Genomic DNA, 131,306 nt, shown 5'->3' with positions numbered 1-131,306 from the left:
ATAAGAATACATGTAGAAAATCCAAGACAATACCAAAGTAAAATCAATACAGCGACTGATTTTGTTAATAAAAAAAGAAGTGTAAACTTCAAATTTTCAAGTTGTTTTAAGAAAATATATAAGTAGTAGATTTTAGGTTGTGACGATAATGAAATCATTAGATATTCTTGGGCTTAGTTTAGTATTTAAAATATTTTTTAAAATAATGCTAAATTCACCCAACTTATTTATTTTAGGACAAATTATCACCGTAATATAAGTATCTCTCTACACCGTAAATCCAATTTATTTATTATATATTTTTATTTGTGAATATTTAAATATGTAAAGTTGATATTAAAGTTGTTTCTCATATAAGCTAGAATTGAGGGAAATATTATTAAAAATATATGAAATCCACAGTGATGAGGGCTGAAGCTAAGCCCGAATAATTGTAAAATGGATAATAAATAAGTAGAAATAAAGGAGTAGCTGGAAGAGGAAAGAAACATGGGACCAAAGGAGGAGCTTTTGGCAGCAACTATCGTGGGCGTGTTGTTAGTTGTTAGGGCTCAGTGAGTCAGTGGACAGACTGCAACTGCTGCTCCTTCACTTTTTTTGTTTTTGGGATTAATCTCTAGTCTTATCATCTATCTTTGTTTTTTTTCAATCCTGTCTTCTTATTTTCCCCACTACATTCTTCAGCGCGTGACCTTGTTTTATGATGTATTTTATTTTAAATTAATTTTTAAACTGTTATCATTTTGATTCATCAAATTGTAAATTATTTTTAAAATTTTATTGTTTTCTTTAAAAGGGATTACATAAGTCCTAACGACCATGCCAAGGTATATTAATGAAAGCGAATTCTGGCATAAAAGAATCTTATAGGGTTTTTTTCTCTCTCAAATAAAATTGAGTGGAAAAGAAGAAGAAAAAGTAAAATGCACGCGAGAAAGGATGGAGGAAGTGAGAGTGATGGCATCGCATAGCCTGCGCCTTTGGCGCTGCTTCATGGCCCCCACCACTGTCCACTCGCTCGCCTACATTTTTCCTACCCAATCCATCCTTCTATTCCCACTTTATTTACCAATTTATCTCATGTTTTTTAATCAATTATAATCCGCCCTTTCTCTATAAAAGTCATATGCTATATTAATATTTTGTTATAACAAAAAAATTTTAATCGACTTTTTATATTTTATTTAATATTTTATATCAAAATTTTCACTTATAATTTATAATAATAAGGAAGTATATTCTTTTTTAAATTAGATCCTTATAATAACATATTTATTTTAGTTTTTATTTTTGAATAAGTTAAATATAGATATTATTTTAGTTTTTATTTTAATATTTACATTTCTCTATGGGTTAATACACTAATATCTATAATTATTAACAAAATTATAACTATATTTAACATATTAAAAAAACTATTTAATATTTATATATAAAATATTATATTATATGTGTAAGTTTGTCTTCTTCTTTTTTTTATTGATCTTGTTTTATAACAATAATATTTGTATAAGAGTTTATAATGTATTATTTTGTTAGAGTTTAATGTTGTATAATTGTTTGTCTAGCATTTAATCTTATGTTGTTAGTTAAAAGAGTAAGCAATTTCACATTTTCTAATTACAAGCTGCAATTGAATTATGAGTCTATATATACTCATATTTCACATTCCATAAAAATAAGGAAAATGAGACTTGGAGTCTATAAAAAGACATATTTTGTAAATTTTATTTTCACAGGAAGTGGCACTAGAAAATATTCTAAAGAAATTATTGTATAGAAAAAGCTTCCAATTGTAAAATCGGCTAGTCTCGTAAATTTTCAAAAAAATAGCCTAATGCGGTGATTTTTTTAGTAATTTATTCCTTTGGTTTCTTAAATATATAAAAGAAATTGAATGCAATATAACTAAAAATAAAAATAAAATAAAATGTGGTGAAAGATGATGTGGAATCCCTAATCCTTTTAGACTTCGATGAACGTCAAGTTTTTGTGTCTCCTCTCTTTTAATTGAGTTTATCACCGGCAACGAAGCACCATGCTTAAATTCTTCATGAGGGTTGTTTTGATTTTTTTTTCTTTTTCTTTTTGAGATTTTATATTTATGTTTCCTAAAAAGTGAAGTTTATCATGTGAAAGAGATTATATAAGAAAAAAAGAGGAGGAAAAAAAAACGACGAAATTTGTTGAATAAATTTTATGAGTTTTTTGGGTTGAATATGATGAGTAGACAATGGAGTAATTAATTAATTTTTATTAAAGCTTCAATTAAACGAGACGATTAAAGGTGTTTTGGATTATTTAATCACAAGTCCTTAGTTATTTTGAAATTAAAATTTTTTTGACAAAAATGACACCGGACATTGTTTAAGTGCCTAATAGGTTAAAAACTAACACAATGAAAGGGAGGTATCATATTGATAGATAAAACTAAAAGTTTAAATTGAACAAATTAAGAGAAGTATAAAATAATTCAAATATAAATATATAAAACATAACATGAATATGAATGCATTAATCAGAAATACAATTTTAAAACTAAGAGAAGTGAAATCATGATTTTTGATTTCATATTACCATATGTCAATTTCACACTCGGAACCCAATGAGTTGCTTACAATGACTTTACAAATCCCATGCACTATTGTTTGTCGCACGTAATTGCTTCCACATACGCCAAATTTGTGTGTCGAAACTAGATGCCTTCTATTTACCCTTCGCTTTCAATTCGAAAATGGTGCACCTTTTTTTCCCTTCGTCTCATTTTACATGCAAACCCCATCAACTTTAAGATTCCTTTTTTATATTTCATAAAATTTTTATACTTGACATTTTTCATGACAAAAATTACGATAGGAAGAGAGCAAGATTCATTAAAATCGGGAAGGACTAATCACTACCCCAAACGAAAGAAGAAGAAAAATCTCAGATTCACAAGAAACGACAATAAGAGGGAAACTCTTTGTCAAAGTTGGAGGCCTAAAACATGTAAATATTTCACATCTATATACAGTAATATTATGTTTTATGTTTAAATACAATGGATCGTGCTATTTTTTTATTTTATTTTTTATAAAATGTGTCAAAAACATAAACTTTAAAAAGGTAAAAGAGTGGAAATATGGCCAAAATATCTAAAATGTGTCGTTTAGTTCAATTATTAATGGGTTGAAGTAATAATTGGGCCGAAGTGGGCACCAATATTTTCTCTCTGCCCCCAAATCGTTTTGTTGTAAACCACTCCAAGCCCAATTGGATGGACCCACATGTTTTCCATTATTTAATCAAAATTTTTATATCATAAAATAAATATTTTATTTCTAAATTAATGAGATTTTTAAAAAATATATTACATATAATTTATCAAATTAAATTTTTTTTTAAATAACTGAGGAAACAAGCTGATATGATCCAAGCCAATGAACTTCAGTTCAGGCCAGGTTTTTTCTTTCTTTCTTTTTATGAACCAAGCCAAATGGGCCTCTACTTTGTTTTTTGCTTTTTCTGTCTCTGTCTCATCTGTATGGTCGCTGTCTCAACATGTCATGTTTACAGTTACTGTATGGATTAGATGGTTCTTACAATGTTGAATCTTTGTCATTCTAAATTGATAATCCATCTTAGCCCTACAATTGGCGAATGGAGCCACCCTAGATCCTGATTGTGATTTTACATGGATTAATAGATGGGGTACGTAGGCAACTAGGTGGCATCAAACATGTTTTATGTTTCGATACCACATGATTGTCATAGAAATTCAATCATAGCTGCACCTCCCAACATTTGCTTTATTCGTACATAATTGCTCCGATAGTTAAATTTAGCATGTTTTCATATCATTATAATAGTATCAATTTTCATTTACCTCACAATCACGACCATAATTACAGTCACAAATCATTGTCTGCATCATATAAAAATGGTTTATTTTATATATTCTACAATTATTAAATAAATAATGTTTGAAATATTATGTAAAAATTATATTTATTAAAAAATTATAAACATGGGTTAAAATGGTAAAATGGAAAGTCTAAAAGTTACAGTGTACTTCAAGTTCATGTTAATTTTTGATGATTTTATATAAAAAATATATATATGTTAAAATATGCTATTAGTCCTTGTATCTTTGTGCAATTGTTATTGGCCTTAGTAATTTCTATCAAAATTTATTAACTTATCATGTTTATTTGTTGTAAATCATGTCACATGATATGAAGGCAACCTCATCAACATGCCAAATTGATAAATTTTGACGGGATATACTAAGAATGAATGATTGGATAGAGATTTTTAATTAGAAAAGTAAGAGGACTTAATTTTTAAATTTTTATATGCAATGATCAAATCTCAAATTTTATCAAAGTAGAGGGATTAATATCATAGTTTAACCAAAAACATAAATAGACAAAAAAACCCTCAAATAATATAATTTAAAATCCATGTTTATCAAACAAATTTATATTCAGTAATTATTTTTTTAAAGGTAAATTCATTAATTTATTCAATGAATAGAACCATATAATTCAAGAAATAATAATAATGAACACTTGTCGTAGATGAGGAAGGACAAGCTCCATTAACATAGCAAAGGCTTTAGCCTCAGCATCAATAAAACATTCTAACACGTTGACAATTGAATTTGTCCTAACTCAAGCACGACATATCTGGAGTGATTGCAAGCACTTAACACAATAAGAAGATCAGCCCCGGATGGTTCAAAGTGACGAGCAAAAATCGACAAAAGAATCAAGCATTCACCAAACTATAGAGGATGACAACAAAACCATCCCTAAAATCAATTGTAAAACTAAGATTACATGCATAAATAAGACCAAAAACCATGCTACAAGAGCAGGCAAAAAATTCTAAAACTGAAGACTTATTAAAAAATGGAAAAACAAAAAAAAATAACTTAAGACAACATGAGTCCAAATCAACTCGTGAATTTATTTATTATTCTAAAATATTCTCAAAACAAAAACAAATTAAGAAACTACGAAGAGCCACCCACTTTCCAAAAAAAACTACTGGTGGCCAGTGGAGTTTTAGTGAACAAAAGGCATCGTCATCTATCCATCATAAGTTTTGAAGACAATAAATATACCCACAAAATAGATCTGCAAACTGAAAAAGAGAGAAGACATGTGGAGTGAATGAGAAGAAGAAAGAAAGAAAGAGTTGGTGGGAAGGGAAAAAAAAAGCGGGCGATAGCCAACCTAGAGGCTAACACCACCGTTGAGCAAAACAAAAGATAAGAAGTTTTTGTAGGGTTTAACACATTTTTTTTATATTCAGTAATTAATTTTAAATAACATATCAAACTCTGGGTTTTTTTTTCTTTTTGATAATTAGGGGTAGAGGTAAAATTGTTAGGGATTGAACTCAAGCTCTCATGTTATAACACAAATACTCTTGGCACAAGATCAAGAAGTTATTAGCAAAAATTTTAAGTCTGCTACTAATATTGTTATCCTGATTTCTCATCTCTCAATATTGTAATGATAAAAATAAATTATAAAAATCTATAAAGGAAATAATAAACTTAAATAATAAAAAATTCAATGCTCACTTAGTCACCATGTCAAATTTTAACCTTGAACAAAAGTTAATAGAACCACTTAAATGTTATTTCCCTATTTTCTGATATGAACAAGTAGCTCGTATCTTAATTGAATCATTTTGCAGAGGATTATCTACTAATAATTCCTATACAGATTAAATAAACAAAAAATAAATAAAGAAGGCTTCGTAATTGGTCAGATAACCCGGTAATCTCTCTCTAATTTCTTCTCCACGGAAGCCATTTGTATTTCCACTGCCACGGTATGCATAGCAGGGCCAGCTTCTTGTATCTCCGGAGAGCTACAGATTTCGAAAGAAGCAAGTGTTGGAGGCTGATGAGACGATGAATCCACGGTGGAAATGGTGGTGCTGTTTTCCGGAAAATCATCGGCAGCAGCCTGCGAAGATAGGCGTTGTTTTTTCCGTTTCAGCTTCACACCGGCGTGCCATTGTTTTATTGCATTGGTTGTTTGCTCTTCCAACACAGCTTTCTTGAAATTTGATCCCATCTATGAATATATGAAAAAATTGAAATTAATCCACAGCTGATTTTGCTTTCATCATCATTATTTCGTAATATGAAGAATATGCATAAACCTTACTTGTGTCACAAGAGCATAGAGGGGAAGAGTAACGTAACTGCATATGACTTGAACCGTCACACTGTAAAACAGCATATCTCAAATATTTAAACTCGTATGATTTTTATATATGGATATTCAAGGAATTTAGCTATTTATATTTTTTGGAATTAGGATAATTATTAGATACCGTTATATTTTATTACCAAAAAAGAACCATTATATTTAATATTTAAATATGCTTAAGATACAAATATATTTGTCACTATTTAATTAACTTTTTTTATAATAAAAACTTTTTAAAAATGAAAAGAACCAAGGAATTGGAGCTTACGCTAACACCACCCTTGTGGCGATTACTTCTCTGTGTTCATGGTAGCAGGACTTTATTCCATATTGTGTCTGGAAATTAAGATAAATGTACATATACAGATGTAAATGTGGAGATTATTTCTTGAAAAGAAAATGAAGGAGGTTAGCAACAAGTATTAAGTACCGTGACCCAGACGAAAAAGGCAACCTCAAATGCATTCTGAGAATTGGAAGTAATGGAAAAATCAGGTGTTAAATTCAATCAACAAATAGTATAATAAACAACAAATTTCAGATAAAATTGTACCATAAAGAGAGTGTAATGCAGAAGGGTTAAAACAAACTTGGGGTTATTGAACCAGAAGAAGTTGTCGTTAGGTTGCACCAAAGGGGCTCCATGGATTACAGTGTTCTGATCTTCCACTCTGTGTGCCATTTTTGCCAATATTACTTGCAGTTTGGTTCCCATAATCAGCACTATCTGAACCCATGTTGAGAAATTTGTCAAAATTGAGAATTGTTTAAGAACACTAAAAATCTTTTAATTAGTGCTTTGCTTACTGTCAATGGCAGAAATGAAACCCATAGATACACATTCCAACCTGTTCAAATTCAAACATCGTTTGAAACAACACATTACTTAAAATAGAGATTAAGAAAATCAAGTCTGTCAGTCCTACACAGTAGAATCGGATTTTTTTGCCAAACCCATGAATATTTAAACTCTAAATTGAAGTAAATAGGAAAACCTACTCACCTTGTACGTCGACTAGTAGGAAGATAACAACCAAGAACCACATAAATGGGCTGCATTGCTCCATGAAATTAAACCACAAAATATTAATGGAATTAACATTCATTTATTTTTATATAAAACAATGGTGCTGATCGACGACAGATTTCAGTACCTGATGCCAACTATAATTTTGAAATCATCTTCCAGTGATCGTTGTATGTATTTTTGGAAATTGAAAGAACTACCTACTGATAAATGAGTCTGCAAATTATATATGAACCCAATTAATGATACCAAATCCAATGCAGTACTAACAGCATTAAATAACTGTTAATGATGATAAATGAGAAAGGATAGTACTAACAGCGACGAAACCATGGCGTAGAGTAAGGTAATCAACTTTCGCCACCGAATTAAAGAACTGTTGAAAGAAGCATTTCTGCACCAATATAACTTTTTATCACCATTATATATATATATATCCTAAAATTGATGCATTTAAAAAGAAAATGAAACTTACAGTCCACAAAAGGATTGATGCGTCTGTACATGGATTTATATGGCGTTGTGCAAAAGTCGTTTGTCTTGTGAATCGAAAACGATTAGGATCTAATAGGAGAAAATAAAGAATATTAATACAAATCTAAACATGGATGAGAATTTATATTGGAAATTGAAGACAAGGTGTCGATTATTTTGTTTACAGAAATATGTCGGGAAAATTAATTATTATTTGGGTATAATATCCATTCTTTTAAAGTAAGTAGATATACATCTAATGCTGACAACAACAAGATCACTATTGAAATTAGGAAATTATTTAATTTTTTAAAATATATATTATATTGGAATTTTTAGCCCCGTGATTCTCTCATTCCTTTTAATTATGAATCAAAATTTGACCCACAAGTTTTCAATTTTAATATAAAATTGCTTTCCAAAAGGTGGTGTTAAAATGATTTTTAAAGAGAAACACACAAAAATATATATAAACATTTTATCTGGATAGGTAAAGCTAAATTATTTAGGTAATGAGGAAAAATTATGAAAAATTGAAAAATATTTTGTTGAAGAGGAGTTGAAATTAAAATCATCACACGCGTATATTGATTATAGGCTATAAAAAAATCAGAATAAAAGCGTGGACCCACTATTTAATTAGGAAAAGAAAATATAAGCTTAGATTCTAGATTCAACACCTTCTTTTCTTTTTCTCCTAATTAATAGCTTCGAGTTTAAAATGAATTAATTTTGATAATCAGTGTACAAGAATTAAGAATATAATCTCATAATTACGGGATAAAGGTGGGAAATAGTTAAAAAAGTTAACCGTTGGCAGCTTGATATTCCACCGTTCGCGTCTCCTTCTCCCAGGTTTTCCAACGCCTCATCTAACATTAATTAATTAGGATAAGTTTAGAAGTAGGATTAATTAATTAATTAAATATAATTTTGAAATAATGACCAACCTTAGCCCTTCCCAAAGCCATAGTGAGCACCGTATACACAATTTGCATAGCCGCTAACACAAAGATGAAGATGCTCAGCTGGTTCGCCCCCTCCTCTGATATTAGAGACGTCTTTCCCTGCCATTTCCATTTTATCTATTAAAACATCTAAATCAGTCAAAAAAATAACTATCTAGTTTCAATATTAAAGAAGGAACCTTGGAATCACAGTACTCTGGAGAAACATTTTCATCATCCAATATTCTTTCATGCAATCCATGGACGCTCCATATTTGGTCGTATCCCAAGTCTTGGGTAGTTCTAATAGAATCAAGGGTTTTCCGGCATGGAAGCATAGAATTTGCAACTTCATTGGGTATACAAATTTTGGAGATGAAGCTCCGACTCACTGTTAATATAAGTGACATGAAACCCAGCACCATGAGCACTGCAACCACAAACCAAGCCCCACAAATATATATATAAATATGAACCCAAGATAACAATTTATCAAAATATATTTGTGTGGTTTTAGTTTACCGGATTTAAGCTTCTCGACGGCATCAAAGAGTGCAATTTTCCTACGTCGCTCGAGCCACTGCGAAACATGGTTTAAACAAGTGTATAATTACTATATATGTGGTACGGAGGAGGGTTTTGTTTTTTGATGTAGATGAAGAAGTTAATTTGCCTACATTTGAGATGCGATGAATCAAGTATTCGATGATAATGGAAAGGGAGATGAAGACGAAGCAAACGGTAGCGACGGCCCAAGTGGGAGTCTCTTGGAGAGAGCGAGAAGTGGAGGATTCTTCCCCGGCAGCCATGGTACTCGTTGGTTTTTCACATCAACGATTCGATGAGCATCGAGGATAGTAGTAATAGAGAAAAGATAGCGCCATTAATTAACGCATTAGAAATAAGGGCACTATCTGTCAAGAGAAATAAATGAGGACAACACCCATAATTAATTTCAAAATAATTAAGTGGACCAGGACCATTGAAGAAGGAGAAAAAAAATTGTGCCATAAGTCCCTCTACTCTTAAACATTAGGAATTCAGTTTTTTTATTTTTTAGATTTTAAAATTTAGATCCAATTGTTAAAATTATTTTGTTAAACTCAAATTCATTGCAACCTTATCTTTTTACTTACATGGCTATTGAGAAAGTAATTTTTTTTATTTCAAAATGTCACGCTAACAAATTTAACGTAATAATTCTAGTAGTGTTAACGATTTGATCTAAAATTTGAAATCTGAATAGTTGAGAGATTAAATTACTGAAAATAAAAGTATAGAGATTAAATTCTAAATTTTGGACAAAAACAGGGACTGATGGCAAATTTTAACCGAAAAAGAATCAAGTATTCACTTTTCAACGCTACAAAGCTGGTGGAAACTGGCGGGCTTTGGGAGCAACCAATTCAACGTTGGTTGTAGGTCGTGTTGTCCATATGCCTGGACTGGGCCAACTCCAATATTTAAACTTCTTTTATCAATTTAATTTATTTTAAAAATAATAAAAATTCTATATTACTTATATTTTATAATCAAATTTAGTATTAAAATAATAATTTAGATTTAATATGGGACTGTAAAAATCCATCATCTTGAGTTGAAATTATCAAAAGCAAATATCCAAGTCTTATTATATAATACTACTCCATATCTCAAGTATGTTATGTTGCGTTTTGTCAAGATTGACTATTCTTTTTCTTCTTTTTTTTTTGGTTTAATTTTCATTAATTAAGATATTTAAAATGTTTACTTGACCTAATTTGCATGTTTCCCTCTTTTAATTTAAAATCCATTTCATCTTTCTATACAAACCTCCACCAGGTAAACTCGTCCATTATGTTAGAGCTTTCAATTTTGGAGGGTATTCTAATATATGTTCACAATAATCTAGAATAACGAGACGTGTAATTTTATTGAATAACAAATCATGCAAGTTCTGAATTAGTGTGTATTAATGGTTTAATGTATTTTGCAGCAGCCGTCATCACCTCTGACCCATAATAAACAATAATTGCACCTCACTTTGTTCACTACTTGGAATATTAGGTAAAGTTAAAATTGATTTCAACTGCACCTCAAAAATAATTTTTATTTAAATTAATTATGAATTCATGTATATTAGATTACAATATATACATGTTGTGAGTGAAAAATATTATATAATAAATTTATTGAAAAATGATACTGAAACTAAATACAACTTTGATTCAAATGATACAGTTGAGAGGAGAGACAATAAAAAATATGATGTTTGAGGTTCAAAGCTTATGTATTTTTGTAGATAAAAAAAATCCTTGAAATAATATGAGAAAAGTAATCTCAATTATATATTTGTTTAGGCCATCAGTGTTCATATATACAAGGAGGAGTAACTGTGTAACTAAAACTCTAACAACATTTTCGATAGTTTACTAATTCAACTATAATTAGGTGCAATCAACTATGAATCAATAGATTCAACCGATATTTTTTTTGGTAAAGCAAAACAACCAAAGCAAACTAACTACATAATAACTCTTTGAGACTATCATTGGCTTGAGCACTAGGAGAAAATGCGAACACCTCCCTTGGAATCTCTTAAAATATCTTTAGTCCTTGGTTTATATCAAAAGCCATTTTGGCTAAGCCGTTAGTAGTTTTATTGCGATCCCTAGGAAGATGTTGAATGATCTGAAGTCCTAATTTTACCAACAAGTGATATATGTGTCTAATGGGGGCAAAGTTTGAGCTTGATAACAAAGAGTTTTGAAAGGCCTTGATCACCTCCAAGTTATCTGTTTGCACCATCACACCATCAGAATTCTTGATTTGGGCGAGAGCCAAACCATCAAAGGCTACCCTACAACTCAGCATCAAATATTAAGCGTTTGCCCAAATATCTGTTATATTCCATAATTCACTCTCTATTTCCATTCCTTATGACACCCCTGCTGCAGCATTCTCAGAGACAATCTGAACCACCCCATCAAAATAGAGACTAATCCAATTATCCGGTACATCAGCTATTGAAATTTGTTCCTCCTGTCTAGTTATGTCCTCCCTATAAAAAGAATAAATTGTTTTGCCCATATATATATGAAATCTTAACAATCTCACTTGTATTTTAGAAGACACCCTAAAAAAGAAAGATTCTGATTTTTTTCAAATTCGCCAGGTTAGTAAACCAACTAAACAAGACCAATTTACCTCACTGACAACTGATTTAGCAGGACTCTGCAAATTGGACTTTTACCACTAAAGAAGGTCCCCTACAAAAAGGCTCCCACTAGATCCATCTGGGATAACTTGCATCCAAATTTATTTAGCTGTTAGACAATATCTGATTAAATGCGGTATATCTTCAGAATGATAACCACACATACCACAAGAGCTATCATACCCTATCTTCTGCTTATCACACTCCACGTTTGTCAGCCGCCTCTATTTTAAAACAAGCCATAAGAAGAATCTGACCCATTAGGGTCTCTGAAATTTCCATGGTATACTCCACTACGTATCTTTTGGTTGCCACGACCTTTCTTGAATATGCCAATAAGCCCTTTTAGAAGGAAAAGATACCATTTGAATAAATATGTAAAATGTTAGAATTTAATAATGCTATAAATTATTTGTAATCAATTTTGCATTAATTGTTTCAAAATTTCTTTATTTTAGCTGCATTTTCCTGTCAACATTTCCGAAAGCAATTAAAAAAAAGAGTTAATTGTAAATTATTATCGTCATTCTAAATTTACCTTTTAAGTAATTCTAATTACATCTCTAAACTATTGAAGGTATATTAGTTAGCTCTTTTCATTATTAAAATTATTAATTTAATTGTTAAATGATATGTCATATCTTATGTGGCATAAATTAAAATGAATATTATAAAAACAAATGTTTTAAAAATATTGATTTTGAAGTTTTTGAAGCTTTTAGAGAAATTTTATGGTTCACTCTATTTTTTATTTTTTATTTTTACTTTTAAATATTATGCGACAATGTTCTATTTATTTAATTTTTTTCATTTTAAATTTAGCTATAAGATTTAGAATATCTTTTCATAGTTTTAATAACAAAAAAACTTGATTGATATATCGTCAATAATTTAAAGATGTAATTTAAAATATTTTAAAGTTTGAATAAAAGATAAAGTTTGAGATGTCTCACATAAAAAAGGGAAGTCTCTTGGTTTATAGAAAAAAGGAACACTCAACGAATTTGACCCAAACACTAAGGGTGGGTTTGGATGGGCGATTGGGTGCGGTGCAGTGCATTTAGTTGACTTTTTGTCTCACGCTACAGTATCGCTACAGTGTCTAATCTCACCGCCACCGCTATTTTTACACTAACCGCAGGTAAATGCACCGCCCATCTAAACCCATCCTAAACCGACCAAGGAAAAGGAGCAGCCCGATATATCAGTTGGACTGGTGATCCTGCAGATTCCAATATCTCTGGGTCTGGGTGGCATGATCCGCTCATTTTTATATGCCGTTTACTTGCCAAATTTTAATTCTTGTGTTAATGAAAGAATATTTGATAAATCCACAGAATATGAAGGATATCTGAGGGATGGAATGGAGCATAAATAATCTTTCCAACTCGCTTCATTTATCATCTTCTTACTCCAATTTATTGCTTCTCTTTTTTCTCTTGCTTTGGTGTAATTATTATTTAAGTCCCTTTCATTTTATTTTTTATAATTAATTTTGTCTTATACTTCAAATGAAATTTTAATTATTGTTTAATATAACATATAATATATGTTTCGAGACAAGTGCTTTTTTATCTCTAGACAAGTAAACATCGAAGTATCTTGAGATACCTAAACATCGAGATTAGAGGTCCGAAATAAGGAAACTAAATCTCAAGACCTATAACAAGATATTAAAGGTCAAGTCTCGAGACATTTGAATTTCAAAGCAAAAATAGAAAAATAAGGGAAGTATGTTGTTATGTTTTTATGTTTTTATTATAAACATAATATTATTTATTATTCAACGAAACATTATTTTAACAATTTATATATGCATTATTTAATTTAATTGATTTTCACTAACACAAGTAAAGTTTTAATTTAATATTTTTGGTGATCATATTTTTTATCACTTCAGCATTATGGGTCAAAATACATATTTCACCACTAATTTTAACCTCACCATGCTGCTACAATAAATAATCTTAGTCTGACGAAACTAACCTTCCTGCTCAAATGGTAGAGAAAAACAACACAAAATAACATTGTTGATGCATTAATTAGAATGAAAGTTAGAATTTTCAATGGTCTATCCATAGTATTAAAACATAAAATATTATCGATCATATTAGTCAATTAAGCTGCTGAGATGACCGAATTTTTTAAATTTTGTTTCTCTTAATTTATAATTCAATGGAAGGGATAGATGAACTTATTAAACGAGGACAGCGACCGATCGAGCAAGAATAAGAAAATATAATTATGGGGGTTTATCTTAATTAGACTTGTTCACCGTTAAAATCCAGCTTACATTTCATATTAAGTATCTATAAGGAATACCTCTCCATTTCTTTTTATAAGAAAATATAATGACTAAATTGCACTTCTATTCTTTCTATTTTTAATGATTATATAAGATTGGTTAATTTTTAATTTTGATCCTTATATTTTTTTTAAATTTAATATTTAACTTGTATACTTTAATTTTGATATAATTTAGACATTTGTCCATTCTTTTTTGTCTTCTTTTCTTTTAATGTGAGAAAATAATGACTAAATTACAGTTCTAATCCCTCTACTTTTTAAAGATTATATAATAATGATTAAATATCAACTTTGATCCTATATTTCACTCAAAGATTTAACTTCTATTCTTTAATTATGACATAATTTAGACATCTGGAGAGAGTAGAACTGAAATTTAGCCATTATTTTCTTGTGTTAAAAGAAAAGGAAAAATAGAATGGACAACAGTCTACATTATGTCAAAATTAAGGCTTAATATAACATTTGGTACATGAACTTGACACTTTTTTTCTAATTTGATACCTAAACTTTTTTTGGCCCAATTTGATACCTGAACTTGGCATTTTTTCCTAATTGGTAGTTAAGCTTTTTTTAGGTTCAATTTGGTACATAAATTTATTAAACGTTATACAAATTATGCAAAACACTAGCAATGTTAATTTTTTTGTTATGCTACAAATATATTGCCAGTATTAGAGGAAATTCATGTTAAAAAAATAGGTATTGAGCTATGTTTAACGAATTAATATTAAATAAGAAAAAAAGATTTTTTAAAACCCCAAATTAAAAGCAATTCATTGTTTTTTAATTAATTAATTAACGAATTAATTAATTAAAACTAAAAGTAATTGAACATATAAAATATAAAAAATATCATATCATTTGTCACATGTCGGTATACATTGATTATTTTTGCTACCTCATAAAAAAATATAACATTGTTAGTATATTGGAGTAATTTGTAAAACGTTTGACAAGTACCAAATCGAACAAAAAAAGATTAGGTACCAAATTAGGAAAAAGAGTCAAGTTCAGGTACCAAATTGCACCCCCAAAAGTTTAAGTACCAACTTAAGAAAAAGTGTCAAGTTTAGGTACCAAATTAGGAAAAAAGTGTCAAGTTTAGATACCAAATTGGACCAAAAAAAAATTTAAGTACCAAATTAGGAAAAAGTGTCAAGCTCAAGTACCAAATGTTATATTAAGCCCAAAATTAAAGTATAGAAATTAAATATCAAATTTGAACAAAATATAAGGATTGAAATTGAAATTTAACCATTCATATATAGATTAGAACTTAAATTTAACCATTATTTTTTCTTCTAAAAAAATAATAGATATGTGTCTTTTAAGGAAAGCATAGGGACTTCCTTTTATATAATGGACTTCTATATATAAATTTCAGTGTTGATATTTATATTTCGATTAAATTTAAGATTTAATTTTTATATTTTAATTTTGATATAATTAGTGCTTTAATTTAGTTAGTCTAAATATTTTGTTCTGATTAAAATGTTGAGGTGAATTTTTAAAAATTGTTAACATCGTTAAAATTTTTTGGTAAATTTAAACCTATTATAATGTCATTTTTTGTTACATTGATACCACGAGAGTATTTCTTTTTTAATTTGAAAATGTTACACCAGTAAATTTAACATAAAAATTTTAAGAACTTAAATTTTAAAATTCGCAAAATAGAGAGATTAAATCTTAAAAATAAAAACACAGAATAAATTTTAGATTTATGAAAAATACAGGATTTTTAAACATATTGTGATATTTAATTTAATCAAAACATGAAATCAGTTGTATAATGATTGTAGAGGGATGGATTTCATGAGTTGATTCCTCATTATTACTAATATTAGTAATATTAAAATCATCAATAGAACCATGCTCCCATAAATATGGACACATTAACATCTATTTTTAGCCACCGAATGTTGGATACTATTCTCTTCCACGTTTTGAGATCAACATATCTAAATTAAAAGCAGGAAAAACTCTGCTGTTTTTGGTTTGTTTTAGAAAATAACAGGTCTTGTCTCCACATAATTGATTCTATTGTTCGTCTTGTTTAGTTTACTTTATGTTTTCTAAGATGTGTTGTACTACTTTAGACATCCTACTAAGTGGTTTCCGTTAAATAAACAAAAAGTACACAACTGTTTCAAGTGTTCAGCTCTGTTTGAAACCTGACTAGCTACCAAAACTTCATCATATAATAATGAAAGTAAGGTAGGTTTCAGAAATAGAAAGCAAAATCTTAGTTCAATATAATATAATTTATATATCCATTAAACCGCAAAAATCGAAGATTTAATCTTTGTTAATATCATTTACCTCTTTAAAAAATATTTATGATAATTCCGAAAGATTATTTATATTCCATTCCATCCCTGAGATTTTCTATGGATTAATTAGCAAATATTCCTTTATTAATTAATTATATATGCAGCTTGCTTGAGCATCCTTCCAATATTTCATGGTTGACTAAGTTTTCTACCTAACTCAACTTTTTTTTTCCATAAATTGGCAGTATATATATATTATCCATAGCGCCCTTCGGTTTTCACTTGCCGGTCTTTCCATACTCTTCAATTTTGTTTTCCATAGAGGGAACTTAATTTCCATTTACGCTGTGAATATGAGATTTAACGTAAATTCAAGTATTATAATAATTTATCAAGTAATTACTAACCAACTTGCCAACATTTACGTATCCATGCAACATAGGTGTGATTTAAAAAATCTGGAAATTATGAGTTATGACCAGGTCGCCGATAACATAGCAAATAAAATTTCATAATTGATCCATTCATGTTTGTATTGACAATAAATAATTGGTTATAATACCAAATTATCGACCATATTACATAATCGTCCGTTGAAATTGAAAATCAATACCCTGCCGGGGCATGCAAATGATCAGAAGGTCTAACTTTTGTCCAGGTAATATTTTTAACCTAATAAAATATTAATTTTTGAATGTTTCAGTATTGTTTGGGCATCCAAACTTTTTTTTTGAAAGGTACAAATAAAGCTCTACCTCCCACGAAAGTTACACACGGGTTGATTATGAATGTTCAGCTAATGAAGGCATTCCATATACCGCCACATCTGCTAGCACCCTACTAACTTCCCCTAGAGTTAAAGAATGCAATATGACAATTACCCTCAGTAGCAGCTTTTTCCAGAAAAGAGGCTTTTGACCACTTATCTTTGAGTTCATGGTCCATAACAGGTGACAGGATATTAAAATCATGAATCCTCATATGTGAAATATTCTCCACCTGTCGGACCACGTTGATCTTGTCCAATTCAATGATCACTTTATTAGAATTAAACCACCATGATGCCTTAAAAATGGTTAGAGCCATCTAACTGCATAAAAAACCACCATTGCAGACTCCAGAGTCCCCAAGTTCTTAGAGAAATAAAGCAAAATCTGCCCTTTTTGTGTCGAACATGACTCCTCCTATACCCCCCACAATCCCGTCAATATTGAATTTGACGAAACCACTTGGAGGAGGTCGCCATTGAACCATCCCGTGGCGTTTATGACCCCTAACATTGACAGATTTTATTGGTATATTCCACTTAGCGCACCACCACCAAGCGATTCTACAATAAATGGGTAAGCCTGATATTTGATCAAACTCTACCTGACCTATAGAAAACCTTTAGCTCCCTTGATTTAAAATAAATTGGTAGGAAAGATATAGGTACAAATAAATAAGACTTATTAAGGGCTAATATTAAAAAGAGAGAGAAATACTTCAGGTAGTATTTAGTTTTAGAAAATATAGGCTATTTTTGTTTTCATATTTTTGAAAAATAAAATATCCTAAAAAACATGTTTAGTTGAATTTTTTTTAAATACTTAATTTTTAGAAATAAAAAGAATATGTACAAATTCGTAAAAAAAGGGCATTTTTATTATTTTACCAATATTAATTTGGAAGAAATGAAGAAAAAAAATTAAGGATTAGTTTAGTTTTTTTTTTAACTCTAATTCAAGTAAATACATGGTAAGAAAACTTTCTATGTGTTTAGATATCATGGAGTAATTGTAAAAAAAATGAAATATTAGTGTAGTAATTGCATAATTTCGTAATTACAATGAATTCCAATTCTCTAAACTTATTTTGCTAGTATTGTGTAATTACATCTTAAATGTCTTATTTAACCGTACAAATTATAATTAAAAAATAAATTAAGATTTAAAAGGAAAAAGTTCATCATGGTTATTTACCACGTGCAAGTAATTAAGTGTTGTAATTATACTCAATTCAATTAAATTTATGACTTAAAATGATTTTTCAAATATGGCACATGTATATTTAAATTCAATTATTGAATGATACATAACATTAAAAACTATATTTTACTTTAATCATTTAAAATTTATTTTTTATTTCTCGGTTGTTGAAGAAGTGGATAAATAAAAGTGAGAATAGATTTTCATGTTGATTTTCATTTACTAAACGTAATTTCGTTTTACTTTTTTAGGACAAATAAATGTAAATTTTCAAACCTGAGGGAAATACTGACTCGAGTGGTAATGATATTCAAATGTGATTAAAATAATAAAGCTTTAATATTTTTTAATTTAGTCCAGGAATTCTGTTTGCTTGAATGCATGTATTCAACTGGATCAAGTCATAGTTAGCTATATATTTATTATGTTTTTTTTTCTTTTTTGACTTTTTTCTATTTTGATCATGTGTCTTCTTTCCTCTCCTTCGCTTATGTTTACGCCGGCTGGATGTCAAAGTCATCAACTTATCCCTTGTATTCTTCTTTCCTCTGCAACTTTGTTTGATTTCTTCTTCTCTTCTTTTTTATTCTCTTAGCATTAAACAAATAAAATGACGGTCAATTTCATTTAAAACCTTGCATTTTATTCAAAGGTTACACCCGATTTAGTATTGACATTATATTATATATATTAGCTTCTTCAACTTTATTTCCAAAACTATATATGTTTTCCTCGAGAAACAATTCATTCAATCAAGGTGACATTTGAAGAACATTTGAGCTGGTTTTCAGAAAAAGAAGAAGAAGCAAAAACATGTCCGGAGAAGGTGAAGCAAGTAGTACAAGATCATTGGAAGAAACACCAACATGGGCTGTTGCCGTTGTTTGTCTTGGTTTGGTTTTGATTTCAATAATCATCGAACATATAATCCATATGATTGGAAAGGTATTTTCCCTATACATATAAATTGCTTTTAAAGTTGATTTTCAGCTGGTTTTTTAATTAATCATCTGTTTGCTTTGGCAGTGGTTAACGAAGAAACATAAACGAGCACTTTATGAAGCTCTGGAAAAGATTAAGTCAGGTAAAACTAGCATCCGTTTTTAGACACTAGTTTAAAGCTTAAGTTAAAGATGATCAAAAACTAATCATTTGAATGGGTTTGGGTGATAGAGCTTATGTTGCTGGGATTTATATCATTACTCCTAACAGTAGGAGAAGGTTCAATAACAAGCATATGCGTATCAGAGAAAGTTGGATCTACTTGGCATCCATGCCATAATGATCGACAAGAGATCGCGGATGAACCACCTTCGGAAGAAGATACATCAGATAACAACGAACATCGCCGGAGACTTCTTATGATGTCGGATTCTGTTCGAGTTTTCCGGCGTTCTTTGGCCGGAAAATCAGAGGACAAATGCGCGGACAAGGTATACATGCATATCCATCCCCTAATCTTTCTTCTTTAATGACGTCCCCATGACTATGAAGAGTTTGTTTTGCACCAGCTTACGTAACCCCCCCCCCCCCAAAAAAAAAAAAGGGGGAAAAATCCACGTTATGGTATTGAATATATATGTTATTTATTATTCATATACATCTATACATCATAATCCGATTGACTAACTAATGTATACAATAAAAAATCATAACATCGCCTGATTTGATAGTTAATAACATTTCTTGGTGCACAAGATGGGAAGTTCTCTGAATTTTCATGTTGAGATTCCCATTTCTTTTCTTTTCTTTTTTTTGTATTCAAAGTTAAATTTTCTTTCATTGTACTTTGTTTTTTTTTTCCGAAAGTATCTAAGAATTATCAAAGGTTGGTAAACTACTTTAAGGGGTTCGAAATTTATGCAATAATATGAATCTTACGTTCTAACTCTTGATACAAAAGCGATGTGAATATTCTAGTTAATATCATACTAAAAATATCTTTAATAATTAAGAAAAAAAAGCTGTATGAAAAAATAAATAAAAGTCATGTGTTAATATGTGTTAATTAATTTGTATATATTGCAGGGAAAAGTACAATTTATTTCATATGAAGCTCTGGATCAACTCCATTATTTCATTTTTGTGCTGGCCGTTTTTCATGTCATTTACTGTATTCTTACGCTTTTGTTGGGCAGAGCTAAGGTATACTCAATTTATAATTTAATTGATTCGCGTTTACTATATAAATTAATAAATTTTCTAAATTTTAAACATTGTTTAATTATATATATAAAGGATAGCAAATTTAAATTCTAAACTTAGGGATAAATTCTTTGTATATAATTTTTATTTTTTTGATACAGATGAGAAAGTGGAAGAGATGGGAAAGGGAAACTAGAACAATTGAATACCAGTACTCACATGGTTAGTACAAATTATAAATTTTAATTAAGTATATTCTACTAGAACGTCATCCATCCATGCATTTCTGCATATACAATGTGCATGGTTTTATTGTTATTATCTGAAGAGATAAATTATGTAACCAGTATTTTTAAATTAAGTAGTGATAAATACCAATAATAATATATGTAGAAATCAATAAGTAATATTTATTTAGAGTTTTCTTTCATAAATAAATAAGATGATAATCTAAAATGGATTTCATTCAAATTAGTTTGTAACACTAACTAATTAGTGATGGATTATTGAACAGATCCAGAGCGGTTCAGATTTGCAAGGGAAACATCGTTTGGAAGAAGACATTTGAGTTTTTGGACCAAAAATCCCATTCTACTGTGGATTGTAAGCAACTTTTTTTTAAAAAAATTTATTTTAAAAAAAATCTTTTGTTATTTCATTTTTTTTAAAAAAATCCGAATAAATTATTTTTCTTTGAGTTGAATCTCAAAAAAAAAAATCAAATGCAAGATTAACTAATAATTTACTGATAAGTTAAAGTTAACAACTTATTTAAATAAAAATAAAATTGGATAAATTAAAAGTATAAAACATTAAGGCTCATATTTAAAAAAAATGAAAATATATAATTAAAACATTTCCTATATATCGGAAACTAACTTTGAATTATTAATCTTGATATGGTGAATAAAATTTCTGGAATTCCCTCCTCTCTGAATTCAGTATTTGCACCACATTAAAAAAAGTAATGTATTTTTTATTGAAATAAAATTGTTTTAAAATAAAAATATGACATTTTTGAAAAATCATTTCATATTTTTGGATGATAAAATTTATTTTCCTTATTTCCAACTCATATTCTATTTTCCCTTTTTCAGGTTTGTTTCTTTAGACAATTTATTAGGTCAGTCCCTAAAGTTGATTACTTGACCCTCCGACATGGATTTATCATGGTATTCAATTCCTTCGTTTCTTATATAAATTGTTTTCTACTATTAAAAGTATTCCACTAAAAAGCATTTATGTTTTCCCAGGCACACTTGGCACCCCAAAGCCAAAACCATTTTAATTTTCAAAAATACATAAATAGATCACTGGAAGAAGATTTCAGTGTTGTTGTTGGCATCAGGTAATTAATTTTATCCATATACTTCAATTGTTGTCTCTATTTTTACTTACATAAATTGACTCCATTTTCTCAAGCAATTGTCCAGCCCTCCAATATGGTTTTTAGCTGTACTCTTCCTACTCTTCAACACTCATGGTAAGTCTTACATATTTATATAAAAGAATAAAGAAAAAGGGATTTCAGATTCTTTATTTTCATTGATTTATTCAATTTGTGGTACAGGATGGTATTCGTATCTGTGGCTTCCATTTCTCCCTTTGATCGTAAGCACCCATTACTTAATTACTTATGTGTTATGATCAACATTTAAAGAGTGAGAGAGATGGACGAAGGGTTGTGATTTGGTGATAACCGTGCAGGTGGTCCTGTCAGTGGGGACAAAGCTGCAAGTGATCATAACAAAAATGGGGCTAAGAATTCAAGAGAGAGGAGAGGTGGTGAAAGGAGTGCCAGTGGTTGAACTGGGCGACCATCTTTTCTGGTTCAACCGCCCCAGCCTCATCCTCTTTCTCATCAACTTCGTTCTTTTTCAGGTATTATTTCTTTTTTAACACCAACCTATCATACAATACAATAAATAGTGATATATCAAACATATATAGTGAGATTAAAATATCACTTTTCTTTCTTATGTAATTATTGAATAATTCTTTTAACTCCCAAATTAATCTTCTGTTTATCTTTGTTTTACAGAATGCTTTTCAACTTGCATTCTTTGTATATACTTGGGTACGAAATAAATGTATTTTACTATTTACTATATGAATGAGGTTTGATTTTTCATATTTTATTTTTTAATGAAATTTATTGTCTTCATTGCTGAATTTTACAGTATGAATTTGGGATACACTCTTGCTTTCATGAGCACGTGGAAGATTTAGTCATCTCAATTTCAATGGGGTAAAAAACAATATTATAAAAAAAATTCTCATTCATTCTTTAAAATTATTGGAATTAAAGCTCTAATGTATTTCTAACTCTTTTTTCTTTTTTCTTAAATAGGGTCATCGTTCAAATTCTTTGCAGCTATGTCACTCTTCCTCTTTATGCCCTTGTTACACAGGTAATAAACATATATTTACCATCACATACAATCATTAATTATTTTGAACATTCCAAGTAATAATTTTTTTTTTCATATGATCAGATGGGTTCAAACATGAAACCTACCATATTTAATGAAAGAGTAGCGACGGCTCTCAGGAATTGGCACCACACGGCTAGAAAACACGTCAGAAACAAAGGTTCGACCACGGTGACCCCATTCTCTAGCATACCCAACACCCCATCGCACCACACCTCCCCAATTCACCTCTTGAAGCACTACCGGGGAGAAATGGACAGCGTCCATACATCTCCAAATAGGTCGAGTTTCGATATCGAGTCTTCGGAAACGGATTCTCCATACACTTCCCACCACCCTTATTATGATGATGGTTCAACATCTCACAACCCTAACATGGCGGAGCCAGTACAAGGAGGCACTGATAAAGATATAAACGAGGCGAGTTCAAGTGAAGAACGTGAATCCGAACACCATGCCATCAACATCTTGCCCAAAGAATTCTCTTTTGATAGAAGAACCAATATATGACGATATCTGCATTTTGAATCTCCATGTGTAGCATTTAATTTTATTTTAATTTTTTGAGGACTTTTTAACAAAATCTTCTTTTGTATAATTTGTTTTCTTGTGTATGAAGAGGCTTAGAGATTTAAAAAATTTTAAATTTATTATGTTTAATAATAACATTATTATTAAATTTATTTGAATAATAACTTGAAATATGGATTATGCTTAAATTCACTCCTTTCAACCTAATTCTATTTAGATTTACTTAGCTATATTTTTTTTCTAATTTATTTTTTAAATAAAAATTTAAATATAGATAAAGTAACATACTTTTTTATTACTTACATCATATTATTACTAATTTATTTTTCATACAAAATAAACTACACAATATATCAAAAAAATATTTTATTAAATAAGAAAATAATCCAAATTGAGTAAGAGGCGAATCTGGGGGGCTGGCAGGGGACTCCGACCCCTTTAAAATGGAAAATTGCTATTTAGGCCTTTTAGAATTTTTTAAAATTTTAAATTAGTAAAGGTAAAATTACACTTTTGCCCCCTAAAATTATAAAAATTTGATTTAATCATTTAAAAATTATAAAGATATAAACTATTAAAAATTAAAATTTCTTTTCGGCCCCCCTAAATTTATTTATTTTTAGCTTCGCCCCTAAATTGAGTCAAATTCAACCTTCAATGTTGAAACTTAAATTAAAGATTTTAAATAAAATATAATTATTAAAAGTAACCATCAACAATAAGAATATAAAGACATGACATGTAGTATAAACTATAAAAAGACTCTGTAAACTAATGCACAAATACCATGTTGCAAAATAATCTCAAAAGAAAAGATAGATAAATTGACAATAAGTGTACCATTAGAAGAATTAAAAAACAAACAAGAGATGTATCGCTTTGATCTAAGTGCTTAAAATTGCATCCAAGCTCCACTATAATCAGACCTACGTGACGATTAACTCCGAATCACTTCCAAGAGACTCATCGCATCATTGATGCACAAAAGGCTAAGTCTCAAATGGCCTATCATTTTCATTATTATCTCATATTCCAATTTTACGAACACCATCCTTGTGTTCTATCATAATAAGACCATCAAAAAACGGTTCTCAAGAAATCTAGTAATAGCCTTAACTTGATGGATCTCATATATATATGTCAGAACACGACTAGAAATCATAAATGTTGACACCATTTTTTTGGATGAAACGGTGTCGACTTGGATTTTGAAAATAAAAATGAAAACGGGAGTCGCCACCAATCCTTTTTGATGAGGTGTGATCGGATCACCTTGAAAAGTGGTTGTTTTTAATAAACGATTTAATTTTATTAAAACAACAAGTTTGGTCCATGAATTCAGAAAAATGGGTTCGGGAGTCGATTACGTACGAGGAAGGATTAGCACCCTCGTAATGCCCAAAATTGGTACCTAGTTGATTACTTAATGTCTTGGTGTCGAAAATTGAGAACTTTAAAGAATTTAAAATACGATCCTTCTTTATGTGTGTTATTTTTTAAAATTACTTGAATAAATCAAAATGGAAAATGCATCCTTATCTCGAAGTAACAAGAAGTCACACCCAGTAAGTTAGGACCCGACATCTCATATTTTGAGAGTAAGTTTGCATTTCACTTTTTATTTAAACCTCATTTATTTTAATTTTTAATGGATATTCAGTTATTTAGAATCAACGAGAAAAATCGAAGCCCAGTAAGTTGGGGCACGATTTCTCGAATTTTCTAAATATAGAATACTGCCCTTATTTTCAAAATTTCATGTGTTTGGAAATTTAAAAGGATATTTTGCTATTTTGGTCGAATAAGAAATCGTAACCCAGCACGTTAGGGCACGTTTTCTCGATTTTCCAAACGCAAAACATTGCCTTATTTAGAATTTTTTGAATAATGACGATTACAACACTTGAACAAGGTGTATTTGTTTTGTTCGTGATAAAATAGACCGGTTTATTATCATGGGTACATACAAACCAAACATAACTTTGAAGCGATGAAATGAAATGAAACGATAATAGAGAACATGAAACGATAATTCACGAATAAAATATCACGTTAATAAATGACAATAACATGAAAACAAATGAACAAATTACGCGTGCATAATGATAATAATCATACCACATGCATCACTTTGACATGCCACTATTAATAATCCGAGTGAACGAAATAATCGAGAACAATTTTACGTAGCTAATATTATAAAACAAATAACATATGAGATCAATTCGAAATGAATGGTAAATATCTCAAGCAAACAAAATATGAATCTTAAAATGAAAAATACTAATATAGTTTAAAACAAATAAAGTGCAATAAATAAAAACACAAAACAGTGTCTTTTTCTTTATCAAAAATAAAAGATAAAAATAATTAAAAGGTTAAAGGCCAATACATATATGTGATAGTTTAAAACAAATAATGTAAATAAAAAATTTAAATAAATATTAGGTGATACATTTAAAATAAATAATATATGTAAGACTTAAAATGCATAATAATAAGGAAGAGTTCTTTTAAAAAATAACAAATGAATTAATTAATAATAATTTAAAAAAAGAATAATAAATTAATTAAACAAAATAGGACGAAATTAAAATCGGGCCCAAAATTCGAGGTTTATATCACAAATAAATGAAAGATGATGGTTCGGGACCGAAATGAAATGCGCTCAAGGCTCGAAGGACCTTCAGGGAAATATTCCCCAGTCCAAGACGCAGCGTTTCGGCGCAAGGGACTGTACACGGTCAAAGGACCTGATTGAAACAAAAACAAAATTCGCAGCCCAAATCTAAAAGAAACAGAAAGTTGGATTGTGCCTCAATGCAAGATGGGGGGACTAAATACGTAAATTTCCCATTAGAGCAAAACATGTACAGATGCCCCCATCAAACGGCATCGTTCAATGGATAATATAAATTAAAAATGTTTTTTTTTAGTTCACTTTTCAGATTTTCTAAAAGAAAAACAGAGGGGGGCCTCAATTTTCTTTCTCAACCCCCTCCCCTTTTTCTCAAATGGCCGACGGTCCTAAGACCTCCGGCGCACCACCGACAAAACCAGCGACCGGCGATGGAAAATGGGGGCCGTTAGCCCTTGTCCCGCGGCGTCCTTGAGAGCCAAGACTCTCTCCACCCTTGGAAGTCGAAAATAAAGGAGGTTCTCGGCCTCTTAGCCCGACTTGGACGACGGAGGAGAAACCCTCTGACGACGGAACCAAGACCGCTTCCGGTGAGATCCCTTCCCTTTTATTTCGCTTTCGATTGTTATTAGTTATTTAGAATGGATTTGCAAAAAATAAAAAATAAAGAAATAAAACAAATGAACAAAATCAGAAAAAAGAAAGAAATGACAAAGAAACGAAGAAAACAATTCAAAATCAACCTTTTTCTTTTATCTTGATTTTATTTGATTTCAATATCTGTGTATTCGTAAAAAAAGTAGAAGAAGTATACAATCGTTTCATTCGGCCTTTTATAGCCGATTTAAAAAAGAAATTAAATTTCTTCTTTTGTCGTTTTGTTGTTTGGACTGTTCTTTGTTCTTGCAGGAGGTCTGACGCGCGTGAAGGGCTAGTGATAGGCGAACGGTGGCGGCGAGCATGCGAGGAGGTGCCTGGCAGAGCACGCGACGCTGGGAGTGGTAGACGAGGAGGCATGCGGCACAAAGAAAAACCAAGGTTTTCTGCTGCTAAAATTTTAGTTTCCTGGGCTAGGTTTTTTATTTGGGTTTGGGCTTGAGTTTGTAAATGGACTGTTAATTTTGGGTTTATTATTTGGGTTATTTTGTTGGTATAGGCCCGGGCAGATTTTGGGCTTTACAGCTGCCCCTCTTTGCTCGTTGTCGTGTAACGAAAACAGAGCAAAGACCAAGAAAGACCAAATTTGCCCGGGCTTACCGAGCCTTGGCTTCTTTTGGTGCTTTTCTTCTTCAAGTAGCCTCGTTCTGTTCTGTTGTGTCTCGTTGCTTCAATCCACTTCACTGCGCTCTAGAGAAACATGACTTAAATCTATTCTGCTGCAACTCCATGGGGATGAGATTTGTGGTTTTAGTCTGCTCCACTACTGCTTAGGGAGATAAGACTGGATGTGATCTACTCCACTACTGCTTAGGGGAATAAGATCTGTGGTTTTGTCTGCTCCACTATTGCTTGGGGAGATAAGACTTGAAGCGATCTGCTCCACTATTGCTTAGGGAGATAAGATCTGTGGTTTTGTCCGCTCCGCTACTGCTTGGGGAGATAAGACTTGATGCGATCCGCTCCACTATTGCTTAGGGAGATAAGATCTGTGGTTTTGTCCGCTCCGCTACTACTTAGGGAGATAAGACTTGATACGATCCGCTCCACTATTGCTTAGGGAGATAAGATCTGTGGTTTTCACTCTATTCCACTATTGAATGCAGGGAAATAGAGTTATCGGCTTCAATGTACTTCACTGTAGTCAGGGAGGTAAAATCCGCCATCGTTGATCTGCTTCGCTGCCCAATACAGGAAGGCAAGATCTGCAATCCTCAATCTATTCCACTGTCAAATACAGGGACAAGATCTGCTTTCTTCGATCTACTTCACCACCAGATGGGAAGACAAGATCTGCTTTCTTCGATCTACTTCACCACCAGTATGGGAAGACAAGATCTGTATCTTGGATCCACTTTCTATCAATATAGGAAGATAGGACCTGCTATCTTCGATCTACTTCACGCCAATACATGAAGACAAGATCTGCTTTCTGCGATCTACTTCGCCACCAATATGGGTAGACAAGATCTGCATCGTCGATCCACTTCCTACCAATATAGGAAGACCGGACCTGCTATCTTCGATCTACTTCACACCAATACATGAAGACAAGATCTACTTTCTGCGATCTACTTCGCCACCAAATGGGAAGACAAGATCTGCATCTTCGATCCACTTCCTACCAATATAGGAAGATAGGATCTGCTACCTTCGATCTACTTCATGCCAATACATGAAGATAAGATCTGCTTTCTGCGATCTACTTCGCCACCAATATGGGAAGACAAGATCTGCATCTTCGATCCACTTCCTACCAATATAGGAAGATAGGATCTGCTACCTTCGATCTACTTCACGCCAATACATGAAGACAAGATCTGCTTTCTGCGATCTACTTCGCCACCAATATGGGAAGACAAGATCTGCATCTTCGATCCATTTCCTACCAATATAGGAAGATAGGATCAGCTATCTTCGATCTACTTCACGCCAATACATGAAGACAAGATCTACTTTCTTCAATCTATTCCACTGCCAAATACAGGGAAATAGAGTTACCGGCTTCAATGTACTCCACTGTGGTCAGGGAGATAAAATCTGCCATCTTTGATTTGCTTCGCTGCCAAATACAGGAAAGCAAGATCTGCAATCTTCAATCTATTCCACTGCCAAATACAGGGACAAGTGTTATCGGCTTCAATGTACTCCACTGTGGTCAGGGAGGTAAAATCTGCCATCTTTGATCTACTTTGCTGCCAAATACAGGAAGGCAAGATCTGCAATCTTCAATCTATTCCACTGCCAAATACAGGGACAAGTGTTATCGGCTTCAATGTACTCCACTGTGGTCAGGGAGGTAAAATCTGCCATCTTTGATCTGCTTTGCTGCCAAATACAGGAAGGCAAGATCTGCAATCTTCAATCTATTCCACTGCCAGATACAGGGAGATAGAGTTATCGGCTTCAATGTACTCCACTGTAGTCAGGGAGGTAAAATCTGCCATCTTCGATCTGCTTCGCTGCCAAATACAGGAAGGCAAGATCTGATATCTTCAACCAGCTCTGCTACAAACGAGAGAGGCAAGGTTTATCTTCAATTTTTACTGATCTGTTCTCTAGGGAACATGACCTGTATAATGAACCTAATTATGCCTAATGATTAGGATGGCATGATCAAAATAAATCAAATGCTCCTAACTAGACTTGTGTGAATGGTATTTGAATGAATGCAGAATGTCATGAAAATGATTCCTTAATGCTTAGGTTATCATCGCTCAAAAGCTTATGTCACTAACGTGTCGCAACGCCTTCTTGACCAGCCAGCATTTCCAAAGAAACACGTAATCTGATTGCCCCCACTGTGAACATCGTAGTTCAATCCATTGTGACATAAAATTTGTACCATCAATCTCCTACTGTAACCCAAGGGTAGAAAGATATGGCTTTTTTTTAATCTTCTCCTATCGTAATTCAAGGGTATAAGATTTAAATCCTTCTGGTCCCTTACATCGTTCCCAAGGTGTCGTACCAAAGACTCATGCGCAAACAAGGGCTCTCCTTCCCGAGGTAACCTCTTCCTATTGCCTAAAGATCATCACTTTCTTGTTTATTCAAGCTTTGTCACCAACATGGCGTCTTGTCAATCAACGCATTTGACAACAAAAATCCAAAGAGAAAGTCTAAATTTAGACTGTTCATTCCCAAATTTCCAACCTTTAAATTTGGAGTGTTCTAAACAATTGTCCTGCTTCAGGCTCCTATATTATTTAGAAACTTTCCAGAGTAATACGCAAAACTTCCTTCGTGAAAGTTTTATTAGTCCATTAATCATTATTCCAGTGCAACATGCTTGCAAAAGATCATAACGATAGATAAAATAGAATTGATTTGAGAGCATAGCTCAAAATGAATAAACTATCAAGGATAGCAAGAATAAAAGGGGAATTAATTGGGAACACGTATCTTGAAAAAGAATGAAGTATTCCAAGAAAAATAGTATGAGGACAAGATGCCCCAGATATCGTAGCTTGAACTTCTCTGTACCAACTCTTTGAAAGACTATTCTGTGTTTGACATGTGTTTAGGAGATCTACAAGACTTTGTCGATGCCCCAAGATGCTACCTACCCTTTCCTGTTGAATCAGGTATAGCAAGATCATTACATGCCCCGATTTGATCAAAATTTGAGCTGCTCTGATCGCCTCATGCCCCAATTTGATCCAAAATTTGAGTCGCCCTTTTTTTTAGGGTTTTCAACTCAAGCCCCTTTGGTCTCAAGGCGCCCTTTGCGGGTTTTCACCTTGGCCTCTCCTTTTTTCACTCATTTTTCTTTTCTTCTTTTTCATTAATTCTTTTTTTTAAGTGAAATATTTGTTCCTTGAATCAAAATTCTCAAGATTAGGCAAGTTCTTGCCATCTATCTTGGTCAATACCTACACTCTCCCAGATAAAGCCTTCCACATAAGGTCCTTCTGGCTTGGCATCCACTTTCTTCTGAAGTCCCCTTTGTATGGGAAGGATCTTGTTTGATATTGGGTCCCCTTTATGGAATTCTCTGGAGCAAACCTTGTTTTGGTGAACTCATACCATTTTCTTTTGGTACATTTGACCATGATAGATATTTTGAACATTCATCTTCAACCAGGATTGGATCCAAAAACTCAAAGAGAAGGAAATCTTGACCTCAATAGGTGAAACCGCGATAAGCCCAAAAAGAGGGTGTTGCCCTGAGAGAGTTTTTTTGGCGATATGGTGTTAATCTTGAACAGACTGCAAACTTCTTATATTTTGCTCTTGTTCAAATTTAGTGCATTGTCAAATATGATTCTTTTCGACTTTTCGTAATTTTTCAAAAAATTTACTGTCGACTTCGTGACATTGGCATATGAAGCAGCTTCTTCCCGTGAAGATAAACTGATGACCGCCAGACCTTTTTTTGGCGAGATCGACCTAATAACCTTCATGCCTCACATGGACTCCATTGATTTTTCGTAAGGTGGAATTTGTTTTCACCTTGTTCTACCCTCCTCAATAAGTACGGAGATAGGCCACAATCTATGTCATCTTCGAAGTCATGAGATTCCTCTAAACACATGTCTCGCTCAAAAGGAGATTCTGAGTCTGTAGCAGTGTCATTCATGTCGTTTATATTCAGGGACCTATTGTTGGTGCAAAAGAATATACAAAGAATGTATGAATTTAAGAATAATTATCTTGACAGTATAATTATGAATGAATGAATGATTTTAGAGAAAGAATGAATAATTATTCATAAAGAATGAAAGAATATTAGCTCAAAAATGATCGCAAAGATGCATTTCATTAAAATAATGACGTTCAGACATGAGCCTATTTCACAAAAAAATTCATATTGCTTCAGGCTAAAAGCAACAAGTTTGTTCTGAATATTACTCTAATTAGGCTCTAAATACTACAGAGACTTCTTTTACATTCTGATTTATTTAGAACACTTCCAAGTTTATGAGGGCAGACATCTGACAAAGTTCCCTCTTCAGTTGTGTCTTCATGCATGTCATTGATGTGAACACTTCCCAATATCTCTTCATACATCGTATTCACCTTATTGTCAATCATGATTGGGTAGCAGATTTTCTGTAGTAGATGAGTCACCCAACTTGACAATACCCATGTTGATGAGTTTTTCAACTAGTTTCTTGAAGGTGATGCAATTCTCTATTGAGTGCCCCGTAATTCCTGCGTGGTAGTCACAGTGTGTGTTCGCATTATACCACTTTGGATATGGAGGTTGTGGGGGTTTTGAGTAGGAAGGGGAAACAACATGCGCATCGAATAAATTTTGATACAACTCTTCATATGACATTGGAATTGTTGTGAACTGGAGGTTCTCAGTACCTGGTTTCACTCTAGGTTCTTGTCTCAATGAGCCTTGTTGGTTAGCGACCATTTTTCTTGGCTGATTCACCGTAATTGGTTTTGAATAACCCTTGCTATATGTACTCGTGTTGTTCACCTCATTGTCTTTGTTCTTTGGGGTTGATCTATTGATGCCTTCTTCCGCCTCTATCTTCCCACTTCTTACTGCATTTTAAATCATTTCACCAGACATCACTACATCTGAGAAGCTCATGGTAGCACTTCCTAACATGTGGTTAATGAACGGTGCTTTCAGAGTGTTGATGAAAAGCATCGTGGTTTCTTTCTCTAAAAGAGGTGGCTGGACCTGTGTCGCGACCTCTCTCCATCTTTGGGCATATTGCCTAAAGCTCTCACTTTGCTTCTTTTCCATGTTCTGCAATGTGATTCTATCGGGTGTCATATCTGTCACATGGTTGTACTGCTTTATGAAAGCCTGTGCTAAGTCCTTCCATGAATGGATGTTGACGCGACTTAACTGGTTGTACCACTTAGCTGCAGACCCGATCAGACTGTCCTGGAAGCAGTGGATCAACAGTTGATCATTGTTGATGTATCCTGTCATTCTTCGACAGAACATAGTTATATGAGCTTTAGGACAACTAGTCCCGTTGTACTTTTCAAACTCCGGCATTTTGAATTTGGGAGGGAGTACTAGATCAGGTACCAAACTCAAGTCTTTGGCGTCGACTCCACAATGGTAGTCCGTGTTCTCCATGACTCTAAATTTCTCCTCTAGCCATCTACATCGGTCCTCAAGTTGTTTTGACAAGTCCGTTTTCGCTTTCTCCATCTCTGCCATGTTATCGAGATCAGGAAACACGGGGTTGGTAGGATTATCACCGGGATTAGAACCCGAGCCTATTGGAAAGTTCATCGATGCCGGGGCACCGACCTGGTATGGGATCTAATGGTAACAGGTGCCCTCTGCGGGTACACCTCTGGTTGCACTTGGATGTTAGTTGGGGTGAAACCTGGAGGATAGGCAGGGTCATCGTGATCATCCCCAGCATCAACTAAAGGGCCTTTTCATTTGTCATTCCTTCCAGTCAATAACTGCTTTAATTGGTTCATCACAGTGTTCTGGGATTCTAACATGTCTTGCTGGATTTTTTCCAGTCGTTCGTGCATCTGATCTTGCATCTCTCGTTGCAACTGTTCCAATCTTTCCAACCTTTGATCCATTGCTTTCGTTTGGCGACGAGTACCGTAGTGATATTTGATTAGATTTTTGTTGGTTTCCAGGGTAACTGAAATAATTTTACCTAGTTAGGGTCACTTCGCGAAAGTCTAATGCATATGATGCAATGTAATGCAAATGCATGAAATGAATGCCAAAAGAAACGTTGATTCTTGGTTCAATTCTATTAGAACAACTGGAATAGAAAACAAATCTATTTACATAAAGCAGATATATATACGGCTTTGCCGTCATAGGCGGGGACATTCGATCCTCTTCTTCATTCGAGCGTTAAGATAAATCTCCCGAACTCTTCAAAAGGGACATCCCTTCTATCTCTTTTTTCTTCATCTGGGCCGCGACTCGTTACTCATTCATCCTTGTGATGCTCGTTGGCTTCTCTTTAAAAAGTTTAGCGGTTCTCGAATAATCTTTATCATCTTGAGTCTTCAGGCAACGAGGCAAAGTCGTATAGTCCTCTACTGAACTATCATCCTTCTTTTGTTATATCTTCTCGGACCGTATTAGGACAACCGTATCGTCATCCACTTTATCAAGAAACCCATTTTCTTATGACAAGCTCTCTATTTAGCAATTGAACGTGAATCAACACCTCTTTTTATGAATGCAATGCAATCATAACAAAAAGAAAACATGTTAGTACAAAGCAAAAGCAAGCAAGAATAAATAGAACACCTATTTGGGTGAATACTAGGGGTTCGAAGTGGTTCTACCTAGGGTGGGCTCCTAAGGTTCACTACATGGGGTTTGGTTCTAAAGTAAGGGTACCTGAACCAGCAGATTCCTCGATCCTCACCTATTATAGGCTCATATGGACCGAGTTCAGTTCAGGGGAATACATTTCCCTATGGTCATGCGAAGATGAAAATCTCACGAAGACATAGGTACGGATGTATCCCGGAAGCGATTCACTATCCCATGCGGAGGTGAAAACCTCACGAAGGCGTAATTTCTCACTCCCACTTAAAAGGGTATGACCAGCGGTCATGCAATGCAATGTGCAGAGGTATAAAACAAAATACAGAACATGATAAAAAAATATAACTCAAAATAAAAGAGATGCAATGAGAGGATCGTAAATTTAAATCGAATTTTCCACTTTCAACAAAAAGACAAGAAATAATCAACACGTGGCTTGACTCTCTTACTATCCCCAGTGGAGTCGCCAAGCTGTGGACACTATTTTTTGGATGGAAACGGGGTCGACTTGGATTTTGAAAATAAAAATGAAAACGGGAGTCGCCACCAATCCTTTTTGATGAGGTGTGATCGGATCACCTTGAAAAGTGGTTGTTTTTAATAAACGATTTAATTTTATTAAAACAACAAGTTTGGTCCACGAATTCAGAAAAATGGGTTCGGGAGTCGATTACGTACGAGGAAGGATTAGCACCCTCGTAACGCCCAAAATTGGTACCTAGTTGATTACTTGATGTCTTGGTGTCGAAAATTGAGAACTTTAAAGAATTTAAAAATACGATCCTTCTTTATGTGTGTTATTTTTTAAAATTACTTGAATAAATCAAAATGGAAAATGCATCCTTATCTCGAAGTAACAAGAAGTCACACCCAGTAAGTTAGGACCCGACATCTCATATTTTGAGAGTAAGTTTGCATTTCACTTTTTATTTAAACCTCATTTATTTTAATTTTTAATGGATATTCAGTTATTTAGAATCAACGAGAAAAATCGAAGCCCAGTAAGTTGGGGCACGATTTCTCGAATTTTCTAAATATAGAATACTGCCCTTATTTTCAAAATTTCATGTGTTTGGAAATTTAAAAGGATATTTTGCTATTTTGGTCGAATAAGAAATCGTAACCCAGCACGTTAGGGCACGTTTTCTCGATTTTCCAAACGCAAAACATTGCCTTATTTAGAATTTTTTGAATAATGACGATTACAACACTTGAACAAGGTGTATTTGTTTTGTTCGTGATAAAATAGACCGGTTTATTATCATGGGTACATACAAACCAAACATAACTTTGAAGCGATGAAATGAAATGAAACGATAATAGAGAACATGAAACGATAATTCACGAATAAAATATCACGTTAATAAATGACAATAACATGAAAACAAATGAACAAATTACGCGTGCATAATGATAATAATCATACCACATGCATCACTTTGACATGCCAATATTAATAATCCGAGTGAACGAAATAATCGAGAACAATTTTACGTAGCTAATATTATAAAACAAATAACATATGAGATCAATTCGAAATGAATGGTAAATATCTCAAGCAAACAAAATATGAATCTTAAAATGAAAAATACTAATATAGTTTAAAACAAATAAAGTGCAATAAATAAAAACACAAAACAGTGTCTTTTTCTTTATCAAAAATAAAAGATAAAAATAATTAAAAGGTTAAAGGCCAATACATATATGTGATAGTTTAAAACAAATAATGTAAATAAAAAATTTAAATAAATATTAGGTGATACATTTAAAATAAATAATATATGTAAGACTTAAAATGCATAATAATAAGGAAGAGTTCTTTTAAAAAAATAACAAATGAATTAATTAATAATAATTTAAAAAAAAAGAATAATAAATTAATTAAACAAAATAGGACGAAATTAAAATCGGGCCCAAAATTCGAGGTTTATATCACAAATAAATGAAAGATGATGGTTCGGGACCGAAATGAAATGCGCTCAAGGCTCGAAGGACCTTCAGGGAAATATTCCCCAGTCCAAGACGCAGTGTTTCGGCGCAAGGGACTGTACACGGTCAAAGGACCTGATTGAAACAAAAACAAAATTCGCAGCCCAAATCTAAAAGAAACAGAAAGTTGGATTGTGCCTCAATGCAAGATGGGGGGACTAAATATGTAAATTTCCCATTAGAGCAAAACATGTACAGATGCCCCCCATCAAACGGCATCGTTCAATGGATAATATAAATTCAAAATGTTTTTTTTTTAGTTCACTTTTCAGATTTTCTAAAAGAAAAACAGAGGGGGGCCTCAATTTTCTTTCTCAACCCCCTCCCCTTTTTCTCAAATGGCCGACGGTCCTAAGACCTCCGGCGCGCCACCGACAAAGCCAGCGACCGACGCTGGAAAATGGGGGCCGTTAGCCCCTGTCCCGCGGCGTCCTTGAGAGCCAAGACTCTCTCCACCCTTGGAAGTCGAAAATAAAGGAGGTTCTCGGCCTCTTAGCCCGACTTGGACGACGGAGGAGAAACCCTCCGACGACGGAACCAAGACCGCTTCCGGTGAGATCCCTTCCCTTTTATTTCGCTTTCGATTGTTATTAGTTATTTAGAATGGATTTGCAAAAAATAAAAAATAAAGAAATAAAACAAATGAACAAAATCAGAAAAAAGAAAGAAATGACAAAGAAACGAAGAAAACAATTCAAAATCAACCTTTTTCTTTTATCTTGATTTTATTTGATTTCAATATCTGTGTATTCGTAAAAAAAGTAGAAGAAGCATACAATCGTTTCATTCGGCCTTTTATAGCCGATTTAAAAAAGAAATTAAATTTCTTCTTTTGTCGTTTTGTTGTTTGGACTGTTCTTTGTTCTTGCAGGAGGTCTGACGCGCGTGAAGGGCTAGTGATAGGCGAACGGTGGCGGCGAGCATGCGAGGAGGTGCCTGGCAGAGCACGCGACGCTGGGAGTGGTAGACGAGGAGGCATGCGGCACAAAGAAAAACCAAGGTTTTCTGCTGCTAAAATTTTAGTTTCTTGGGCTAGGTTTTTTATTTGGGTTTGGGCTTGAGTTTGTAAATGGACTGTTAATTTTGGATTTATTATTTGAGTTATTTTGTTGGTATAGGCCCGAGCAGATTTTGGGCTTTACAATAAACTAATACCTAAAAACTAAAACTAAAGTTGAAACTAAACCAACTATTGCTTTCAAGGAAACAAAGTGAACAAAACAAGAATCATAAAAACGTTGACAAAAATCACAATAATATAGACTGAAATTAAAAAAGAAAAGTATACTAGTGAAGAGGCCACGACTAGCAACCCGCTCTAAGGCATGACCCGTTGTTGGCAAAGCTAAAATTTGGTTTGAGAAAGTTGAACAGTTGGGGTTTTTTTCTAAAACAAAAAAATTGTGCGACTAAGATTTGGTTAGCAATTTTTTTAAGTTACAAGTACAACTATAAATAATACATATCTGAAAAAGTTGTAATAATCGAAATATATTCAAAGCCAAACTAGAATATCTTTGAAAAAGGACCCACACAAGATGTGAATTAAATCAAAACAATCTAGAGACAATCTATCATTGTTTTTAAAATTGGACCGGTGGTTAAAATAACCCGACTTAGTTTACTTATTAAAATAATTCAATTAAAAAATTATAAAAAAAAAACTTTAAAATATACATAATTTAACTGTTAATTCCATGGAACCTTATTGATTCGAGATTAAATCAATCTAATACAATTTTTCGAATCGATAATCCAATCAAGTGAATCCCATTCAAATTCTGTAATCCATACGTAACTTAAATTAAAGTTGAACTATTTTTTTTTGGGTTCAAATTTATTTATTTTTAAACCTATAAGAGCAAAGTTCTATAAAAAGGCTGCAGGATGAGACTAAAATGCATAAAAGTGCTAAAACCAGGCCCAGGTGCAGTCGGTTTTAAAAGTCTGGCAGCGCTTTAACAGTGAACATATTTTATCAGGGTGCCAGTAAACGACAATCCTCGCCTTAATAATTATCATCCCTCCCTCCCACAGTTTTACAACACTATATCCAATATCCAGCGGCTGATATACCCCATGTTTTCTATAATTTTCCCTCTCTTACAAAACCAACTATTCTTACTTGTGTATATTAGTATATATATATGCAGGTAGAAAACATTTGCTGATATATTAATCAGAATCATTTGCTGCGCAATGGAGAAGATGGGGGAGAGATGGGTTGGAATGCTGGGTCGGCAGTGTTACGCGGTGTTGTGTTTGAGTGTCAAAATTGTTTCCGTCACAATTGCTCACTTTGCTTATCCGCAGCCAGAGGATGCTCGTGAATGCACCAAGCGTTGCCTCCGCTCCTTGCATGGACGTCCTTTCTCTTAATTACTCTAAAGCTTTGTGTTTCTTGTTAATAACAACTACTTGTACATGCTTGCACAGTTTCTCGTGTTCGGTTCAAGTTTGTTTCAATTTTGTAGATAGTATTTCAGAGCTGAGAAACCTATGCTAGCTTTCACAGGTAGTAATTAACTACTACTTGCCTGACTTGGAAATACCAAAAATGAACATGCTAATTCACAAACTCACCAAGTACCCAGATGCATCATTTCCATTTCCAGGTGCACTGATGCCACGAGGAGCAAAAGAAGAAGAAAAAATGTCAAGTTGGTTATCTTCAAATGAAGAAGCCATTGGATTAGGTGAATCAAACTCCAGTTCATTTGTCAATAACACGGACAACAGTTTAGGAATGATGCAAGCCAATAGACAAACAAGGCGGCCACGCTGTGTTTTGTGTACAAATTCAAACCAAGATTAAGCAGGGGTTTCCAAAGTTTGCTTCAACGGGTTTATAAATTTTTTAAAATTTATCATCATATTTATGGTCAAATTGCACCAACAGTCCCTAAATTTTCTTAAAGTTTATCGCATTCCCTTAGCTGGAAAAAAAAAATCAAGCTCAGAGTACCTTAATTCCCATGGTTCCTGCTACGAATCATCATGGTATGTGTTCTGCTCTTGTTTCGTGTTTAAAAGGGAGACTGAGGAGACTTGCTCAGAATAGACAACAATGCACATTCTAAATGAAACAGCAGCAGCTTCATGCTTTGGTCAATGCCACAAACTTACATAACATGGTCAAGGTTTCAAATTAAAAATAGTCTTTAATGTTGTTCTTGCACACACATATCTATAAAATTAAACCACTGATGTGCAGTATGGCATGATTAGTAGTATCATGCGAGCACAACGCAAGGTCGAGGTTCAGACTAAAAAATACTCTTAAATATTGGTTTCCAGTAGCAAGAGCAAAATGCCAACCGAAGCAGCTCTCCAAAGTTCAAATACCTATACATGACAAAATTAATAATAGAAACAAGTAAACTACAATTAAGGCACCAACCTTTGACTTCTCCTTCCACATCTTCTCAAATCTTCATTTTCAGACTCTCTTCTGCTGCAAATATTTCAGCTCTCAATATCCATGACAAAGAGTTATTACAATTTATTAATGAAAAGCATGAAAAACAAAAACGTGACTTACCTGTTCCTGCTTATTAAATATTAATTAGGACTGAAAGAATAAATAACCGGAACCTAAAGCAGGGGGACAGAAATTAGATTGCTTGGAAAAGCAGGGAAAATAAAGGAGAAATGGATGAGTTCGATGATGATGCCTTTGCATTGCTTAAACTTGGTATGTAATCTCTGGGCAAAATACCATTGGTTTGGGTTGCTACTGGGTAACTTAAGAAACAAGTTTACACATGTCCGGTTGTTCGTAAAGTTGGGCCATCAATGTTATCCCTTACTACAATATTAATATCAACCCTCACCAAATTTGATCATCTTTCTTACATGGAAAACCCACTGTCATCACTAACCACCAATAAATTGTTATTGAATCAAATTATGGCCCCCATTGTTGAATGCAATGTCCCACCGATGTTGAGTTGTAGAAAAAGAAAATCTGAAAAATCTTAATCGTTGAAATATCTCTTTTAATCGGTTTTGTTGGTTTTTGAAGTGGACAAAAATATCAGACATAATATTTGACAATTCACTTGGGTTCACATTGTTGCTAATTCTTAGTTGTCTTCAGACTTGAGTAAAGATATCGACAGATATTTATAACCCCTTGCATCGCATTGCATGCTTTGAGTGTTAATCCATCGATTGCAATAAACGAAACAAGAGTAGCGCAGCCACCGACAAAACAACCCACAAGACATTGTAATAAAGTAGGTAGTTAAATCAATCTTATATATAAATTAGCATTTATTGATATTAAAATTAATTAAATATCCTCTTTTTCTCCCACTTTCCATTTTGGACTTTTTTCCTCTCCATTATTATTTTATACCAAACTTTACTTTTAAAAAAGAACAGACATGCATTTTTTTTTCCTCTCCAAATTTGTTTCGTCGACAGTTGGAGCATTGACGTGGGATATTCCAACAAGCATATTTGAATTAATTTTATCTTTTAGGTGTTGGATCCATCTTTCATAGTGCCAAACTTGATCACTACTACATGCATAATATTTACCAACTCGCCACTGCTACTTATTTGATTCAAATATAATACACTTGCCAATATGAGTTAACTCGCAGCATACATACAAAGATGGATAATAAGTCAAAAAATTATATCTTGCTAACAAATAAAATGTTTAGCTTCATCTTTATGCAATTAGAAAATTATATCCAATGAGCATCAGAAATGGCAACTTTCTCAGGCCGTTGACATTGGAGATGGAGTTGGGAATTTGACAGCATAGTGGATGTACCAATTAGCATATATATATAAAAGTAAAAAGAATATTTAAGCAGTGGAGATGCACCGCCCCAAAAAGTCCCTGGCAAGGAAGGACCAAAAACCTAACCAAAAAGCAGTAGTAGCCAGCCAATGGTGGCCACCCTAGCACAGAAGGGGTCAACGACATTATACCGAGAATTTTGTCCAGCGTTCACATGGCGTGTTATAATTTCATCCTTTCTCTCTCATCACCTCCTTTCAACACCTGCGAAACAAATATTTGAAAACCTGCGCTAGTTTTCGCTTGACTTATTTCTATGGTGTTGACTTGTCATTATATGACTGACTATCACAAAAACAAAACTATTGTTTTTACTCTCCAACAATTATTGTTTTGTTTTCAACTTTTGACACTTGAGCTAACTACCATGTTGGTCATTAGTGATTTGGATTTTATTTATACGTATTAATAATAATATTTTTAATAGATTTAAGAAAATAATTTACTAGTTTATTAACCAAAAAATCTTTTGCCCCTTTACTTTCTATAATATTTTGATATGTATCTTCTTTACATTTATATGTATATTCTGAGGAAATTCAGCAACCTAACACCAATTAAGAATTGTGTTTACGTGTGGTTAGCATCCTTTAACTCTCCTATTAAGGTTCCTAGATTGCTTTGTTTTTGCTAATGTACTCTCCAAAAAAACTCATTTTGAAAAATATTTGTCACCTAGGTACCCTAAATTCTAATTGCTTTACCAAATTCCAAAATGACTAACGCATTAAAAAATAATAAATGCAATTACAAATATAATCATAATTAAATTATTATAATGTATGATTAATAAAATAAAATATATCCAAACAGCTGAATAAATCCGAATAATAGTTGCCCAAAATAAAAAAAATGAAATTGGAATTTAGTAAATAAAAAAAAGTAAATTTAGTAACTTTTTTTTTATTTAATAAACTATTCTCATCAAATTATCAAAATAATACATAAAATGCGAATTGGTTTATACTTTTTTAAATAGCTTTACTTTAGGTAAAATATATTTACTTCAATAATAAAATAAAGGGCTTTTATGAGTAAAAATCATAGATTAAGAGCTTATTTAACTACAAAAATAGGTTGAGGGCTTGTTTTTTAAATAAAAAAATGAGTTGAAGGGGAATAAAAAGAAAATAATAAATAAGGAGGGCTTAGAAGGTAATTAGCCACGTTTCAACTTTAGTGCCGCCACACCCACAGGCGGCACCAATTCACTTTTAAAATTTAAAATGGTAAATTTACATGTCAGGTCCTTGAAACTGCAGATCATTACATTTTAGTCCTGTGTCGCCTATAGGAAAGGCACCTTTGGTGCCGCCTTTCCATTGCCCTCCTTCAGCCGTCTTTTTTTTGTATTATTTTGGTAAATAATTTTTTTGTTATATTATTTTGGTATTTTTTTATTTCTTTTGTAACACCCCTTACCCGTATTCAATACCGGAATAGGGTACGAGGCATTACCAAAACACATGCACTTGTAAACGTATTTAACCGAGTTATAAAATTTCATTTAAATTAAAACTTTCAAAATAATTAACATGCTTCTATAACTTTTCACAGTATATCCTCAAAATGTTATAATCATAATAATTAGGGCTTACGAGACCCGATACATACTCATGCAATTCAATGCTTCATTTCCATTTCCCTCAATTCGCAATTTCTCATGCTCACGATTTAGATCATATCACTAGCAATTTCCATTTAATTCACGTACAATTCAATGACATCAAGTTCAACACTAATGTATTTACCATTTAACTCAATGTTTATTGATTATACCATTCAATAACACATTTATGAAATTCTCAATTTTGCAACGAAAATATCATTTTAGCTTGAATAACAACATCGTCCTGATATAAATACACTACCACTTATCCATTTACTTTAATTCTTTTGGGCCCATTTGTCACTTACCATCCTTAATCAAATTAGGGAACGGTTACGGAAAATTGAGTACTTCACTTTCACTTTGCCATAGTATAACTATGGTCTTACATATGATCACTTATCACTTGTCCCTGATCAGATAAGTGTAGCTAGGCTACCACTTATCACTTTGTCACTTGATCAGATAAGAGTAGCTAAGGCTACCACTTATCACTTTCTCACTTGATCAGATAAGTGTAGCTAAGGCTAACACTTATCACTTTGTCACTTGATCAGATAAGTATAGCACTTATCACTTTTTCACTTGAACAGATAAGTGTAGCTAAAGCTACCACTTATCACTTTGTCTCTTGATCAGATAAGTGTAGCTAATGCTACCACTTATCACTTTCTCACTTGATCAGATAAGTGTAGCTAATGCTAATGCTACCACTTATCACTTTCTCACTTGATCAGATAAGTGTAGCTAATGCTACCACTTATCACTTTATCACTTGATCAGAAGTACTCAAATCCGGCGTTCCGCTCAATTTGATCATTTATTCATATATCAGGCTTACCAACATGTGTTAATTCATAAACCATTCATGACATTATTTCATGCCACATCATATACTGAATATACCATACACACATACTATGAAACTTTAATTTCACACATGAGTTTAAACCATGACCAATAATGCACAAATATAAGTATAATTCATACTTCATCGTTTATCAATTAAAATCAAGCATATGACCAATTATACACAAATCATTCATATATTTCCCAATTTTCCTCCTCCTCCTCTCCATTCCACATCCTTAATGTGTATAACACACTTAAACAACATTAGCTATAATTTCACTATTTACTCACATGTATATTCAAAACTGTTTATCCGAGTCAGAGTCACTAAATTATTTTTATCCGGAGCTACAGAGCTCCAAATTAAGATCCGTTAATTTTTCCTGAAACTAGACTCACATATATTCATATCATAAAATTTTTATAATTTTTGGTTCAGCAAAATAGTACAGTTTATTCTTTAAAGTCTCCCCTATTTCGCTGTCTGAAAGTTCCGACCACTCTTTACTAAAAATTAATTATCTAATTGTAAAGAATTTGGATGATGTTTTCGTTTGTTTCTTATAAAAATAGACTCATTAAGGATTCTAACCATATAAATTATAACTCATAATAATTTTTGTACGATTTTTAATGATTTTCCAAAGTCAGAACAGGGGAACCCGAATTCATTCTGACATTGTCTCACAAAATCTATTATATCTCATGATTTACAATTACATTGCTCACACCATTTCTTTTATAAGAAACTAGACTCAATAAGCTTTAGTTTCATATTTTATTCATCCTCTAATTCAATCTATACAATTTTTGGTGATTTTTCAAAGTTACACTACTGCTGCTGTCCAAAACTGCTTTAGTGCAAAATGTTGATTTCCATTTTGCCCCAAATTTCACAGTTTATACAATTCGGTCCTTTCTCAATTAACCCCTCAATTAATCTAATTTTCTCAATTAATATTTTACCTAGACATTATAAGTTGTTACTCAACTATTGAAATCCAGAATTTCCACATATAACTCTATCTTCAAACTCTTTTACTATTAGGTCCCAAACATTCACTTTTTATTCAATTCTTTTAATAAAATCAGCATATGAACAATTTAAAGCTCTAATTTCATGATAAATCATCATATAATTTCAGCACATATTCATATCAACTTTCAACTTCTTTCATAAAATCAAAAACTAATGAATTTAACAAGTGGGCCTAGTTGTAAAAGTCATACAAATACAAAAATTTCAAGAAATAGTCAAGAATTGAACTTACTTGTAATAAAAATATGAAGAACCAGCTTGAAGAAGCCCTTCCATGGTGTTTTAGCTGATGAGAATTCAGAAAAATGAAGAGAAATCTAGATAATTCCTCTTTGGTACTAACTTTATTAAGCAAATTTTGCAATATTCCAATTTTACCCTTAATTCTTCTCACTTTCTTGCTGATTTCATGTCTTTGCCGTCCAGCCCAAATAGACCTTGGGTCTATTTGCCTTTTAAGCCCTCTTCCTTTTATCATTTAAGCTATTTAATCATTTCCCAAAATTTTGCATTTGTTACAATTTAGTCCTTTTTGCTCAATTAATTATGGGAACTTTAAAATTTCTTAACGAAACTTTAATACTAACTTTTTAACACTCCATAAATATTTATAAAAATATTTATGGCTTGGTTTAAAATCCCCGAGGTCTTGATACCTCATTTCGATTCTAATTATTTTAATATTTATTTCTAGTGCACTATTCACTATTTCAAAAAATTTCCTAACTTCACATTTAACTTATACTTACTAAATTAATAATATTTTCTACCCATTTTTCGAATTTAGTGATCTCGAATCACCGTTCCGACACCTCTGAAAATTCAGGCCATTACATTTTTTTTTCGTCGAATTTGTGGTCCCGAAATCACTGTTCCGACTAGGCTTAAAATCGGGCTATTACATCTTTTGTATTATTTTAGTAAAAATCCCTTATTTCTTTCTTAATATATTTTATCCTAACTCATAACTTTTCAATAGGTTGTAATGTAAATTCGACTAAACCGTAAATACTTAAATTAATTATATAAATACAAGTGAATTTATATTCTAGTAATATAAAATTAATTTAGTTTTATGTAATTGTGTAAAAATTGTCGTATACTACCCAAAAAAAATTATAAAGTAATTTATTTGATGGCTATCATATACTACAAAAAAATTATTAGCAAATTAATAAAGATTTTGATGTTTATATTTTTATTATAAAATTAGTCATCGTCTTAATTTTTCTTTTTACAAATAATCTAACAATTCTCCTATATTTTTCTCTTTAAAAAATTCTTGCATATTTTCGTATCTCTTTTTTTTTTTTCCATAGTAACTAGTAAATTGAAGGCGCAAATCAAGGGTTTTGGTAATTGCATCAAAATTCTAAACAAAAATATAATATATTTTAATATAGTGTTTTCTTTTTACATATAAATATATAGTGTTAAATACATATGTACTGAATTTATTATATTAATTTTATGTTATTTATTTCATATATATATAAATTTTTATATTAGAGTTGATTCTAACCACAATTCACGTGAAGTTCCCACAAAAGACGATGCTGAACCTAATTTGGAGTTTTTGCCTAATCCACAATAATCATATGAACCCCTTTGGTATCACGCCATGGTTATGGAAGAACAAAACAAAATGATTAGGCCTCCATAATTAATTAATTAAAATTTAGAATGAAATTTATACAAAGTCCAAAGTGGTCCTTTGCTTGCCCCGAGGGCAGCGCCAACCGTGACCTTTGTCGTTAAAAATTTACTGAAATCGATATTACTTGAACGTAAATTTGATCATTTACGTAATAGTCAAATTTTATGTTTCTTATTATACAGCATAGGATAGATAATAATAATGAATTTGACTGATTATAATATTAAAATGTTATACGCGCAAGTTTCCCGTCCACATTTGCTTGCTAATTATAAACAAGTACTATTTTCTTCAAACTGCAAATTTAGGTCAATTTTAGGTCGATGTAGAATTTTTTTGTTTCCTTTAACTAATTTTATGAGATTTTTCACTAACTCGGTTATAATTTCGAATTTTTTAATATATAGAACTCAAAATTAAAATTTAAACTGATTCCATATTTTATTTAAGGTGATTCAAAATTAAATTATTTTGACTTTAAAACTTAAAGAATTTAGATTCAAAAAATTTAAATCCAAGGTCATAATAATCTAGATTTTATCGAATATAAATTCAAAACGAATTTAAACCTAACAATCAAATTAAGACATGCAATGCAACAATAAGTGGGAATACTACGTGATTAGGACCGCTGCGTGGTATTATCAATTATGAGTTAAATACTCACCCACCCCTTACCTTACCAATTTAATGTCTTAGTTATAAAATTATAATTATACGTCATTCTTATCATTTAATGATAAATTAAATTTTTTTTCTTCGGAAGAAAAGGATAGACATTTCATACATAATTGCATTAACTTCTTTTTAATGAAGATAATTTTATTTTTAACATTATTGTTCTATTTAATTGATGGTAATATGTCGATGCATAGCTAATTTTAATACATAATTATTAGAGGGCCTGTCTTTTTAATTCATTTTTTATTTGAAGACGTAATTACTAAAAAGAAATAATTTAGCTCGCGTAAATTTTAATTACCAGTAAAAAAAAAGTTTAATTTCCTTATGGAATACATGCATGAAGATGAAGCGGTGAACAATTTGAGGAATCTTTGATTACGTAGGTAACCCTCAATCTCAAGCTGTTGTGCTAACTTTGATTTTGTTCTCTTATAAAAAGAAAATAAACCTTTGATTTTGTTCATATACGTGTCGGTATAAGAGTTCCAGTACGTGGTTCGAAGAGAAATGTAGGTGCATTATCCTTGCCATATGGTGAAGCAGCACTTGATAATATCTGTCTCCAGTACTTCATTCACTTCGTCTTCACTGCCCGTAGCTACTGGCTTTTACTACTATTACTGCTCCCCACTGCAGCAAAAGGCTTATAAAAACGCCATTATTGTCATTAAAAAAACAAAACAACAAAAGAGAGAGAGGATATTATTAATAATTAAACAAGAAGAAGAAGAAGATGATGATGATAAAATGGTGAAATAGCGGTGACGTGCACTGCTGTTCTCTGGTAGCTTAAAGTGTTGATTTTGTTACACAAAGCGGCCAAGCAACAAATATTATCAGAAGAAAGGGAAGAAAAGTAGAAAAAGGCATCAACCCAAAGGCAAAAGCAATAGAATTGTTACAATCAAGAAGCTACATTTTTCTTTTGATAAAGAGAAAAAAAAGGGAGGAACTTTACGTGTGTGGCTGTGTTGTTGTAAGTTACCGGAAATGAGGAGAAGAACAGAGATTCTGGTGTTGCTTATTTGTTTGGTAATAGTAACGACGTCGTTTGCATCCACCGTCACGTACGATCACCGAGCGATTGTCATCGACGGGAAACGCCGCGTCTTGATCTCTGGCTCCATTCATTACCCTCGCAGCACCCCTGAAGTAAGCTTCAATTTTTTGTCATTTCTTTTTTCCCTTTCATTTCTCCTCCCCTGTTTTTAGGACAACTCTGTATAAGTTATGGCTCATGTTTTTAATGTTGTCAGATGTGGCCAGACCTTATACAAAAATCCAAGGACGGAGGGTTAGATGTGATTGAAACTTACGTTTTCTGGAACTTGCACGAACCAGTCCGAAACCAGGTTCTGTCTCTCTCTCTCTCTCTTTTTTCCTACTAAAATCTCATCTGAAGATTCTGAACTAAAGTAAAGTAAAAATGAATCCCATTGATTTATTATTTTGGGTTTTGATTTTTGATATTTACAGTATAATTTCGAAGGAAGAAACGATTTGGTTAAATTTGTAAAGCTAGTTGCAGAAGCTGGTCTTTATGTTCATCTACGCATCGGTCCATACGTTTGCGCTGAATGGAATTATGGGTAAATTTTAATTAATTAATGTTTCTTTCTTTTTTGGGTATGTTTAATTTTTTTTATAATTTGTTGATAAAATATTTGCAGTGGATTTCCTCTTTGGTTGCATTTTATACCCGGAATCAAGTTTCGAACTGATAATGAACCATTTAAGGTAATATATAATAAGATAATAATGTAATTAATTAATCTAATATTTTTTAATTTCCTTTTCTTCTGTTGCTTAAAGTTCACTGAAATTGTTGGAAGGACTGTTAGCTGAATGATTAAAAGTGACTATAATATTGTCGGTTTTTTCAGGCAGAAATGCAGAGGTTCACGGCTAAGATTGTGGAAATGATGAAGCAAGAGAAGTTGTATGCATCACAAGGAGGACCCATTATTTTGTCACAGGTCTACCATCTTTCCCCCGCTTTCTTATAAACAATCCTGTCCGTTGTCGGTGCTATAATTTCTTTATATTTTCTAATGGTTTTCTGGGGTTATTTTAGAAGACAAATTTATTATGTTTTTATTTTTTTAAATATCAGATTGAAAATGAGTATGGAAACATTGATTCAGCATATGGGGCTGCCGCAAAACCCTATATTAAATGGGCAGCTGGTATGGCTATTTCATTGGATACAGGAGTTCCCTGGGTTATGTGCCAGCAATCTGATGCTCCTGATCCCATTGTAAGTTTGGCTTTTCTTGATTGATAACAATTTCAGAAGTAGTTAATCAATTCACTCAGACTTTCCATGTTTTAATTTAAAGGGGTTTCACGTTGTTTCTTGTTTTTGTCAAGGCATTGATGGGTTTTCATATATAATTTCTTCTTTTACCTTGGCATTGACAGATTAACACCTGCAATGGATTCTACTGTGACCAATTCACCCCAAATTCTAATAAGAAACCAAAAATGTGGACAGAGAATTGGTCTGGATGGTAAGATGTCTGACTTGCCAATATAACTTACTAATCTGACTTTTACGTGGTAGCTGTTTTGGTTGTATGGATTACATGTCTCCATCAAAATGTTGATTGCTTGCTGAGTTGCTTCCCTGTTTCAAATTTTTATCAATTCCTCATTACTTCCCGTCATATTCCAAATGCTAGGTTCCTTTCATTTGGTGGCACCGTTCCCTACAGACCTGTAGAAGACCTCGCATTTGCTGTTGCGCGGTTTTTCCAAAGAGGTGGAACTTTCCAAAACTATTATATGGTAATGATAATTGGAATTTGAAATGTGTTTGTGCATGGACAGTCCCATTTTGAACCAAACTTACGAGTCAAAATTGCTTGGTTGCTCTTAAAACAGTACCATGGTGGAACAAACTTTGACAGGACTACAGGTGGACCCTTTATTGCTACTAGTTATGATTATGATGCTCCGATTGATGAGTATGGTATGCTTCCAATCAATCTAATGAAATTGTTAGTATTTCTAAGCATCTACTTGACCCTATAAGTGCCTGCAACATACCTGAGGCTATCATTTGTTTGCAACTTGACTCCTATTGGTAGTTGTTATTATGATGATGATGATAAGGTTGTGGAAGCACTTTAAAAGTGCTGGTTTTTTATTAATGATAGTATGAGATAGGTTAATCCAGGGTTATTCAGTTTACAGTTGACTAAACAGTGTCTTCTAAGTTACAGCTGTCTTCCGATTCACTAATTTTTCAGGACAAGTTAGACAACCAAAGTGGGGTCACCTAAGAGATGTCCATAAGGCTATAAAGCTTTGTGAAGAAGCATTGATAGCAACTGATCCTAAAATTTCCTCTTTGGGTCCAAACTTGGAGGTATGGCCTATCTTGATTGGCACTTACTTTAGCATTTTGAAGAGAACCTTACTTCTTTGCTTCTATGTGGGTTATGAACAAGAACTCAAAGGGGGCCTGCCTCTTCTTCTTTGTCTGATTTGCGAGGAGGGATCCTGTTGAATTCTTAACGATCATAATACTTTGTTCATATAAATGACAACAAATAAATCACTTTTTCTGGTGATTCTTTTTTGACAGACTCTTAAACTGCACACTTCTTCTTAAATGCAAAATTTGATCAGATCTTATTGAAAGATAATAGTTGAAAATCAACTAATAGAGGTCCAACAGTTTCTTCTGTCAGATCTTGTTAAAAAAATAACTCGTTCATCTATGTATTTCTTTTTTCTTCCCAGGCTGCTGTATATAAAACAGGATCGGGAGGATGTTCTGCTTTTCTTGCCAATATAGACACCAAATCTGATGCGACTGTTAATTTCAATGGCAATTCATACCATTTGCCTGCATGGTCTGTCAGCATCTTACCAGACTGCAAGAATGTAGTTCTGAATACCGCCAAGGTATGTTGCATTAGCACATACATTTCCCACTTCGAGTTGGTGTTAGCTTCATCAATTCTGGATTTGTCGAAATGATGGCACCATTAAATTGTTATGCTATAGCTTGATTTGGTTCAAGTTCCTTCTCTTAACCACCTTGCTTGCTCTTTGAGATTTTTATGCCATTAGTCAAGATTCTTGCTGAAAATCTTTGAAATATTTGAATAAATAATTGAATTACCTCAAGCTAATCTTTTTCTATCTTCTCTTACGAAAGGACCATAGTAGGAAATTCAAATTGTCATTAGTTTTGGGTTCAATGAACCTAACTCTGCAAAATAGGTCGTCTGAACCTCCCTTGCAGTTGTACAAAGTACAAACAATGTATTTCTTCCTCGGATTAGGTCAGTTTTTTATGACACCAATGGGCTTTCACCTTAGAGTTAATGGAGTAGGGGGGATACATATTTAACAAACTAACTGCAATGAACTGTCGTATCAGTTTTTAAGTACAATGAACTGTGTCTGCTTCATCCGCCTCTGCTATGAATTGCTTGCATTTATGTTCGCTTACTTACGTTGAGTTGTTCTCCTTGTAAATTTGTAATCTGTATTGTTTTATTTTTAACATGACAGGTTAACTCTATGAGTGTGATTCCAAGCTTCATACATGAATCATTGAATAAAAATGCTGATTCAACTGACTCAATCGGGTCAGGCTGGAGTTGGATAAACGAACCCGTTGGCATCTCTAAGGCTAGCGCATTTAACAAACTTGGATTGTTAGAGCAAATCAACACTACTGCTGATAAAAGTGACTACTTGTGGTATTCATTAAGGTATGCTGGTGTTTTATTATAAAAGTTGTTTCCTGAGGACATAATTGCTACCGTTTTCAAGTTTATTATATTCACAATGTTTTAAGGAATATATATTGAATGCTTTTGGGCAGCATGAATATCAAGGGAGATGAGCCTTTCCTTCAAGATGGATCTCAAACTGTTCTTCATGTGGAATCGCTTGGGCATGGCCTTCATGCTTTTATAAATGGGAAACTTGCAGGTAGCTGGAAACAATATATATATTTTTATATATATATACAGAAATTTCTTTTTTTCACTTGCCCTATAGTTCTGCTCTGATATATTATTAAGGAACTTATAGGGTTTCTATAGTGAAATGGGTTGAATGGAACTTATGAAAGGATTAGCATCTTGGGTAAAGATGATAGAACTAGGGACTGTTCTTTTGTATGTCCGATGAGTTTCTTGCTTGGCTTAGATTATATAATTATAATTGGTAGAATAGGAAAATGATGCAGACAATGATGAAAATCCAAATTGGTGTTCAAGTTTATGGATAAAAATACCAGAAAACTGCAATAGACTTGATAAAATTAACATTGAAGTCCTTGCGGTGTTGCTTATTTGGAAGTGAAATGCACAAGAATCCTTGACGTCTTGCAGTTGGGAGTTATACCAGACTTGGTAGTTGAAACATTCTAGTATAGGATTTTGGGTGGGTTAGCTCCATCATTGTGATGTTCCTGTACCACTATAACACTATTGCTTGTGCATATCCTTTGAAACTTTCTGCAGGGAGCAGAACTGGTAATAGCGACAATGCTAAGGTTAAAGTGGATATCCCCATCACAGTTGTCCCTGGGAAGAACACGATTGATCTCCTTAGTTTGACCGTAGGGCTGCAGGTTTGGTTCTCCTCACTAGTGTCCACATGATCATTAACTAAAAAGTGGAAATATTTATCTGCAAAATGTAGTGTCATTATGTTATCTACAATAGATATAATTCGGTATATGTATCATCTAACTGGAGACATATATGCCAGAACTATGGGGCCTTCTTTGACCTATCAGGGGCAGGGATAACTGGTCCAGTGAAACTAAATGGTTTAAGTAATGGTAGCAGTATTGATCTCTCCTCACAGCAATGGACGTATCAGGTCAGTGTCTCTTTCACTCTGCTGTCAACATTATTCGATATTTGCATAAAAACACTAATTCTTTATAACCTACAAACTGAGAAAATGGGATATAAGAATTGGATTTGAATCGTATCCATTGCAATAGTGAACACAATCTATTTATTTTCCGGATATCTTAGCATTTATCCATTATTTGTGGTGAGAAGGCACTTAATATATAGCATATAGACTCTTGTGGAAGATTAACCAAATCCCTAAGCCAAGGTGACTCCAAGATGAAAATTTTGCAATCATGAATTCAGGTTGGACTTAAAGGGGAAGATTCGGGTCTACCAAGTGGAAGTTCATCGGAATGGGTTTCACAACCCGCATTGCCAAAGAATCAACCCCTAATATGGTACAAGGTAATGCTTAACTTTAAATTAGATGCGAGTTTTGAATTTACTTATTGCAGTTAAAGGAAATTAAATATTCGATAAGGTATTTCAACTATGTTTCTTGCATTTACTTCTATATAATTAATTTTCCATTTTTTGCCTGAATGTATATATTTTTAAGGTTTAAACCTTCTATGGTCTTTTATTATTTGTAAAATTATTGTGGTGGATTTCACAGTAGACTCAACTCTAAGCTACTACCGATCAATATTCTGTATGCAGACAAATTTTGATGCCCCTACTGGGAATGACCCTGTTGCTTTAGACTTCATGGGGATGGGGAAGGGTGAAGCATGGATCAACGGACAGAGCATTGGACGATATTGGCCTGCCTATATCGCTTCAAACAGTGGCTGTACTGACTCTTGTGATTATAGAGGACCTTATAGTGCAAACAAATGCCGCAAGAATTGTGGGAAGCCATCTCAGCAATTGTGAGTACTAAAGAGCCTATGTTGGGAAAACTTGAAAATTGCTATGCCTTCGAAATTTCTTATGCCGGTATATCCGTCTCTCTCGCAGGTACCATGTACCTCGTTCATGGTTGAAACCAAGTGGCAACATTCTTGTATTGTTCGAGGAAATGGGTGGGGATCCGACACAGCTTGCTTTTGCAACCAGAAAGATGGGAAGTTTGTGCTCGCATGTATCTGACTCTCACCCATTACCCATGGATATGTGGGGTTTGGATTCGAAAACAAGAAGGGCTTCAAACCCTACGCTATCCCTCAGTTGCCCATCTCCGAATCAGGTTATTTCTTCAATCAAATTTGCCAGCTTTGGAACTCCTCTTGGCACTTGCGGCAGTTTTAGCCATGGGAGGTGTAGCAGTGCTAAAGCACATTCCATTGTACAGAAGGTGCGATCTTGCTATAATATCTGTATGCAAAATTTTCGGTTTCAGCTAAACCATCCTTGTTCATTGTTGATGACAATTGTTATAACTGTCCAGGTTTGTGTTGGATCGACAAGTTGTAGTATCGATGTATCAACCAAGACTTTGGGTGACCCTTGCAAAGGTGTAAAGAAGAGCTTAGCTGTAGAAGTTTCTTGTGCATGAAGAAATGTGATTAAGAATGGATTATTGGGTGCCAGAGAAGTGCAAGCGTTGGATCAAATAAGCTTTTCAACAATGAGTTCTGATGATAATGGGAAAAAGACGTCTCATACCAGAAACGTGTTCTTGCTAGTACTAGAGAAATAAACATTAGTGTAGTGTATCACTTCAATGGTATTTCTGCATCAGTATATCTTTTAACACCGTACCAAGAAACGATATCAAAGTAAATTTTATCAATATATATCTATAATGATAAAAACTACATCGGCCTGCACCCCAACGGAGTGGAGGGATAATTTCCCATTTACTCCCTCAATTTTTATTTATTTAATTATTTTATTTAGTTATAATAATTTGCAATTATTTAACTAATTAATTTGAGAGAAAACTACGCGACTCTAACTTACAACCTCTAAGAGGCTTTAACAGCAATAACGTTGTGATCAACCGTCTTATAATTTAGAAGTATTGTGTAATTTATAAACATAACCTTTTAATTATTAATAATATATATTGTACCAAAAAGCTATTAATACTCTAATCTATCATTATCAACGACAATTTTTTATCTTCGCCAATAATTTTAAACTGTCCACCTTAATGAAATAAAAACCCCAAAACCGAACTTACGATACTGCCATTGTCAACCTTGCTGTTACAATAATTTCATCTTTTTTTATTTTCAAAACTTAGATTGTGGCTCAAACTTTTTAGAAATCCTCACCCCCAACCATTTCCCCTCTTCTGTGAAGGTTAGGTAGCTTTATTATATTTTTAAGAAGATCGTATATTATACACAAATATGTATCCAACATGAATACCAAAAACATATGAAACATCAGGGTAACAATAGATTATAATTATATAGTGATATGTGTGTAAATGCCACCTAGAAAGAACAAAAATTACTTGTCAAATAGAAACTTACCTTATGACAAAAAAGATTAAACATCTGCAAACATGGAGGAAACAAAAGGAAGAAAATGAAAATGAAAGAGAAACTGAAAATACTTGAAAAGAATCTCATTGATGCCACCGATTATCGGAATATAGGAAGATCATATTTTGTTTGTCGGTCAGAACTTGAAGCCGCTTCACTGACTGCAACAGTGGCATTCGAGGTTCCCTCTCCAACATCTCTTACCATCTTTAGAAAGTAACTATGCCTGCACAAGCAACCATTTACAACCTTGACTTAGCAACAAAAAAAGAGAAACATTTAAAACCCCAGATCATGAGCAAAATTGAAGATTTCAAAGGATAGTTAACATCTCTTTATACCATCTCGTATCTGCAGTCAACTCAGGGTGGAAAGCAGTCCCCAGCAAGTTTCCTTGCTTTATGGCAACTATCACTTTCTTTTCAGGCACGGCAGACTCCTGAAATACCCAAAATTTTTAGATGACAAGAACTAACATAGCTGAAGTTAAACACAGTGAAATAAACAACGAAATAGGTCAGCAATGAGATATTTGGAAATGTATAGGAAAGCATGATCATCAAATCTAGACTCATTTAGTTGAAGGAATGTCTATAAAATTTCATTGTTTTACTTTCGACCATTCCGATGAAGACAGATTCAATAGATGAGTGCCGGTATACCTCTTGAATTTCAACAGCTGAACTTGAATATAGAACTTTATTTGATGGGATAGGATAATCAGCAAGCACTTCAACTTCTGGCCCCACTTCAAGGACAGCAGGAGCTCGGATGAAAACACCACGAAATGTCTCAGGGCCACCTTCTTGGGAGGCAAGTTCTGGCACTAAGAGCTCTGCCTCAAAGCTTTGGATCTAAAAAAAGTTGATTTGTTAAAAACAAACAATTTAGTTCAATGTTAGAAGCTTAAACCAAAAGGATAGGAGGAGTTGAAATCTTCTTCGTAACTTGAAATTAATTTCAGTAAGTGGAAGAGGTTTCTACTTCCTAAATATAAAAACGGAAAAAGTGAAAAGCTAGTATGTGAAACCTTCAAGACAGAAGGTTTTCTTAAAGTCTGTATTTCAGTTCTTGAATCTGACAAGCCTATTTAAGCAAATTTATCAGCATAAATGGGAATGGCGAAAAAGTTGATATCTTCAAGTAATAACAACTCCACCAACATGCAAAGCCTTATGTCATGATATAGAATGTGACTACCATATCCTAGTGAAATCAGTGAAAGCAAGGTCATTTTTTAGACTGCTCTGATTCTTCCCCTACCCATTTGACATAAACATTTTTAATACATCCATACATCACTATAACATTATTATACCCATAGTCATTTAAGGTTTTGGACCCATTTTCTGTGAGCGGTCTTTCTTCAAAGAACATATTTGTATCTTAAAATGCTGATTAGCAAACTTGGAAGTTCTGCAATTTCTCTTGGATTCCAATTTAACTAAATGCATGTCTTTTTATTCAATAATAACGATGCAATATAGCACTCTATACACTTTATAAGCATCATATGTAGTAAAACAGAAGGCATATGTAATTACCTGACTCCCAAAGTAATTTCTATGGACAGTGCAATTCAGACCCCCAACTAATTCCTGTCCTCCGTCTTTCTGTCCTGAAAAAGTTGCACCACCAATTTCAAATTCAAAACTTTTTGAAGGATCTCATTTTGAAAAACAGCTTGCTGCAAACTATATACACTCTACAAATTTAATATGCAGAATCTAAAACTGGAGAAGGCTAAGGGGAGAACAGAAACATACCAACAGCTTTGTTTGCCAAAAATATAAGACCTGCACAAGTCCCCCAAACCGGCTTCCCCATTTGCACAAATTCCCGCAGAGCTGGAAACTGACCATAAATGAAAAAAGAAATTAACCATATAAATGCAAAGGAGACATTTATCAATGTTCTCAACTGAGAATGCTACGACAACTGCAGACTCATCTAAAATGTTTGGACCAGTGAGTGCATCGAGACTAAAAATCAAGATCAAGATGGGATTGGAAAGTCCAAATCTTATTCATCTCCAGCAATAACACAGGAAATAAACGCGTTGATTTTGTCAGTCACTCTTTGCAAAGAACCCATTTGAACACTATAAAAAACTCAAGTAAATTAGGTTTAGAAATTCTTTGTTAATGAGCAAAGTCTTCAGCTATATATATATCCTTTAAAAGATCTAACAGTGCCAAACTCATCCTCAATGCATCAACCCTTTTTCACAGATCAAAGAAGGTCGATCGTGAGTACCAAAGCACCTCAAAGTCCAAAATAGCCAAGATCACTATAAAAAACTCAAGTAAATTAGGTTTAGAAATTCTTTGTTAATGAGCAAAGTCTTCAGCTATATATATATCCTTTAAAAGATCTAACAGTGCCAAACTCAACCTCCATGCATCAACCCTTTTTCACAGATCAAAGAAGGTCAATCATGAGTACCAAAGCACCTCAAAGTCCAAAATAGCCAAGATCAACACCACCAAAGTAGCCCTTATCTTATGCCATTGCCACCTTTACCTTCTAATGACTAAAGCAAACAATAGAAACTAAATTTAACATTCATGATGATAAATTCCGTGAATTTATATTACCATGGAAGATCTTTGTTTGAATTATAACTTCGTTCTAATTATTCACTCATTTCTGATCAAAATGATCTCAAATCTTAGCAGTTATTTTTTGCTTTAACTACTAGCAAAAAGCAAGCAACAACAGAACAAGCGAAAACGGCGTCTAGGGTCATCCATGTTTTTTAAAACCAGAATAATGAGAAAACAAAAAGAATCCAATTTTCTCGAAATGAATCAGAATTTAATCGCTTATAGTATATGACTAAAGCTAAAACAAATATATATATATATAAAAGATGAAAAAGAGAGCGAGAGAACATACAAGATTGTGGAACTCAGCAAGCTTAGCCATGGTGGTGCTTTCTCCACCAGGAATGATAAGAGAGCTGATACTTTGAAGCTGCTCTGGCTTCCTTATTTCCACTCCTTTCATTCCTAACCTCCTTAGCGCTGCAAAAAAAGAACATATAATATAATGTTTTCAGCCAAACATAAAAAACTGATGAACAAAACAATTGGAATATCAGTGAAAGATTATTGCCTGCTATGTGTTCGTTAAAAGATCCCTGTAAAGCCAATACTCCAACCACGGCCATGCTTATTTCTTTCACTCGACGAGAGAAGCAGAGGCGTCGAGTAATTGAATTCTTTTCTTTCTTTTTCTTTCTACGGTTGTATTTTATTTCTTCGGCAGCTGAAATGGTAACCAATCAAAATATAATTGAAAGTTAAAAACAAAAAAAAACTGGAGGCTATTGCGCCGTTGGCGTATTCGCCACCAAACCCACCACCCACAGCTACATCAAAATATTTGGAAAAATGAAAAGGAAAAGTAATAGTAAAAAGTTTTCCACTTATTTATTTATTAATTGTTATTTTCTTAACTTTGTTAATATTATTATCAAAATAACTTACATTATGATAATCTTAAAAATATAAGTTTTAGATACCATTTAAATATTGCCACATCATCTACTTTTTAAGGTAACAAAATATTATTATATACTCATCTAAATTTATTAACTTCTCCAACTTAATTTAATTTTAATTAAATTGTTTAAGATAATTATTTTTTTAAATAATAAACAAATATCTATTTTTTATTTTTGTGCAATCAATTTGTTCAAAAAATTTTAGTTTCTAAAGAGGTCGATTTTTTTCCTTTTTTTCATTTTAAATTGTTTTTTATTTTTTTATTTCCATTTTCTAACTTTTAATCAAATAACATGATTTATAATACAATTAATGATGGCTATAAATTTTCAATTTCCTACTAGCGTTTTTTTTTAATTGTTGGTTTCATTTTTTCTTTTCTCTATTCTTTTAATTTTTAATTATTTATTTCAGATTTTTCGATTTTTTTTCTTATGATCTTTTTCGCCTATAGTTCTAACATATTTGTTTTTTTTTAAATTGAAGTTCAATTAAATTAGAGGAAATACCATATACAGATGAGTGTATAGCATTATTTGCATATCTTTAAAACTTCATGGTATGGTACTGTTTTATTAATATTAAAAATTATACTTGTTAAGATTATCTTAATTTAAGTTATTTCCTCAAATATTATAGTGCTAAAGTAATTATTTTCTTTTAATTTTGAGTTTGATTTAAAAGTAAGAGCGTTTTTAATATAAAAAAAAGTAGTTGGTTTCTTATGCTCTACTTTATTGAAGCTTTTATAAATTTGAATTAAAATTTTGATACCATTTTTTAAATAAAATTTCTTGCCAAAGCGTGGGTAACTGAATTCTTCTATTCAACTAAAAGGTTTTATTTATTTTGTATTTAAACTTAAAAATCATAAACTAATTTAATATCTTTTAGTTAATTGACCAATATTATTAAAATATGTTGATGTGACTATGGTGATCAATAACATTATAACACATGGTAATTTTACATTCTGACACATGAAAAAAATATTAAAAATTTAAAATTTATAAAAAAAAAATCAAATTTTTTTCACAAATAGGGAATGATGTTGGTTTCAGAGTCTTGCCAGTTGAATTGTGGGCGGTATATGATGGAGTTGTTGCTAGCGGAGCTTCAGGGAGCTGGCTTCTTGGGATTGGCAAGTCCATTTGGCTCATATTTTTTTTAAAGAAGCAAATGAAGTAGTGAATAAAATGGCGAAGATCATTGATGCTGGATTTTGTGGGATGAAATTAGTGGTGTTCATGAGTCGGATCGAGTTTGAGTCGGATTTCAATAGAAATTTAGATTCATTTATTGGTTTGGGTTTGATTCAGCACGAAAAATAAGTTTAAAATTTTGTCCAAATTTAATTTGAATAAAAATGTTAAAACTTGAATCCGACTTGATCCAGTCGTATTAATTTTTTTATATTATTATTTTTATATAAAAATAAATTTAAAAATATAGTATATCAAATACATGAAAAACAAAGCAAATTTAAAATAAATTTAAAAAATTATTTATACTTAAATAAGTACAACTTAACAAATAAATACCTTTAAAATAGTAGCTAATTTAACAATAAAATAGTAGTAATATAATAAAGAAACCATACCAAAATAATGACATAACAACAACAAAAATAATGAAAACAACATCAAAAAGCAGTAACCTTTTTTTGCAAATTCGTGCCAGGCCAGCGCTGAGCCAAAAAAACTTACTTGAGGCCCGACCTATTTAGAGAACGGGCATTTTTTTCCCAAACTCAATTTTTGAGTCCATATTTTTACTCAAACCCCCTCATTTTTCTGATATGATAATCAAGTCTACGTGTAACCATTTGATGAATCACCAATTGATGTTCTGTTAGCTGTCCAAAAGGCTTCGAGGGAAGCAATTGGAACTAAGAGTTACTGAGATGTAATGTAAAGGATTTGCCCTCTTGTTTTATATATAAAAAAATCATTAACTTATCGATGATTAGACCTGCTCATGTGTCGAGCCACTCGGCTCGGCCCGAAAGCCCGGCTTAAATGTGAAAGGGTTTGGGCAAAAATATAGGCTCGAGAAATAGGCTTGAACAAAAAATAAGGCCCGTTTAAAAAACGGGCAAGGCCTCAGGTAAGGCATTTTTGGCCTAGCCAGACCCGAATTCACTAAAGGACAAAAAAAAGTGTTTTTTTTTGTTTTTAATATTATTTTCTTGTTGTTTTCTCCCTATTTTGCGACTATTTTACTATTATGTTGCTACTATTTTGTTGTTATTATTTGGATATTGTATAAAACTTATTTTATTGTTAATTTTGTTATTATCTTAAAGACATTTGTTAATTTTATTATTATTTTAGAGGTATTTGCTTGTTAAATTGCATCTATCTTAGTGTTATTTAAGTATACGTATATTTTAAATTTTATTTTCAATTTGTTAGGAAATATTTATTTTGATGTTTTTAGTATTTTTAATGTATTATATATATATTAAAATTATATAAAAATAATATAAAATTTAATATGGGCCTAAATTTTTAGTTGAGCCTGGCTCAGCCCATGCACACCTCTATCGATGATATATAAAATATTTGGAATTAAAAGTAAGGAGAATAAATTTCAAAAATCTGAAAAGTACAAGGACTGGGGCATGATTAGACCTAAAACTTATAATCTAAAAAATTTACACTTTAAAATATAACTGCGAGTTTCTAAAATTACCCTACTGTAAACATAAGGCCTAAAAGAAATCGTTTTCCTGTTCTTTTATTTTTGTTTTTGTCTACACAAGTCGCCTTTCTCACTTTGTGAAATCAACCCCAAAAAGCAGAAGCAAGAAGAAATCGATAGGAATTCGAACTTTTGATTTCTCTGATTCGTGTTTTGATTTTGAAAAATAGAAACCAAAATCGTCCCTGGGTTTTTCAAGATTCAAATTTCTCTGTAATAGGGTTAATCAAATTCCCCCTTATCTTCTTCTTCTTCGTAGTGGTTCATCTTTTACAATAGAAATCAAATTCAAACATAGGCTTTTTTCTTAATTACTTTTTAGGTATTTATTTGGGAAGAAAAAAGGTCCACGTAAAAAACTGGAGGTTTAGCGATGTTGTGTGACGATAGTAGTGGGTTTAATGTTGGAAGTTGTTCCTTTCATTTGGCTGAATGGCATCCTTTGGAATAGTAAAGCTGATCAGGGCTTCAAGCCCTCCTTCCTCCTTTTTTATTTAAATCAGGTATTTTTAACTGAATTATATTTTAGGTTTCCATTTTACTATTTCGAATTAATGATTCGATGTTATATTGTTATGCATATTGTTTTTATCAAATAGATTTTCCTGCGTTTTATTTACTTTTGTTTTCAAGCAACTTGTTAAGAAGTAAAAGCGGCATTACTAGCAAAAATAAGAATCAAATAAATTGAGCCTAAGGTGAAATGTGGTATCGTATGGGTTCATCTCAGTTCTAATGCTTATTTGTTATTTCATGAAAAAAAGGGTTATATACAAAAGCAAGCAGCAATGTAGTTTAGGCATTAAAATATTAAAAACGAGCTTTTCTAATTGAATATTTGAATAATTTTAGCTTTTAAATGAATCAATCACGTCTGATTGCATGTTGCAATTTAGTGATTTTCTCATTTTTAATCAAATACAGTGTGGGGCTTTAGCAAATTCAACGAAGTTAAAAAAAGAAAGAAATAAAAGAAAAGAGAAAGTAGTAAATCTAGTGAACTAATGGAGCACAAGTGTAATGTAGTCAGTATGTTTAGTTAAGTTAGTTTTAATATTAATCTGAAATTTCTATGGGCAATTTCTTGATAGGGGGTCTATTAATCTGGGCTTATGCTCTCTTTGCAGGTTCAAGATTTGTTCTTCATTTGTAACTTACTACTTTCAAGGTTTCAAGTGTTCTAATGTTTAGTAACAGCTTTTCATTTGCTAGAGCAATGGGCTGCTTTGGTTGCTTCGGCTTCTCAACAAAGCCCAAACAAACCACTAGGCCCAATTGCAGGTCAAATTTTCCACTGTCCCAGGAATTTTTGTTAGACGAAGAAATAGAAGAAGATGATGATGATTGTTCATATAATGGTGAGGTTACTCGCACTGCTCATGGAGATGAGGTTGATTCTCTGGGCCGTGGCAAGCGTTCTGAAGATATTTTGAGGTTCAAACTGAACAATGGATTGGTTTGCAGGCAGGTTCCTGTCAAGGAAACCAACATGATCGTACGCACGGAGGTACGTGTTGAAATGAGTTATTTGACCTCATTGTCACTGAATGCTATCATGCATGTTAATATTGTTGTCTTGCAGATGTATTTCCAGCATGTGAAAAATCTTTTTCACCTCTTTATTTTGTAATTATACCCGTAAGCTTCATTTCATTGTTCCTGTCTCTTATGATTATGAAGTCAAGAAATCTTGATTCATTTTCCAGGATGAAAATGGGAATAAGATGATTAATGAGTATGTGAGGGAGTATAAGATTGGTTCTGGTAGCTATGGAAAAGTGGTAAGGATGTTGTTGAAAGTCACTTTTTACATAATTTTTCATAAAGGATTTAAATGTTAATTTGTTTGCTTTTGTGGCAGGTTCTATATCGAAACAGTGTTGATGGGAAACACTATGCTATTAAGGTTAGTAGCTTGTTTCAGTAGAGAAAAGTGTTTCCTTCGAGTGTAAAATGACAGTAACAATTGAGAACGAGTGCTTTCAGGAAATTCAGTTACATTTATTTGTTTAGAACCAGAGTTTTTAAATTTTGAGAAAGATTTGTTTATTACGTTCTTATAGCTTAAGTTTGCTTTTGCACTTTGTGGATCTAGTATAATTTATGACAAATTAAGGTTCACTTTTCAATAATGAGTTACTTCTACATTGAAATACAGGCCTTTCATAAGTCTCACTTATTGAAGTTGCGGGTTGCTCCATCCGAGACTGCAATGACTGATGTTCTTCGTGAGGTATTGACTTGATATTTTGTGTGGAGAGAACTGCCTTGGTTATCTACTGTTGACATTTGAAGTACCTGTTTTAAATTACTTTTTGGGATAACCACATATTTATAATATGCATTTCCCTTACAGGTTCTAATTATGAAAATTTTGGAACATCCCAATATAGTTAATCTCATTGAGGTGATTGATGACCCAACAATGGATCAATTCTACATGGGTATTTATAGTTCCTTTTTCTTTTCTTTCTCTAGCAAGTGATGTGCTTAAAAGAGTATTTGACTTGGCCTTTCATTTTGTTCAGTTCTTGAATATGTTGAAGGCAAATGGGTTTGTGAGGATTCTGGTCCTCCAAGAGGCCTTGGGGAAGATACTGCTAGGAAGTATGTGCGAGATATAGTATCTGGGCTTATGTACCTCCATGCTCATGTATGTTTACAAAACCAACTTTGTGCATCATTTCGGTTCTTTCATTTTTTTTTTCTTGCATGCTGTTTTTCCTTGTTTGTGTAAACACAAACACAATAATTAAGGTTGTCAGTTTGAAGCAACATCCTGAAGAAGAGAGTTGGCTAGTTGTGAATTGTGATATCTATGATATATGTTGCAGCATGTCCCTGCATGTCTGATATTCTGTAATTTGACATTTAGATGAGGAAATTTATCAATCCAGAAATCTTTTTATTTTCTGTGCGGTGTATATTTATTTTACATTTTTATATCCAGCATCTTGTTTTCTGTGATAGTCCCATAGACAATACAATTATTTCTGTGCTTACTCGGGTCTTTCCTTTTAAAAACAGAATATTGTGCATGGCGATATTAAACCAGATAATTTGTTGATTACTAGCATGGGTACAGTGAAGATAGGAGATTTTAGTGTGAGCCAGGTGTTTGAGGTAATGATGGTACTTCCTCATAAATATCCTCATATTTTGACGTGTGAATTTGTTCTATGTTTCTGCTAATTTTGTGTCTTTTTATGATTTGTGCCATGTTTTAATTATTTTTCTCGTATCTTATTTTTATCATGTAATTGTGTCATGTCCAGTATTGCCAGGCCTATATAGTTTGATCTAAACTACAAATTTTGTGAATAGGCTCTTTATTACTGTTTTCAATCATTTTATTTTCATAGGATGATAATGATGAGCTTCGCCGATCTCCCGGGACTCCTGTTTTCACTGCGCCTGAGTGTTGTGTAGGTCAGTGTTCCCTCTGTTAGCCAAAACTATTCTCTAGCTTTTGGAGAAATAATTAGAGAACATATCATAAGCTTGATTTTACCATTTTGAAATCAATCTACAGGTTTAACATATCAAGGAAAAGCTGCAGACACGTGGGCTCTAGGAGTTACTTTGTATTGTATGATACTCGGAAGATATCCATTTCTTGGTGAAACGCTACAAGATACATATGACAAGGTATGGAATTTGATCGTTCCGTCTCTTGTGCACTTACTTAGCCATGCATGCATTCTCTCTGGTTGCTCTTTATTATGTCTCCCACAGCCAACAACATCCCTCATTTTCTTTCTGCAGATTGTTAATAATCCTCTAATTCTGCCAAGTGACATGAACCCAGAGTTGAGGAACTTACTCGAGGGCCTTCTTTGCAAAGGTTAGTGAAATTGTTCTTTCTGAGCTCAGGGTCCTTCATACCCAACCATGGATGTGCTATTCTTGATGGTTGTGAAAATGTTAACATTTGTTTTTTTTCAGACCCGAAACAGAGGATGACATTGAATGCTTTAGCAGAGCATTCTTGGGTTATTGGAGAAGATGGACCGATCCCCCAGTACTTGTGTTGGTGTACGCGTAATAGCTATTCGAGGGAAGAATCTAACCGGAGAACCGGTACTCAGTTGACAGAAACTGACTAGATTATCTTCTGTTGTCGACATTTCAGCTGAGAAATAAGTGAGAATGAAGCTTTGGGTGATGATGGATTGCCTTTGCACATGTTTAATACTGATATACGGAGACACAATGGCAAAACCAGCGATGATTTGCATTCACATATGAACAAAAAGTGGGCCTCAATGGGGAGTATAAGAGACCATAGGATCTGACTCTTATTTTTTTTAATATTCTTTTAGTTATGAAATTTTGTTTGTGGCTTGACCTAATATTTTTTTGGGGTTAATCTCTGTTTTTTCCCTAAGAACTCACAGATCCTCCAGAGATTCAATTTAATTAGATTATCATATCATGAAAGTAAATATCGAGTAAATTTGATGACTAGTTTGCTTTTACTAATGCAAATGTACCTTAATTACTTTCATAAGCAGAAAGTAAAACAAAACTGAGTTCTATTATGTACAATGATCTCCTCAAATGATAACATTTATTCTACCATTCTTTTCTTACGATAAAAATATAGTCCTTTCCAAATTAATACGGTTCTAGTTTGAATCACTATAAAATTAAGTACAGAAAAATAAAGTAGAGAAGGAGGAGCTAAGGGATTTCAAGTCAACATTGCAAATTAATTTAAGATTTGAATTGAAAATTGACTCGAGAGATATTTGAATGGTTTTATGTGATGTAAGTTTGAAAACTGCAGTTGCACAGAATTTAATCGAATTTTTTTATTTAATATATTTTGAATTTTAAGTTTTTATGATATAAAAATAAACATTTTATATAAAATAGTGAACTCGGAATTAAAGATGGGCACCCGCACCACCGCCCGTTGGTTTCTTTAAACTGAATACAGATGGTGCTCGAAATCCGAATTCGAGTCTTGCTTGGTTGGCAATAGTGGAGGTGGGGAATAGAAAGGAATATTAGGAGATATAGTGTGTTACAAGCCGAGCTCTAGGCTATTTATGATGGACTCTAAGTAGCTTGGGAAGCTAATTGGGTAAATGTTATTATTAAAACTGGTTGTGTTCTAGTTATCAAAGGCGTTAATGGAGATTGTAGAGGACCTTCAAACATGGTTTTGATTTTGCGAATTCAAGAACTATGCAACCGTAAGTGGAGAGTGCTCTTTAAGCAAATACCTAGAGAGACAAACTCTGTTGCGGACACTTTAGCTAATCTGATGAAAAGTATTTCCATTGGCGTAAGAATTTTTCATGTTACCCCTCCTTTGGTTGATGATAAGGCTATCCAACTACGATCCTACTATTAGCTCTTAATTGATACTTTTTATCTCTTCTTTACCAAAAATATTTTTTTTTTGAAATTTTCTTAAACAATATTCAAAACTTATAAAACAAAACTCGTGTTGTTAAAATAAGTCTAAAAATTCAAAAATCAAAATTAATATGAAAAAATCAAAAAATAAATTAAATAAAGATGGTAAATTTAAAAATCTAAAAAATTCAATCAATTGATATCACCCTATAAAATAATACTAAGAGTCGGGAAATACAAAATCAAAATATGAAATATGTGTCATTAATTAAATCGTGAATTGGTTAATTATTGAAATAATATTAAGATTAGGCATGACTCAGTTAATTATTGGTCATATATATCACGAAGCAAATGTAGAATTCCTAGGTCAGAAAGAAGTAGGTTTTAGCAAAGGACTTAATAATCCCTAAAAAAACAAAGGATAATTAAAAGTTACCTGTTAATCAAGCTTTCTTTAAATTTTAGTCAAGATACAATCTCCAAATCCTACGTCATTAGGGATTTGTCTTCTTCTGTAACTCTCTCTCTGTCTCTATGTATATATATATAGATACGCACGACACAGTCAGTGTTTTCTTCTGATCCTCTGATATATTTACTGTGGTAATTTCATCTTCTTTCCCCTTTTATTATTTTATAATGTATGATAGTGAAGAGGAGTTGAGGCAAGTGATTGGAGCGATAAGAGAAGTGTGATGGTGCCTGCGGACTCTTGTTCCTTACCTTTCTTGGGTGGCAAGTATTTGAAAACCCAGGATGCGGAAACCCCTCATGATTCAAGAAATAGTTTCTTTTGTAGATACTGCGGCAAAGGGTTCATGTCGAACAAGGCCGTGGCCGGCCATCTTCGGATCCATAGTCACCATCACCCCACCTCAAAAACTGAGCTCCAACAACAACAACAAGATGATGATGATGATGATGATGATGATTTCTTCAGTTGTTTGGTTTGCACTGAAAGTTTCTCATCGATGAAGTTGCTGTGCCAGCATACGAACATCCATCGTCATATGGATTCGTCTCAAGAAAGCAATATTTCTTCAAGCGGAGCTGACACCATTGTCAAACAAGGGAATGGCCCCCACACCATCAATTTGCTCAAAGACTTTAATTTCAAGTGGTCTCGAACTGGTAAAAGAGGCTCCAACAGAATCACTAGCCAGGATGCACAGCCCTTGAAGTTGAGGGTGAGACCCCCCCACATGGAGACAAGGAAAAACAAGAAGATGAAGACTGAAGATACAAAAATGGAGTTTGAACTGGGAGGTACTAAAAGTGAGAGCGGAGTGGACCCATGCCATGCAAGAAGATCAAGGAAGAATAAGGCGGTGAAAAGTGAGCACCAATGTGAGATATGTGGCAAGACTTTCGAAACGGGTCAGGCTCTTGGTGGCCACAAAACCTATCATCGGGTGAAGAAGAACAAGGTGGAGTTATTGCAGCAGGGCAAAACCAAACAAGAACCCTGTATGATGACCCCAATGCTGTTGCCTCATCTATCTCAACAGCCTGATCCAAGTCATCCTAAGACCTTGCTGGATTTTGATCTTAATATCCCTTACCAACAATAACTTTTTCTGCTTACACTATACCTTCCTTTTCGGATTTTCTTTATTCAATTTGTATAAATTACCATGTGGATTTCTTCTGTAACTTAAATTGCTGTGCATATATAAGTACTTTATTGCTTCTATATTAATAGTGATTCTCTTTTGCCATTTTCTATGTGCCTTATTATTATTTCTCAAATCTGCTCTCTAAATTTTTAACATGTACATGTTGTGTTTAAATTATTATGAAGTAGGAATATTTGACATAAAGATCAAACCGGGTTAAATTGTATGTGTTGTAAGAGATATCACTCATCATTTGAATTGTCAAGATGTTATTATCGATTGATTTGTTTGGTAATGTAAGATTAGGATGCAATTATCAACGACCGATTAAGACGATGCATCTCCAATTTATTTTTGAATATTTTCAATATTATCGATCCATCTTTCTTTTCTATTGATTTTTTAAAAAATGTGAATGAAAAGGAGAATCAAGAAAATTAATAATCAAGATTTTCAAGTTTAACTCATTCAATTACAATAAAGAAAAATGGCCCTTTGTTTTGTATTCTCATACTACCTCTTTATACCAAAAAGAAATAAATAAAAAATCCATTAGACTTAGAAATCCTCAAATCCCCGTCAAACTTAAAAATTAAAAAAGAAAAACCTTAGCCATGTCCTAAATTTTATCGTATCCTCTCCCAATTTTTCTCTTGATTTTGAATGGGAAATTACAAAGCATTTGTATTAATATTTTTTTTTATGTCTCGATATTAACAGATAATTCGCGCCGCTTCTTGGTATGTGCTTCAGGGTTTCCTTTTCTCATCATTGCCACGAACTCATCATAGTTGATCCTTCCGTCCTATAAAAATGTGTCAAACGTCGTAAATACGATGTGTGAGTAAACCATGAATATTTTGAATGAAAGGGTTGATTCTAAGATGAAAAAGTTGCTTTGGTTTTACTTTCAAATAATAATATATATTGCTTACATTGTCAGAGTCAACCTCAGAAACGATTTCCTTAATGTTGGCGTCATGCATGCCATGTTCACGCAGAGCTTGCTCTAGTTCTTCGGTCGTGATGTACCTAAAAGTAGGCATATATACATATGCAGTTACATTCACCAGGTTAGAAAACAAAATTTCACAACGTAAAATGATTGGAACTAGATTTAGTGCTACTATATATCATTACCCGCTGTTGTCTTTATCAAAGTGTTGGAAGGCATGGTAGAGATGGTCTTCCCGGTCCATTCGGTTCATATGCACTGTGGCCGTGATGAACTCATCGTAGTCTATGGTTCCGTTTCCGTCTGCATCAGCCTATATAATATATATACATATTCATAGAAGTCAAGAAAATCAATAGGTAAATATTTATCTTTTGTAATATTACAAATAGAAATAGATGTTTGGAAATGACTTACAGCTTCCATTAGTTGTTGAACTTCATATTCAGTAAGCTTTGTTCCTTGTTTAGCAAGGCCTTGCTTTAATTCTTCGAGTGTTATGGTCCCGCTGTTGTCGGTATCCATGCCCTTGAACATCTCCTTCAATCCCATGATTTCTTCCTCTGATAAACATCCCGCAATGACCTACGCAAGATTTTCCAGGAAAATTTGTTACCCATGTTTTTGGCAAGTTATCAGTGAGATGTTTGAAATAATATGGATTTAATGAAATACCCGCAAAGCAACTTTCTTGAAGTTGTTCATTGCTTTAAACTGTTTGAGCCTACATATAACTGCGTTGTCAAGAGGTGTATCAGGTGCTTCACCATCCTCTTTGATCCATGGATGGCCTGTTTGCCCATACGCATACATATCTCATTAGAATCGTGCTGACTGAATTTTTTACAGCACGAAACAAAACAATGAGCCATACTTACTTAGAACCTGCACTGCGGTTAACCTCTGCTTCGGATCCGAATTTAACATCTTCTTCACAAGTTCCTTCGCTTGAGGTGAAATTGAAGGCCATGGATCGCTCGAGAAATCAATGTGGCCGCGTAATATTGAATTGAATATCCCATTTTCGGATTCTATCAACAAAAGTTGTATATTTTAGCTGCTGGAATACATTTAAATTAATTACCTGCAGGAAATGAGAATGATAATAACAACTTACCAGCCCAAAAGGGAGGAACACCAGATAGAAAAATATACAACATAACACCAATACTCCATATATCTGCTTCTGGTCCATATTTCCTCTTCAAGACCTCAGGTGCAATATAATATGCACTACCAACAATTTCTTTGAATTCTTCACCTGTTTGTTATAATATGCAAAATCAAATCAATAATGTTTGCTATAATCAATTAAATGTATCACGAGAGATGAAAGGAAACATCTCCACAAAATAGGTACCAGGCTTGTAGAAGACTGATAGACCAAAATCTGTGGCCTTGAGAGGGGAATCTTCATCCTTATTCAACAAGAGGAAATTCTCGGGCTTGAGATCCCTATGGATGACCCCCATAGAATGGCAAGTGTGCACAATCTGGACAACCGTGCGAAGCAAGGAAGCAGCGGCACGCTCGGTGTAATGGCCCTTAGCAATGATCCTATCGAACAGCTCTCCTCCGGCACATAGTTCCATCACCAAATGAACGGAATGCTTATCCTCGAAGGCTCCCTTGAGCTCGACAATGTTAGACTGACCTGTCAAATGGTGCATAATCTGAACCTCCCTTCTAACATCCTCAATATCCTCCTTGTTGGCAAGCTTCCTCTTGGCGATAGTCTTGCATGCGAATTGTTCCCCGGTGGACTTGTTGGTACACAAATGCGTAACCCCAAACTGACCCCTACCCAATTCTTTGCCAATGTTGTAGGTGGTTTTAATATCTTCCATAGGGCGGCCTAAGACGGGACCAATGGGGTTGGGCTTGTTGGAAGGCTTGGAGGAGATGCTTTGAGTAGGAGAAGCCTTGGGAGGAGAGTTGGGGGAGTCTTCATTCATGGAAGTGCTGGTATTCAATTCATTTTCAGGCCCGGGTTCTCCCTTTTCATCGGGGTTAGCGGCGGGGTCGCTGCGAGAGCATAGGTTCCCCATGGAGAGAGAGAGAGAGAGAGAGAGAGATGGAAGTTGAGGGGGATGGTGAAGGCCTTAAGCAAGGGGGAGATTAATTTTCAAGTTTAATCAAGGAATGAAGGTGTTGGTTGAAAGAATAGCGTAGACCAGCTTGGATTTTAGTGTAGAAATTGAAGGGACTGATGGTGCGGGGTTTTAGGATGAAACCTGTCTAACATTGTCTTGAAACAGTTATGGAGGATTGTCTTCTAAATGTTGGAAATCCTTGTTTTTTAGACAAAGGGATTTCTCAGCCTTATATTGGAAAACCGTTTTTTCTGTTTCTTGGGGACACCTCATTTCTTCTCATTTATGGGCTTTAAATTTCCATTTTCAACCCAATACCTCTCATCCACCACAATCCATATCTAGTAAGTAGTAACCACCCCCCAACCTTTGTTTACCTTTTCTTGTAATTATTATTTATGATTAATATAAAATCATTTTATATCACACTCAACTATTTTTTTTTAATAATCAAGAGTACATTTGGTATAATCAAAACTACTCACTTTTTTCAATAACAATCTTAATTTACATTCTAATTCAAATATATAATAAATATTTAAAATTTGTAATCTATTCTTTTTGAACAATTGTATTCCATTTAACTATATATTAGTTTCTTATTTTAATAATATCGAACATCATTAAACGTATTAGACTGATCATTTGTATTTTATTTAATTAGAATAATTTTGAAAATAATCACTACATCTCTATTAAACCAGAGGTGCAACGTTCTTATAAATTTTATTGCTATAATTTTCTTATTTATACCAAACTTTTCCCACAATTACATTCTTAATAACTTCATTCTCTGAAATTATATTTTATTCAAATGTCGGCAAGAAAAGCCGCCTAATACTACTAATCAATGAAGACTGGCGCCCTTAACATTTGACCAAGCTTTTAACGAAATAAAATAATAAATACTAAATTTGACCTATTTGGACGAAAAGGGTGCCACTAAAACTTGGACTTGGCATAGCCACCAAACCCCAATCCATTTGGTTTAATTAGGTTCGTTCATATTATAAGTGCACTATGGTGCACTGGGCTGCTTAACCTTTAGGAGACAAAGAATCAAATTTTTGATCACCCTATCAAATTCCTAATGATAACCAAAACCCCAAAAAAAATAAACCCCACACTTAATTAATATACTCTATTTATAATTATCTTTTTTTTAATTCAACAACATTTTTTTAATTTAAAATATTTTTGCTACAAATTGCTCCATAATGTATGGAAAAGGAAAGAAAAAAATAGATTGGAAAGGAAAGAAATAATGGCAATGTAGGACCTTAGATAGTGAACCGAGAATTACTCGTCATGGCATTTCTAGCCCTTAGGGAAGAACTATGTAGTAGAGTTGGTTTTTATGGATAAAATAATGAGATTTGATTGATTTACTGCCTAAGTTTATAATTGATTCTGAATTAATTTAATTTATGTCGTTAATAATTTCATCAAATTAAATTTAAGTTTAATGTATATGCTTCGGAATAATTTTGAGTATTTATATTATCTTAAGAAAAAACAATATTGATCCTTCACCTTTAACATTAATTTATAAATTTTCTTAAATTAAATCAAATAATCTCTAAATTTTAAAAATATATATTCAAAGTAACGATTAAAGGTATTATTACAACAATTTGACGTGTTATGTTTTTCAATTTAATTTTCTTTGGGTTAGGGAATTATATTTAATTGAAATTATAAATAATTTAAATAAATAAAAGGCGACGACTTAATTTCATCGGTGGCATTGAGTGATATGATAATTGACAAATTAATGGCATTCTCCAACACCTTTTTAACGTTTCCACCCATCCATACTTCCAAATCCTAAATATTATTATATCAATCCAACCAAGAATGACCAATTTTTAATAATTACATGACTATTTTTCAAGCATAATTTAGAGTGTTGTGTCGATTGCTAATGGGTAATAAGAAGTGTCACTGCTTTTCCTTTTGAGACACGTTGCCCCGACAAGGCGAAGCAATTGCAAGTGTGACTAAAAATGAAAGAGGGAGAGGGTTGAAAACCTTATCCGCCGGCCTTGATCAAACCTCCCTATACTTTTCAACCCACCATTATTATTAACCTTTTTCAAAAAGAGCACAACTTATATTAATAATCAATGTTCCATGTAATATTCGAGATCCAAAATCATTGTTTTAGCCGAAAATGTGTAGCTTAATAAATTTGTAATCCATATCTTTATAATGTAATGGACCCTAAGCAAATGTTAGCCGTGGCTAGAATGTTATGCCATTATTATAAAATATTAAAGAGTTTTGTGCATTTAAGTAATTCATTAATTTTTTCGTTAGTATCAATTGTACGATCAGATGGAGCTAATTCATCATATATGTTGACGTACTTTAATAAAAAAAAAATTGTTTTAATTCTTGAGTAATAATTTTATGTATTGATTCGCCTTGAATACCATTAAAGCAATGAAATAAAGTTTCTATAAAAGTCTAATCCTTAAAGATATTTGATTATTTAATTTTATATGGAAGGTTTATTCAAGCATAATTTAAGAAAGTATACATTCACACTAAATAAATAATTGTAACCCTATAATGCTTATCTAAAGAATGCTCGCCTATTTAATGACAAATTATTGAAAAATAGCACATATATGCTTATTCTTAGTAACTTATTGTTTGTTCAAATTGTAGTTAAGTCTTCAAGAGGAAAATTTTATTAAAAAAGATATTTTAACTGAGGTATAAAAGTGAGGTTACAACTCGCTAAGTAAGTTGAACGTAAAATTACATTTTATTTTTTAGATTGATGATAGATTATGTTGGTAAGATCCTCCTACGCAACCTATTTTTATACTTTTAGTAGTTCATCTAGTTGCAAATCAACGTAAATCTAACAAGTGATTTAAACGTTTTCACAATTTAATATATACTTGGCATTTACATATTTTATCAAATTGGTCCTTAATTTTTTTTAACTAAAATTGATGGTTAACCTTTCAAAAAATGTCGAATCAAGTTTTAACATAAATGCTAACTAAAACAATATATATTTTTAACGATGTTGACATGACAATCCGCATAATAGTTATGTTGATATGGTACTATTTATCTTATCTGTCATGTTGCATAATAAAAATTAAAATAACAAATATGTTTTTCTAAAATAAAGAAACACAAATATGTCATTTCGCAGCAGAGGCATTTAAAATACTAAATTCTCAAGAAAAATATTTCAATTCCATATGAAGTGATGGAACATATTATTGCTAATTTGCTGTAACCTTTTCAACTGAATTCCTCATAAACCAATCTATTTTGTTATTATTCACGTGCTCACATATATACATACAATATATTAATTTTGTAATTTAATTGTTATTTGATAAATTAAAAAACACACACCCTTAATCTCCTCTTAATTTGACTTCAACAATTGGAATTTAAAAGATAAGAAAATATTAAAAATATAAGTATAAAGGCGACAAAAATATTAAAGTTTGATATTCTTAGATAAACTCTATTAAAAAATAATTTAAGTTGACCTAATTATAACTGACAATCCAATTAATTGGAAACGTTTAAATATAGAAAACATAAATAACAATAGAGTTTTAGTTTGTTTTCCACTTTTTTTTGAGCGGCTCAACTTCATCTAATTTCGAAAATCTTGAACCCTTTAGCTCCTTAGAGGCTCCGCCTCTGTTTGACTTTAATATAATAAATTTTATTATTCAATTGACCCAAGTTAAGTATATTTTTTAAAAATTCTAAACTATTTAATTGCTAGCCTGTTCTTAATAAATAGTACATGAGTAAAAATCATTTGCAAAGTAACATTTTAAGGGATAATTTTAATTAAAAAAAATTATGAGACAATGATTAATAATACTGATCAAGCTGTTAATTATTGAACTCCGCGTGTTAGCCTGATATAATTCACCCAAAAAATGTATTCTATTATTTAAATTTCGGATTGATAATATAAAAAAAGTAACTTTTTTAAATTAGAAGATAATAACGTCAGCAAAGTTAACAAAAGTTAGTTTTTTCATTCATTTTAGAGTGATTTGACAAAAATGTAGGTTTAAAGATTAAAAGATGTGAAAATTAAATGGAATGTGCCAATTATAAAAATGTCTTTACATATAAATATTAATTATAATTTGGCATGCGCGTTATTGTCAATACAAGAGAAAGTAGGTTCGAGTGTGCTGAAGCGCATTGCCTTTTTATTTATGGGTTGGGAAGAGCTATGAATAGTTCTAAATTTTGTGTAAAAAAACAGATATGATTAGAACTTATGAGATTTTTCGAATATATATATATTCATTATAATGAGGTCAACTTAAATTAATGTATCATATAAATTTTAATTTAAATAGTGATTTGTAAATTATAATGTTCTTTTCCTTTTGTGCAAGGGATATTTAACAATTTAACGTCTAATGGGGAACTTAGAATTTCTTTTTAATATGGCGTGCATTTTGTTTGAGTTAAAAGGGCCAAATTATATAATAAAAAAAATTCAACATTCCATCTTTAATCCCTCAGTAGTCAAATAAAATGAGATTATTTCTATATTACTAAATTTAGTATTGTTAGCTAAATAACCTTTTTTATGCAAGCATCACGTGGATTGTAATTTCGGGGTTTTGAAATTCCTATCTAAACGTGAGATTGTGATTTCAAATTTTAAAATTCCTTAAACCAGACACTCTTTAAGATATCATTAATTTCCATCCAAATTGGGAAGTATTGATTTGATTTTTTTTTTTAAAAAAGCACTCGATTGCGTTAAGAGTAAGTGTTGGGGTTGGAATGAAACTTTTAGTACAGATAGACGAATTATTTTATTAGGGTAATTATTTTATTTATTATCAGTGAAATAAAAAAAAACTTCACAAATGGATTTAATTTGATGTCAGTTATTTTTTTTATTTTATTATATTCTAAAAATAAATTATAACAATTCAGACTCCTCTGTGGAAAAACATTTTCTAACAGTCTGTAACTCTTAAGAGTTTCATGAACAATTTTTAGTTGCAAACTTGCAATTTTTCAGTTAAAATGTATCATAAGTCCTATGTTTTTAAAATTTTAAAATTTAGTCTTTATACTTTTACTTTTAGGAAATCAGCCCACTTACTTTCAAATTTTAAAATTTAGATCTAACTGTTAACACTTAAAATTATTTTGTTAAATTAGGTTCATTAAAACATTATTTTTTTTGTTACATAATTATCAAGTGAGTTTTTTTTTTTATTTCAAGATGCCACACTAATAATTTTAACGTAAAAATTTTAATGGTGTTAACAAATGCCTAAAATTTTGAAATATGAAAAATAGAATGATTAAATGATTGAAAATAAAAATATAGGGATTAAATTTTAAATTTGTAAAAAATAGATGGACTGATGGCAGATTTTAAGATTTATAAATAAATTTAGAATTTTAAGGTTGATGGATGATGGTTTAGGAATTTAAAGAGTAGGGTTTAGGGTTTTAAAATGTAAGGTTTTAAAATTTTATAAAATTTAACACTTTAAGATTGAGGGATGAGAGTTTAAGATTTTAGGATTTAAGATTAAATTAATTTTTAAAATTATAGTAATACATGCAAATTATTAAATTACAACTAAAAAAATTTATATTATATATTAATATTAAATATTAAAAACTTGTTAAATTTTATAAGTTTTGGGTTTAGTGGTAAGATACATTGCATTATTAAAAAATTATACAAGTTCAAACATCAGAGACAATATGTTAGAGGACCACCACGAACCTCAAATATGGATCGTAAAATGAATATGAAAAAAAACTCACTAAAACATTTGAAAAAAAAACTTGCTTAAAGAAAAAAAGAAAAATTGTGGCTTGGATTTATTGAAACTTACGGGCCGTGAGTCACTAGTAAATCAAAATTGGAATTAATAAAATTCGTCGAATTATAAACATTTAAGCAATTTACTTCTGATCTCAATAAAGTTACTCGAAGTCAATTTGCACAAGGAGAATGATTACGTGAGTTGCTTAAACAATCTCAATCAACTCCTCTTATGGTGGTAGAACTTATAAGTATTTATATTGGAACGAATGATTATCTTGATTCATTATAAATTAGACAAGTAGGGAAGTTGTTGAATTGCTTAAAAACGAATAAAACACAATTTTAAAAATTGATATATTCTATCAAGACATTCATTGATGAAATAAAAATACTTTTGGAATATACTATTTTAGAACAAATGGAACATTTTCGACTTTAGAAACAATTATATATATTTTAAAGAGAGATTATATATATTTTAGTTGAATGGTGTAAAGTCTCTGAACAAATAGTGAAAAACATCAATGAAGTCGTGTTGTTTTATTGCACCGAGTACTCGATCTTTTAAATTTCATCAAATAAGTCCTTTGCTCAACAGTTGATGATGATGGCATGTCCTTTATTTGCTTAATTAGCAGCACATGCAGATGTTTTGTTGATGTAATTCTATTTTATTTTATATGTTACATATATAATTTATAATTTTTTTAATTTACAAAAAATAAAAAAGTGAAAAAACTATAATTTTAATACTTTCACATAATACACCTTTGATCCCTAAAATAAAAATACTGTATAATATTATTAAAAATATAAAAGAATAGCTTATAAATTGGAACTCCTTTTCAATTGGACCAAGACCAAGGAGATAAAATTTTTTTAAGTAAAAGAAAAGCATCAAGCACGTGAAAGTCACGTGTTAACAAGCTAGTGGCTCAACTGCCCTTTCCCTTCTTTCAGAAAAAAAAAAACTGTCCTTTCCCAGTTCCACCTGAACTTTTGTTATCATTTTTTAGGTAGAGAAGGAACATAACTTGTATAGATAAACTAGTTCACAGTACGTGTATTTGTCAATGAAAAGAAATCAAAGCTTCTAACTATCTCTAGGTCAGCTTGAAGGTTCCATAATTGGGCTTCTACCCGTAATTTTTGTTATCAGTTGCCCGACATTTTGGCGTCCAAATTTAAACTAAATTTTTATGTGATAAATATGTTCAAGTGTGATGATATTATTATAAAGTTTGATATTGAATTTAGTGTTTAGACTTATCTAGATTATTAATTTATTTGTGTTTAATAATGGTTTGATTTTATTTTATTATAAAATTTCTAATTGAATGTAATTTGTAGTTGTTAGAATAAGCATGAATCAAATTGGATGCTAAATGGCAAAATATTTCGATAGAAGCATGGATTTAGTTGAATTAGCATTATCTAAGGAGAGTCTCATTCATATATATTCCGCAAGTCGTAGGCCTAAAAGAATTATTTTATTAATTCTATAGGTGACGATATTAAGAGCCTTAGCACATGAGAAGGTATATTGTCACCACTCTGAGATAACCATTAAGATTTTCACCCAGCTAATTTCCTTTAGATACGATCAATAATTGACTGAAAGATCGCGGAGATTGCAGCTAAGTTAATTTGGCTGATGGATTTACTTTTTTAATACCCAAAATACCAGCTATCCAAGGCTTTCTATTGGCTTCACCATCTCCAATACTCAACTGCCAGGTGGTGAAACCTGAATGGTCCAAAGCGCTAAATAACAGGTGGGCAGGCCACTTGAACACATCCCAAGCCTTTTTAATATCCAAGATTCCTTCTACCTACGTTATCCCAACGGTTGCTTTGTATGGCTAAACGGATTGTCCTCCCACATTTCATTAACTCGTAAAAACGAAGACTAAATCAGAGAATATCAGATCAATATAATAATTTTTCTCACTTCACTGCTTCTCTTTATTAATATCCACATAAATTTAATTACTCCTTTTAACCTTAACCGCCCATTCCTAGTCTTCCTCTAACTGTCCCCCATCCCTACCCATATTTTCTTTTTCCAAGAACCAAAAAAAAAAAGAGATAGAGAATTTGATGAACAAGGCCAAAATTGGCGAGGAAAGGTGAGTTCATCTACTTGTTCATCAAATTGCTCAATCTCTTTCTTTCTTTCTGTTTTCGGCGTCTTTTCTTTCAATTCCGAACTAACCCAGATTTATTGTTTTGGAATTGTTTTCCCTTCACCTTATTATATTCAAAAAGAAAGAAATTTATGTTTTTTCGTTTTCTTTTCTGAGCAAAAGGGTACTGTTTCTCAGAGATTTTATGGATATGGGTCTTTGTATCTAGACGTATTTATCATCGATAAATATTATTTTGGGGGCATAATTTTCCAGGTGTCAGAAACCCATATCAGATCTCAGGAACCCCACCACCACCATCTTCCTTCATTCACCTGTTTCTGGGTGCATCCACTAGATCTTCTCTCATTACATGACAACTACTTAGGTTGTCTGTACGACCGAGTTTTTTTTCTCTCCCATTAAAAAAAAAAAGGGGGAAGGAGCTCTTTGTTACAGTACTACTTGGTAAGCTTTGTATTGGAGGGGTTTTAGATTGGCTCTGAGGTAACTTTTGTGTTACCAAACAAAAATTTATTGTCATATTAATTACAAATCCTTGTTCTGATTAGTCATTGACAAAAGGGAGGCCCACCTTTGGGGGGTTTGGTGGGCTTTGATTATTTACCAATAAAAACCCTTTTTTGATTTTGATTTTTCATCAAAGTTAGGTCTTTGCTGTTGTTATTTTGAAGATCCCACTTCTATTTTTTGAAGGTTAAGTAGGGCGAGAGAGAACAGGAGAGACAACTGAGTTCTTCCATTATTATTATTCTATTGTTTTGCCATACATCATTGTATTTAGACCCATAAAAGAATTCACCTTTTATTTCTTTCTTTTTTTCTCCTATATCTTGGAATGCTACTTTACCTCTTCATCAGTTGTTTCTCCATCATCTTCTTTATAAAGTCCTTAACTTTGAAACCACCCCCACCATGGGCAACTGAGATGAGGCTATTGTCTCCCTGGTTTAGGAAAGACGTTTCCTTTTTTCTCAGTTCCAGATTGATCAAAAACATTCTTGGTCTTGCTTATTTTACCACAGTCGTTTCCAAAATGTCTCTCAAAAAGATGTCTTTCACTTCAAAAGTTGATAACTTTGAGGAGGTTGAAGAAAGTGCCATGTCAATTTTGGACCTACCAGATTTGGTCTTGGAATGCATTCTTGAAAGGCTACCACCTGCTGCTCTTTGTAGTATGGCTGGTGTTTGCAGCTCTTTGAGGAGTAGGTGTATTAGTGACCATTTCTGGGAAAAACACATGAAAAAAAAGTGGGGTAGAATTATTGGTCCTGCTGCTTATAGAGAGTGGCAATGGCATATAGCTTTAAGAACAAGAAAGGATTCAAGCCATTTGAAGCAGGGGAAGCCAAAAGGTCTGATGAGGGTCTTGTCAATTGTTAGGCCATCTTGGTGGATTAAATCAAAGGTTGATGATAGTAGTAAGCAGTGTTCTTTGCCAGATGATTCAATCATGTCTTGGTTTCTTGCTCTTGAAACTGGCAGATTCTGGTTCCCTGCCCAGGTTTATAACCGTGAGGTACTTATGTAGCTCCAACTCCCATCTGCTAAATCCAATTTAACCAGCAAACTATATGCTGTTTTTTGTTTCCTTTTTGGATTCTAAAAATTCTATGTTCTGCTCTTCTGTAGAATGGCCATGTTGGGTTTATGTTGTCATGTTATGATGCAGAACTGAGTTATGATCCCCGTATTGACACCTTCAAGGCCAGGTAATTAGGGAGTTGAACATAATTAACATACTTTTGATTTTGGTATGTTGGTTGTAAATAATTTTTTTTCTGCTTCAGAGGATCAAAATAGGCCTAATACTTGGAAATTAATCTTAGATTGGTTTGGTAATTTTAGGTACCCTCCTCATGGAAGGAGGGCGGTCGCCACAGAGAGAGATGTGCCATGGGAAAGGCTACGAGCACCGCCTTTCGACACTTCACCACATGATCTTCACATTTCTGATTGCTTGAATGAGCTACGCCCTGGTGATAACATCGAGATTCAATGGAGAAGAAACAAAGAATTCCCTTACGGTTAGTTCTTCTTCATACCATTCCGTTGCAGTATTTCACAAGTTCTGTTTCCTTTCTCTCCAAAACTTTCCTCACAGTTTCTGTTGGTTTAAGATGAAGAGGATTGAGAGTTGTGTTCATGAAAGTACTGCAGTGTTAAAAAACATGACTTGCATATATGGAACTTTCCATTGAAGAAGAAACTGTGTTATTCACTTTCAGAAAACACCAGTGACACCCTATATCATCTTTAATTCCTCTGATGACTAGAGGAAAGCTTTTAACCATAGAACAAAAATATACTCTGCTAAGAATTAAGCAGCAGACTACTTTGTTATAATAAGTATTCTTACCCTAGTATTGTGGAAATCATCCTTCTACAAGTACTTCTAATGCAATTTGTATGCCAACAAATTCTTTTAAATAATACATATTAATGATTTTACAGCTGATATGATAGCCATATATGTTGCAGGTTGGTGGTATGGTGTAGTCGGTCACTTGGAATCGTGTGACGGGAATGATAATTATTGCCGATGCCATAATAGTGGTAACTTTATCTCATCTTTTATTCTTTCAAATGGCAGTCTATTATATTCCTTAGGGATTTCCTTTAAAATGAGAATCTAACCACCAATTTCGTCTTGAAAGATTACTTTCGTAGTGTGAACATCCTGTTTTATCTGCCTTCGAAGATAGACTAAGGGACATATCTTCTGCATATTAGATGAGGATACAAAGTGGAATGGTTTAAACTTGTTTTAAAGAAATTAACCGTACGAGAGAAAGAGAGAGAGAGAGAGAGAGAGAGTAAAGGAGTTGTTTAGATATTTGCTATACTTATGCTTAATATTCATGAAAGAAGGCGTCAGGAAATTGTGGATGAGATAAATATGAAGTTAACTTTCATGGAGGACACACAAAGTTAGGGCAGGTCACTTTCATGAATCTTATATTTGCAATACTTGGTTCATGAGTTGCGCTGTTGTGTTGGTCCCAAAAGATGAATCGTTTTCATTATGTCATAATTTCCACCAGCATGTTGATAACTTCTATATCAGCAGAATATTTATGGCCAACCACACTGAAAAGAACCCAATGTCTCCTGTGGACTCTGTTTGTTTGCTTATTTGGAATCTTTCAGCTGTGTGGGGCTGGAATGGTTGTTCTACACTTGTAACATTTTGATTCATTTTCACTAGTTTTTTATACCAACGGAGCTCAATGCCCCACTAGTCGACTTACATCAGCACTAATTTCCTATCCTTTCTCCATCAACATAAAAAAGAAAGAAAAGGGTCTCTTTTGGTCATCATTTTCAACTTGAAAAGGATAAATATACTTTAAGCAGACAAGTATTCCTGGGTGCATAGTTGCTAAAGCTTCAAGCTTTTATGATTGTCCACCTGTTAGGATAAGTTGATTAATTCAGTTTTGGGATTTTTTCCGATGTGGTTCTTACAGTTGCAGGAATTAAATTATAATGGTGTTGGGTTTCTTGTATTGAATTGAATGTGCAGTGTAGCATAATTAATTATTGATGATCGAGTTACTGTGTGGTTTCTAACAGATACAGTGGTGTTAGAATTCAACCAGTACACCGCAGGCTCAAGGTGGAGGCGTGCCACAATCAATCGGAAAGAACACCGAGAGGAAGGAAACGAGGCAGATGGATTTTATGGAGGAATCAGAAAACTTTGCAATGAGGAGGAGATTTCCACATGGAAGCGCCTTTGGCCATCTGAAATCCTGGAGTAGGCAGCCTGCATGCGAAAAAGTCACCATCCTTTCTCTGCAAAAATTATCAAGTTTTTGCTCTACAAATTGATGCTCTTGGAAACTGAGATCAAGTTGAAAGTTGCATGAATGTGGAGTGCGTAGTGAATGTAAAATTCCCATATTTACATGCCAATATAGTATATCCCACTACCAAGGTTTTGTTGAAAACCATTTGGAATTGGAAACCCCATTGATTATGGAAGAAATATGTATACCTTCTAGAGCTCTGAAATTGTAAATTATTTTATCTTTTCCAGCCATTGAGATTGGGTTATTTAAGGAAGGTGCATTTTAACAAGCAAGCAATGCCTCAACTATTTAAGGAAAAAGATGCAACTGTATTTGTGTTACGTGTCTCAAGTTCCATCGTAAGAGGTAACAGTATCTTCTTTTTTAAGGAATCTTGAGCCGAGCATCACTTTTCCTATTAAAACCAAACATTCATACATTATGAGGAGCCTCTTTTCTAATTTAGTCCATCATATTATCCCAGCTTAATCGATTTCAATTTATTTTAAGTTTATATAAATTTGGTAGGCTATTCTTGTACACAATTAATATTTTTAAAAAAGAGTGAATTTTAATTCGGGTTGGTTTGAATTGACCCAAATTAAAATTAATTATTTTTATTCCAATTCAATCATAAAATATATAAGATAATAACTTTATTTTTAAAACTATAGAATATAACTTGTATTTCTACAGTATAAATAAATGAATGAGTTTAGCCATGTGGCCTATGTAGGAAGATCAGGCCTTGAACTTGTATTTGGGCTTGGTTCCGGGCTCAATGATCTGGCAATTTCCCATGGATGGGAAGCAACTCCTTTGGATTCTGGCAGGCTTTTATTGGGCATTTCTAGACGACGACAACGATACCATTTGCCTGTCTTGGTCTTTGACATGAGAGGAGACCCATTTTACGCTTCATATTTTCACAAGCCTCTCCGTTGAAGTGGAAGGGGCAAAAATCCCAAACAAAAGCTCAGTTTTGACATTTAAAGCCGTTGGATAGGCTGCCGTATATAATATTATCCAAGTTAAACAGCCGCTGCCGTGCTCAAATATTTCCCCCGGTGGACGTTGATACATAATGCAATGAATTGAATGAATGTTCCATGGAAATCCAACTTCTTCCTCGGACCCATTGCATGGCTTCACTCTCTTCCAAGCTTTATAAACCCCTCCTCTTTTCTTCTTCTTCGAAACTTGTACCTTTCTCCTCATCCTCTCTTTCATCTTCAAGTACAAGGGTTTCTTCAAGCAACAGCCTCAAGCTCTGTGCTGCTCCTCTCGAGGCCGGTTGGTTGGATTCTTTGTCTTGCCCTTCCCCTCACGCCGCTGCTGACGATCCCACCCGGACCAATGCCGATTCCACTTGGGTTATCGGTATTGACCCTGACCTCTCTGGTGCCTTGGCCTTCTTGAAAAGTGACTCGTCTGGTTCCTTTGCTCAGGTACTTTTTGCTAGCACTTCAAATATCACTTTTTTCTTGTCAGCTTATTGCTAAAATAAAATTCTCGAATTACCTGTTAATTGGTGCAATGGGTTGGGTTAGGACATGGATTTTCTTATGTTAAATTGTTCGATATTAGGTATTTGATTCGCCGCACTTGCCTGTTCAAGTTGGCAACAGAGTTCGAAAACGTTTAGATGCACGGTCTATTGTTCGGTTGCTTCAAAGTTTGGAGGCTCCTATTGGTATCCCTCTCTAAATCTTTCTCTTTATGTGTCGATTCAGCTCCACTTTTACTTGTGCATTGATTGAGCTAGTCTTTACTCCAGGTACTGCTGCATATATAGAGCAATCTGTTCCCTTTCCAAAAGATGGGAAACAGGTTAGCATTGTTACCATAACTGAATTTTGTTGGACTCTTTCCAATCATTTTATTATTATTCCTGTTTGTCATCGTCATCATCATCATCATTGCTACCATTATTTGTCTCTCTTTCTTGCAACCCTAATTTGCTTTTTTTATTGGTGTTATCACACTTGTGTTTCCTCTTGCAAATTCTGTTGCCTTAAATGTTTTCCAAGTTATTTTACTTTCTGTACTTATGGAAGCCTACTAGCCTTGAACTGCAAAAAGGAGAGGTAGTCCTTTCCCATCCTGCAAAATTCAACCTCCCCTTTCCCGAAGTCCTGACCTGAGACCTTCGAGTGGAATTCTCAAGCTTTAATAACTATTTGGCATCACTTTGTGGACTTCTTTAGCACCTTTCCTTCTGTATTCTTATTCATTCATCTGTTGGAAAAGAACTGTTGGATCAATTGCTCCAAGATTTCAATAGTTTGTGCTGATATAATTTTCTTATTTCTTAATCTAGGGTTGGTGGAGCGGAGGATTTGGGTATGGATTATGGATCGGGATACTAGTTGCCTCGGGGTTTTCTGTAGTTCCAGTGTCATCTTTGTCGTGGAAGAGAGAGTTTGAACTTGCTGGAGCTGGCTCTACAAAGGTTGGTATAATAGTGTTATTATCTAATAACTAGTTCATGCCTATTGACCAATTGCTAATTTGAGATAAACAAGGTAAAAACTGTTATACTTGTGTCTTAAGTTTTTCTTCCCATAGGTATCAGTCTCAATCATTGCATGCCTGAATGTGTCTTAAGTTTCAAAGCGACAGTTTAAGCTATCTTACCGCCTCAATTGTGATTTTTTTAAGTGTATTTGTTATCATTCTGGTTTTTGACAGGATGATAGTCGGAGACTTGCATCAACTTTGTTTCCCTCATTAAGTGATATGTTGAAAAGGAAAAAGGATCATGGTACGTCTTCTGGTTTCCAAATATATAGCAGTCTAATCTCTATTTGTTATTGTTAATACTTAAACTGTAAAGAATCACCATTTGCATTACGTAAAATTTCCTGTCATCTGCTATAATGTAGCAGTTACAGTCCATATTCTTAATTTTCTTTCCTCCTTATTTCCAGTTAGGCATTTATCTCATTTTGTTATCAGACAACTGCTTATAAGCTCCTAATTGCTAAAGCTATGTGACTCTTTGTTCTCTGCCTTGTTCCTGATAAACTCGCTATAACAAAACTGCCACTTATCGACTTGTTGGTTGATGCTATTAAGCAAGCCCTTTGCACCTCTGCTACCTTTGAACCTTGACAAATAAGCATGCTCATCATTATTCACCTACTCTTAGCAAATGATCTGTCTAGTCGTATATTTTGAGTTTTGAGCCAAGATTGGAAGATAAAGTTTGATTTAAGCAAGGTCTCCCTGTATTTGTAGATATTCTCTTCTCGACATTTTTAACTTGATTATTCTATTCTCATTGGCTTCTGTTTTATTTGAGCTTTTTAAGGAAGGGCTGAGGCTCTTCTCATCGCCACATATGGAAAAGGCCTGAGAATGAAGGTAGACCCATCACTTCTTGTGGAAAAATCAGTTCAATAATGCCATCTTTGCATTGCTGCACTTTTGACTGTTAACCATCCTCTTAAGGCTGGCTGATTTGAATGTTATGAAAATAGGAAATTATAGACTGCTGATTGAATATTCCATTTGGAAAGCTTTAATTAATGTCTTATGCTCGATGGGAGGAAGCTCGCTTGACTGGAGTTGTATATTATCATTGTGGAAGTGATATCCATTATTGTTATATGTAATTTAGCTTTTAGACTGTTAGCGTAAGTTTTCAACTTAGTTTCATGTTCCATCCTTAAGATGCAAGTGAAAGTAATTTCTTTCTGTGGATGTTGGTTTTAATGTTAAATGTAGTTCTAAGGCACTCTGAATTCCATGATTACTTGCATTTGGCATTTGAGAGAAAAGTAACTCTTATCATTGTCAAATCTTGGTATCTGGTTAATCAACTGCATTTTTTTAGGTAATACGCCTGATTGAACTTTATCTTAAATCAAGCTCAAATTTTAAAATTAATATTCAATAAGGGTCGACTCTAAGGAGGTGACTTTTTCCCCATCAAGCATAGTAAGTATTGAGCCTTGACGAACATGTACAAAATGCAAATCAAACACAACGCTACGAAGACTGAAGATACCATGGTCTTAAATCTTGACAAACAATAATTACAAAATCTTCATGTCAGCTTGAACTTCTAAGGTACTCACCAGGCGTTGCTAAAAGCTAAAAATCAACTGATTGAGAATGGAAGACTCACAAAGGTTAAATCATATAACTGCTTGCTGGTCCGTTCACCATTTTGTAAGAAGGACGTACATGAAGTTTTGACATTCAAGAAAAATAAAACACGAGGAGTCAAGGGAATGCAAGAAACACCAGAAATCTACACCTTCTGGCAAGAAGACCTGAAAATAGTAGCTTCTCTGGTTAGCCATTGCATATTTTCAAGATAAGATTGAAATGCATACTCTATTCGTTTCTTGTGTTCGTGCTCCCTAACTCTAATAAGTCTATATAGCATGAAAAACACGGATTAGATAATAACAGTTCTGACTCTTGCAAAAATGAGAATGCAATATCCTCAGTGAGCTTTTCATGACGATAGGTTCACTATTCTGTTTCAGAAAAATTACATGGCATTCTCAAATCTCCAGGTCAAGCCTTCAGAAACATTTCATTGATGTTTTGAAACTTTGAGCCCCTACCTAACATATTCTTTAACAAGTTGGCTAAAAAATTCAACCACATCGAATAAGAAAAGAAAAACGGAGAACTCTATCTTTGTGTAAAGAAAAAGAAACTACAACATATATAGGCCAGCAGGTGAGGTTGGTTAGGTACTAACAGCAATAATAATTTACCCAACCTATAACAAATGTGTTTGGAATATATCTTACACTAAATTGCTAATACCTTGAGACCACAGAATCTTATGCTAGTATAGATTACTGTTCCAAAAACTCAAAAAGATGGAATAGTTTAACCAATTTGTCATTGTCTACATAAGAACTAGTTAACTGAAGTTTGGAAACTCACTCCAAGATAAATCAATCAAACTTTTTCCACATCATTAACATTATTGAAGGCTGAAAGAGGTTCAGACAAGACAAATAAAGTTGTCTTATTACATAATTTCATTTATTTCAATTCAGAAGAACAAACAAATTTGAAGAATGTAAAACACCATATATTTTGGTTCAATATTCTCTTATTAATGATTGAAATAGTTAACAGTCAGATCTTCAAGAAATCATTTTAAAGTTCATTACTAGGGTACAATGGGTGCCAGTTTAAAAGTTATGATATGAACTTGATAAAGAAGAAAAGGAAAGAAAAAGAAGATACCGATAAAATCATTAGAACAGACCAATAGCATACAGCCAATGTTGATGTTGTCAGGAACCTTCTGTGGCAGTCTTCTCTGTGATTGCATCTCAATTTGTCAGACAGAACTCATAAGCACAACAGAGCAGAAAGAAGCTAAATTAAAATGGAGAGACAAATCTCTAAATAGACACACACATATATATATATCTTTGAACTAGGAAATACTACTCAATCAAATAACAAGTTTTCCAAGCTCCCCGCTGTTTTAACAAGAGAATGACCCGTAATAGCAAGATAATCAAACAATATTAAAAATAATAATCATAAAACCATCTCCTTATGGTACTTTCTAAGCTATTTTACCGAGTTTCTTCATTTTTCTAAAGTATACCTATGCCAGGCACATTTTTGGACCTAGGTATGAGGTTATGATCCTCATATCTGACACTCACTTCCGAGGGTAACATAGGGTCTTCTTGCTTTCCCAATTGATTGAGATGGCACCTCTAGTTATGACTAGTTCAACCTTTCACTTAAATGATATGATAACTTTCTCAGTTTGCATATTAACACGGCTTGCTTATAAAACCAGAGCAAAGACCACAATTGAAACTACGAATAGAGGATAACTAACATGCTTGCCAAACTGAGAGACGAATATACACAACTAATTCCAAAACCCTCTACTTTGGGACCATTTCCCTATCTCGCTAATTATAACCATTCCTCAAATTTTCAAAAAAATGGAACTGATCAGACTATTGGAGAGCATAAAAGGGTTTAAATAAACCAAAAGTAGAGTGCGGTGAAAATGTTAGTTACCATGTTGCAATCCCATTGATAGCATTCGGTCGATATTATCGACACGCCGCTGAATTGATTTCAAAAGCAAATTCAACGACAAAACTCTCTTTCTGACATTAGAAAACTTGACAGCATGCTGCATTATGAATGGTGACGGAGCATCTTCGAGTAATTGATCAAGCTCTATTCATAAACTAACATTAGAAACAGTTTTATCTTGCACCAATATTCAATTTAATCCAGAAAAAGGGGGGGATTAACCTCGGGTAAGACGATCAATTGAGGAGCTAAGGATGTCTTGACTGGCGAGAGTATCGAGGGCTTTAGAGTCGAAGTCTTTGATGAGCGAAGTAAGCATGGATGATAAAGCTTTGGCTAAAGCTTCGGTGCTGAGATCATTGTTGGATTCAGATTCTGGGTCCGGGGGTGGACTGATTGAAGAATTGGAAGGAGTTAGCTGCTCTGAAACGCCGCCAATAATAGCGGCGTTGTGATTTGAACCCTGGTTTTCCTTTTCCATTTCCTTTTCGTTTTCGTTTTCCATTTTCTGAGTTTTTGTTTGTAAAAATCAAGACTACTCTGGAGTCTGGACTTGGAAAATATGAGCAACTTCTTAAGTGAAAAAAAAATGTAAACAAAAAGAATGAGTCTACAAAATTAAATAAAATGTATTAATTTTATCAATAATATATTAATAAGATGATAAAACATTAAAATATTTAGTCATAATAACTTATTTGGCCCTTCAACTTTTTAAAAAATAATTTTAGCTCTATATTTAATTTTTTTTATCATTTTTAGCCATTAAACTTGTATTATTTGTCAAAATTACCCAAAAAAACGGATGAAAAAGTAAACATTTGTTAACTTTACTGATATGGCATCCACATCACATTAAAAATTAATTAATTTTAAAATTTTAAAAAAATCAAAGAATTTATAAAATTATTTTAAAAGTATAAAAAATTATATTTTTAATTTTTAAAAATTTAATTAATTGCTAATGTGACAATCCTTGTGTATGTCACGTTAGCAAAATTAACAAACGTTAATTTTTTTAATTAACAAACAATGCAAATTCAATAACTAAAAAAAGTGACAATTTAAATGAAAGGTTAAAATAACATTTTTTATAAAGTTGGAGAGTCAAAATATCATTATGCCAAAAATTTAAGGAACAAAAGTATAATTTTATCATATATTTAAATAATTATATAAAATATAAAATTTATAATTTGACATTTAAAATCATTTTAATAACTTAGTAATTCCATTAGAATGAACTCAAATAAACTTAAAAGAGTGAATTTGGGTTTAGCTTGTTGTAAGCTGTTGATTCAAAGATTATATAAAAGAAATAGAAAATAGAACCCGAAATTGGGTATTCGATAACGTCCCCCATGGCCGGGTTCCATATTGGAGGTAGGCCGCTGAACCCCAAATGAGGGGCTTAAAATTAGAACATCTAATCTGTAATAGGGCCTCCAAAGGCAAAAAATGAACCAAAAATATTTATAGGGCTAAGAAAAACCCCGAAAATTGGATATCAATATCAATTGTAGTGTTGAGTTTCGTTGGGTTTCAATTTGACTGATAATTAAAATAATAATACTACTATTTATTAATCTGAATGTTGTTAAAGAAAATTCGAAAGGAACCGTTATCATGCTTCATCAATGTCTTTGGCATCAAAACAAAGCACATGGATTGAAGGAAGAGGCGATTGAGTTAAGCTAAATTCCTATGAAACTTTGGAATTTTAAATTAATTTTACTACAACTCTATCTGGGAAATTCTGCAGAAAGTTCTTACAAAAAGGTTATCATAAGCTTCAAAAAGTAGGAGCCTTTAGATTGAAAAAAAAGGATAAAAGCAAAACCGGGATTTACCGGTTATAGGTAATCAAAGAAATTCGCTAAAGGTGAAAAAATTCTTCTTTAGGTTTAAAAAAACATTTCTTCCCCAAGCCGCCGTTCCCCGTTCCTCCTCCAGACCCATTCCGGTCGACGCCACCGCCGTGTTTGCCACTCTCCGACGCCGGTCGGAAAATCTCGCTAAATCATCAATGCCGTAGGTTCTGTTCAAGGCAACATTTTATGCCATCCCATGCTTTCCTCTTCTTCACCGCGGTTCGGACCCATCCCGCTGGACATCGTTGCCGTGTCTGTCATTTTCCGATGACTAACGAAGCCCAGTGCCTCGTCAGTGCCGTAGGTTTCGATTGGTGCATTTTGGTCGTTCCTCTTCTTCGCCGTGGGACGGGCTTACTGCTCTCGACGTTCCCGCCCTCTTTTGACAATGGGTAATCTTTCAATTCCTTGTCTCTTTTCTTTTTCATTTTGACCTTCCTTTTTGACAGTGGTTAAAGAATATATAATCTCTTTAAAATGCACCAAAAAATTGAAAGATTTTTTTTTTCAGATTGCTATGCCGTTACTTATTAGTGTAATTAAATAAATTTGTTTGGAATGGATGAAATTACGAAAGGGTTTTCTTAGATTTCGGTTCTTTAATTTGGTGCTTTGAGCTTACAATGATTGTTTGGAAGTTGGAATCCTTAGTGATTGGCAGAATAAGCTTTATAGGTTTTATATTAGCTCAATAATTATTCAAAGTTTAAGTCTTTGCTCCATTCCATTGATAATTCATCGCCTTTTAAAAGCTCCCCTTTCCTTAGTAGTTGAATTCATGCTCTTTTCACATCTCCATTCAAAGCAGTAGGTTCCTCTTATTTGTTTGTACGAAATTATTATAACTTTAGAGTTGAGGGCATTGAGGAGTACATTGCACTTGTTTTCTTTAATGATTATGATGAACTATAGGGCGATGCGTGTTTATTATTATTATTTTATAGTGAACACATGAATGCTTGCATGGGGATTGGCATTAGACCATTAGTGGTTTAATGATGTCCTTTAATTTTGTTTTCTCATCTTGAGTAATGGAACTATATATATAATGCATATATTATTGACCATTATTGATGGAATTAATTGTGTTTTTGCATTGTTTAGGGTACGTGGTATGTATTGATGATAATATGTCATTTTATTTGATTTTTAGCTAAATGGCATCTGGACGGGTGGAATCCCATCTAGATGGCTTTGTGAACTGTTTTGGATGTATATGTTCTGATATGTTGCTTTGTTTTGTTGATATTTATACCATGATTTTATGCGTAATTAGTATAGTGATATCAATAACGGTTCTAATGGCAAGTGGGTTCCCAAACAAACAACAAATCCTAGCCTCTAAACACTATGTTGGTGTCTTGATCGAAGGAGAAGAAATAGTGAGCGGTCAAGATGTTCGGGGCCAAAATAGTTGTACCATCACCAATGTGCATGCCTTCAGCAACTAGACCATGACACAACAAGGCCCCAAAAAGGAAACAAACATCTAAACTGCCGTGAAAATTTGCCGAAACCATCAAAAGGAGTGGAGCCACGACCATCATAAGTGGCCTCAGCCCCCAAATAACAGAATTGGTGCAGTGAGTCCAAAGCCCAACGAAATTCAATCGATAGAAAGCCTGGCAACGACGGCATCTTACCTATGCTCATAAAGGACCAAGCCTAAGTGAACAGAAAAACAAGCACAAGACATAGAGAGAGCCATGCTCCAAGCAAAAGCATACAGAAACCCACACAGTGGCAGGGGTCGGCCCAAATCACAGCAGCAAAATGTCAAAAATGCGCCGTGCTGACAGTGAAGAAGAAGGGAAAACCCTTTATTTTCCGATCGCCTGGAAGAGACAAAAGAAACATCTTGTTCTTTCTTCAACAATTTCTAATCTCTAGTGGACCTAACTCTTTTAGCAGAAAATAAAAATCAAGAGCATGATTCATTTCTCTTAAATTGTACAATGTATATTGTTCCACACCATAAAAAGTAACTATTATTTTAGTAATAGATGATTTATTAAATTAAGTATTATCTAGTAGTAGAACAAGTTTACATCTCTAATTAATTGGCATTATGACATTTTAAAATCGGTTCGACCCATCTCAAAGCATAAATAAAATATTTAAATTTAATTCCATCATGTGAAAGTATTTCCAACCCTACTTGGCTATTTCTACTTAAACCTGAACATAGGAAGATCAATCCCTCTTTAAAATGAATTTTCTTCTTCCTGCAAACACATCCACTCTCCCTAAACCTTTTTCTTTTTTGTACGTAGAAAAAATCTTCATTGGGAAGTTATATACTTGTATTCTATTAAAAAAAACAGCCTTTTTGTTCTTTAAAATTGGTTCTTATAAAGAATAACATTACCAAAGAAGCAATGAGTAATGGGAAAAATCAAAGGTTTTCTAAGCTAATCATAGTTATTGAGATATCCAAATGATGGTGGAGCACCATGGGGACTTTGACCAGTAAAAATAAAAATATATATATTTAAAAAAGAGAGAACAAAAAGAACAAAAAAGTGAAAAATAATGAAAGAGTTGAAACCTTTCTCCTCCTTTCTCTTTGCTTGCCCACCAATTTATATGTTTCTCAGCCTTAATGATGCCTGTGGTACCCCTAACCTCATTGTCTCTTATTTAGATGAATATTCAACCTATTTATATATATATGTGATGCAAATATCTTTTTCATTTTTAATTCATATTAAAATATAAACCCAACATAAATAATTAAATAATTTTTTAATAAAATATGAAGACTGTAATTAAGATAATAGATTTTTGGAAATCATTCCCAATATTTGTCATGGTTGTTCCCAGTAGCCCAAAATCAAAGCACTATCAAGAGTGGAGGTGAGTGTAACTAATTATGAGAAAATTCAAAGAGGTGAGACACTTTGCTTTTCTAGTGCATGGGGCTGAAATCTGTGTTAGATATATCAATTAGCTCCAAATCCAATAGATATCATACATGGTGTGCAAGGCAAGAGCAACTGAAACATGTAGCTAGCCAAGCTAGGAGGCTTTGAATGGTAGGAACCGAAAGTATCCAACCAAAGCAACTACTTGAGGATGGTTACTGCCCTTTTTATACTCCACGTCTACATACTTTTCACCACTGCCTGCCCCAACAATAGCTTGCAATTATGATTAGCTTATCAGATTCTGGATTCAGATATATTTATATATATTAAACATAAATATCAAATACAATTGTTTTATTTAAAAGATGAAAAATTTTAAATAATGAAAGACACATATATATATGCTACAATGTAATTTGAATGATATTTTTCTTGGGATGAAAAAAATCAACAACAATTAAGTTAAATTCAGAAAATTTTCCAAAATCTCACCTTATCTATATGGAATGTGATTCATAAATGGTATAATTGTTATAAATAATTATTTACACTAAATATCAGAAACAAATAATAATAATAAGTTGGAAGTTCAAAAAGAAATGATGGTGTTAAAGAAGATTTTCCATATATTCTACCTAGTTTTTCAGGGAATTGGGCCCCTAACTGCTAAAATCGATCCACCATTGTCGACTGACTTTCATGTTGTTCTAGGGTTAATTACTATTTTCCCTGAATTATATATTAAGGGGGAAAAAAAGTGAGTGAGGACAACATCATGTTTTCCTTGGAAAAAAATTATCATTCCAGCCCATCTGTCAATTCCTATTTCCTACCTGTTTGACTATTTTGATATGACTATTTTTTTTTCTTCACTAAAACTTTGGTATTTATAATTATATATGATGATGAAATTTCAAACCCCAAACTTTTATTTTCTTCATCTTAGGTGATAATTTGGTTAGTTGGGTAATTTTTTTCTTTTTCTTTTAAAAGATTTGGACAAAAAAAAATATCAGGAACCCATTCTATGGAGGAATTAAATAATAATAATTATTGTATCATTTTTTATTTTTTGAAACACATAATATCATTTTTTTCTCATCTCTTTAAGGCTTTTATATTTGAATCCATAAAAAAAATCAAATAAAGTGGCTGAGACAGAAAGGAAATAGACAAATAAGGTAATGAATATGCATAAAATGAATGCAAATTTGGAACACACTTCTTTTTAGTCCAATTTCAAGTGTATAGCAAGCTTCTTCCTGAAGCCAAAATTTAAAGTGCTTGTTTGATGGAGAGGGAAAAAAATCGAGGTGAAAAAGGGAGTGGAATCATGAGGTTGGAAGAAATTTAGATTATATGTATAACGTACATGCTTACAAAATTCAATCATTCCACCCGAATATATGAACGATTTATAATTATTTATAAACTTCACCCCTTTTTTTTTCCTCCTTTTCACTGTATTTGTACTTATATAAATCTTTATTACTGATTTTTTAAAAATATATTTTCTTCAACCTTTACACTTTTTTATTAAAAAGGAAGAAGATAAAATTGTAAAATTTGATAAAATGGGCTTATTGCAGCTTTATCTATGAATAGTCTATGGCTATATATAAGTTGAAATTTTAATCTATTGCCAATTAATCGATGCTTAACATGGAATCTAAATTCACAATTTACATTTTTAAGTCCAGTATGCTCCTCCTTAGCTTTTGGAGTTTGGTGTAGCTGTAATTATGAATTTTATCTTTCTATTTTACAAAAATTAAAAAATTTAAATTTGTCAGAATTTAAATTTTTTTCAAATATTAAAAAATTCATTCAATTGAGTAATATTGTCAGACCTTGCTATTAGTTGTTGATATGGTAATTAACAATTCTAACATTTCTATGTAATGAATTAATAATAATAATAAAGTAACAATTCAACAATTTATATATAATAATTTAATAAAAATTAGCAATTTAAGTTCATATTTTTACTAATAATTAAGTTAACTTATTTGTTTTTTTTTAAATTACGAAGAATATTTTTTTATAAATTAAAATAAAAAAACTAATATTTTAATTTTTATAAAGTGAAGAAATGAAATTTATAATTAAACGATAAATCTAACTCCTACAGCTGTCCTACAATTATAAATCCTGAAGTGCTTATAAATTTATATTGAAGTCTGAGCCTAAACTAATTTTAGGCAAGATAATTATTTTGGTGACTTCTTTTCCCTTTCTAATTCTAGTTTTTTATTGGTAAAAAGAATTTTTTTTATCTTAATTTTGATATTAAGTAAATTATTTTATTTTAAGAAGTTAGAGTAATTTAATTTCTATTAATTTTAAAATGACCAATTAAAGACAATTAATTATAATATTAATATTTTTAGTCAATTGTACATATTGTTTATTGTTTAATAAATTTAGTTTACAACATTTACACCTTCTATCAATATTTGCATAGAATATATAAATATTGAATATTAAATTTATTATTATATCAATTAAAATTATATATAATAACCATTTTTAAAGAAAGATCAATGCAAATATGAAATTGAGAGAGTTCAAAAGTTACGGGTGGGAGGTTAGTTCTATTTCTAGGTTTTTAGTTTTTTCCTTTATAGCTCCTACCAACTCTTTAATATACGAAGTACTTATGTAGTACTAGTGTTGCTTTAACCATATACGCATTGATGGTAGACCGAAGTGAGAGATGAAATTAATAGCTATTAATATATCCAACAGAATCATAAAAAAAACTCAGCCAATTCGCCAACCCAAAAACAAAACAGCATCTCATCTTTTTCTCTCTGCCTATTTCCCATGTAAAACATATCAAAGGTTCAAACTGCAAACTCAAACTCCTTCTCCATCCATTTTATTGCAACTTACTAGGCACCAAAACCTATGCATTTTGACTCCTCTTCTTAATATATTACTATCAGTTCAGGGTTCACACTCCTAGGTTTTCTCATCAGGGAAAAAAAAAGAAGAAGAGAAGCCATTAATAGAGTTTTCGATTTTCGACCAGTGTCCTCCAGGGAGCCAGCTTTGACTTGAGTGTATCAGATTTCCAAGAGAGTTTCTTTCCTTTTTTGCTGTCTAGGTTTTTGGGTTAAAAGGGAGTGGTAATCCATGCATGATTTGTAGGTGTTTGGATTGTGAAGAATATTGTTGAAGCAGCAAATGGGTTTAAGCAAAAAGTTCATTTGCTTTTGTCTCCTCTTCCCACTGCTTTTGTTCTTGCTGTTTCAGTTAGAATATTCAAGTTCAAGTTCAAGCCATGGAAGCAGCTTCAAACCAGCTATTTCAGCTTCTTCTCAACAGTTTAAGCCGCCTGTTCTTCAATCCCATGGTAGCTTTGAAGCAGGGAATCATGACCATCATAAAGGTAAAGATGGTGGTGGTGATGATAATCAAGTTTTTGATGATGAAAAGAGAAAAGTTCATACAGGTCCAAATCCTTTACACAATAGATGATTCACAAAAAATAAAAATAAAGGAGAAAAAAAAGAGAGAACATTTTAATCCTACTTCTTTCCTTAAAGCTATGAATTTTTTTCTCTTTTTATTTTTTTTAAAATTATTATATTGGAAAGATCATTGGACATGATCGTTTTTGCATGTTTTGTTCATAAGGATTAATTAATGTAATATGAATCCAAACAATCTTAACGCTGCATTTGATTTCTGTTCAAGGTTTTTTGTTTCCTTTAAAAATGAAGCATGGGAAAGAGAACGAGAATAGAGAAGGCAATGAATGTTGTATTGTTGGCGTTGATGGATTTGTTGGTCTATAATGACTGTCAGATGCAATGTTTGTTACGTTAGGTGGGTGTTTTTATCATTTCTTTCATGGCTGTAAAAATTAATTAGTTAGCAATTATGACAATTACGATGCCGTTTTTCTTCTTCAGTCATGGATTTATTCATCAATACTTCCTCCTAACTATACCCTTTTTTGTTGTCTATTCTCCTCCTCCTAATTTTAATTTAATTTTATCATTCTTCTTTAAAAAAAAAAAACCTTCTTCCATAAAATCAAATTGAAAACTATAAATTCAACTTTGAATATATATACATCTTTTAGAAGAAAAATACAAGTTGATTTCCTTTTTTTTAAGGTAAGAAAGTAAAACATATTGGTTTTGAAGAATAAAAGAACCAATGGCAATGGATTCGCGGTAGCTACCGGTTCTAGCGGCGGCCGACGGCAACATGTCGACCAAAGTGAAACAGCTTTTTTCTCTGGCCGAAATTTAGCCGGCTTTGCATATTTTTAATCTGAGTTTAAGTCTCCTACATATAATCTATTTAAACATCTTTCTGGTGATATTAAGTGTCCGAAAAGCAGCGCATAATAATCTTAAACAAAATTATCTCACTCATTGTCAAAAGAATAAATTTGCCCTATCAAATTAAATTACAAATATTATTTTAAGTTATTAACCCATCCAATTACAAGTAAATTATTATTTACATAGGATTAATATACTAATACTATAAAACTGTTAATTTTGATTTAAACTTGAAAGCTTGACTCGATCAACTCGATTTTATTACGAGAAGTCAACAATTTAAACCCGTTCAATTTGAACTTGAAATAATCAAAATACGCAATAATTCAAAGTGAACCCAAACTTAAATTAAATGTCTTTTTTCCAAAAAAATTAATAGAAATAATTCTTATAAACTAAATTATTATTTTGTTTTGATTATAACTTGTAAATATAATTATCATGGTCTATTATCATAAAATATGCAATTTTGACTTATATCATATATCTTGATAGCAAATTCTAAAACAATAAATACTTAATTGAAAATTATATTTTATCTATTTATTCTCAAGTAAAATTATCAAAATACAATAAGATGCAAAATTTAAAAAATAATTATATAAAAATTGAAATTGTATTTAAATTTAATTTTGATTATACTTTATTTTAAAATCCTAAAGAGAGAACCTCCCGCTTATCTCTAAATCTAAAACTAATATGTTCACTTTCTTTACTCTTAAGGGGTACGTACATTCCTCTTTCTCTCAACACTCTTTATTCCTTCAATTTCCTTCTTTCATTTACTCCTTCATTCAGACTACCCTTATCATCTCATGGTTCTCCTTTTGATTTTTTTTTCATTGAAAATTCAACTTCCATCTTTCGGGAAAAAAAAACAATTAATTAGAAAGTTTAAATAATGTAATACTCATGCATGTTAGAAGAAAAACTACCTTTGCTTTTTGGCTTCCTTTTCCAAGAATTGCTGTTACAAATAATATTAGAAGCGGAAGTGATAAATGATACAAAGAAACTCCACAAAACTCAGAATGCTGCGTTTCTCGAAAAATTATTTTTAATTCCTGAAACAGTAACATTAACTTGCTTGCTCGGTCACTATAAAAAAAATGAATGAAGCAGTGAAGTTATTACTTACAGCAAGCACTAGCAGGCAAATACAAGCCCAAAATGACTACAATTATTTCTCCAAAGCAATTCTCTCCTGTTGAAGATGCAGAAAATATCAGGAAGGCTTGTCAAGGTTTTCATATCTATTAATTCAAATTCCAAATTAGTAAGGCATGTAAATTAATTAAATTACGTGTGTATGATTTGTTTTCAGGATGGGGAACGGATGAGAAAGCCATAATTTCGATACTTGGACATCGAAATCTGTTCCAAAGGAAGCTTGTTAGACTAGCTTTTCAAGAGATATACCATCAAGATCTCCTCCAGCAACTCAAATGCGAGCTCTCTGGAAACTTAGAGGTTCATGTTCCATTTCAAAAAAAAAAAAATCTTTTTACGATTTAAATTGCAGTCGCAGATGATGAGTTTTTAATTTTATTTTGAATACAGAGAGCTATAAGTTTATGGACTCTGGATCCTGCAGACCGGGATGCTGTTTTAGCCAATGAAACATTGCAGAAGAGTGATCCTGATTATAGAGTCATTATTGAAATTGCATGTATCAGATCCCTGAAGATCTCCTGGCTGTGAAACGTGCTTATAAATTTCGCTACAAGCATTCCCTCGAAGAAGACCTCGCTTCTTCCACCACTGCTGATATTCGAAAAGTATGTTTCAACACTCTGCTACGGCCTTATGCCTCGTATTCCAATATAATTGGTTTTTGGGTTGTCATATTGCAGCTTTTGGTTGGCGTAACAAGTGCATATAGATATGATGGCGATGAATTTGATGAGACAGTCGCACAATCTGAGGCTAGTACTCTCCATCAAGAAATCCATGGAAAGGCTTTTAACAACGAGGAAGTGATTAGGATCTTGGGTACTAGGAGTCAAGCACAGCTTAATGCTACCTTCAACATCTACAAAGACATCTATGGTCATTCCATCACTAAGGTACCAATACACTTATCATCAATTCAGCAACTACCCAAGGCATGTAATTTGCATTGGAACTTGGTCCATTGCAGGGTTTTCCAGGCGGTGATTATTTTTCTACATTGCGTACTGTGATACGTTGCATTCGAGATCCTAAAAAGTATTTTGCAAAGGTAAGAATGCAAAAAGTTAAGGGATGCTGTCATAAATATCAATATGGTGGCTAATTAAATCCTTAAATCAATATTGAAAATTGATTGGTGAAGCAGGTGTTGCGATTAGCCATTAATATGGAAGAGACAAATGAAGATGCTCTGAGTCGCGTGATCGTAACTCGCGCAGAAAAAGACTTGAAGGATATAAAGGAATTGTACCTGAAGAGAAACAACATTTCAGTTGATGAAGCAGTTGCGAGAGAATGGTCCGGGGACTACAAGACCTTTATTCTAGCCTTATTAGGGGCAGACCAAAATTAACATCAACCTCTATCCTACTTTGGTTTCTAAAATTATAGAGTGGGTTAGTTTATAGACTCATTTACTTAGAAAGTGAATAAGGAAATCTTTGCAATAAAGTTTGGACAAGTTAAAAGGAGTAAAGGGAGATAATGAATACACTAAACAAAATGTTTATTTTATGTTGAGGAGTTTTTCAACTTAATTTTATAAATTTTTCTCGATTCTTTAAAACAAAATTAAAATTAAAGATCATTGATAAATACTTTGATGCATGGATTGATTGGTATACATATATATTTTGCATTAGTGCATCCACGATATTACTTCATTAATGTTATGAATAAAAAAATATTATTTATTTGTTTGTTAATAAGGTGGTATGGTGAAATTTATTGATTCTCTAAAACCCAATCTATCCAAATATAGACACAAAATAATTGATCTCTTAGAAAATATGATCGGTTTAGAAATAAGTTGAACTTGGTGAATAATTTTATCCATCTATTTTTAAATTTACAATATATTGTTTTTATGTATATTATTAATCGAATATTAAATCTTAATAATATTATATGTAAATATTTAAAATTATTTTTCTATGTTTAAAATTTTAATTACAATATATGAAATTAATAACTATTAAATAAAAAATATAGTATGTATTTCAAAAAAAAATGTAGGCTTAAATAAGATTATGAAAAAAATTAACAAAATTTAATATGCATATTTGGAATAATGTTAATATTATACATACATTAGCTTAATTAAGGGTGAGTAAAATTTAATTTGATTCGAAAAAATTAAATTTTTTTTCGAATTTTGAGTTAATCAAATTGAGTTATTCGAGTTATTCAGTTTTTTCGAGTAAACTCGAATAAGTAATTTGTGTTTCGAATTTGACTCAGGTTGAATTTTATAATTCAGATAATTCAAATAATTGATTGGTGTAATTATCTCTTTAGTATCTGTCAATTTTGAAAAATAGTAAATTAGTTTCTCTCAACAAAAAATACAAAAAAATAAAATAAAATAACTTTTAAAATTCAAAACTTTTTAAAAAAAATTCCAAATTATATTTTAAAATATATTTATAAATTAAAAAATTAAATTTTCTAAACAATATATAAGAAAATATAAAAATTTTCTAGAATAATAAATTTGAAGATCTAAATAAGTAAATTAACAATTTAAATTTATCATATTTTTATTCTTTTCTCTTATTTTTCTTTGAAAGAGTTTTTATCCGATTAAAGAAGGGTTATGTATAATTCTAGAGATTATATGAAACAGAGCAGATAAGAAATTAATGTTTAAAAAAATTATACATTAATTTGAATAATTTCACTCAATTCAATTTAAATTTTATTTCTCTATTCAATTAAAAATTTAAAATAAAAATAAAATGATAAAATAAAACTTATGAATTAATTAATTCAAAATTATTTTACTCATTCCATCATTTCCATTTCATTACGGATAATGAAACTTAACTTCCCCACCATAAATATAAAAACCTCGGTCGGCTTAATCCTCTCCGACACACCCACGAAAATTTACAAATTCTAAAAGGGAAACAAACAAAGTTACGCGCGTACAGATCACCCGATGGCGAGCGGTGACGTGGAGGCTGTGGATTTTGAACCGGAGGACGATGACCTCATGGACGAGGACGCCGCCGGCGATGCCTCCCCTCAAGCTCCCTTGCCTAAGCTCAAGTCCGCCATCACTGGCGCCGCTTCCACCTCTCTTTCTGCTCATAAGAAGACCAAGGGTCGTGGCTTCCGTGAGGACGATGCTGACCGCCACTCCCATCTCGCCTCCCGCGACTTCGAGTCCCTCGGCACTGACGGTGGCCCCGGTGCCCAGAGATGTTAGTCCCTTCACTAAACCCTAGTTTTTTCTCTCCCTGTTCACTTATATTGTTTCATTTTGTTTGATTTTCTAGGGTTTTATTCTTATTTTTTTGCCCTACAAAACAAGATGATTACAAAATTGCTTTCATTTTTGCTGTATGGAAGTTGCTCTTAATTTCATAACAAAATTGGGTTTGAAATTAGTTGGGAATTTGATAGTTTTCGCTTAATGCTGAACCTTGAGCGGGTTTCTGAGATTTTTTCTGGGTTATATGAAATATCTTCACTCTCGGAATATAATGTTAATTTTTCTACTAATTATTTATTCACTACCGGTTGCTAATAACACGAATTCATAAGCTCTTCTGTTCATGATTTATTAGGTTATTCCAGAATCAGACTTTAAAAATGATTCGTTTTATGGACTGTTTAAACTTCCTAACCTTATGAATGTCGGATTCCTAACCGCAACTACCTTGACTTATTCAATCTGGATAGTTTCTAACTACGTTGTACTTTATGGAAACCCTTAATTAAGGAGAAATGCTTTATTATCTTTATATCGAAGATCTTTAATGATGAGTTTGATATGTTTATCTCATTCATGAGACTAGAACAAAGTATAGTGGACAACGCTTAAGGAAATTTATGGCCCTCAATTTCTGTGTGTCCCACAATCCTAAGGTGTATTTGTTTGTCAGATGGTTAATATATCTAAAGCGGCGCATTTCTAGGCTTGGATATTAGACATAATCAGTTTGTAATTTCCAAGAAAATTAGACATAAGTCGTTTGTAATTTTTGGGCTTGGTTATTAGACATAATCCGTTTTTAATTGTTTTCCAAAGTAAAATAGGAATTTGTATTAAGAATTAGAGAAAATTAAATAAAAAGTATTTAACATCTTATAGAAATTCCTCTTGATTTCTGAGGATTTTTTAAAAAGTGGATGTATATATATTCTTGGTTGATCGTTGAGGATCATTTTGCTCCATTACCGAAAGCATGGGACATTTTCTAAAACCAAACCATACTCCATTAGATCTATCTGGCAATATTAAAGTTTGTGGGCACTCTTTCGTTTCCTGCTTGATGCCAATGTAACTCAACTTGTAGAACATGGTAGATAAAAGCAATCATTGCAAGAATAAAAACAATATTTTCCTTTACGCTTGTGAAGTCTTGTACTCTTCTTCTCAATGATAATATTCTTTTATTCTCATTAATAAATGTGCAGCTATCGAAGGATGGATTATTTTGGTCAGTGGTGTACATGAGGAAGCACAAGAGGATGATTTGCACAATGCATTTGGTGAATTTGGTGAGATCAAGAATTTGCATTTAAATCTTGATCGTCGCACTGGATTTGTCAAGGTAATCAACTTATTAAATTTTTGCTCACTTTATGACCATTATTTTGTGCAATGATGTACTTTTTAACTTTTGTTTTTGGTGGTGTAACTCTTCACATTGCATATTTTTCTTATGTATTCATGATTATGCTTCTGCATGTGTGTATTGTATTGTATATATTTTGGCCTTTTATATCTGTATGTTCAATGTTTATCATATTGCTTTGCCCATAGAGAACGTTGATTCATTTATACCGCAAGACATCAAGCAATTCAGTGCTTCTAACCATTTTCTATTGTTACTTAAAACTAGCTCGACACATTTTAATGTCTTTATTTCATAGCATTGGACTATTGGTTGAAGATAAAAGAGACAAATGACTATTCTTTGACAAACTTTTGAATTCTTTTGCTGTCTTTTCATAATATCGTGTATTTTTGTTCAAGTAAAATTAATGCGAGTGTTTCTAAATTAGGGATATGCATTGATTGAGTATGAAAAGTTTGAAGAAGCGAAGAATGCCATATCCACGATGGATGGAATAGAACTTCTTACGCAGACTATCAATGTTGATTGGGCCTTTAGCAATGGGCCCAGTACTGGAGCCTTCAAAAGAAAAAATTTGAGGTTTGTCTCTATTAATATGCTGCTGAGTTTGGGTTGATACTTAAATATATATAAATTATAAATGGTGAAAGGATGATCTTCGTTCAACCCGCCTGAACTTTTTAAGTTAGATGGATTGAACCATTTAATTCTTGGAATTGAAGCAACCCAAATTTGAATGACTTGATTTAAGATGACCTGAAGCAAAAAGCAACCTACCCTACCTAAGCACAACCCAGCTTAACTCAAACCTAGATGCCAAGTGCCAAGCTTGCCCGAATCTTGAAACCATTTTTACTGCTGCTTTCCTTGTTAGGTGCAAAACGAGTATACGAGGGGACCTAACAATACCTTTTTACCTTGTAAATTTTTGCAGATCTGGGCGATCACATCGCTCGAGGAGTCCCAGGAGAAGATACTAACTTGTTTAGCTCTATATTGAGGGCGGATTATAACAAGAGAAGATGGTGTTGAAACTTAATTTACTGAAAACCCGGATTTGTATTTGTTTTCGGCTGATGAGTGATGTCTTATTCCTCTTATGGTGGCTCAAGTCTGAGCGGTGATTGTGCATGGTTTAACGGTGCGGCTTTTTGGCGTTTGATGTTTGACAATTTGAAGTAATGCTTCTTGCTAATTGTAATTTTTTTTATTGTTTCTATGATATAGTGAGGCATCTTTTTGTTGGTAACCTATATACATTTGGAGTTATGTAAGTTTTTTTTTTTAAATTCTGACGGAGTGTTTGGCCATAAGAGATGATTCTATGACCAGATAAAATTCTACCAATGAAAGCCGCGAGAGAATGAGCTGACAAAGGCTCGGCCACTTTGTATGCATGTTAGCAGTCTCTAATGATAATACAAAATAGCGCTCAAAATGGGAAAAACGTTTTATCTTCAAAGATATTCGTTCAGATACATACATACACGCATACCTCCTAAGCTCCATATGCTATCCACAATGTTACTGGTTTTCTTTACAATGTCCCATAAAAAAATTAAAACATTCTGATTACAACTCCGATCACCTTCACAAACCAAAGTGAAAAAACGAGAGTAAAAGATAAGAAATGAGATTACATGCAACAAATTAGGATGTACAACAACACGAGACAACGTTGCTCCTCCAGATTCACCGGTTAGTTCCAAGGGGGTGATGATGATGGTTTGTATAAAAACTCCTGAGAGGATGTTCCATAGTTCAGATCAAGGTTGTGAAGCTGTTCTATCAGTTGGGAACGCCTTTCCTTGAAAAAGTCGAGATGGGTTGTTAATTCTACCAGAGCTGATGAAGCTGCTGACGGATGTCTTGTATAATCAATCACCTGCAAATCATAGCAGATTCAGTATCTACTAACTATTCTATACAACAGTTGATCAGGTATAAGCCACATTGTTCGTATGATTAGATTCTGATACTAGTTTTCCAATGGTCAAATTTTAAAAGTAGGCAAAAATATGTCACCTACAGAATAGAAACAAGCAAACAGTTAGTGTTACCTCTGCTGCTCTTGAAGTGGATGGGATAGAGGCAGAAGTAACCTCATCCATAGACATATTTACGGACAGCTCAGCACTTTTTGAGTCACTCAAGCTTGTCGACTCCATAAATTGCTTTCGTGTAGGCTGCTTGCTGCTGTTTCCAACTGCCAATTCCTGTCCTTTTACATTCCTCCAGTCTGGCCCTAGCAAACTCTCCTGCAGACAGTTTTTAAAATGCACATTTAGAGTGGATAAAATGAGGACCGAACATCAATATATATTTAAAGTGATAGAACTAGAACGACCAAGAAGACATGGAGATAGAAAAACATAACAAGTTCAAAGGTAATCATAGCACAGGTACTGATGCAGAAAAATTAAAAGTACTAACACTGTTCTGTGCTCATCATCAGTTAACTTTCACTATCATCACCAATAAAACTCCTTAATCCATGGCAAACATAAGTTAGAACAAGCATCAGTCAATTTTACATGCAGAGAAAACATCTCCAGAGAAAATGGCTTACTACTTGAAAATAAGTATAACCTTAATGAAACAAAGTTTGGTCAAGGGGGAAAAATAGCCCAAGAAATTTGTACACTGAAAAGCTTAATTCGAGCACGAGCATGTAAATTGAGTAATCAAGCAAGCTTGAATATTTTGATTTATCCCAAGCTTGAGCTAAGTTTCATGTTGAGCTCAAGCTTCACGATATTAGAGCTCAGGTTTGCTGATTACAGCCCTAACTATATTCCCCTACAAAAAGGTATCCTCAGTAAGGTGAAACACAGGTACTCATGTACAAACACATATATACAATTCAGCAGTATTGGCTCATCAACATTCCAACAATAATGACAAACAAACATTATGATCGTTTTCATGTCCAAGAAGTACATAAAAAGGACTAACAGCCTTCAATGTCCCAATTAAACTAGGTCAAACGGCTGGGCTAGGCCAATTTATATTAATACTACGAGAAACAAAATAGTAAAATGATAGCCAACATGATCTAATTCTTAGAATTTATCCTCAATGAAATTTCATTTCAATCAACCAAGACACATGGATTTTTTCCGAAAACATAATGAAGGCGTACCTCTGTTCTTTGTTTCCTTTCATGATTAACAAAAGCAAGGGTTGTATCAAAATCTTGCTGAAGAAATCTCCTACAAAAATATACACATTTTAAGCACAAGGAAAAGAACTCGTAATAAAATTATTGAGTTTCAACTCTGTTCTTTGTTTCCTTTCATGATTAACAAAAGCAAGGGTTGTATCAAAATCTTGCTGAAGAAACCTCCTACAAAAATATACACATTTTAAGCACAAGGAAAAGAACTCATACTAAAATTATTGAGTTTCAACTCTTCAGCAGACAAATATTATAAACATATACTGTTTACCATTTTGGGTAGTTCTAGAATGCCTAGTAAAAAGTTCATAAAAAATGATAAAAACAATATATAAATCATCAATCAGTAGAAACCCTTCAAAATCACCATATTAGATGTAATAACTACCACTTCAAAAAAAAAACCATTCATACCCATCCAGTAAAAGACTTCTTCCTCTCCGAGATTTGTTTTTTTTTTTTTTCGAAAAACATCTGGTAGTAACCACATCCCTTCCAAACATCAAACCAAGCCTAATCAGTAATTAGCTAGCACAAAGATGGCTCTCCTCCCACACTACACTCAACAAGATCTGCCTATAAGAAAGTCTATTTTTCAAGATATATAAGAAGTCCATCTTCTTAAGGGCTTGAATTCACCTTGACAGCCAAAGAACTTCAAAAAGACCTTGACTAAAATTATATGTTGGGTTTCAGATCCTCAAGAGGGAGCTCGAAAGATAACTCCTAATGCAAGGAACTAACATTTGGAAACAAGTCAGGTGATAGGAAATTTGAAATCTTAATCCAGTACTGAAATGCGTACTTCAATTGGTTCCTAGATATCAATCATTACAACCTTATGAATCTGCCATGCAATGCTAGTAAGTTTAGACAGAGAAAGCTTAGGAATCAAATGAACAGAAAGATTCCAATAACTCACTGTTGAGAATTATGATTTTGGACATGTCGGTAATGGTCACATGCATCAGATATGGAACCATAATGATGCTGCCGTTGCTGATTCAGCTGCTGGTGGAGTTCTGCAACTTTCTGCTTCAATCTAGCCACATCAGCTTCGGCAAGAGCAATCTCCTCAAGCTCAGCCCTCGTCTTTACATCAATTTAAGTTATAAGAATGAGGAATGCTAAATTTATAAAAAAAGAACGATTCTCTTGAAATCAGTACCAACCTTGGAATCTATTCCACGGGAACTAGGAAATTGTCCTGCTGACATGCTCAATCCAACTTCAAGGGCAGCTCTAAGATCCCTTTCAGCTTGTAGCTGCTCTTGCAATCTACAGACCTACATAGTAATTTAAAGGTAAGTAGGAACACAAATTTAGGAACATAATTTTCAAGAAAAATCATTTCTTGGAAAGAAAGAAGATTGATGTTTGTTCACAGTTAGAGATTCTGCACAATACTTTTAGTTCAAACAGTATCCAAACTATTACCCTCATAATTGTTCTGTGCATGCATAGTTGCAGAAAATAAATTCAAAGTATAACTATTTTTCGGTAAATGCAAGCCACAAAATCGCCTAGCGTGACCATCTGCAGAGTGATTTTCATCCAATCTTCTAAGCAGCTTTTATCAGTTCAAAAACCCTCACTTGCCAAAGGCATTTTTTATTGGATGTATGTAAGGAACAACTGCAGAAATTTGCAACTTCATGAGCCTGTTGTGTTGTTAGTATCCAGAAAATTTTAAGACCTCCTCCAATAGAATAATTAGAATAAGGCAAAATATATAGAACTAATTCCTCACTAAAGCAAACAAAGAAATATATAGAAAAGGGCCTAAGTAAAGCACATAGTACTAATCCAAAATGATCACAAACAAGAAATTTCTAAGACTCAATTCCTTGCCGAACATGTAATACTAATATCTAAGGAATAAAAATAGGTAAGAAAGAAATACATCTTGCTCAAGTGCCAAGCGACGTTCATGCAACGCTTGTTTTCTTCTTTCCAGGCTAGCTTGTAAGATTGCATTTCCTCTAGCCTACAAAAATAATAAGCAATCTGTCAGTGGAGACAAAATCTATTTCTCTGGTCAAGCATACTATGATTTCAAAAAGGTAGTGCTTACCTCTTTTGCAATACGATGTTGTAGGTCATTCTTAGTGATTTCAAGCCTCTGTATAGCAAGCCTAGAAGAAAAAACACCAAATACATCAGATGTAAAAGATATTTTTAGACAATTTCAATATAAGAACTCAACTGCACTGTTTTAACAAAATGGCATCATGCAACACTATCAAGTTAAAAGTAGTAGGCAGATTTTAAGATGGACTAAAATTCAGCCTTGTGCTAAGCAAGAATTGCAAAAACACAAAGCCTGAGTAAGTTTTCAAATGCAGAGATACTAGTTAAAAGAAATCCAAATAATAAAGCAGAAAGCTATAAATGTAATGAGTAACTTACTCTTCTTCACCAGAAGAATCAACAGATTCCATTGATGGTGTCTTTCTGGCCTGTATGACAAAGCAAATGAAGATTCAATTGAGTATGGTTTGCCTCTGTCAACAGAAACTGTAAAAATAAGTAAAGCATCTCATTGCATTTCCGCAAAAAAACCAAAGCACATATACATCCACCAGCAAAGTAAGGTACAACATTCAAGATGCACATATGCTTTACTGAGGAGCGCAGTAATAGATTGTAGAAATAGGCTTGTTCTGTTATATAGTCCAAATATAAGATTGCAGATTATCAAAGCCAGTCATATATGTAAATTATACAATTTCTAAGAGAGGATTTTCATTAACATTTCTTTGCTAGTTGATGCAACAGTAATATTTGCTATTTGAGTGCATGAAAATGAGCAGCCTTCCAAATAAGTCCAGACCCAGAAGAGTCAGATATGCAAGTCATTCAAATACAATTTCTAAGACAAGAGAGGATTTTCATTAACATTTCTTTGCTAGCTGATGCAGCAATCATTTATGCTATTTGATTCCATGAAAACGAGCAGCCTTCCAAATAAGTCCAGGGCCCAAAGAATCCTCTAAGAGCAAATTTTTACATGAAAGAAACCAGTGAACTGAGTTTGATATGTGTTGAAGCTAAACCACCCCCAAACATTAAACCTAGAACAATAAACGCAATGTCTGAATGGTTTGGAGCTTTATCTATTGAATGATGGAATACTTATGGCCTCAACATTGTAAGCGCTATGTTTGTTTGTTAAGCTTTGCATGCAGGGTTTGTTAAAAACAATAAAAGAAAAGGAAAGAAAATAAATTGTGAGTCATGTGATGGAAATCCTAGAATGCAGCACTGAAACACAAAGCGATGAAACTAGAACAATAAAACACTTCTTCAAAAATAATTTTTTCTTGTCTCCTTCATTATGTGTTGAACCTAAATGACCCACAAACATTCTGAGAACAATAAATGCAATGTCTGGATAGTTTGGAGCTTTATCTATTGAATGATGGAATACTTATGGCCTTGAAGTTGTAGGTGCATGTTTGTTTGTTAACCTCTATAAGCAGGGTTTATCAAAAACGATAAAAGAAAATGAAAGAAACTAAACCATGACTTGTGTGATGGAAAATCCTAGAATGCAGCAATGGAGCACAAAGCAATGATGCAAGAACAATAAAGCGTTTTTCTTAAGACTGCTTCAAAGATAAATTTTTTTCTCATCTCCTTCGTAGGAAAGTTTATCAAGACATAGATCTTACCTACGTTAATCAACCATATTAAAATCAATTCAGAAAGTGCTTGGATAAACGTGACATGTCTAGTGCATGTAACTGAGAGATCCTTGCAATTACATAATGCATCACAAAATGGTAACTCACATTGTTTCTTCCCCAAAATGTAGATCTCTTTGAATTAATACTGGAGCCTCTAGCTTTACCAACTGGCTTCTCAGTAGAAGATTCAAGTCCAGGCACCGATACAGGATGGCCAGGATGCATTGAAGACAGAATCTCACCCATTGATCGGTAAGATTCACCAGTAGGTAACACACTTGGAACATCTATCTCATTGATTGGATTTTCATTTCCTTTATCTTGCCTGCCATGTTCCTCCAGTTGAGGGTCAGGATCTCTCATCTGCAATGGGTCTGCAGATAAGCTTGAACTCTCAGCCTGAGTATTATTGTTTCTAGGGGACACAACATCTGAACCATCATCCCCAAATGCCTGTACACAGAAAATGGATTAGTTAAGGGATTATCACTCAAGTTCTCCAACAACCTATAACACAAAAACGTGAAGGTTTATTTCATTCAATATTCGGTCCTTTATCATGCTAAAGCTTAGCGTGCAGCAGAAAAACCCTAGAAGGGAAATGCTTTCCAATACATAAGGTTTTACAAACTCTTTTCTTTTTCCTTCTTAAGGCAACAAAACATGATTAATACAGTTTATGTTATGAAACTATTTACCTGAAGTTCTACTAATTAATCCTCACTGTTTTTCATGACATAGAGATATTTCTTTTTCAATTTATCCTCTTTGAAATTATCATCAAATGATAAAGCCGTCTAAAAGCTACACACTCCAGCTGAAATCACTCGAATTCTATGAATAGTAAGCCCTTCCATATCTTCATGGATTTTCAGTTTATCCTCTTTGAAATTATCATCAAATGAAGCCATCTAAAAACTACACACTCCAGATGAAATCACTCAAATTCTATGAATAGAAGCACTTCCACATCTTCATGGATAATCACAAGCCCAGATACTTCTTGTTTGTATGGCATGAAAGAGAATCTCAAAGAATCAATATGAATGATTCCCAGCAGTAGAGGATGCACAACAGAACAAGAAGATCAAATGTTATTACGTATGAAACCCATCAACTTCCCAAGTCCAACACATCAAATAATTCTTAACTACTTTCCACATCCAAGATATCCAGATGTCATTTCTTAACATTGATCATTGCAACATCATAATAGTTCTCCTGTAAGTCATTGCATGTTTGTGCAAAGGTTTCCATGGGATGGGTCAAGCTAACATAATGAAAACGTGAGCTAACCTTAGCCAGGTCTGACATGGCCCAGCAACCAGCCATTCGAATTTTAAATTAAATAACTTTATTTGTTAATATAAAAAAATAACAATATCCTCAGGCCAGAATTGGGACTAAAGAGTCATTTCCAAATCCAGCGGGCCAGGCCCCTAACCGGTTGACAATTCAAGTGTGCAGCCATTGATGTTGTTTTTATTTTAGAGAAAGGGGATAAAAGGAACCTTGCAGTCATAGAGATCACTGCCCGCATAACCACTGCTTTCACTTAATTTCCCACTGAGAACACGTGAAGGATCTTCATCTGTGTCCGGACTGGCTTCATTTTCTGCATCATGGTAGCCATTGTCTTTCATATCTGGATTTTCATCATCACTCGAATCTTCACTACCACTATTTTCAACCCGAGAATCAGCTGATATAGAACATCTTTGTAGATTTTCATCCTGAAACAACAAAAATAATCACACAAATAGGCCATATGAAAGGAGCTCTAGTGTACAGGTTTATTGCAAAGCTTAACAATATTTAAAACTATAATTATGAGAAAGAAATCTTAGCAATCATAAGAAACAAGGATCAAATAATAGTTCATGAAATAACACTGCCATCGCATTTACTGCGGTTGTACTAGCTTGTTACTATTACTAAACTCATTCAAATAAGAGGTAAACGGCTATAAATGTTTATGATATAATTCCAAGTATAAATAATTTCATTTTCACGATATATTATTTGAATACGGGCTTGGGTATGAATGATTCTAAAGCAATTTTAGCAATTAAAAAAAAAATACACTCAGCATAAGAAATCATAAAGCATTTAGATTGATATCCCATATTAAACAACAATGAAGCTGGTAGCATCTTACATCAAAAATATTCTCATACTCCTCCAAAAGGGTTGCAATGATGGCGTGAGCATTATTAGCAGCATTTGCAGCAGCAAGAAGCTGCGCAGAATTATCACCAGTAGCATCAAAGTCATCCTCCAACTCACATTCACCAGCTAATAAAGGGCGTAAAAGCAAGGGGGCCATGCAAGCAGCTACAGCAGATGGAGTCATTCGATTCTCATTAGAATGGGATGAGATTGTATGCATCATCTTCAGAATCCTACAAAATGATGCATATCAAGTTAACAACTTCAGAAATATAAATATATTACTAAAATGTTGGCGAAACTGAAAATCACTTCAATCAATCCACTGCCCCCGAAAATGCCATACTTTCTTATCAAAGAAAGTGAGATCAGGAAAATAATCTTTTCTGCATTCATGTCTCATGTCAACAAGATGTCTACCATTCATGTAGTGTTCACATTATCAAATAAATAAATAACAAAAACAAATATTTATTTTATAAAATGCATAGTTTTCAAAAAATTAAAAACTCAATCATAAGAAATTTTAATCACAGGAACACCATAAAGCTCAACAGAAGCAAATATGTGGGAAAAAGTAAAACATGTAATGTTAGAAAGTGACAGGGAGATGTACCTTTGTAACAGGCGACGGTTTGGTTCAGGAAATGTCTCAAATATCGCAGAGCACATTGCACTTATCCGAGCTTCCTTCCGATCAATTTCTTATCCAATGAAAACAGAAAGCAACAGTATTAACTATTACAGAGATGTTTCCTCTAATACAATTATGAAGAAACAAAAAGAATCAAAGTACTACGGGGACAGAACTTTATGCTTTTGACAGTTAACTAATGCTATGGGGACAGAACTTTATGCTTAACATAATGAATATGATATATTTATACAGTATAGCAGGTACAGGGTAAAGCGAGCACATGAAGCATCATAACTTCATAAGCCAAGATTGTACTTTTTGCTTTAACTATACATATAATGCACCAAATTTTTCCCCAAGAATACACACATCTTAAGGAGGTATTATAGAATTTGTTTTAAAAAAAGCACACATTCAGAGAAAACGTGGAAATAAGAAAGCAAAGGGTTCAACATACTGTAAGCCTCCAACAATGCAGTACAGCAGGATGCAGGAACTGGGGATGAGGGTAGCTCCCTTAGAACATGCTGTGGATCAAACAACTTTCATGACTAAGGAATATGAACATGAATCGGATAATAAATGATATAATGACTGACAATGCTACCTTTACACAGTCCCCCACAATATGAGCATCCTCATCAGAACCAAATTCAGTCTTGCCTATGTTATGAAAAGATGACATGTAAGAAGGCAATTGAATAATTGAGACCCAGATATACAAATATGCAGATATGCTAAAACAACAATCAATTTGAAATGAAGAGATACCCTGTTCATATTCTTGAACTCTGCGATCAACCTCCTCAACATCTGCAGACTGACGCAGAATTCCCTCAACTTTAGTTCCTGTTGCAGAAACAATATTATAAGTGAAAAGAAAATAGTAATAAAGAAGCAAGAAATTTCCCAGTTTGTTCTTCCGCTAGTACTAAGTTTAACAAGCTCAACCAGCTCATGAAGTTTAAATACAAATCCTGACTACTCTAACTTGAAGGAAAAAAATGCAACTTTTTTCGGAAATTTCCCAGTTTGTTCTTCCAAGATGACAGCTCAGAAAATCTAACATAGAATGAGGTAAAAAATAATATATTATCAAAAGGATGTTTGTGCAAAACTTTCCCCTAAGTTCATCAAAATTTCGCATTACAACTGAAAAAGCAAACTGCTAAAGGATCTTAATTTTCTACACACGGGGAGGCCTAGGACCCCATGTTACACAATAAAAAGTCAGCAGCCAAGTGGGAAAAGAAAAAGGAGTAAAAAGGATTTATATTGCCAGTTTCATTTTACTCCTAAGTAATTTCGCTTAAAGCAACACCGATTTTACAGGAATTGCAATCTGATTATTTGTGCATGCATGGGTGACAGCCCAAAGCCACACAACCACTTCTTTCAGACTATTTGCAATCTAATAGCATGCAAAGAGAAAACATAAATAACACAGATACTTACAGAAGCATACAGTTTTACTACATAAAGCTTGTACTCCTAAGCGCTAACAAAATGGATGGTCAGGCAGCTTCCCTAATGTTAAGATCACAAGAATATAACCTCTGGATGCTTAACAAAACCAATTCCAAAGATTAAGAATACAGTTTTCTAGACAACTGTACATGAGAAAAACTTCACTTTCCATCAGTGGAAAAAACAGCTCAAGTAACATAAGTAATAATTAATTTAAAATCATCATTTACCAAACTTCTCAAGAAATCGCAGAGCTTTCTCTAGGAATGATGGGCTCCCATCAATATCTTCAAGCGCAAGCAAAATTGGTCTTCCAACAACCAATGATTTAGCAGTGCGTTTGTCTCTCCCTAAGAAGAATGCAAAAATCTAACAAAAATAAGTAAAAGAAATGCAGAAGAATAGGTCAAAAAGGAATGATGAACATCAAATAAATTTAAGAAGAAACTACGGGGAACAAACATTGATGGAATGACCCTTCAATTGTATCAGTTGTGTCACTTCGGAAAATCCCATTGTGTCCCATGACAAGTGCAGCACTTGGTGCTTGTGTGAGGGCATGTTCTAGAGCTGTCTTCCACTCATACAAATCCTCTGATGTCTCTGCCTGAATTTAGCAAGTAACAAGGTATTAGCATCTTGAATTCAAATATGTCCAGAGAAACAAATACCTAAAATAATAGCCGAAACAATAGTCAATTACACATGATACACCTTAAGAGTGAAAGCCCGTCCATCACGCCCATCAGGAAACAACACAGTCAGCAACTTTTTATCTTCTCTAACAACAACACTGCAAACAAGAGGAACTATAAGCAAGACATTTGTGACAAACCATAATAGAAAATATACAATGGTTATCCACACCTTCCAGAATTGTTCAAGTCAATACCCCCCAAAGTCAAATTAACTTCACCACCTCTTTGTGGTAGGGCACTCTGCAAGAAAATTAAAGCAATAAGCATTTGTTTCAATTAACTCAAGAACGCAAACTTTTAATGAACATTCGAAACATTAGAAGGCAATGATCAGATTGTCCTTCTCTCTTATATAGCATAGCACATCAAGAAGTGAGAAAATCTAAAATAACTGTATCGCACGGTGTTACATACAATCAATCATGTCCTAATCTCCATATTACATGTACAAAATACTGAACGATTTAAAATATGCTATTAAACCATTCCAACAGGTGAAACATTGAAAAGACATGATGTGTGCATATGCATAAAAAGTGAGGGAAAGGAACAACTAAAATATTGAATATGATACAGCACCAATAAACATCACACAACTATGAACTTAATGATCAGACGACAGATCCTTAATACTAGCATGTATTGGCAGTATGTAGAAATTAAAAATCAGTAGAACAAAAATTTGGGAAATTATAAGCCATATTATAATTTACTAAAATTATGGAAACAGTGGTAAGCACTAACAGGATCACTTTTGAAGAACACCAGGGAAGTGCGTGTAAGGATAAACCATCTCTTCTTCCAAGACTTCCAACCGATCCCTGCAGAAGTTCAACACAAACTTATAAAATAATTTTAGACAAACTATTTTGATATCTGAATCAAAGAATAAACATAATCATAAAAGCAGGAACCAGACATCAGAATAGGCAGTTAAAAGTGTATCGGAAAAAATTAATGCAGATCTCAATTTTAACAAATATTAATATGAAAGATGGATGTCCTCCGAGATTCAAAGATAATGGCGTAAAAACAAGATTCTTCACTTCAAGAACGCATTGTGCAAAATTAATACTGATATTACCACTAAAGCGTCCCAAATAAACAACTTTCTTTTCCTTATCTTTATAAATAAAGACAATTATTCCTTCAATAATTAAAATAAATAGATATAACTATTACTTATACATGTACAAGATATGCACATATGGTAAACTTTTGATGCAAGTTATAATCATGAAAAGAATTTAAGGACGGTGAAGGAGACAGCGATGAAAAACTTTACAAACCTTTTGAGGATATGAAAAGAGGGCCACTCTTGAAAACCTGTGAAACTTCACATGTCAATCACCAAAAACAAAAACCAAATGTCTAGCATAAAACTAATTATACTCTTGCAGAAAGAGCTTTTAATCACTTCAAGGGAGCAGATACAACACGTGCACCATTGGAGGTAAGACTAAAACTCAAAATTTTAATGTTACGCTATCAGCTAATCCTATGCTAATCAATCAATTGGTGATTGAAACAATGAGTATTTACATAATAGACTCGGTTGTTTTTTCTCAAAAATGAGAAACTACGAATTGAATTGATTAGACAATGATTATTGCTAATGGACTAGGTTGTTCTTCTCAAGAATTATGAACTACCTTACAGTTGTGCCAACACATGGATTTACCAGCTGATATTAAGATGTGACTATAGAAAGGAAATCAATTAAATGTCATACCAAGCAGCCTGGAAAATATATTACATTGTGGACAATAATTTGAGGCATTCAACATCCGCAAAACACTGATATCTCTAAGACACAGTGGAAGAAGATATTACACTTTACAGCTCTCAAAAGAAATGTAGCAATGGAAATGGAATGAAGTGCAAATTCATATATTTCAAAAACATATATTTGCCAAATTTCCTATCTTCCTCCACAATTTTTTTTCCTTATCTCATGTGATCTACCCATCTTGATTTCATTTAATTTTACGCCATGCTTTTTAAGTCGCTAAATATATACTCAATAGTATGACAAATTCGCTTTGTAACACAACTAGAAGCTGATGTTGCATGATCGTCCAAGCCCAATTAAGGCGATGGGAAGAAAGGATTTGGGTCATGCATGCCAATATAATTTTTGTAAGGGTACAAAATTCGTAAGCTTAAAAAAAGTTATATATTGAAACAAGGAAAACACAAATTTTAGTTCAGCTATTTACATAGAAATTTCACAATTAAAATCTCTAGTAAAATTCTAAATGCTTCCAGTGACCCCTCATATGATCAGAACAACGTTATTAACCTATGTATTTCAAGTTTTCAAAATTCTGGCTACAGCAATTCTCTTAAACGCGTTTCCTTCTTTCAAATTGAATGATAATAATATTACTAAAAACAAGCTGAACTGAAGTTCAATTTAAAAATCTGAAAAAAAATAAAATAACTTCTACCAAAAATAGTAATGTAAACCCTTAATCAAAAGTTCATTATCTATAACATCATTATCAATCCAAAAAAAAAATTAAGCACAAAACAATAGATCCCCAAAACTTCCTTTTTATTCACATTCCATTTTCGCAGAAACAAAAACAAAAAATAAACTAAAAAATAAAAGAAAAAAGAGTAGAAAATATGTTACCGTGTTTGAGGCTCCCCCTCTGGGCCGCTCGAATGCCGCTAACGAAGCCGACATTTTCGCAGATTAACATTGAAAGATACAATCAACCAAAAAACAAAGTACCCAAAAAAATTCCTCCGCATTTCAACTTCTCAGCGATTCACTCGATGTTGGACATTGAGTCAACACAATAGATCGAGAAGTTAACTCGAATCGAGGCAAGATCCAAAAGCTTAGGGCAAATAATAAACCAACCTTTAGGCTTAGGGTTTTTCCCTTTTCAAAAAGAAAATAAAAAAGATTAATGGAACAATAAAGAACAATCAATCACCAACCAGAAGAACTACCACACTCCATGAATTTAAAAATTATTTATTCACCTAAATAATTCCTTTCATCTCTATTATTTCTTTATTTTTCTCTCAATTTTTTTAAAATTTAATAGTTTATAAGTATATAGCAAAATATTTTAAATTTTATTTATTTTGGATTAGATAGAAAGCAATAGTGGTTGTCGTGGTAATATGGAAATCTGAGAGAAGGTTTGCTTTCCACTTACTTCACTGGTTGGAGAGATAAAATAGTGAAGGGCTACGGTTATCTACACTCGGTTTTAGACTATATATTTTGTATTGTTTTTGTTACATTTAACATTTAAGTGTGATTAATTCCATTGATACAATATCGCAATTTTCAACTAAATTGTAAAAATTAAATAAAAATATCATTTAGTATAAAATTTAATATTTTTAATAAATTTTTAAAGGCTTAAGGATACAAAATGTTCTCATATTTTTTAAAAAAAGTTTTTAAGTCCTTTTTTTTACATTTATTTAGGTACTTAAACTTTCAAAATTCATAAAAAAGTCTCTTAAACCTTTTCAAAAAAAATAATTAAATTCCTATTTTTTTCACTTAATTGGGTACTTGAACTTTCAAAATGCATAAAAAGACTCTGAAACTTTTTCAAATAAAAGTAATTAAACCCCTATTTTTATTAAAAATTATAAAAAAAAATTAAAATCAATAAAAACTATAAATTTTAATAAAAATTCAAATGTTAAAAATAGAAAAATATATATAAATCGTAAAAAATATTTATAAAAATTATAAAATTTTAAAAAAATCGTAAAATATTATTAAAAATTATAAAATATAGAGAAATATAAAATTTTATAAAGTTGTAAGAAAATTATGCAAAATATAAAGAAAAATAAATTTTGTAAAAAAAGATTATAAAAAAATCATACCAAAAGAAGCATTTTATAACTTTTTTATAACTTTAATTTATTTTTTTATTTTTTTTATTTTTTGCCACATATCATGCTGTGTAGCGACACGTGATGACTTTAATTGAAAAAAACTAGGGGTCATTAATTTTTTATGATTTTTATAAAATTTTGTATTTTTATTTTTTACGGTTTTTATAAAAAATCTAATTTTTAATAAATTTTAATTTTTATATTTTTATTAAAATTTAATAATTTTTCTAAAACTTATTATTTTTTATTTTTTATAATTTTTTTTCTAATTTTTAACAAGAGCAGTGGCTTAAATGCTTTTTTGAAAAATTTTGAGAATCTTTTTTATGCATTTTGAAAGTTCAAGTGCTCAATTGAGTTTAAAAAAAGGACGAAATTAATTACTTTTTTCAAAAAAGTTTGAGAACTTTTTACACCCTTAAATATTTTAAATAACGATTATTAAATCTAGTATGTGAATGATAGGATGTGAATATGTTTCAAACTAATAAAAGAATCACGACATGAGTAAATTTTTAATTTCAAAATAAATTTATTTAAAATAATTAGAAATCATATTTAAATATATTTCAAATAAACATTTATTTGAGAACTTGAGTTGAAGTTTTTGATTTTTTAATAAGACGATAATAGACTCATTTTCATTTTCTTTAGGTAGCTCAACAAATAAAATGCATTTATTTTTATCATTATGATTTTATTATAGCATACCTAATTTATGACAATCGAGCAGAAAATAAATTAGCAATACGTTGTTATTAATTGAGTCCATTAAGAACTTTAAATATTATATCCATAATTATACAGCACTAAAATATAAAATAAAAAAACTAATGAAAAGTAAAACAGATAAAAATATGAAAACAATGTTAATTTAAAAATATACATGTCATGAATTATTCTCAAATTAATGTTAATTATAGTTTTTTTTTCTCTACAGTAATATAATAATGCCTATACGTAAATGAAGATTTTTATCCCATTATTGTAAAAAAATAATTATAATTTCCCTCTAAAGTCTAATGAAAATTTTTCAAAATTAATTTTTCATCTCCCCTCAAAATTTTAACAATGTTTGAATAAAAAAATCATAAATTATTATTAAAAGTGTTTATGGGTTAAATTAAATCAGATGATGATTTGAATTTTTTATAAATCCGTTCATCTATTGAAATAGCTTCTTCTTTTTTTTAGTAAATTTCATTATATTATCTAAACAACCAGGCTAGCAGCTGCAACATTACAAAGTACTCATGCTTACAATGGAGTGAAATAATAGAATTCACCTTCCAGTTTTAACTAAGAACTAGACTGCAATAAGTCATCTGGATATCTCTAAGGTTATGCAATCTAAAAAAATACACCTTTCATTTTCAAATTGCTACCTATTAAATGCATGGAATTTGGACCAAAATACTCGATGCTACTGCACTTCATCAGTCCTGGGTCCAAGTTTATTCCACACAGCTGTAATTGAATATTTGTTCAACGAAAAGGCCAACTAATCCCCTTGTTTTTCAAATGTTACGACTCCAAGTGCTGTTGATCTCAGCTTCGTGAGTTTCCTCCTATTCCAATTGCATCCTATTATTCATAGTGATTTTTTGGGGTTCAATGAAATATCATTCACGGTGACTTCAACTAACCGAAATTAAAGTTCACATAATTTAACTTCATATAAGATCCAAATAGAAACATTCGTAAGCTAGGCGACTTGTTTGGCCCATATTTTAGTTTTAGTTTTAATTTTTTTTTTTTAATTTCAGGCCGGCTTACTCAATTCACTGTTAAATATATAAATATATTTTTTTATATTTTAATATTTGTACAGTCTTATAATTAAACGCCGAATCCAAATTTAAATTTTTTAAAAATCGGATCTGACCAACTCACAAACATCTCTGCATCCAAAAGCTGACTTATTTTTGTTGGTCACGTGCCTGGAATGTAGGAAGGAAAAGGGCGGGAGATTTTGTACTGATGTTTTACCGAAGAAAGCGGTAACCGGTCAAGTGATGCTCTGTACTTTTATCCCCTTATGTCAATGGATTTTATCGGAATGAGGTTGTGTCTGACAACCTTTGTCTGTGACTGTTAGGGACCGTTTATTACCGGTCACATCTGTCTAACGAGTTTTCCTGATCCAGCAGCTCCTTGATCCATGCTTACGGTAATTGGGTCAAACTGAAGTCGAATTGAATTTTTCAGTTGTATCTTTTTACTTTGCTAAGTTAGTCTAATAACAGTCATTAATCTTTTTACTATTTCTATTTTAATCATCAAATTATAAAAATTTTCAATTTAATCTTCATATTATCTGAATTTATTATTTTTCATTATGCCATTAAAGCATAAATGCACGACAACATGGATTTTTGAAATATTTTATTTAAAACGATAGGTCCTATCATTTTTTTCCTTTTTTTTTTCTTTCATTCCTTTTTCTTATTTGTTTGTACTAAACCTACTCATATTCATTTTCATTCGGTATGTTGTTGGGCAGGCATCCTCCCAACACTAAATCAACAATTTCAACTGCAAATTTTGGGTTTCAATAGTTTAATGTCTCGGTTGCCAATGAAATTATGAAATCCATCGGTAAGCCTATCAGCAGGCGAGACAGATGCCGATTCTACCTCTGCCAACTCCCTCTTTATAGCAGGATTTTCTTAACCAAAAGCTAGCTTATGGATATCAAATATCGATATCGGAAGATCAGGCCCATCACTTCTTCTTGACTTTTATGATTTGCCTACTGGAGGATCATCGAAGGTTGGTAACTTGGTAATAATGTCATGAGACTAAAATTTTATTTTGGCGTGGCTTTAGTTAATTCTTTTGTTTTAAATTTACTTAAGTCAATTTATTTCTTAAAAAAAGAAAATTTTAGGAAAATTTATTCTAAACATTAAAATAAAACGAAAGCAAACTCTTAAATGAATAAGCAAAAAATGTATTTGAACCATAAAATTTTTATACAGAACTTAACAAATTAGGATTTGTCATGTAAAATCATCGATAATAAAACTAAATGCGAAAGTGAACCTAAATCCATTGGTTTCTTGAAATCTTCAATCCTATAATTTTGATCTTTTAAATTAGCACACAAGTAATTCAGAGAACGTAGCTCTCTCATTTATAAATATGGGATATTAGAAAAGTTTTTTTTTTTAAACAAAAGATATTAGAAAAGTTGTATGTGTAATTTGGGGACCATAATCCTAATATATAACTTTTGCATATTAACCCTAATTTTTAATCCGCCCATTATCAATTATAAATAGTTCCTAGAGTATCTACATATATTTGGCCCACACATTATTTAATAACCAAAGCCCAATAAACATTAACCAAATTAAATCACTTTTATTTTGGGCTAATATTTTATGATAGTAAATAATAACATGTAATTACTGTTATTATATATGTGATTAGACTTACCTATGGGTTGGGTCATCCACCCCACCCGAAGCCCTGCCCGAAAAGTGGGAGGATTTGAGCAATAATATAGGCCCGAAAAATGAGCTTGGGCAAAAAATAAGGTTTGTTTAAAAAGTGAGTTAGGCCTCGGATAAGACTTTTATGGCTAGGGCCCGACCTGGAAAAAAAACTGTTATTTTATTGTTGTTTTGCTATTATTTTATTGTTGTTTTCTCACTATTTTGCTACAATTTCACTACTATCACTACACCAAAACAGGTTTTTAGCGGCTTTTTTAAGGCATTTAGCAGCGCTTTTTAGCGCCACTAAAAGTAATTGTGACGCTTTCACAAGCGCTGCAAAATATGCTGCTATTGACAACGCCGCTAACTTTTGCGGCGTTTATTAACGCCGCTAACTTTTGCGGCGTTTATTAACGCCGCTAAAGGTCATGTTTTTTAGCGGCGCTTTTCCCACAAACGCCACTAAAGATTATGTTCTTTAGCGACGCTCTTTCTACAAACACCGCTAAAGATCATGTTCTTTAGCGGCGCTCTTTCCACAAACACCGCTAAAGGTCAGGGTCTTTAGCGGCGTACTTTCCACAAACGCCGCTAAAGATCATGTTCTTTAGTGGCGTTCTTTCCACAAATGCCGCTAAAGATCATGCTCTTTTAGCGGCATTCTTTCACAAACTCCGCCATTTGTTTGTTTGATTTTAGCGGCATTTTTTCTAAAAACGCCACTAATTTTGAGAGATTTGTAATATAAAATTTTATATTTTTTCAACCCTCTTGTAGCAACAAATCAAAAGCAACCAAATTTAAACCAGCCAAAAGCAATAAATTTATATAATATTTCAAATTAAACGAATAATATAATATTAATATAAATAAATAAAATATAATTCATATTATTTTCACAAAAATGTTAAAAAGTTAAAATGATAAAAATATTTATGCAATACACTATGACGGCAGAAGTTGCGACTGAAACATCTTCATCATAGTCTGAAGCTGCTGCTGGAGTTCGTCGTACTTTTTGCTCTGCTCTGCTTCTCTCGCTGCAGCCGCGCTTCCCTCGCTGCCGCCTCTGCTTTAAGTTGTAGCTGGAGTTCTTCATATTTCCTTTGAACCTCAACTGTGGTCGCTTGCATCTGAGCCATCTGGTCTTTTAACCTCTAAACTTCAGCTTGAGCCTGACTCCCCGAAGCCATGTATTGTTGCGAGCTGGATCCAAAATATTGGGTTGGGCTAACAAAAGATCCTTGAAATCGAACCCGACCATACCTTTCTGGATCCAAAACTTCAGTAATAATCCGGTTATCAATGTCTTCAAGATGAACAGAACTATCACTAGCAGCAACCGCTTCGTACTCCGCCTTTTTATCCTTTAGTTTTTCTTAATAAATAAATCACATAGTTAGGAACGCAATATATATTAAAAAAACAAATGCAATATAACAATAGTCACATTACAAGCAATGAATTAAACCATTAGAAAATAAACACTATAAATAACTAAAACAAGTCAAATCGTATTAAGTAAACGTACCATAATTTCACCAGCTTTAGGATTCATAGCATATCCATCTTTCTTCCTATGTGTAATTTCAAAAAGTTGAAGGCGTCCAACTTTTTGACCGGACAACAGTTCCTACAATATAGTAGTAAAAATATTATTTAATGAAAAGTTATACATATTTGACAATATTAAAAAATTAAAAATACATTCACCTCAGCTACACGTGCAAAACTTCTCGACCTGGTTGTGTGAGTGAATTTTTGTTTTTGCCTGCTGTTTTTTCCAACTTGTTCACGATCCTACGTTATGAATTTTTTAGTATGTAAATAGTAAATACTATAAACCAAAATAATTACAATAGTTTGGAATTACATCATACCTCGCATTTCTTCGACTGCCAAAATCTAACCGCATATTCCTATTGGTACCTCAGCATACCCGGCGGGACATTTTGCAATTTCTCTTCGAGGGTGTTTTTGTCTTATAATAATCTTTCTTTAAAGTACTTTTATGGTCTGTCCATGTTTTTCTCAATGCCTTCTTTACATAAGCATCCGAGACCTCTAAAGCAAACATCGCCTACAAAAAATACAAGTTAATAAAGTAAATATAAATTAAACTATTTCCCAAGTATTACAGATGACATTAACCTTAAGTTACCTTAATATTATCGAGGGCTTGGTTTTTGTTGCTATCGGACATTTGATGCCATGACTCATAGTTGATAGGCAACATATTCGCATTTCGTGCTAAAATGCCCATGTATCCTGCTAAAAGTCGAGCTTCTGATCCAACATGCTGACCAAAATTGTTTCGTCCAACTTTCACACGCTCGACTGGATCTAACTCGTATAACTCTCTAAGTAGCGTACGTCATCGACCTCTGCGCGTCCCACCATTTTCAGCTACAAATGGTATATTATAATATAAGAATTTGAAAAATAAATCAATTATAAGTCAACACGCATGTAAATTAAATGAAAAATTACTTTGAACTTCTGTAGGATTCTCAGCTGTAATCGGAACATTCGAAGATCCAATTATTGTCTGTTGTTCAGTACTATTTGTTTCTGTCGAGTTTGGATCATTTTGAACAATGCTTCCCCTTAGAATTTTTCTTCTAGGCATTTTATCTGCAATACACATAAAATAGTTGAAAACTTAATAACTAATTACAACAATAACAGCACATATAAAATAGTTGAAATATATAATAAGACCAATAATTAAATTATGATATTACATATAATTAAATAATCGTAAAATCTTACTACATCATTATTCGTAAATATCTTCATCTGTATCCTGACGAACCCATTGAAATTGTGCACTAGTACTAGGGATATTATCGTTTAAGTTTTGTTCTGGAAAGGGCAAAGTTTCTGATCTGTCATCGATGTTATCTCTACTTCCACTGCCCATGTCAAACAAGTCTCTAGGGATGTTACGGAGTACAACGTACCAACCCTCATCAGTTGGATCTTTTGAGTAAAAAACTTGTTTGACTTGATATGAGAATACATACGGCTCATCTATCAGTTGTTGTCCTGTGTGAATCAATCGGGCGAAGTTCACCATTGTAAAACCAAATTGATCTTGCTTAATTCCACGAGCATTATTAACATTAGCCCAATCACCTCGAAATAAGACAACTTTCCATTTGCCGTAGCAATCTAACTCAATTATGTCAGTAAGAAGTCTGAAATATTCCACATTTCCCTCGACAGAATTATTGTCCCTAGCACTAGCATAACTTGTAATTGAGGAATTAACAACTATTCCACAATTTTGCATTCTCCTCAACCTCTCGCGATATTTTGTATGAAATCTGAATCCGTTGATGAGGAACGCACTATATCTTTTAACCACTCGATTTGTTCACTTTGTTAGAAGATAAATAATTTTTAGTTTGATAAATATTTATCAAATTTGTAGAACTTACTTCCGTAAAGGTTCCATTGATTCGTGGTGAAACAGAACATATCAATGTGCTTGTACCCACGATAAATGATCTAATTCTGCAATTTCAACTTTGCCGATTGGTTCTCCAAAACTTTGGAACAAATAAGTATCGGCTAAGTGATGGTTCGTGAGTCCAGCATTCCTATTTGGTCTGTTCAACCTTGTTTCAACATCTTCAAAATATCTTGAGCAGAAGGTCATACATTCCTCTACCAAGTAGCCTTCAGCAATCGATCCTTCTGGATATCGCTTGTTGCGACAGTAATACTTTAATTTGAATAGGAACCTAAACACAATATACAACATTATCAAAAGTTGTAACTAAAGGCATAGAGGTGAATGAAGGAAAATTTTAAAAATTTTAATTAACACATTTCTATGGGATACATCTATCGATAGAAAACGGGTCCGCCAAGAATTGCTTCGTGCGGGAGATGGATTATCAAGTGAACCATAATGGTGAAGAAGGAAGGTAGGAAGATTTTCTCCATGTTGCATAAAGTCAAAGCGGCTCGATCCTGTACCTTCTGATGTTCTTGAAAATCCAAAACTTTGCCACAAATGGCTTTCATTATATTGGATAGTTCAATTATACAAGACGTCACCTTCTTGGACATACAACATCGTAGAGACACTGGCAGTAAATCTTGCATCAAGATGTGATAGTCATGTGATTTTAGCGAATATAATCTTCGATCTTTAACACGATGAATTGAAACGAACGAAAATCCTATACAGAGAGAAGATAAATTTTTTAAAGTAAGGAACATCAAAATAAAATTCACGAATAAAAAACAAAATAAAATTAAGAAAGACAAGAAAACCCAAAGATTACATACGCAGAATCGGAACAAAATCGAACCTTTGGAACTTTGAAGATTTTCGAGGCCTATTGTGCGACGTTCGTCATCTCTGGAAGGAGAAAGGAGGCGATTTAGGGATTTGGGATTTCAAGAAATTCGGCAAGAAGATTCTTCAACAAATTGGACGCAAGAAATTCACAGAGAGAATGCGACTTAAGGATTTGGGGGCGGTGAATTTGGAGTTGGGGGGAAGATTGCTTCGGGGGTATACCACAAAATTGTTTTCAGTAAGCGAAACGGCGACGTTTTGCGAAACGTTAATTGAGTTTTCCAGCGTTTTTATAATAAACGTCACTATTAGAATTTATGAAGTTCACAAACAGCGCCGCATTGGGGAAGTTTATATATAAATAATTGCGGCGTTTTCTAAAAAAACGCCACTATTAAATTATTTTCCAGTACAGAAACGGCGCCGCATAGGGAAATTTAATTAATTATTGTGGCGTTTCCCTTTAAAACGCCACTATAAAATTTTTGCCAACACTGAAACGGCGCCGCATTCGGAAAAGTTAATCGATCATTGCTATTAAAACGACATCATTTTATATTATAATATTTGTGGCGCTTACGCGAAAACGCCACTACTTTCATAACTTCTGCGGTGTTTTCACAAAAAACGCCACTAACCTGCAACTCGCCAATGAAACGGTGTCGTATTACTTCATTTTTTATATATTTTTACGGTGTTTTGTTAACAAACGCCGCTAATATTTAGCTTTTTATATGTTTTTTACATTGTTCTAGACATTGTTTTTAATTGATACATTAAAATTATGATATTATTACTATTATTAATAATATTATTTAAAAATTTTATACAGATTTATTATTTTCAATTGTTAAAATTTTATAAATTTTATAAATCTTAGAGAGTGTATAATTTAAATATTATCAATATTCAATATTCAAATTTATTAATTATTTATATTATTCAAATAATGTATTATAATTTTAAAATTATATATACTCTATTTTTAAGTGAATATATAAATGATTCATATATATATGTAAATAACACAATATTTAAATAATTTGTTTCATCATATATAACATATAAATATGTCATTCGTCATTAATTAGTAAACTAATCATTTGTGTCACTCTGAACTCTAGTATATCATAATAATAATTAAAAAACAATACGTATTTGTCATTTTTTTGAAATTGGTACCAAAAAAGTCATTAAACCCTAAATTGCCCAAACCCCAAAACCATGCATTGTAAACCTTAAATTATAAGCTGCAAACCGTTAACCACAAGCATCAACCCCTAAAACACTAATTAATAACTTCTTAACATGACTAAAATGGCCCAAATCCCAAACCCCAAATCTTAAACCCTAACTCCTAAACCCTAAACCCAAAACACCAGAACATACATCATAAACCCTAAACTCAAAACTCTAATATTCACAAAATATTAAACATTGTATAATGATTAACCCTAAAACCCTAAACTATATACGATAAACTTTTTAACTTATAATAATCACTGAACCTTAATCACCAAACTCTCAAACCCTAAACCAAAAACACTATACCTATATCGTAAACCCTAAACTGCAATATAAAAATAATAAACATTATATAATGAACCCTAATACCCTAAATGTAAACCAAATACAATAAACTAAATATATAATAACCTACATTATATAATGCATGGTTAAGACCAAAACTCTGCGTTTTGGTTAAGATATTTTCCGGCGCTTCAATACTATGCTTTAGCGGCGTTTTCTCGTGAACGCCACTAATTCCAGTATACATCAAGACTTAAACGCTGCATTTTGGTTAATATATTTTGCGGCACTTCTCAAAACACGCCGCTAATAGTATGCTTTAGCGGCGTGTTCCCATAAGCGCCACTAATTCTAATATACCTCAAGGCCAAACTCTACGTTTTGGTGAGCATATTTTGCGGTGCTTTTTGCAAAGCGCCGCTAATACTATGATTTAGCGGCGTTTTCCAGTATGCGCAACTAATTATAGTATACATCAAGACCAAAACGCTGAAAACGCTGCGTTTTGGTTAAGAAATTTTGCGGCGCTTCTCCAAACGCGCCGCTAATAGTATGCGTTAACGGCGTTTTCCCTTTGCGCCACTAATTCTAGTATACCTCAAGACCAAACTCTGTGTTTTGGTTAAGATATTTTGCAGCTCTTCTCACAAAACGCCGCTAATATTATGCTTTAACGGTGTTTTCCCGTAAGCGCCACTAATTGTAATATACACCAAGACCAAAACGGTGCATTTTGGTTAGGATATTTTGCGGCGCTTTTTTAGAAGCGCCGCAAATACTATGCTTTAGCGGTGTTTTCTAGTGAACGCCACTAATTCCAGTATACATCAAGACTTAAACGCTGCGTTTTGGTTAATATATTTTGCGGCGCTTCTCAAAACGCGCCGCTAATAGTATGCTTTAGCGGCGTTTTTTCGTAAGCGCCACTAATTCTAATATACAGCGAGACCAAAACGATGCGTTTTCATTAAGATTTTTGCGGCGCTTTCCACAATGCGCCGCTAATACTTGCTTTAGCGGCGTTTCCTCATAATCGCCACTAATTCTAGTATACATCAAGACCAAAACGATGCGTTTTGGTCTTGAGATTTTGCGGCGCAGGATGGTAAACGCCGCTAATGATGTTCTTTTACAGTGTTTTGCGAAAAGTGCCGCTAATGCCAGATATTTAGCGGCGTTTTATTGTTTGCGCCGCTAATGCTCAATTTTTAGCGGCGTTTGTTGTCCAAATGCCATAAAAGATGCCGCTAAAAGCCTGTTTTGAGGTAGTGTATGTTTTTTCTGTTTTGTTGTTATTGTTTAGATATTATATAATTCTTGTTTTATTGTTAATTTTGTTACTATTTTAGATGCATTTGTTTGTTATGTTACATCTACCTTGGTGTTATTTAAGTATAAATATATTTTATTTTTTAATTTGTTGAGAAATATTTATTTTAATGTTTTAGTATTTTTTTATGCATTATATTTTTAAAATTTTATATAAAAAATTAATTCGAGTAGGCTGGGTCGGGCTCAGGTTTTAACTTTTTTATTTGAGCCGAGCTAGATTCGGGTCTAGCAAACAGGCCTAAAATTTTAGCAAGGCCCAACCCATTGACAAGTCTATGCGATGTCCATATTTTCCAACAAAAAACCATGAGAAAGCAATAATATGTCAAATGTTCGAGTAAATGCTCTCAAATTATTATATAACTGAATGGAATGATTACAATTAAGGGGAAGACATCTGTTTATAGTTGAATTCTCCCAAACCCAATAATATAGTTAAAATTACATCGACGGTTGAAATCAAAGCTTATTTACAATATGAAAATCTTAAAAGATTTAAACTCTATACAATTAAGGCGTCAAATAGATAAATTTCTCTATATACTTCACGAATTGGGCTAGTATGAATGAGTGAAATGAACTCCATTTAATGCGGTCAAAAAAGGCTGTTGACAATCGCCTAGTGTCACAGGCCGCAATTCAAAGCTCGTGACCATCGCACCAAATGCATCCATTGTAAGCTGAATTCTTAAGAGTAATAGAATTCTTGAGCATTTACTCAAACACTTTGTGTGCATTCTTTCTTTGGCTTTCTGTTGTTTACTTGTAGCTTTTTTTTGGCACAGTCGCTTCCGCTATACAAATTGGTGCCTTGGAGGAGTTCTTAAAAGAATCCTCACTTTTGGGCATAAAGGCTGACTTAAGCGAGTTTGGGATGAACGAATCGCCTAAGGTCGCACAGATTACGAGACGAAAGGTCTAGCCCCGTGACACTAGGGCCATGAATATGTTGGCTCAACAAGGTTTTACGTCGATCTAGGATCAACAAATGGTTGTTCCCTATGTTGATGCTGCTCCTACTGCTACCATTGCTCCTAGTTTACAAAGGTGTAGAGAGAGGCCTAAGAGCACGGCTCAAGCCACCAGCATGACGATCCCCGATAAGCAGAGGGGTTTACTGCCCAAAGTTGGTAAGTTCAATTCAAACAAGATAGGAAAAACTA

At 32.8% G+C, this 131,306-nt stretch overlaps 14 protein-coding genes and 4 long non-coding RNA genes across 23 annotated transcripts; 11 read left to right on the top strand and 7 right to left on the bottom strand.

The window, feature by feature from the left end:
- Positions 1 to 5,550: 5,550 nt before the first annotated feature.
- Positions 5,551 to 9,574, bottom strand: LOC107906726 (MLO-like protein 3). Its single transcript, XM_016833816.2, has 15 exons — positions 9,338 to 9,574; positions 9,183 to 9,240; positions 8,861 to 9,090; positions 8,664 to 8,780; positions 8,525 to 8,585; positions 7,715 to 7,803; positions 7,559 to 7,633; positions 7,367 to 7,455; positions 7,216 to 7,265; positions 7,020 to 7,060; positions 6,766 to 6,939; positions 6,643 to 6,678; positions 6,481 to 6,548; positions 6,168 to 6,228; positions 5,551 to 6,074 (listed from the first exon to the last, which is right to left on the bottom strand). The coding sequence occupies exons 1-15, from the start codon at positions 9,467 to 9,469 to the stop codon at positions 5,760 to 5,762; spliced, it is 1,596 nt and encodes a 531-aa protein (XP_016689305.1). The 5' UTR covers positions 9,470 to 9,574; the 3' UTR covers positions 5,551 to 5,759.
- Positions 9,575 to 18,867: 9,293 nt separating this feature from the next.
- Positions 18,868 to 23,566, top strand: LOC107906727 (MLO-like protein 6). The gene is made up of 16 exons (XM_016833817.2): positions 18,868 to 18,939; positions 19,198 to 19,351; positions 19,433 to 19,490; positions 19,580 to 19,839; positions 20,435 to 20,551; positions 20,713 to 20,773; positions 21,066 to 21,154; positions 21,649 to 21,723; positions 21,805 to 21,899; positions 21,985 to 22,034; positions 22,122 to 22,162; positions 22,259 to 22,432; positions 22,593 to 22,628; positions 22,732 to 22,799; positions 22,902 to 22,962; positions 23,047 to 23,566. Exons 1-16 carry the CDS (start codon positions 18,914 to 18,916, stop codon positions 23,491 to 23,493), a joined length of 1,812 nt encoding a protein of 603 aa, XP_016689306.1. The 5' UTR covers positions 18,868 to 18,913; the 3' UTR covers positions 23,494 to 23,566.
- Positions 23,567 to 37,810: 14,244 nt separating this feature from the next.
- LOC121217634 (uncharacterized) lies at positions 37,811 to 38,876 on the top strand. The gene is made up of 2 exons (XR_005913783.1): positions 37,811 to 38,550; positions 38,630 to 38,876. It is a non-coding gene; the product is annotated as an uncharacterized lncRNA (long non-coding RNA).
- On the bottom strand, positions 38,534 to 40,223 carry LOC107906728 (uncharacterized). The gene is made up of 2 exons (XR_001686752.2): positions 39,577 to 40,223; positions 38,534 to 39,489 (listed from the first exon to the last, which is right to left on the bottom strand). It is a non-coding gene; the product is annotated as an uncharacterized lncRNA (long non-coding RNA).
- Positions 40,224 to 40,575: 352 nt separating this feature from the next.
- LOC107903260 (uncharacterized) lies at positions 40,576 to 44,670 on the bottom strand. The gene is made up of 2 exons (XR_001685741.2): positions 44,584 to 44,670; positions 40,576 to 41,055 (listed from the first exon to the last, which is right to left on the bottom strand). It is a non-coding gene; the product is annotated as an uncharacterized lncRNA (long non-coding RNA).
- A 2,369-nt stretch (positions 44,671 to 47,039) lies between these two features.
- Positions 47,040 to 54,286, top strand: LOC107906729 (beta-galactosidase 8). Its single transcript, XM_016833818.2, has 19 exons — positions 47,040 to 47,844; positions 47,949 to 48,044; positions 48,169 to 48,281; positions 48,363 to 48,429; positions 48,576 to 48,668; positions 48,806 to 48,949; positions 49,114 to 49,202; positions 49,374 to 49,479; positions 49,576 to 49,663; positions 49,944 to 50,062; positions 50,440 to 50,604; positions 51,220 to 51,422; positions 51,536 to 51,645; positions 52,182 to 52,291; positions 52,432 to 52,545; positions 52,830 to 52,931; positions 53,187 to 53,398; positions 53,487 to 53,823; positions 53,917 to 54,286. Exons 1-19 carry the CDS (start codon positions 47,683 to 47,685, stop codon positions 54,022 to 54,024), a joined length of 2,538 nt encoding a protein of 845 aa, XP_016689307.1. The 5' UTR covers positions 47,040 to 47,682; the 3' UTR covers positions 54,025 to 54,286.
- A 576-nt stretch (positions 54,287 to 54,862) lies between these two features.
- LOC107906730 (probable pyridoxal 5'-phosphate synthase subunit PDX2) lies at positions 54,863 to 58,372 on the bottom strand. Its single transcript, XM_016833819.2, has 7 exons — positions 58,082 to 58,372; positions 57,863 to 57,990; positions 56,731 to 56,818; positions 56,509 to 56,582; positions 55,627 to 55,818; positions 55,306 to 55,403; positions 54,863 to 55,190 (listed from the first exon to the last, which is right to left on the bottom strand). Exons 1-7 carry the CDS (start codon positions 58,134 to 58,136, stop codon positions 55,064 to 55,066), a joined length of 762 nt encoding a protein of 253 aa, XP_016689308.1. The 5' UTR covers positions 58,137 to 58,372; the 3' UTR covers positions 54,863 to 55,063.
- Positions 58,373 to 61,167: 2,795 nt separating this feature from the next.
- On the top strand, positions 61,168 to 65,621 carry LOC107906731 (serine/threonine-protein kinase GRIK1). Of its 3 annotated transcripts, none has more exons than XM_016833820.2 (12): positions 61,168 to 61,679; positions 62,304 to 62,683; positions 62,883 to 62,957; positions 63,038 to 63,082; positions 63,335 to 63,409; positions 63,533 to 63,620; positions 63,705 to 63,829; positions 64,204 to 64,299; positions 64,539 to 64,605; positions 64,709 to 64,824; positions 64,942 to 65,020; positions 65,122 to 65,621. In XM_016833820.2, the coding sequence occupies exons 2-12, from the start codon at positions 62,360 to 62,362 to the stop codon at positions 65,280 to 65,282; spliced, it is 1,251 nt and encodes a 416-aa protein (XP_016689309.1). In that variant the 5' UTR covers positions 61,168 to 61,679; positions 62,304 to 62,359; the 3' UTR covers positions 65,283 to 65,621. The 3 variants fall into 3 exon arrangements, with proteins under 3 accessions (XP_016689309.1, XP_016689311.1, XP_040949294.1); XM_016833822.2 differs by having other exon boundaries at positions 61,180 to 61,679; positions 62,389 to 62,683; XM_041093360.1 differs by lacking the exon at positions 62,883 to 62,957 and having other exon boundaries at positions 61,180 to 61,679.
- Positions 65,622 to 67,241: 1,620 nt separating this feature from the next.
- LOC107902788 (zinc finger protein ZAT9) lies at positions 67,242 to 68,117 on the top strand. Its single transcript, XM_016828909.1, has one exon. The coding sequence runs from the start codon at positions 67,242 to 67,244 to the stop codon at positions 68,115 to 68,117; it is 876 nt and encodes a 291-aa protein (XP_016684398.1).
- Positions 68,118 to 68,603: 486 nt separating this feature from the next.
- On the bottom strand, positions 68,604 to 71,391 carry LOC107903261 (calcium-dependent protein kinase 34). The gene is made up of 8 exons (XM_016829293.2): positions 70,478 to 71,391; positions 70,235 to 70,378; positions 69,996 to 70,148; positions 69,793 to 69,908; positions 69,535 to 69,702; positions 69,303 to 69,430; positions 69,098 to 69,194; positions 68,604 to 68,967 (listed from the first exon to the last, which is right to left on the bottom strand). Exons 1-8 carry the CDS (start codon positions 71,163 to 71,165, stop codon positions 68,863 to 68,865), a joined length of 1,599 nt encoding a protein of 532 aa, XP_016684782.1. The 5' UTR covers positions 71,166 to 71,391; the 3' UTR covers positions 68,604 to 68,862.
- Positions 71,392 to 78,868: 7,477 nt separating this feature from the next.
- Positions 78,869 to 83,214, top strand: LOC107906732 (F-box protein At2g26850). Its single transcript, XM_016833823.2, has 5 exons — positions 78,869 to 80,688; positions 80,802 to 80,881; positions 81,018 to 81,196; positions 81,651 to 81,725; positions 82,746 to 83,214. Exons 1-5 carry the CDS (start codon positions 80,008 to 80,010, stop codon positions 82,931 to 82,933), a joined length of 1,203 nt encoding a protein of 400 aa, XP_016689312.1. The 5' UTR covers positions 78,869 to 80,007; the 3' UTR covers positions 82,934 to 83,214.
- Positions 83,215 to 83,704: 490 nt separating this feature from the next.
- On the top strand, positions 83,705 to 86,720 carry LOC107906733 (Holliday junction resolvase MOC1, chloroplastic). Of its 2 annotated transcripts, XM_016833825.2 has the most exons (7): positions 83,705 to 84,411; positions 84,551 to 84,656; positions 84,741 to 84,793; positions 85,284 to 85,415; positions 85,655 to 85,727; positions 86,277 to 86,329; positions 86,446 to 86,720. In XM_016833825.2, exons 1-7 carry the CDS (start codon positions 84,073 to 84,075, stop codon positions 86,461 to 86,463), a joined length of 774 nt encoding a protein of 257 aa, XP_016689314.1. In that variant the 5' UTR covers positions 83,705 to 84,072; the 3' UTR covers positions 86,464 to 86,720. The 2 variants fall into 2 exon arrangements, with proteins under 2 accessions (XP_016689314.1, XP_016689313.1); XM_016833824.2 differs by having other exon boundaries at positions 86,277 to 86,720.
- Positions 86,721 to 86,938: 218 nt separating this feature from the next.
- LOC107906734 (uncharacterized) lies at positions 86,939 to 89,632 on the bottom strand. 2 transcript variants are annotated; one of them, XR_001686753.2, is made up of 4 exons: positions 89,231 to 89,632; positions 88,988 to 89,152; positions 88,184 to 88,259; positions 86,939 to 87,243 (listed from the first exon to the last, which is right to left on the bottom strand). XR_001686753.2 is itself a non-coding variant. In XM_016833826.2 (4 exons), the coding sequence occupies exons 1-3, from the start codon at positions 89,511 to 89,513 to the stop codon at positions 88,234 to 88,236; spliced, it is 474 nt and encodes a 157-aa protein (XP_016689315.1). In that variant the 5' UTR covers positions 89,514 to 89,632; the 3' UTR covers positions 86,939 to 87,243; positions 88,206 to 88,233. The 2 variants fall into 2 exon arrangements, 1 of the variants encoding a protein (XP_016689315.1); XM_016833826.2 differs by having other exon boundaries at positions 88,206 to 88,259.
- Positions 89,633 to 90,581: 949 nt separating this feature from the next.
- On the top strand, positions 90,582 to 92,899 carry LOC107906735 (uncharacterized). The gene is made up of 2 exons (XR_001686754.2): positions 90,582 to 91,271; positions 92,156 to 92,899. It is a non-coding gene; the product is annotated as an uncharacterized lncRNA (long non-coding RNA).
- Positions 92,900 to 96,475: 3,576 nt separating this feature from the next.
- Positions 96,476 to 97,681, top strand: LOC121217633 (uncharacterized). The gene is made up of 2 exons (XM_041093359.1): positions 96,476 to 97,140; positions 97,449 to 97,681. Exons 1-2 carry the CDS (start codon positions 96,936 to 96,938, stop codon positions 97,547 to 97,549), a joined length of 306 nt encoding a protein of 101 aa, XP_040949293.1. The 5' UTR covers positions 96,476 to 96,935; the 3' UTR covers positions 97,550 to 97,681.
- A 1,536-nt stretch (positions 97,682 to 99,217) lies between these two features.
- Positions 99,218 to 100,693, top strand: LOC107903262 (annexin D8-like). Its single transcript, XM_041093358.1, is given in 7 exon segments — positions 99,218 to 99,290; positions 99,372 to 99,517; positions 99,608 to 99,722; positions 99,725 to 99,825; positions 99,901 to 100,113; positions 100,188 to 100,268; positions 100,365 to 100,693. Coding segments are annotated over 7 exon segments (936 nt in total). The 3' UTR covers positions 100,572 to 100,693.
- A 1,310-nt stretch (positions 100,694 to 102,003) lies between these two features.
- Positions 102,004 to 105,055, top strand: LOC107902789 (RNA-binding protein Y14). The gene is made up of 4 exons (XM_041093357.1): positions 102,004 to 102,423; positions 103,643 to 103,779; positions 104,234 to 104,385; positions 104,741 to 105,055. Exons 1-4 carry the CDS (start codon positions 102,159 to 102,161, stop codon positions 104,784 to 104,786), a joined length of 600 nt encoding a protein of 199 aa, XP_040949291.1. The 5' UTR covers positions 102,004 to 102,158; the 3' UTR covers positions 104,787 to 105,055.
- A 189-nt stretch (positions 105,056 to 105,244) lies between these two features.
- Positions 105,245 to 118,856, bottom strand: LOC107906736 (rho GTPase-activating protein 7). Of its 2 annotated transcripts, XM_016833827.2 has the most exons (22): positions 118,283 to 118,856; positions 116,934 to 116,970; positions 116,389 to 116,465; positions 115,814 to 115,884; positions 115,661 to 115,739; positions 115,409 to 115,553; positions 115,177 to 115,296; positions 114,251 to 114,328; positions 114,087 to 114,142; positions 113,937 to 114,006; positions 113,459 to 113,546; positions 112,832 to 113,075; positions 112,185 to 112,406; positions 110,779 to 111,126; positions 109,394 to 109,443; positions 109,059 to 109,119; positions 108,888 to 108,971; positions 108,157 to 108,270; positions 107,907 to 108,076; positions 106,949 to 107,018; positions 105,867 to 106,064; positions 105,245 to 105,691 (listed from the first exon to the last, which is right to left on the bottom strand). In XM_016833827.2, the coding sequence occupies exons 1-22, from the start codon at positions 118,334 to 118,336 to the stop codon at positions 105,506 to 105,508; spliced, it is 2,622 nt and encodes an 873-aa protein (XP_016689316.1). In that variant the 5' UTR covers positions 118,337 to 118,856; the 3' UTR covers positions 105,245 to 105,505. The 2 variants fall into 2 exon arrangements, with proteins under 2 accessions (XP_016689316.1, XP_016689317.1); XM_016833828.2 differs by lacking the exons at positions 105,245 to 105,691; positions 105,867 to 106,064 and having other exon boundaries at positions 106,949 to 107,152; positions 118,283 to 118,809.
- Between the last annotated feature and the right edge of the window lie 12,450 nt (positions 118,857 to 131,306).

This window comes from Gossypium hirsutum, chromosome D05, assembly GCF_007990345.1.
Source record: "Gossypium hirsutum isolate 1008001.06 chromosome D05, Gossypium_hirsutum_v2.1, whole genome shotgun sequence".
In the NCBI taxonomy this organism is placed as follows: Eukaryota; Viridiplantae; Streptophyta; class Magnoliopsida; order Malvales; family Malvaceae; genus Gossypium; species Gossypium hirsutum.
The sequence above is the reverse complement of the archived record's forward strand: the minus strand, read 5'-3'. Positions and strand labels throughout refer to the sequence as shown.

Coding starts and splice junctions, on each gene's coding strand:
- LOC107906726 (XM_016833816.2), bottom strand. CDS start 9,469: ATGGCTGCCGGGGAAGAATCCTCCACTTCTCGCTCTCTCCAAGAGACT. Junction 6,679..6,765: donor TGCATTACACTCTCTTTATG/GTACAATTTTAT, acceptor TCCAATTCTCAG/AATGCATTTGAGGTTGCCTT. Junction 6,075..6,167: donor TCTATGCTCTTGTGACACAA/GTAAGGTTTATG, acceptor ATATATTCATAG/ATGGGATCAAATTTCAAGAA.
- LOC107906727 (XM_016833817.2), top strand. CDS start 18,914: ATGTCAAAGTCATCAACTTATCCCTT. Junction 19,491..19,579: donor TCTGGAAAAGATTAAGTCAG/GTAAAACTAGCA, acceptor TTTGGGTGATAG/AGCTTATGTTGCTGGGATTT. Junction 21,900..21,984: donor AGTGTTGTTGTTGGCATCAG/GTAATTAATTTT, acceptor GCAATTGTCCAG/CCCTCCAATATGGTTTTTAG.
- LOC107906729 (XM_016833818.2), top strand. CDS start 47,683: ATGAGGAGAAGAACAGAGATTCTGGTGTTGCTTATTTGTTTGGTAATA. Junction 49,480..49,575: donor CTTTCCAAAACTATTATATG/GTAATGATAATT, acceptor CTCTTAAAACAG/TACCATGGTGGAACAAACTT. Junction 53,824..53,916: donor CACATTCCATTGTACAGAAG/GTGCGATCTTGC, acceptor ATAACTGTCCAG/GTTTGTGTTGGATCGACAAG.
- LOC107906730 (XM_016833819.2), bottom strand. CDS start 58,136: ATGGCCGTGGTTGGAGTATTGGCTTTACAGGGATCTTTTAACGAACAC. Junction 57,991..58,081: donor TTTTAACGAACACATAGCAG/GCAATAATCTTT, acceptor CTTTTTTTGCAG/CGCTAAGGAGGTTAGGAATG. Junction 55,404..55,626: donor CAGCTGTTGAAATTCAAGAG/GTATACCGGCAC, acceptor TGGGTATTTCAG/GAGTCTGCCGTGCCTGAAAA.
- LOC107906731 (XM_016833820.2), top strand. CDS start 62,360: ATGTTTAGTAACAGCTTTTCATTTGCTAGAGCAATGGGCTGCTTTGGT. Junction 64,606..64,708: donor TGCGCCTGAGTGTTGTGTAG/GTCAGTGTTCCC, acceptor ATCAATCTACAG/GTTTAACATATCAAGGAAAA. Junction 64,825..64,941: donor TACAAGATACATATGACAAG/GTATGGAATTTG, acceptor TTCTTTCTGCAG/ATTGTTAATAATCCTCTAAT.
- LOC107902788 (XM_016828909.1), top strand. CDS start 67,242: ATGGTGCCTGCGGACTCTTGTTCCTTACCTTTCTTGGGTGGCAAGTAT.
- LOC107903261 (XM_016829293.2), bottom strand. CDS start 71,165: ATGGGGAACCTATGCTCTCGCAGCGACCCCGCCGCTAACCCCGATGAA. Junction 70,149..70,234: donor TGTTCCTCCCTTTTGGGCTG/GTAAGTTGTTAT, acceptor TTTTGTTGATAG/AATCCGAAAATGGGATATTC. Junction 69,195..69,302: donor TTTGATAAAGACAACAGCGG/GTAATGATATAT, acceptor GCCTACTTTTAG/GTACATCACGACCGAAGAAC.
- LOC107906732 (XM_016833823.2), top strand. CDS start 80,008: ATGCTACTTTACCTCTTCATCAGTTGTTTCTCCATCATCTTCTTTATA. Junction 80,689..80,801: donor CCCAGGTTTATAACCGTGAG/GTACTTATGTAG, acceptor GCTCTTCTGTAG/AATGGCCATGTTGGGTTTAT. Junction 81,197..81,650: donor AAACAAAGAATTCCCTTACG/GTTAGTTCTTCT, acceptor TATATGTTGCAG/GTTGGTGGTATGGTGTAGTC.
- LOC107906733 (XM_016833824.2), top strand. CDS start 84,073: ATGGAAATCCAACTTCTTCCTCGGACCCATTGCATGGCTTCACTCTCT. Junction 85,416..85,654: donor CTGGAGCTGGCTCTACAAAG/GTTGGTATAATA, acceptor GGTTTTTGACAG/GATGATAGTCGGAGACTTGC. Junction 85,728..86,276: donor GAAAAGGAAAAAGGATCATG/GTACGTCTTCTG, acceptor GAGCTTTTTAAG/GAAGGGCTGAGGCTCTTCTC.
- LOC107906734 (XM_016833826.2), bottom strand. CDS start 89,513: ATGGAAAACGAAAACGAAAAGGAAATGGAAAAGGAAAACCAGGGTTCA. Junction 89,153..89,230: donor AATTGATCGTCTTACCCGAG/GTTAATCCCCCC, acceptor GTTTATGAATAG/AGCTTGATCAATTACTCGAA. Junction 88,260..88,987: donor ATCAATGGGATTGCAACATG/GTAACTAACATT, acceptor ATGCAATCACAG/AGAAGACTGCCACAGAAGGT.
- LOC121217633 (XM_041093359.1), top strand. CDS start 96,936: ATGGGTTTAAGCAAAAAGTTCATTTGCTTTTGTCTCCTCTTCCCACTG. Junction 97,141..97,448: donor GAATCATGACCATCATAAAG/GTAAAGATGGTG, acceptor TTTCTGTTCAAG/GTTTTTTGTTTCCTTTAAAA.
- LOC107902789 (XM_041093357.1), top strand. CDS start 102,159: ATGGCGAGCGGTGACGTGGAGGCTGTGGATTTTGAACCGGAGGACGAT. Junction 102,424..103,642: donor TGGCCCCGGTGCCCAGAGAT/GTTAGTCCCTTC, acceptor ATAAATGTGCAG/CTATCGAAGGATGGATTATT. Junction 104,386..104,740: donor TTCAAAAGAAAAAATTTGAG/GTTTGTCTCTAT, acceptor AAATTTTTGCAG/ATCTGGGCGATCACATCGCT.
- LOC107906736 (XM_016833827.2), bottom strand. CDS start 118,336: ATGTCGGCTTCGTTAGCGGCATTCGAGCGGCCCAGAGGGGGAGCCTCA. Junction 107,019..107,906: donor CAAAATCATAATTCTCAACA/GTGAGTTATTGG, acceptor ATATTTTTGTAG/GAGATTTCTTCAGCAAGATT. Junction 105,692..105,866: donor CCACTTCAAGAGCAGCAGAG/GTAACACTAACT, acceptor TATGATTTGCAG/GTGATTGATTATACAAGACA.